The sequence below is a fragment of the Saccopteryx bilineata genome, chromosome 1 (assembly GCF_036850765.1).
Source record: "Saccopteryx bilineata isolate mSacBil1 chromosome 1, mSacBil1_pri_phased_curated, whole genome shotgun sequence".
Lineage (NCBI taxonomy): Eukaryota > Metazoa > Chordata > Mammalia > Chiroptera > Emballonuridae > Saccopteryx > Saccopteryx bilineata.
Window position 1 is genome coordinate 403,683,515 of NC_089490.1, and position 119,689 is coordinate 403,803,203.

Sequence of the window (119,689 nt, forward strand, 5' to 3'; positions counted from 1 at the left end):
TCTTCACTTAACTTTAAATTAAAAACCAAAAGGTGGCCCTGGCCGGTTGGCTCAGTGGTAGAGCATCGGCCCGGTATGTGGAAGTCCCAGGTTCAATTCCTGACCAGGGCACACATGAGAAGTGCTTCTCCACCCTTCCCCCTCTCCTTCCTCTCTGTCTCTCTCTTCCCCTCCCGCAGCCAAGACTCCATTAGAGCAAAGTTGGTCCGGGCACTGAGGATGGCTCTGTGGCCTCTGCCTCAAGCGCTAGAATGGCTCTGGCCATAACGAAGCAATGGCCCAGATGGGCAGAGCATCGCCCCCTAGTGGACTTGCCAAGTGGATCACAGTCGGGCGCATGCAGGAGTCTGACTGCCTCCCTGCTTCTAACTTTGGAAAAATACAAAACAAACAAAACAAAACAAAAACACCAAAAGGTGCCTGAGTAGGCGGTGGCGCAGTGGATAGAGCATCAGACTGGGACGCAGGGGACCCAGGTTCGAAATGCCAAGGTCACTGGCTTGAGCGCAGGTCATCTGGTTTGAGCAAGGGGTCTCTGGGTCTGCTGTAGCCCCCCGGTCAGGGCACATATGAGAAAGCAATCAATGAACAACTAAGATGCCACTAGAAACAATTGATGCTTCTTATCTCTCCCTTCCTGTCTATCTGTCCCTATCTGTCCCTCTCTCTGTCTCTATCTCTGTCACACACACACACACAAAATGAAAGGTGATGTCTCCATCGGGACAAGAAAACAGACCTACTACTACTGTCCCCAGTGCCTGTTCACTCACACCTTCTGGCTTGACGTGAGATCCCTGATATTTAGATGAGTAGCTGGCTGCCCAGAATCCAGGCTGTTTCCCAGCCACCCTTGCACCCTGGGGTGGCCTATTCAATGAAGTCCTGTGTGTGAGCAAAGTGCTATTTGGGAACTTCCTAGAAGTATTCTTTTTTTTTTTGTATTTCTCCAAAGCTGGAAACGGGGAGAGACAGTCAGACAGACTCCCGCATGTGCCCGACCAGGATCCACCCAGCACGCCCACCAGGGGCGACGCTCTGCCCACCAAGGGGTGATGCTCTGCCCCTCCGGGGCGTCGCTCTGCCGCGACCAGAGCCACTCTAGCGCCTGGGGCAGAGGTCAAGGAGCCATCCCCAGTGCCCGGGCCGTCTTTGCTCCAATGGAACCTTGGCTGCGGGAGGGGAAGAGAGAGACAGAGAGGAAGGGGGGGGGTGGAGAAGCAAATGGGCACTTCTCCTATGTGCCCTGACCAGGAATCAAACCCGGGTCCCCCGCACGCCAGGCCAACGCTCTACCGCTGAGCCAACCGGCCAGGGCCCTAGAAGTATTCTTAAAGAGTGAGAGAGATGTGCCCCTCAGCAACCCCTTCTTTCCTTTTGGCTGGAATGCCAGCAGGACAGCTGGAGCACTGGCAGCCGTATTGGACCACGAGGGCTAAAACAACAAGATAGAAGGAGCCTAGACTGTGGAGCCTCTACCAGCCCTTGGAAGGCCTGCATTTCTGTGAAAGACATAGTCTCTCATTGAAGCCACTGTAATTTGGGGATTTCAGACCTCCACCAACCTAATACCGACTGAAACACAGTATCACTTGGAGTAAGGATGCATGTAGTGAAAAAGTAATATTCTGAAAACTGTTGCTAGATTTGGCTGCAGGTCAAGGCTCTGAACCCGAGGGCTGCTCTTGTTTTTAAATATCTATATAAATAAATAAGTAAATAAATAAAACAGCCACCATCACCCTGAGACTGAATCTCAATTTGTTCAGGATTAATGGATAATGGAAAAGGGAACCACGTTCTCACCGTGTGACACAATGCTATTTAGTGCCAAGTCCCTTACCTCACCGCTACCTAACGTCTTCTAGCGGTGCGCATCCTGCAGGCAGACAGCACGGAGCTTTAGGATAAAGCCTGCCGCCCCAGCCCCCGCCGGGCGCTGCCACCGCCACCCGGAACCTTTGTGTTCCCGCTCCCAGGTGCCCAGTGTGCTCTGCCGGAGTGAGGGGCCCAGCGTCGAGTGGCGGACCGTGTTCCTCTCGTGAGCCAAGAGGTGATGAGAGCAGATGGGTGGGGGGGCCGGGGGCGGGCCCCCAGCTAAGGCTCAGTTCTGCGCAGCACGTCCTCTTTACCCTGGGCCGCGCCCTCAGCTGTCTCGCCTCACCCTGGCCTCCCTCCTGCCTGCCAACCTCCAAAAACGTCACACCTGCCCTTTCTGTCTGCCAGGCTGGTGGCTGCCGGCTCCTCAGCCTGGTGCCCAAGGCCCTGATGCCAACTTTGGCTTCACCGTGTTTTCTGATACAACCCTCCGTTCCGGCCAAATTGCTCCCTGTCCTCAGGACGTGCCATGACTTTCCTGCCTCTGAGCCTTTGTCTGCGACCCCCACCTGTCCACCCACACCTGCATTCGTGCCCCACTCCTCCTCCACTTCCTCCTCCTCTTCCTCCTCCTCCTCCACTTCCTCCTCCTCTTCCTCCTCCTCCTCCTCTTCCTCCTTCTCCTCCTCTTCCTCCTCAGCTGAGAAGACAGGTCCACAGCCCACAGAACCTGATGACACACCCTGACGTAGCCAACAGTGAGACGGTCGGCCAGTTCCTGAGCCTCTCTGGGCTTCAGTTCCTTCATGGATAAAATATTTAACTCAGTACGTTTTCCTGAGCTGCTACTATGTCTACGGCAGTCTGAGTTTCAGCCATGGGTAAAGCATACCTTTTACTGCACCTTGAAGTGCTGTATCAAGCAACTGTTACTTATTTAATTATCTTATGAGAAGAACAGTTACCAGTGAAACAAGACTTAGGCAAGGGGAAGATATCTCACTCCAAGGGCTGCTGTGAGGGCGAAGGGAGGTCACCCATAGAAAGTGCCCGCCTGGGTCCCAGCAAAGGGGAAAAAGCTCATTAAATCGCAGCTATCGCCTGACCAGGCGGTGGCGCAGTGGATAGAGCATTGGACTGGGATGCCAAGGACCCAGGTTCGAGACCCTGAGGTCGCCAGCTTGAGCGCGGGCTCATCTGGCTTGAGCAAAATAAAAAATGCTCACCAGCTTAGACCCAAGGTCGCTGGCTCAAGCAAGGGGTTACTTGGTCTGCTGAAGGCTCGCGGTCAAGGCACATATGAGAAAGCAATCAATGAACAACTAAGGTGTCTCAATGAAAAACTGATGATTGCTGCTTCTCATCTCTCTCCTTTCCTGTCTGTCTGTCCATATCTATCCCTCTCTCTGACTCTCTCTCTCTCTGTCCCTGTAAAAAAAAAAAAAAAAATCGCAGCTATCACCAAATGCTGCCTTCTCATCTCCTCTAATTAGCCTCCTTCAGTTAAAATTCTGACCCCACCTCCTCACAGCAACTTTGTACTATAGCATCCCTCTATCCATTCATCATCCATCCGTCCAGCCATCCATCATCCATCCATCCACTCACCCATCCATCCATCCATCCACTCACCCAGCCATCCATCCATCCACCCATTCATCCACCCACCCATCATCCATCCACCCACCCACCCATCCATCTGTCCATCCATCCATCCATCCCAGCTCCCCCATGTTGGAAAAGGGGCACCCATTCACCTCAGTGCTAACCCCTGCCCTGTCCATCCCCATGACAAGGACACACGTGGAGCCAATGGGACACGAAGACTGAGTCCTCCCTCTGCCCTTTCCTCCTGGAGTGTGGACCGTGAGAGAGACCCACGGTGCTTCCGATTCTCGGCCACAGGAGCGGGTCCCTTCTCAAATTCCCACGCTGGGCCTGCAGGGCGTGCTGCCTCCACGGGCACCTCTGCTCATGGCCCTGGCAGCCTGCATGCATCCGTCCCCAACGTCCACCATCCTGAGCCCAGAAAGGGCAGGAAGGTGCCGACTTCCCCTGGGGACCACTGTCCCCTCCCTGACTGCGGGCACTCCCCTGGCATGCACTGCTCACTGACTCCTACGGCCACCTGTAGGCGAACCAGAGTACTGCAGCACTAACGGTATTGCCAGGGACCAGTGTCACACCTACCCTGAGGAGACAAGACAGGTCAAGTTGCCCACCCACGGTCACATAGGAAACGGGGGAGCCGGGACCCAGACGCCAGTGATAGGCACTCCCTTCCGTAGCACAAAGACAGAGCCCGGGAGTCTGGCCCTGGAGACACGCTGCCCCGCAGAGCACATGGCTTTAACATTACCGCTGCCACTCGTTGTCCTCGAATGGCCTGGGATGCCATCAGCCACTCTCAGGACTGTGGAAGCCGCTGTGGCCAGGCCCGTGGGTCTGCTCTGTGAGTTCCCTAGGTCTGGGAGAAGACAGGAGAGGGGCCTGAGCACCGGGGGTCGGAACAGCCAGTGCAGACCCAGAGCCAGGCGCTTCCAGACCTCAGGGTGGCTGCCGTTGCTCCGTGGCCTCCCAGCCCCCGGACTTTGGCCCTGTGGTCAGCTGGCTTCTCTTTCGCTCCCCACCTTGTGTCTCAGACGGGCTTCGTTCAGCCAAAAGCCCTGGGGAGAGCCCCCCCCACCAGCCCTGGAGAGAGCCCCCGCCCCCCCCACCAGCCCTGGAGAGAGCCCCCCCCCACCAGCCCCTGGAGAGAGCCCCCCCCACCAGCCCCTGGAGAGAGCCCCCCCCCCCGCACCAGCCCCTGGAGAGAGCCCCCCCCCACCAGCCCCTGGAGAGAGCCCCCCCCACCAGCCCTGGAGAGAGCCCCCCCCCCCCGCACCAGCCCCTGGAGAGAGCCCCCGCCCCCCCCACCAGCCCTGGAGAGAGCCCCCCCTCACCAGCCCCTGGAGAGAGCCCCCGCCCCCCCCACCAGACCTGGAGAGAGCCCCCCCCGCCCCCCCCCCCGCCCCCCCCCGCACCCGCAGAGAGGTGTTCTGGTTTGGTTTGTCTTTTCCCATTTTTATTAGCGATCGTCATCATCTTTCTCACGCACAACTGAAGCTCGTCATTCCCAGGCAGGTCGCTGCATGGCCGGTGGGCAGGCGGCCACAGCGTCGGGCCCTCTCCCACGCGCCCCTGCGGCTGAGCTGGCACCCCCGGGTGGGAGGAGCCTGCTGCCGGCCGTGGGAAAAGAGGGCAAGGGGGTCCCTCCGCGGTACTCAAGGTGCCCCAGAGAAGGGACTGGTAGGGAGGAACCCGCTTCTCCCTCTTGCGGAGTTTCCCTCTGAGCGGCAGAGCCCGTCTGAACCCCCTCAAATCCTTGGGAAGAGAGGACGCCAGGTGGAGAGGACTCCCTGGGCTTAGGGAGCATTTCCCTCCCAAGTCTCTGTACTGCCTTGTCCCTCTGCCTGGACCCTCCGCCCTCACTCTCTTCACTCTTTCTGTCCTAGCTTCAGTGTTGCTTCTTCCAGGAAGACCACCCTGCTTTCCCTGGGCCTCAGATGGTGCCTTCCTACCCTGTCATTGGCATCCGGCCTCTCAGACCACAGTAGGCCTGCAGTAGCTGGAACTGGAGTTGGCCTGGTTATCTCTCTCTCCTTCCTCTCCCAGGACCAAGCTCATTGCTCCTCTACCTGAGGCCTCTGGCTTCTCACTTCCCCACAGGGACCAAGGCCAGCGAGGTGCAATGCACAGAGCTCCAAATGACAAGGGCTACCTGGCAGGGTGACCTCCTGGAAGAGGTGCCTTTACGGCATGAGAACTCAGTGACTGAGAGATGTCAGCCGTGTGAAAAGGCAGGTCAGAGTGTTCTGGGCAAGGAGGGGCAGCGAGTGCAAAGGCCCTGGGGCAGGAACCAGCTTGGCAGGTTTGAGGACCACAAAAAAAGGTCAGTAGGAGTGGAGCTTAGCAAGCTGTGGATTTTACTCCACATGTGTTGGCGGAACCCAGGGAAGGATGGGATCTGACTCAATCAGCCTCACTGGGGGCAGGCTTTCCCAGCCACAGGGCTTCTGTTTGAACTGAGGTGGAGGGACAGGGCTTAGGAAGGTGGTCAAGGCGGTCCCGTGGTCTCCCCTGCCTCAGCCACCTTCGCCACCCTGCATATGCTGGCCATTACTTGGAACTGTTCAGTACAGAAAGCACAGTGAAGAAGAAAGGACCTGTGGGCGGGGCCACTGCAGCAGGACTCACCTTCCGGGCAGTTAGTATCACCTGGCGGGACGTAGGCCGGGGCCGAGGGAACCTGTTTCCCAGCCACTAGCGGGGATGGAGACGGTAATGCAATGATGAGCATTCTAGACTTTGAACAAAAGCAGTGTGGCGGCCCCCGCCCACACCCCAGAAGGTGTAAGTTATATTGTAAAAAGGGATTAAGTTGTATGGCAAAAAGGGCCTATCTTTTTCTATCTTATTGAAAGGACCTGAATGGGCTATAAGGACCAGCTGTGTGTCTGGATGCCACTCTCCCGCTGAGGCCCTCCTACCTTGGGGCACCAACAAGGCCTGCCCACCTCAGCCGGGCGCTCCCATCTGTCCCCTCCTGGAAGGTGGAGCGCCATCACATACCCGCTGCGTGGCCAGCGAGGAAGCAGAGGCTCAGAGAGCTCCGGAGACCTGCCTAAGCCACGGGCCAGACGTGCAGAACGTGACTACCAATCCCATGCCCTTAAAACCTTTTTTTAAATAATTTTTTTTTTTTTTTTTTACAGAGACAGAGTCAGAGAGAGGGATAGACAGGGACAGACAGACAGGAACGGAGAGATGAGAAGCATCAATCATTTGTTTCTCATTGCGCATTGCAACAAACACCTTAGTTGTTCATCGATTGCTTTCTCATATGTGCCTTGACTGCGGCCTTCAGCAGACCGAGTAACCCCTTGCTGGAGCCAGCGACCTTGGGTTCAAGCTGGTGGGCTTTTGCTCAAACCAGATGAACCCGCGCTCAAGCTGGCGACCTCAGGGTCTCAAACCTGGGTCCTCTGCATCCCAGTCCGACGCTCTACCCACTGCTCCACCGCCTGGTCAAGCGCCCTTAAAACCTTTTATTATGAGATAGTTCCTTCGTACAGAGGAACAGAAGTGAAAATAATGAGATAACGCGGACACCGACGTACCACTGCCCGCTTAAGAAATGCCATGTGCCTGGACCAACCGCCCCTCCCGTTGCTCCTGACCCACGCGCCCCGACAGTCTGCCCACAGAGACCCGGCACCCCAGTCCTCGCCTTCCCCTTCCCCTCTTTCTGTGAGCCTCCTGCTGCTCCCTGCCGGCTGCACGTGGCTCACCTGACACGTGCCTGGGAAGGGAAGGAAGGAGAAGCAACCACACAGGATATTGTTTCATGTATAGATACATAAATATGCCTAGGTTACACTGTATTCGTTTCCTCTACCAAACCCACTGGATGGCTTGGAACAACGGACATGGGCTCTCTCACATTTCTGTGAGGCTAGAGGCCAGAGGTCGGACCTGTGGGCAGGGCTGGTTCCATCTGGAGACCGAGGGAGGCTTCGTTCCTGCCTCCGTCCTGCTTCCTGTGGCTGACAAAACCCTCAGTGTTCCCGGGCCTGAGGCCGATCTCGGCTTCCCATCTCCACACGGCCTTCTTCCCGGGAGCATGGCTGTGCTTTCTCCTCCTTTCAGCAGAGGCAGTCGTCCTGTGGCAGGCCCGCCCTTTATCCCGGAGCTCTCATCTTGACACCCGTAACTTGGTCACATCTCTAAGGACCCTTACTCTCAATAAGATGGCGTCCGCAGGTCCTGGGGGTTTAAGACATGGACGTGTCTTTTGGGGACCACTTTTACCCACTGCAGATAGGAAGGTGCTCAAAAAGTTAATGAGCAATTGGGGTGCTTGATCTAAACGTTTAGGGCTCTTGCCCTGGCTGGGTAGCTCAGTTGGTGACAGCGTCATCCCGACGTGCCGAGGTTGTGGGTTCGATCCCCGGTCAGAGCACATTCAAGTATCAACCAGTGATGGCATGATTGAGTGGAACGGCAGGTTGATGTTTCTCTCTCTCTCTCTCTGCCCTCCATCTAAAAATCAATAAATTTTAAAAAAGTGTTTTAAAATAAAGTTTAGGGTGCCCCTAGATCAACCAACCACCACCATGAATGACACAGGAACTACCCGGACCGGGAAGTTCATGACCAACAGATGGTTTCGGCGGGAACAAACGGTCCACTGACATCCTTCACCTGGGCACGGTCACGGGACCCAAGACAGAAACGTAGGGAACACCAGCCAGGATGTATGGAGACCACAGCGGACGTCACCTTGGAGTCTGGAGTCGGAGCCTATTCCGGTGGGGGCCGGACAACTGGCTTTGGCGTAACTGAGGTGTCATTCCTTGGATTACAGCGAAGAGACACGAGCCCGCACGTAGACAAGACAGACAGACGAGACGTGGCCGCTGCGAGGAGACGACCTCCAGACCCAGAGGAAGGAGCAGAGGGACAGGACGCAGAGTCGGGGACGTAGACAGACAGACAGACGAGACGTGGCCCCTGCGAGGAGACGACCTCCAGACCCAGAGGAAGGAGCAGAGGGACAGGACGCAGAGTCGGGGACGTAGACAGACAGACAGACGAGACGTGGCCCCTGCGAGGAGACGACCTCCAGACCCAGAGGAAGGAGCAGAGGGACAGGACGCAGAGTCGGGGGCCTAGACAGACAGACAGACAGACGAGACGTGGCCCCTGCAAGGAGACGACCTCCAGACCCAGAGGAAGGAGCAGAGGGACAGGACGCAGAGTCGGGGACGTAGACAGACAGACAGACGAGACGTGGCCCCTGCGAGGAGACGACCTCCAGACCCAGAGGAAGGAGCAGAGGGACAGGACGCAGAGGCGGGGCCTGCGGGGCCAGCGCGGGTGCTGGAGGGGAGGGGCGAGAGACCCCGCAGTGGCCGTGCCCGCGGTGACCGCGCGGAGGTCACCAGAGCGTTCACAAACTGAGGACGTAAAAAAGCGCCAGGCCCTTACAGACTGGGGATGTTCCTGGCTCGATGTGATGGAGGAGAAGGGGTCTAGTGCGGGCTACAGGCAGCTTCCTCGGGAGCCGGGCCCTTACAGACTGGGGATGGTCCTGGCTCGATGTGATGGAGGAGAAGGGGTCTAGTGCGGGCTACAGGCAGCTTCCTCGGGAGCCGGCGCTGGTGCGTTGGGGACCACGCAGCTGAGGATGCAGCTGAGAACCTGCCGTCCATAGTCCCTGCTCTGGCCCTCCCCTCCCCCGTCACACCAGCCCCTTCCCATTGGCCCCTGTCACTTCTCCTCCCCTGCCCTTTCCTCTGGGGCCTGTCTGGCCTTGTAATTAAAGAATGACTGGTAATTACTCGTCCAGGGCTTATCTCCTCCCCAGAATCCTGCCTGTCCTGTTCCTTCGTTCCTGCTGGCCCTCCGGAGAGCACCGTGGGCTGAAGGCATGAGGTCCCGCCAGGGAGATCCGGACCCTCTTGGCCTGGTGCAGGGGAGCCTGCGGGGTGGGCTGGGCTGGGCCCCAAGGAGGCGCCCAGCCAGGCTGGAAGGAAGGAAGCTGTCTCCTAAGTGCTACCCGCTGGGACCTTTCCTGCAGCGGCTGAGAACATCGGGCGAACGAGTCCGGTCGCTGGGCCGCCTGGAGGCTCCGTGGGCAGCAAGAGATGACTGGGTACCTGCTCCCCGGTGGAGATCAAGGCAGAGAGACCGAGGGACGGACGGCTCCCGGCCCCTCCCTCGCACCCGTGGGAACCCTCTCTGAGTGCCAGCCTGTGGAAGGGCTTGTTCTGGCCCGCAGCGCAAAGGATCCAACTTCCCACCGTGGGAGACTCCAGGGATCCCACGTCCTCGCTCTGCCTGGTGTGAGAAGGCCCAGCTCTGAAGCTCTGTGGACCGATGTGAATGGGCCCCTCTGTGAGCTGTGAGGCTCTGGGCCCGGGCTGCAGGCCTCGCGGCTTCACCAGGACCCCCAGAGGCTGCCGCCACCAGCCAGGGCTCGAGAGATGCGTCACTCAAAGCTAAATATTTCAATCCAAATTTTAAAAATCCCCACCTCCCCCTACCACCACCACCACCACCACAAAATGACCCTTGTTCCTCCTCTTTCCTTCTGAGCCACAGCCAGCCGGTTCTGAGAAGGCTGGGCAGGAGGGGGACAGTGACAGTGTCCTCATCAGTCCTGGCCAAGCTGGGAGCCGGTTGTCTGCCACCCCAGGGCCAGGACAAGGCGGGGTGACAGTGGGTTGGTGTGGGTGGCAGGCAGCAGGGAAAACCCAGGGGCCGGTGAGGAGGGCGGGTGGGGCGGAAGGCATCACGTGAGATGGCCAGAAATGGGGCTCCATTCCTGGGAAGTAAGGTCACCTCCTACGTGGGGACATTCTCCTTCTTGTATGTGATCCGACCCACCCGACAATTTTGACCTACACTCATCACAGGTGGCCCGTCACGAGCACCCGAGGTGTGGGAATCTATGAAGCACGAGAAAAATGCCGGTTCCTCCCTGGACACAGCATGAACACACACAGTCAGAGAGAGACAGTGGCCAGGATAAGACACCTGCTGCCAGGCACGCACAGGGATACACTGTCACCCACAGCCTGCGGCTCCACTGATGGAGGTGGAAGGGGGGGCATGACTCTAGGCAGTCAGACAGTCCATAGGCATGGCAATGGGAAATGCAACTTAAAAGTGGAGATTTGCCTGACCGGGCAATGGCGCAGTGGATAGAGCATCAGACTGGAATGCGGAAAACCCAGGTTCGAGACCCCGAGGTCACCAGCTTGAGCGAAGGCTCATCTGGTTTGAGGAAAAAGCTCACCAGCTTGAGCCCAAGGTCGCTGGCTCCAGCAAGGGGTTACTCAGTCTGCTGAAGGCCCGCGGTCAAGGCACATATGAGAAAGCAATCAATGAACAATTAAGGTGTTGCAACGTGCAACGAAAAACTAATGATTGATGCTTCTCATCTCTCTGTTCCTGTCTGTCTGTCCCTGTCTATCCCTCTCTCTGACTCTTTCTCTGTAAAAAAAAAAAAAAAAAAAAAAAAAAAAGAGCTTTGACCCTGGCCAGTTGGCTCAGTGGATAGAGCATTGGCCTGATATGCAGACATCCCGGGTTTGATCCCCAGTCAGGGCACACATGAGAAGTAGCCATCTGCTTCTCTCCCTCTCCATCTCCCCCTCCTTCTCTCTCTCTTCTGCTCCCACAGTCAGTGGCTCGAGTAGTTTGAGCATGGGCCTCAGGTGCTGAGGATAGCTTGGTTGGTCTGAGTGTTGGCCCCAGACAGGGTTGCCAGGTGGATCCGTACAGGGTGCATGCAGGAGCCTGTCTCACTATCTCCCCTCCTCTCACTTTAAAAAAAGCCCTGGCCTGACCTGTGGTGGCGCAGTGGATAAAGCATCGACCTGGAAATGCTGAGGTCGCCGGTTCAAAACCCTGGGCTTGCCTGGTCAAGGCATATATAGGAGTTAATGCTTCCAGCTCTTCCCCCTTCTCTCTCTCCTGTCTCTCCCTCCCTCTCCTCTCAAAAAATGAATAAAAAAATAGCTTAAAAAAAAAAGCCCTGGCCGGTTGGCTCAGTGGTAGAGCGTCGGCCTGGCGTGCAGGAGTCCTGGGTTTGATTCCCGGCCAGGGCACACAGGAGAAGTGCCCATCTTCTTCTCTACCCCTCCTCCTCTCCTTCCTCTGTCTCTCTCTTCCCCTCCCACAGCCAAGGCTCCATTGGAGCAAAGTTGGCCCTGGCGCTGAGGATGGCTCTGTGGCCTCTGCCTCAGGTGCTAGAGTGGCTCTGGTTGCAGTGGAGCAATGCCCCAGATGGGCAGAGCATTGCCCCCTGGTGGGCATGCCGGGTGGATCCCGGTTGGGCGCATGCGGGAGTCTGTCTGACTGCCTCAAAATATGGAGATGTGAGAATTGACTCCCAGCTCCAGTGTTTTCAGATTCTTTTTTAAAGCAAGGTTAGAGCCAAGGTTGCGGGACGATCCCTGGTCAGGGCGGGTATAGGAAGTAACCGATGAACACACAACTAAGTGGAACAGCAAATGAATGCCTCCCCCTCTCTCCTCCCTTCCTGTGTCTCTCTAAAATCAATCAATTAAAAAGATTATTTTGCAGCGGTAGAGCGTCGGCCTAGCGTGCGGAGGACCCGGGTTCGATTCCCGGCCAGGGCACACAGGAGAAGCGCCCATTTGCTTCTCCACCCCTCCGCCGCGCTTTCCTCTCTGTCTCTCTCTTCCCCTCCCGCAGCCAAGGCTCCATTGGAGCAAAGATGGCCCGGGCGCTGGGGATGGCTCTGTGGCCTCTGCCTCAGGTGCTAGAGTGGCTCTGGTCGCAACATGGCGACGCCCAGGATGGGCAGAGCATCACCCCCTGGTGGGCAGAGCGTTGCCCCTGGTGGGTGTGCCCGGTGGATCCCGGTCGGGCGCATGCGGGAGTCTGTCTGACTGTCTCTTCCTGTTTCCAGCTTCAGAAAAATGAAGAAAAAAAAAAAAGATTATTTTGAAGTCTTTCATTGAGGTAAAATGTATGCTGTGAACTCACCCCACCAGTCCAGCTTAGACTCTATTCCATGGTCACACCTTGCAAATGGAACTGTGGGAAAAAGTTGACATTGAAGGGGAAGATGCTGGTGTATCTGCGTTGCAGCTAGCCAAGGACACTGAGGGAGGCTGCAACGGGCTGAACTCGGTCCCTGAAGGTCACAGGTTGGAGTCCTAACCACCAGCAACTCTAAACGTGACCACATTTGGAGACAGAGTTTTTAAAGAGGTGGTTAAGGTAAAATGAGGTCAGGGCACACAGGAGAAGCGACCATCTGCTTCTCTCCCCCTTCTCTCCCTCTTCCCTTCCCACAGCCAGTGGCTCAATTGATCCGAGCGTCGGCCCCAGATAGGGGCTGCCAGGTGGAGCCCAGTCGGGGTGCATGTGGGAGTCTGCCTCACTATCTCCCCTCCTCTCACCTAAAAAAGAAAAAGAAAGAAAAACTAGATGAAAATGTTCATCGTATACATGTAGAAAAATGGCAACATCTAACAGTTCTATCATCCGTGACAGTTAAAGTGACTTTAAGGATGTCTCAGAGAGAAAGAAAAAGACTTTCCTGGTGGAACTGCCGTGGCCTCAGTGCCTAAGATGGTTCAACTGCAGGTGCTCAGACAACACACTCGTTGACGGTTCACTCAGCGAGCCTGGTGTGGGGGCGGGTGCTGGCTGGCACGGCCGCTCACCATGACCTTCTTCCGTCAGCACGCCAGCAACCATGGGCTCCGAGTTCCTAGCAGATACTAATCTCTGAGACCCGGGAACGAGACACCAGAATACCCCGAACCTTAATTGTTCAGTGTTTTTCAGAACACTGTGTTTGCATGCTTTTAAAAACGCATGACCATAATAAGCAAGTTCAGACGTTCTCTATTAAAAAAAAAGTAAGCACATGGCTTCTTATTATAAACCAATATATCTTGATGATATTACATGTTTTAATAACATGTGAAGCCTGACCAGGTGGTGGCGCAGTGGGTAAAGCGTCGGACTGGGATGCAGAAGACCCAGGTTCGAGACCCCGAGCTTGCCAGCTTGAGCGCGGGCTCATCTGGTTTGAGCAAAAAGCTCACCAGCTTGAGCTCAAGGTTGCCGGCTCAAGCAAGGGGTTACTCGGTCTGCTAAAGGCCCGCGGTCAAGGCACATATGAGAAAGCAATCAATGAACAACTAAGGTGTTGCAACGCGCAATGAAAAACTAATGATTGATGCTTCTCATCTCTCCATTCCTGCCTGTCTATCCCTCTCTCTGACTCTCTCTCTCTCTCTGTTGCTGTAAAAGAAATAAATAAATAAATAAATAAATAACATGAATATAGATGACCATAATATATCCTCCGGTGGATATAGATACTTGATAATAGAAAACATTACAAGAGAGAATAAAAGAGAGAATAAATGCTGAATAAACATCATTTCAGGTCCTGGCCAGGTTGGTCAGTTGGTTAGGGAGCCGTCCCGACACACCAAGTTTCCAGGTCAGGGCACAGACAGACGAGAGTTAACCAATGAGATGCATAAATAAGTGGAAGAGCACATCGACGTTTCTCTCCCTCTCTTTCTCTCTAAAATCAATAAATTAAGAAAAACATTTTAAAATTTTATTTTTTTATTTTTATTTTATTTTATTTTTTGTATTTTTCTGAAGCTGGAAACGGGAATAGACAGTCAGACAGACTCCCGCATGCACCCGACCGGGATCCACCCGGCACGCCCACCAGGGGGCGACGCTCTGCCCACCAGGGGGCGACGCGTCGTGACCAGAGCCACTCTAGCGCCTGGGCAGAGGCCAAGGAGCCATCCCCAGCACCCGGGCCATCTTTGCTCCAATGGAGCCTCGGCTGCGGGAGGGGAAGAGAGAGACAGAGAGGAAGGAGAGGGGGAGGGGTGAAGCAGATGGGCGCTTCTCCTGTGTGCCCTGGCCGGGAATCAAACCCGGGACTTCTGCACACCAGGCCGACGCTCTACCACTGAGCCAACCGGCCAGGGCCGCATTTAAAAAATTTAAAGAAATTCCACAAATATATAATATTATTGAAAAGATTAATTTCCCTATCCAATCATCTTGAGCCTTTGTTTCATGACATATCTTCCAAATGTAGAAACATTTCATTTGGCATTAATGTTGGTCAGATTTTCTAGGAGTATGTCCATCCATAGGAGTTGGGCAATAGGAGTACGGGTTTTTGTTTGTTTGTTTTGTTTTGTTTTGTATTTTTCTGAAGTGAGAAACAGGAAGGCAGACAGACTCACTCCTGCATGCACCTGACTGGAATCCACCCGGCATGCCCACCAGGGGGCGATGCTCTGCCCATCTGGGCGTTGCTTTGTTGCAACTGGAGCCATTCTAGTGCCTGAGGCAGAGGCCACAGAGCCATCCTCAGCGCCCGGGCCAACTTTGTTCCAATGGAGCCTTGGCTGTGGGAGGGGAAGAGAGAGACAGAGAGGAAGGAGAGGGGGAGGGGTGGAGAAGCAGATGGGTGTTTCTCCTGTGTGCCCTGGCCGGGAATTAAACCCAGGACTTCTGCACACCAGGCTGACGCTCTACCACTGAGCCAACCGGCCAGGGCCCAAAGTTGCTTTTTTAATGATGAAGCTATTTCATCTGCTTCCCCAAACACTGTAGCCTCCAGTGAGTAGTCAAACATCAGGAAATGCCAGCCAGTATTACCGAGAGGGATTCGCGTAAGGTAATGTGTTAGAGATGTTAGCAAAGCCTAACTGCCCCGCACATGCCGGAGCGGCCAGTTGGAGCGCTTTGCTTGTTCCTCAGCACGCCACTCACAGGGCCGGTATGAAGCATTACCACCCTTGAAAACGCCTTACTATGTATCCTATGTGCAAGGATGACTCACCGTTGGCAGGGGCAGGGCTGCGAGCAGGCCCATCCAGCATGCTGCAGAAAAGCAAGGCCGGTCCCGTGGTGGCCGGCGCTGTCCCACCTGCTTCCCTCCCAGTTCCCGAAGTGTCACCTCATCCTTCATTCAGCTCCAGGGGACAGCCTTTCCCGCCCTCGCTTTTGACTTGATCAGTGGGTTCCTTCCAACCTGTCACCTCTTCATGTTGGTTGTTAAGTTTAATTCTCCAAAGAATGGTAACAGATACATGCAAAATAAGAATCGTTTAGAACAGTGGTCCCCAACCCCCCAGGCCACGGACCGGTAACCAGTCCGTGGGCCATTTGGTACCGGTCCGCAGAGAAAGAATAAATAACTTACATTATTTCCATTTTATTTATATTTAAGTCTGAACGATGTTTTATCTTTTTAAATGACCAGATTCCCTCTGTTACATCCGTCTAAGACTCACTCTTGACGCTTGTCTCTGTCACATGATACATTTATCCGACCCACCCTAAAGGCTGGTCCGTGAAAATATTTTCTGACATTAAACCAGTCCATGGCCCAAAAAAGGTTGGGGACCACTGGCTTAGAAATTTTAAAGATAATTCCACATAGTTACGAAACAGAGTCTGCGTCCTGTCCCTCTGCTCCTTCCTCTGGGTCTGGAGGTCGTCTCCTCGCAGGGGCCACGTCTCGTCTGTCTGTCTGTCTAGGCCCCCGACTCTGCGTCCTGTCCCTCTGCTCCTTCCTCTGGGTCTGGAGGTCGTCTCCTCTCAGGGGCCACGTCTCGTCTGTCTGTCTGTCTGTCTACGTCCCCGACTCTGCGTCCTGTCCCTCTGCTCCTTCCTCTGGGTCTGGAGGTCGTCTCCTCGCAGGGGCCATGTCTCGTCTGTCTGTCTGTCTACGTCCCCGACTCTGCGTCCTGTCCCTCTGCTCCTTCCTCTGGGTCTGGAGGTCGTCTCCTTGCAGGGGCCACGTCTCGTCTGTCTGTCTGTCTGTCTACGTCCCCGACTCTGCGTCCTGTCCCTCTGCTCCTTCCTCTGGGTCTGGAGGTCGTCTCCTCGCAGGGCGGGGTATAAAGGACAGCATAGGGAATACAGTCAGTAAATATGAAAGTATAATCACTACGCTTATCTTTTTGTATAAGTATTACGGGATTACAATACGTACTTTTCCTTTTTCCCCAATTTCTTGACTGATGTTCCGTGCTCTTTGGGATTGGAAAAACGTAACTTTCCTGCCTGGAAGCATGGTCGGTTGTGTCTCTCTCCCTGTGGCCTCAAGATGACTGTCACAGCTTCCAGCGGTTGCAAATAGGAAGAAAAGAGCAGAGGCCACAGGGCTTCCCCCCACTACACACACACACACTGCTCTCTCTTATAGAGCAAAGCCCCGGAAGACCCTGCACACTGTCCCTCATGTGGCAGAGATGAGAGCAGGACCCCAGGCCCTCTTACCCAGACTACTAGAAGCAAAGAGTATGAGGCAATCCTGAGTCTCTCCAGGGGGATGGGCATGGCCCAAATCAAAGGGACTGCTGCTGGTGATGAGTGGGCTCTACCACTGTAGATAGCTCTTCCCTACTCACTTAACCCTCACAGTCAACGGGCGAGGGGGTCCTATGATCTTCGCTTTAGGAATGAGGGAACTGAGGCCCCGGGAGGTCAACCTACTTATCTAAGAGTACACAGCCTTGGTGAACAGAAGCAGAGCCACGATTTGAATCAGGCCACCTGGCTCCAGCCTCTACTTTGATAACTACTGTGTGAATGTGACTTTCAAAGAAAGGGATGGGCCAGGCAGGGAGCCAGTGGGGGGATGAAGGAGGGATAGGGCCAGGTGACCACCTCTCATTTCAGCGTCCCAGAGTGCTAGTTAGTCTTCATTATCTCCGTCTGACAGATGAGGAGATTGAGGTTTAGTATGGGTTACACACCTCGCCCTAGGTCAAAGTTAAGAGAGGAGGGCCCTGTTCCCTGAGAGTCGGAACTGCCTGTGGGCTCTTATCACTACAATAACTGGGCGTTTTTATCTGATGAACTCAATGAAGTCCGGAAAAGCAAGTTGCAGGAAGCTTATGACTTGCTTTTAATATTTAATTATATAGGTCAAGGGGACAGCCATCTTCACCCCTGTGTGGGAGGCTGAGATGCTCTCAGAGCTGGGGACTCCCTGCCCGGGCATTTTGCTGGGACAATGGGCGCATTTCAGACAGGGCGGCTGAGGGAGACAGCTGAGACCCTCAGTGGGCACCAGGGGCCAGTACCTTGGTGGGCCGGCACTGGTCAAGGGATTTAGTCCCCAGCTTTGGGGGTCTGCAGACACCTTTTGACGTAGCATGAGGAACACTGGCTTATCGTGTGCAAGATAAATTGTACATCATACATACTTCATCTAAACACAAGTGCTTTCTTTTTCGAATTTGGGCACCTCCTCTATATACTTTGTAACTTGCGTTCTTTTTTTAAAAAGGTTTTTTCCCACTTTTAAAAATTAGGGCAAACTTTACATATTAATGTACAGCTGTGTGAGTTCTGACGAACATGCATAGTCTTGTAACTACCACTGCAAACAGAATGTGGAATTTTGCCTGTGATGAGATAGTTATCGGAATGTTACTAGGAATGTCACCAAGCCTCCTGTTATTTGGAAGGGCAATGATTTAACCAATCTTTTTGTTGTTGTTGTTGTTAGCCATGTAGGTTGTTTACAATTTCCTCTTACTGATTTTGCAATCTGGGGGAATAAAAGGAATGAATGAAAAAAATGAGTGACATCTGGGATCTCCCTTCCTGGAGCCGTATGCAAGGGGCTTCTCCCTTCTCTGCTTGGGAAACGGCTCATCCTTCGAGACCCAGCTCAGGTGTGACCTCCTCTGTGAAGTCTCCCCATGATGCCAGCTGGAGAGTTGGTCCCTCCTTCCTCCGTGGTCCCACAGCACCACTCACACAGTGTTTACACTACGGATATTGCGATAGTCTGTTCCTCTTCTCCCTTCGGGGCCGTGAACCCGGGTGGTGGTGAGGGGTCTTAGCAATGTGTTCCCAACCTGTAGGCCACGCCCGGCTCATAGAGCCCTACAAATATCCATGACATGAATGAACATTTCACCACATTAAACTAAACTCGGGTATTTTGCTCATTTCTTAGGAGACAGGTGCTTGATGAGCGTGGTGCGGATATGGGCTGGATGAATTCATGTACGTGCGAGGTACATGAATTAAGCTGGTACATGGGCTGGAAACTTTCCTGTCTTCAAGGCGCCAATTCATATTTATGTGTAATCACTCAATAACTATTTCCTGAATGAAGGGATATATACATGAAAAAAAAAAAATAGCGTGGTCCTGAACTCTGGGAGTTAAGGAAGCCAATCAGAAGTAGCACCCGTTCTTGGTAAGCTCACAAAGGGGAATCAAGGAATCAGCCCTGGTGGGGTTCCCTGGCCCCCTTTCAGCCTTCTTTATTAGACTTTGTTAATTCAGGGGCTTCTGGCTGCCTCACAACCGAAAGCCAGGCAGTGGCGTGTGGCGGCTGGCAACAACGCCCTGACAATCTAGCTCATGAAAAGTTCGTGCTCCTGGCATCAAACCCAGAGGTGGGGGAGCGTGGGGACATCTGCTTGCACGTATTAAAGGTGTATTTATTCATATCTGTCCCTGCAGGATCCGGCACGGGACTTGGCCCAAGGCTAGTGGTTTAAAAGGGTTTGAGTAAGAATAAAATATGAATATGAATAAGGATAAAAATGTTCGAGACGGAAAAAATGACCACCATTCGCAGAGCGCCTCCCCCAGCCAGGTTCTCCACTGGCTGCATTTGGCATTATGTTCTACTTCTTATATAAGCCCTGGGGGCGTTCTGAATCGGAGGGGTTCCCCTGGGAGGCTCAAGCGCACACGGCAAGAAGTATCTGCTGGGAGCTGAACCCGACGCGCCCGGCTCCAAAGCCTGCGTTCTCGACACAGCGCCCGGGGGCCTCCACTTCAAACGCTGCCCATCTCTGCCTCCCGCAACACAGCAGGTAAAGCGAGGTCCATGGGTCTTGCGTGGAAACCGCGTCCTTCCGAGTCCTGTAAGGATCGGTTCCGAGCCAGCTCCGCAGGCGACACCGCGGGCTCCCGACCCGCTGCCAGCAGGTGACTTCCGCCCGTGCGCGCCCTCCTGCCAGGTGTGGAGACGGGACGTGGGGAAGTGTCTGGCTCAGAACCTGATGCAGAGTAGACGCTCAAGAACGACTCTGGCGACCTCACGCTGTCGGAGGATTTGGGGACAGCCCCGGAGGTGGAGGATGCTGTCGGGACACCAGCACCCGAGAACCCAGCCACGGCTCAGTGGAGGCGACTCCCACCTGGGCGGGGCCCCGTAGGGGCGGGGCTACGGTACCGTCCAGCCAATCGGCGACCGGGAGGCGCAGACCGCCCCACCTGAGGAGGCGGCGCTTGCGCACTCGGCCGCCACGGTTCTACACCCCCCCCCTCACTCCCCGACGCCCCTCCCGAAGGCGGGATGGGCCGGCGGCGCTCGGCGCTGACGCTACGCCGACGCGCCCGACGTCGGGCACGTTGACGCCGGCGACGCGCAGCCGGGCCCGCTCCTCCTGTGCTCCGCCAGTGTCCGGCCGCGGGCCGGCCTTAGTGACTGGGGCGGCGGGCCCGGGGGGGGGCGCGGGCGCGGGGCGGACGCGGGCGCGGGCTGCCTTCGTCGGGCCCCGAGCTCGCCCGGAGCGAGCGGCCGCCCACGAGCCGCCGCGGAGCCTCCTCGCCCGCTCCAGCCAGCGAGCAAGGTAAGGGAGCGGGAAACTGAGGCAGGCGCGGGGCGGAGCTGCGCCCATTCATGGCAGACTCGGGGTGCGGTGAGGTGGGGGGAGCGGGCGCGCTCCGGGGCGCAGGGCGAGGGGGGGGCGAGGCCCGCAGCGCGGGGGGCCGGTCGGGAGAGCCCCGCGGGCGCCCGTGGGGGGGAGCCCCGGCGGGACCCGGGACGACGCGCCCGCGGGCACGGACGAGCTCTTGGCACCGCGCGCCGCCCTTCCCGGACTCCCGCTGCCCGGTGTCCCCCGCGCCTAGCGCGGGCGGACGGCGGACACCTGTGGCCACAAGAAGCAGCCCCGACCCAGCCTGGGGCTCCTGGTTGTGGGTCCGGGGGCTCTGCCGCACCTGCCGCCGGTGGGAGCGGGTCGAGGTCGCGATCGATCGCGGTCGGGGGCGCGGTCTCGCGCGCAGCTCCCTGCTCGGCGGTCCGCGAGTCCCGAGTGCCGCCGGCAGCCCGGCCCCGCTCCCCCGCGGCCGCGGCGTTGTATTTGAGACGCTCCGCAGCCTCCCGTCCGTCGTCGTCATCTCACCTTTCCCTCTTCCTTCCTAGCGGTCCCCCCGCTGGGTCGACCTGCTGCTCTCTTTATTTCCATGGTGGAATTTTTTTCCTTTTTTTTTTCTTTCCCGGTTTGGTCTGTGCACTGAACGTCAGTTAGATGTGTCGGGCCAACCATTGCAGCCTTTTGCAAAAAACCCCCCAAAAAACAACAACACACCTCTCCCGGCCCTTGAGGAATCCAGGCCCTTTGAGCCCCAAACGCGCAGCCCAAGAATTCAGGGAGCCGCCAGTCCTTCCCCGGGAGCTGACGGCACACATTCCTGGAAGATGCCTGATGGATTTTGTACTTGTCAGTTTTACTGGCTTGTATGCGCCTTCTGTGCTTTTTTCCCCCCCGAAGTGTGGCGTATGCTTCGGCTTTCGCCCCACCCCACCCCCCAACCCAACCCCCACCGGGAAACAGGAAAAAAAAAAAATAGGTTACAGAAGCACACTTGTTTTTGGACATCTAGAAAGTACAGCTTTGCAGATGAAATAGCACGGGTTTGTGCTTCATGCGCGAGGTAGTCTTGGGGCTCTACCCCTGTGCCCTGGATTGCTATCAGTCAGTGCCTTTTTCTTGCGGTTTTTGGGATTTGCAATGCTGTATGTTTTCCCAGTGTATTATGTTCAGAGCCGTGGCAGTCAGGTCTGAGAATGAGGCGGCCAAGCCTCTCTCGTCCATTGACCACAGATCGCTGTAAAGATGCAGATTTGTGAGATGAGAGCCTTTATTTCCCGCTGAATGACTGCGGTCTGGGTCTTTTCTCTGAAGATGATGTGCGAGGTGATGCCAACCATCAGCGAAGCAGAAGGCCCCCCCGGAGGAAGTGGGAGCCATGGGTCCAGCTCCCCTTCGCAGCCGGACGCGGATTCCCACTTCGAGCAGCTGATGGTGTCCATGCTGGAGGAGAGGGACCGTCTCCTGGACACGCTGAGAGAGACTCAGGAAACGCTGGCGTTAACCCAGGGGAAGTTACACGAGGTCGGTCACGAGAGGGACTCCTTGCAGCGGCAGCTGAACACCGCCCTTCCCCAGGTAGGGTGGCTTCTCTCCTGCAGCTCTCTGGATTACTTTCCACCGAAGGCTGGCTCTTTTTTTTTTTTTTTTTTTCCCCTATGGTGTCATCTTGATGGAGTTGGTATTTTTAGATGAGTTATTTTGCGTAACCATTTGTGAACTGGTGTTCTGGTATTTGTAAGTTAGATATAGATCAAGTTCGTGAGGATTAGACTTCTTGGGAAGAACAGATCCTGGTGCGCCTGGAAAGTCACGTGGAAACAAACAGCTCCTCACTCTCCTGTCTCCGGGGCAGCGGAAGGGGCTGCCTGGTGCGGGATTCGTGCTCCAGAGTTGTTGGAAAGGGGGCAGCAGCCCTGCCCTGCGCAGTACTCTCTGACCTGCTTCAGCCGTTTCTTGCTAAATGTGTATTTTCCATGGGTTGTGTCACGTATGTATTTCCAATTTCCTGACGCAACTGAATGACAGATAGGGTTGATTTTACAGGAAAAAGACATCTATGGTCCAGCTTTATCAGAACACCTGTTTTTTTGTTTGTTTTAAATGAAATTTGCTTTAGGGAATAGAAGACTGGACATAGGTTCCTTTGGAACTTTCCGCTTGGCAGATGAGAATTGTAAAGGTTGGAGTCACACCGCCCTTGTTAACCTAAGTGTATTACCTGTGGACCGGTGTTTCCCGTGCCTTTTCTGGTGGTGCCGACTGAGGGTTTCGTGGTAGGGGAAGGGAGAGCTGTCAGCTGGAATGTCAGGTAAAGGCACAGCGCCTGGGGGGTAGGAAGGCCGCTTGGGGGTCTGTGAGCTGTCTGGGTGCCCTATTATTCATCGCAGCGGCCCGGATGGCGCTTTCAGGGGGCCTGAAGCAGCAGACGTCCGTACCCTCACGATGGGCCGCAGTGCTAAATTAGTGAATGAGTCATGACTAGCCCTAATGCGTTTCTTGGCCTCAGTCTGCTCTCCTGAAAGATTGATAAGCCAAACATTCAGATTTCTTTTTTAGCAGCAATACTTTAACATGCGTGGGATACGTTCCCTCTTCTTGGATTAGAGAATCATTAAGATTTTTTCTCATTTCGATCTTCTCAAGTACTGAGTTTGTTCAGGTCAGACTTTATGATCAAAAGCTTAAAGGGATTGTTTCAAATTAAGTTCTGCTGGGACTTTAGCGTATTTGTAAGCCTTTTCAATTGTATCTGGGGCTTTTTGTTTTGTTTTGTTTTTGTGAATGTGTTTAACGTAATTTCATGTACACATGAAGTGTTTGTCCAGTACACGTTTGATGAGGTGGTTTTTTGAGAGAAGGAGCCCAGGACAGAACTGGGAGGGGACAGGAGTTTTGTGCAGTGTTGCCTGGGGCGCGGAGGCTGTCACACCGGAGGCTGAGGCAGTAAGTAGCACAGTGAGTTGTCTCTAGCTGTGCCCGGTGTGGTAACCTGGAAATGCCTCGTTGAGCAGACAATGTGGTGATGTCACCTGCTCGCCTCACCACCTGAGCACCTGAGTCCTGCATTTCAGAAACACAGGAACCATTAAGTAAACGGTTTCCAGACGCCTCCTTTTCCTGGCATTTGTCTCGTGTTCGGTGGTCAAAGTGTAACCAGATAGGAGGCAGATGTGACACACCAGTGCATGTGTGTTCCTGGCACATAAGGTAGGCAAGAAATCGTATATAGACCCTGGCCAGTTGGCTCAGTGGTAGAGCGTTGGCCTGGCGTGCAGGAGTCCCGGGTTCGATTCCCGGCCAGGGCACACAGGAGAAGCGCCCATCTGCTTCTCCACCCTCCCCCTCTCCTTCCTCTCTGTCTCTCGCTTCCCCTCTCGCAGCCAAGGCTCCATTGGAGCAAAGTTGGCCCAGGAGCTGAGGATGGCTCCTTGGCCTCTGCCTCAGGTGCTAGAGTGGCTCTGGTCGTGACAGAGCGACACCCCAGATGGGCAGAGCATTGCCCCCTGGTGTGTGTGCCAGGTGGATCCTGGTCGGGCGCATGCTGGAGTCTGTCTGACTGCCTCCGCATTTCCAACTTCAGAAAAAAAAAGAAAAAAAAAAAAAAGAAAATCTTATATACAGTAATGCCTAGGTTTTCGTTGACTTCGGTTATCGTCGGTTTCAGTTTTTATGGCTTTTTTTCTGCGAAAATTTTGTCTCGGTTTTCGTCTATTGCCTCGATTACATCAGTGTGCCCATGTAACCTTGCTGCTAATTTTGCAAAAACAAAGGGCGACCCATGCGTTTTCCTGCTCAGTGTGATGTTGTTTCTCGTGTGAGCACCACCCTGCATGTCTAGCCAAACAATTCCATTGCTTTCCAGTGTTTCTGTGCTTTTTATATTGATTGAGAGTGCTAATACTACAATTACGTGTGATTGCTGCGTATACAGTATCTGCACCTCTCCCTCCCCTCCTCGCCATCTTCCATATGCCAAGAAGAGTCTTCAGAAAGGTAAATGCCACGTTAAATGTTCATTTATTCTTTTTTTTTTTTTTTTTTTTTTGACAGAGAGACAGAGAGAGGGACAGATAGGGACAGACAGGAAGGGAGAGAGAGGAGAAGCATCAACTCCTCATTGCGGCACCTTAGTTGTTCATTGATTGCTTTTTCATATGTGCCTTGATTGGGTGGGGGGGGGGGGCTACATCTGATAGAGTGACCCCTTGCTCAAGCCAGATGAGCCCATGGTCAAGCTGGCGACCTTAGGTTTCAAACCTGGGTCCTCCACATCCCAGTCTGACGCTCTATCCACTGCGCCACCACCTGGTCAGGCTGTTCATTTGTTAACTTCTTATTGTTTTTAGTCTTAAACACTACATTTATTCTCTATAAAAATGTTTTTGGTATGTATTTTGGAGTGTTTAGAATGAATTAATAGTATTACATTGATTCATATGGAAATAACTGCCTCCGTTTTCATCAGTTTCGGATTTCGCCAATTGTTTTCAGACAGATTATCAACGAAAACCGAAGTATATCACTATACTTCAAAAGTTTCATCGTAACACTCATCAGGAAAACTCACAAATCGTATGTGTACATCTCGGGGAATTTTTCACAAAGTGAACACACTCGTAAATGCCACCTAGATCAAGAAATAGAACATGGAAGGCCTGCCTCTCCCAGTAGCTGTTCTCGGAAGCTAACTGTAGTCTGGACTTCGCTGTTGATTCCTTTGGCACGTACCCCACTTTACATGAATAAAATGCCATGCATTTTTTAGTCTTTGCTTCTTTCATTCAGCATTATGTTTGTGGGGTCCATCCTTATTGTCTCGTGTAGCTTTGTTCATTGTCCTGTGCTGTCTAGTAAGCCGGTGTATGAGTGAATGTATGAACTCGTTCTCTCTGCTGTCCCTGGGTACCTGGGTGGCTTCTGGCTTTTGCAAACGCTGCCCTGAACACCCTTGCTTGTGTTCTGGGGGCAGATAGGTACACGTTCCTATTGGGTGTGTGCAAGGGAGCGGCATTGCCGAGAGACGGTGCGTGTTCCACCAGCCTCGGTGGATGGTGCCTAGAGTGGGCACTTCTGTGACCCCACTGCTCCCCGACCGCCAGTCACCCTGCAGGGGCAGAGCTGCCCCGCGAGTGTTGATGAGCCTTGTGGTCTCTTCTCTTCCGAGGTAATCTTCTCCTACCAGTTCTTCGACTGGGTTGTCTGTTTTGTTTCTTACAGACTTGAAGTAGTTCTTTGTCCATGTTGAGTGCGTATACGCCTGGCAGATCTACTGTTGCCTGTGTGTGTGTGTGTGTGTGTGCACGCATGCACGCCTCTCTGCTCTCTCAGTGGCGTCTTCAAATAAGCAGAAGTTCTGGGTTTTTTTATTTGTTTTTTGTTTTCCAAAGTTACATCACTTAGATCAAGTTCGTTTGAAAGCAACAAATGAGATTTTGTTGTTTTTTGTGTTTTGTTTTTTGTATTTTCCGAAGTTAGAAGCAGGGAAGCAGTCAGACTCCTGCATGCGTCCAACCGGGATCATGCCCACCAGGGGGCCATGCTCTGCCCATCTGGGGCATAGCTCCATTGCAGCCGTAGCCATTCTAGCACCTGAGGCGGAGGACATGGAGCCATCCTCAGGGCCCAGGCCAACTTTGCTCCAATGGAACCTTGGCTGTGGGAGGGGAAGAGAGGAAGGAGAGGGGGAGGGGTGGAGAAGCAGATGGGTGCTGCAGAAGTTCTGTTTTAACGCAGCCCCATTGTTGCTCTTTGCTCACTCAAAGATGTGAAGTTCATGAAGACATTTTCCCAGGAAATCTTATTTTATCTGTCACATTTACATCTATAACCCGTCGGAAATTGACTATGGCTTAGGGTGTGAGGCAGGGGCCACAATGTCTTCCCTCCTCCCCAAATATATGGATATCCAGTTGACGCCACATAATTTTATTCAGAAGACCCCCTTCCCCAGTGCACTGTGGAGTCGTCTCAGTTGTAAATCAAGTGACTGTCAATGTGTGGGTCGGCTCCTGGGCTCCCCTGTGTCCTCGATCTTTTTGTTGTCTTTGCACAAATGCCACCCTGTCCGAATTACTGTAGGTTTAGTCCGTCTCACTGTCTGGTCATCTAAGTCCTCCGGCTCTGCTCTGATTCACGATTGCCAGGCTGGTCTCGACCCTTTGTATTTTCAGATGGATTTTAGGACCTGCTTGGCAGTCCCCAGAAAATGTGCTGGATTTTCAGTGTGGTTACATTTAACCTGTGGACCAGTGTGGGGAGTAGTGGCAGCTTTTTAAAAAATGCCGGTTTGTCAGCCATGAACACCGTATGGCCTTCTGTTTGTTTAGACCTTTAATTTGTCTCAGTATTTTACAGTTTCCTATACATGTTTAAATACATGTTTAATTTATTCATTGATATTTGATATTTCTGATGCCATTAAAATGATATCTTTACAAATTACATAATCGTGTCTTAACTGGTGTATAGAGATGGAATTTATTTTTGTGTATTCTCCTGCTACATCTGTTTTTGTCTAATAATAATTCTTATATTTTCTATGTATACACAATTTTGTCTGTATGTGACACTTTTTTTTTCTTCTCCAATGCTATAACCATTTTTCTTTTTCTTGTCTTACTGTGCTGGCTAGGATCTCCAGCATAGTGTTGAATGGAAGTGAAGACAATGGTTTATTTTGTGTTGTTCCCAATATCCCAGGGAAAGTGTTCAGTATTTCACTATCAGGTGTGATATTTGATGTAACTTTTTTGTAGATTTTTTGTTTTTTGTGACAGAGACAGAGAAAGAGGGACAGATAGGGACAGACAGACAGGAAGGGAGAGAGATGAGAAGCATCAGTTCTTCATTGCAGCTCCTTAGTTGTTCATTGATTGCTTTTTCATTTGTGCCTTGACCAGGGGCTACAGCAGGGTGAGTGACCCCTTGCTCAAGCCAGCAACCTCACACCCACGCCAGCGACTTCAGGGTTTCAAATCTGGGTCCTCTGCATCCCAGTCCTACGCTCTGTCCACTGTGCTACTGCCTGGTCAGGCTGGTAGATATTTTTATATCAAAATATGAAAAGTCTCTATTCTTAGTTTGCTAGGAGTTTTTTATTTTTACTTGTTTATTTTATTTTTATTTTTATTTACTTTTTAAGTGAGAGAAGGGGAGATAGTGGGACAGACTCTCACATGGACTCCAACTGGGATCCACCCAGCAACCCCTGTCTGGGGATGATGGTCAAAACAACTGAGCTATTTTTAGTGCCTAAGGCTGACACTGGGACCAACTGAAATATCCTCAGCACCCATGTCCAACACTTGAACCAATCAAGCCACTGGCTGAGAGAAGGGAGGAGAGAGAGAAAGGAGGAGAAGGAGGGGAAGAAAAACAGATGGTCGCTTCTCCTGTGTGCCCTGACTGGGAATCAAACCCGAGACGTCCATGTACTGGCTGGTGCTCTATCCACTGAGCCACCCAACCAGATCCTTATTTATTTATTTATTTATTTATTTATTTATTTTAGAAAGACCGACAGGAAGGGAGAGAGATGAGAAGTATCAGCTCATAGTTGCGTCACTTTAGTTGTTTATTGATTGCTTTCTCATATGTGCCTTGACCTGTGTGGGAGGGGCAGCAAGCTGAGCCAATGACCATGGGATTGTGTTGCTAAGATTTTTTTATTTTTATTTTTTGTATTTTTCTGAAGCTGGAAACGGGGAGAGACAGTCAGACTCCCGCATGCGCCCGAACGGGATCCACCCGGCACGCCCACCAGGGGGCGATGCTCTGCCCACTAGGGGGCAATACTCTGCCCCTCTGGGGCGTCACTCTGTTGCGACCAGAGCCAGTCTAGCGCCTGGGGCAGAGGCCAAGGAGCCATCCCCAGCGCCTGGGCCATCTTTGCTCCAATGGAGCCTCGGCTGAGGGAGGGGAAGAGAGAGACAGAGAGGAAGGAGAGGGGGAGGGGTGGAGAAGCAGATGGGCGTTTCTCCTCTGTGCCCTGGTTGGGAATCGAACCCGGGACTTCTGCACGCCAGGCCACGCTCTACCACTGAGCCAACTGGCCAGGGCCTGCTAAGAGTTTTTAAAAGCATAATTAAATGCTTTTTTTAAAAAATTTAGAAATAGTTTCAATTACAGTTGACGTTTAGTATTATTAGTTTCAGGTGTACATAGTAGTTAGGTATTTATCTAAGTTACAAAGTGATGTTCCCCCATAAATCTTGATCTGCCTGGCACTATGCATAGTTTTCACAGTTTATTGACTGTGTTCCCTGTGCTCTGCTTTATGTCTGTTTTTATAGCCGGCAGTTTGTACATCTTAACCCCTCCCCCTTTTCCACTCAGATCCCTCCTCCCCCAGTCTGGTGACCATCAGTTTTTATCAAGTGATTTTCTTGTATGTGGTGGTTGAACTCGTCTAAAAATAATTTGTAATTCTAGAATAGTCCCAACCTGATCTCATTGTATTATTCTTTCTCTGGATTATTGTTGTTTTATTTTATTTTTTTTGAGTATTATATCTGTATTCATGAGAGGTTGGTCTGTGATCTTATTTTTTTTTATTGTTGTTTGTTTGGGGGTTTTTTGTTGTTTGTTTTTTTTTCCTTTTTGTGTTTTTCTGAAGCTGGAAACGGGGAGGCAGTCAGATAGACTCCTGCATGCGCCCAACCGGGATCCACCCGGCATGCCCACCAGGGGGCAATGCTCCGTCCATCTGGGGCGTTGCTCTGCCGCAACCAGAGCCATTCTAGCGCCTGAGGCAGAGGCCATGGAGCCATCCTCAGCGCCCGGGCCAACCTTGCTCCAATGGAGCCTTGGCTGCGGGAGGGGAAGAGAGAGAGAGAGAGAGAGAGAGAGGAAGGAGAGGGGGAGGGGTGGAGAAGCAGATGGGCGCTTCTTCTGTGTGCTCTGGCTGGGAATCGAACCCGGGACTCCTGCACGCCAGGCCGACGCTCTACCACTGAGCCAACCAGCCAGGGCCTGATCTTACTTTTTTGAATTGTCCTTGTTGAAAGTGTTTCCAGCTTGACAATGAGTGGTGATGGGGTTTTTTGGTTTTTTTTGACAGAGACAGAGAGAGTCAAAGAGAGGGACAGATCGGGACAGACAGACAGGAAAAGAGAGAGATGAGAAGCGTTGATTCTTCAGTGCGGCATCTTAGTTGTTCGTTGATTGCTTGTTCATTGACTGCTTTCTCATATGTGCCTTGACCGAGGGATACAGCAGAACGAGTGACCCCTTGCTCAAGCCAGCGACCTTGGGCTCAAGCCAGTGACACCCCCCCCTCCGCCCTGCTCAAGCTGGTGAGCCCGTGCTCAAACCAGTGACCTTAGTGTTTCTAACCTGGGCCCTCCATGTCCCGGTTTGACACTCTGTTCACTGCACCACCACCTGGTCAGGCAAATAGTGCTCAGTTAGTTACAATTAAAGAGAAATGAACGTGTGAAAGCCCAATGAAGTTCAGAGTAGTATTCATGTTTCAGTTCATCTATATTATCTACTTGCTCAATACATTTTTATACCTCTATTGTAATTAAATAGAAACTAAATTAATTTTTAAAAAAACAATTTCTAGTCTCAAAATTCTTTGTTATATAGCCATTGAAATCTCATTGTAGCCTGGCCATCGACCTGGCGTGTGGAAGTGCCGAGTTCCATTCCCGGCCAGGGCACACAGGAGAAGCACCCATCTACTTCTCCACCCCTCCCCCTTTTCCTTCTCTCTCTCTCTTGCCCTCCTGCAGCCAAGGCTCAGTTGGAGCAAACTGGCCCAGACACTGAGGATGGCACCATGGCCTCCGCCTCAGGTGCTAAAATAAAATAGGTTAGTTACCAAGCAACAGAGCAACAGCCCCAGATGGGCAGAGCATCGGCCCTTAGGGGGCCTCTTGGGTGGATCCTGGTTAGGGCGCATGCTGGAGTCTGTCTCTCTGCCTCCCCATCTCTCACTTAAAAAAAAAAAAAGAAAAGAAAACCTTATAAAAATGTAAGAAACATCTTGTAATGAATCAAACAAAAAAATCAGTGTAGCATAGCAAATGAATTATAATTGACTGAAACTCTTTATGGATCCATAAATCATAAATGCATCCAACATTTTTCTGCATTGAATGCCTCTGATACTAAATATCTTCACATGTTTTAGATTTCAATGCTTTATCCATAGTGTACATTCTGTTTGTTGGCTTTAGTATCAGGATTATGCTGGTCTCATAAAACAAGGTAGAAAGTGTTCCTTGTTGATTCCCAGAAGAGTTCCTGTAAGACTGGTGTTTTTCTTCCTTAGATTTTTGTAAGAAGCTGGTGTAGGATTTTCTTTGTGAGGAGTTTAATTTCAGATTCAGTTTTTGTTTTTCTTTTTTACATGGAAATAGGATTTTTCTAATTTTTCTGTTCTTTTGTCTACTTAGGAAGGCGTTTTTTTTCCCCTAGGAATTTGTTCAGGCCACTCAAACTTTTCAGTCAGTGTGAAGTGGCTCGTAATAATCCTTATAATCGGCAGGATCTGCCCTAATGTCTCCTTTAAAATTACTTGATATTGTTCATTTGTGCTTTGTCTTTTAAAATTTTTTAAAAATTTTATTTATTGGTTTTAGAGAGAGGAAGGGGAAGAGAGATAGAGAGAGAGAGAAACACTGATTTGTACCCACCCATTTATGCATTAATTTGTTGTTTCTTGCATGCTCCCTGATGGGATCGAAGCTATAATCTTGGTGTATTGGGAAGATGCCCTAGCTAACTAAAATACCCAGCCAGGGCTTTGTTTCTTTGTCTTATCAATAAGTCTTGCTAGGGGTTTATCAATTGTATGAGTCTGTTCAAAGAACCAACTTTTAGCTTTATTGGTATTTTCCTATTTGATATTTGCTTTCTATTTCATTAATTATTTTTACCTTCCATTTACTTTGTTTGGTTTGCTGTTCTTTTTTCTAGTGTTTTGAGATAAATGTTTAATTGATGTTTTTAGCCTTTCTTCTTTTCTAATTTGTGTATTTAAGGCTATAAGTTTTCCTCAAAGTACACCTTTAGATGCATTCCACAAGTTCTAATAAGCCAAATTTTTATTATTTTAGTTAAAACATATTTAAAATATTTTTTATTGTAGTATCTTTTTTTAGTCATAAAGTTTATAGAAGGTGTATCATTTAACATCCAATGTTTGGGGGATTTTCTAGTTATCTTTGTGTTGATTTCTAGTTTAATTTCATGAAGATACCAGTCTTAGTTTTTTGAGAGCTACTGTACCAAAATACCATAGACTAGCTGTCTTATAAACCACAGACATTATTTCTCATAGTTCTGGAGGCTGGGAATTCCAAGATCTAGTGCAGTAGATTTGATGTTGGGTGAAGGCCTGCTTCCTGGTTCACAGACGGCTGGCTTCTCACTGTCCTCGCTTGGTGGCAGGGGCAAAGGAGCTCTGTCCACTCTTGACCTAACCACCTCCCAAAGTTTCTTCCTCCTCATACCATCACCTTGGAAGTGATGCATTTTGGGGGGACATAAATTGTCAGTGCACTGCAATACCTAAATAGACTCCACATTATTTCAGTCCTGCAAGGTGTGTTCAGCTTGCCTGATGGCCCAGCCTATGTTCATTTTTGTGAACTATTCCTTGGGTACTTGAAAATGATGCGTTCCGACGGGCATGCAGTATTCTGTGTATGTTACTTAGATCAAGTTTGTTTGAAAGCAACAAATGAGATTTTGTTGTTTTTGTGGGTTTTTTTTTTTAATTTCCGAAGTTAGAAGCAGGAAGGCAGTCAGACAGACTCCTGCATGCACCAGGATCCACCTGGCATGCCCACCAGGGGGCGATGCTCTGCCCATCTGGGGCATTGCTCTGTTGTGGCTGGAGCCATTCTAGCTCCTGAGGCAGAGACCATGGAGCCATCCTCAGCGCCCAGGCCAACTTTGCTCCAATGGAGCCTTGGATGCGGGAGGAGAAGAGAGAGAGAGAGAGAGAGAGAGAGAAAGGAGAGGGGGAAGGGTGGAGAAGCAGGTGAGTGCTTCTCCTGTGTGTCCTGGACAGGAATCGAACCCAGGACTTCCACATGCCGGGCCAACACTCTACCACAGAGCCAACTGGCCAGGTCAACAAATGAGATTTTTAAGAGATCTTTAAAAAAAACACCCCACCAAAAATAAAAGACATCTCACTCAGAGAATTCTGGTATATCAAACTGAGAAAACAGATCGTTCAGGTTGAGTGTTGGGTGGGAGCCCGGATCTCACCCGTGTCTCCTGCAGAGTGCGCTGATCCCTGAGACGAGAGCATAGAGGACGCAGACGCCCTAACAAGTAAGGCCTCGGAATCACAAGGCAGTGAGAAATAAGCCCGCCTGCGCCAGATGTGTTGGTGTCACGGCAGCGGTCCCGGGAAGCCGGTAGCAGTATCCGGTGTGCTGGACGGGTTGGAAAGGGAAGTGGATGGGGCTGGGGGCTCGGGTGCCAGGGAGACAGAGGATCCGGAGGGGCGCTCCTGAGCCTTGGACAGCACAGCCCCCAGCACGGACTGTCTGGCAGCCGGGGGCCGAGGTGGGAGCTCCGGCGAGCCATGACCCGTTGGGACAGCGCTCTGCTGCAGGCCAGTCCTCTGCACTTGCTCAGGAAGCCGCCAGGCACGCACTGAGCCCATGTGTGTCGCGAAGTAGGGCCTCCCCCCCAGGATGAGGCCAAGGCAGCTGAAGGTGCCCTCCCTGCGCTAGGTCCCGTGATAGCCTGGGGTTGAGCTAGCGCCCCTCCCAGCGGCCGTACTGACTGCTTTTTCATAGCTGGACTTGCAGGCCCCGCTTAGGAGACTGTGCTTGTTTCCATTGCTTTTGGTTTTTGAGACATTTGGAGTAGCACTGGCCCGTTTGCATCTCTGCACAGCTTGCCACCCTCTGAAAGCACTCCTGCCTCGTCTCCCTGTGTCAGCACCTTCAGTTGTCTGCATGAGACAGAGCTCCCTCCTCGTGACGTTCCTCTGGGAGAGTGTGCCATTCCGGGCTCCAGTTCTGTGCTCCCGGGTGGCATGGCAGAGGCAGACGCGTCCATCGTCCGAGAGCTGTCAGGCCATCCTGGTGTGTGAGGGAGACTCCCGCGTGGAGAGCGTCCCTGTCTGTTCTCCCCTCTCAGTTGCTGTGCACATCTGGGTGTGCAGTGTGCACATCTGGATGTGGAGTGTCAGTGCATCATGGCCAGTTGTCGTCATTGCTCCTTGGGTGTCCACGTTGTCCCCCTCGGCTTGGCTCCTGGGTCCTAGGCCAAGGCCCTGTTAGTCTTTGAATGTGCCATTGTGTTCTGGCACAAAAACTGTCCCAGACCCACTTTGTGTTCTTCCTGCCTCAGAACCGAAACGGCTCCTCCGAGGAGCCTGGCTCCTTTGAGGGGGGGGGGCGCTGATGTTTAGAAATCAGTGTCTGGGGACGGGGCTAGACAGAGCATTCATAACCAGGCAGTTCCTTCACAAATTAAAGTCACCCCTTCATTTAGGTTCCTCGTCTCATAGTGACAGTTTTGATTTCAAATGATACTAGCATGACTTCCTTTATCCTGTGATATGTGTAAAATACTCTCAGAGTGTTAGTACCTTATACTTGTAATTCTTCTGAGCATCTTCTGCACAGTTTCGGAATTATTTTGCAATTCTTTTAGATCTTAGAATAAGTGTATCTTAAGAACATATGCAAGTTGATCCTTGAGCAACACAGGTTTGAACTGGGCAGGTCCACATACATGCAGTTATTTCAGTAATAAATACAGTGCTATAAGTGTATTTTATCTTCCTTATGGGTTCTTTTTCCTCTTGAAGTGAGAAGCAGGGAGGCAGTCAGCGGGGAGGCAGTCAGACTCCCTCATGCGCCTGACCGGGATCCACCCGGCACGCCCACCAGGGGGCGATGCTCTGCCCATCTGGAGTGTTGCTCTGTTGTGACCAGAGCCATTCTAGCGCCTCAGGGGAGGCCGTGGAGCCATCCTCAGTGCCCAGACCAACTTTGCTCCAATGGAGCCTTGGCTGCGGGAGGAGAAGAGAGAGACAGAGAGGAAGGAGAGGGGGAAGGGTTGAGAAGCAGATGGGCGCCTCTCCTGTGTGCCCTGGCTGGGAATCGAACCTGGGACTTCCACACGCTGGGCCAACGCTCTACCTCTGAGCCAACCGGCCAGGGCCTTCCTTATATTTTTTTAAATAACATTTCCTTTTTTCTAGCGTACTTTATTGTAAGAATACAGTATATAATGTCATGTACAAACTGTGTTAATTGACTTTCTGTTATCAGTAAGATTTCTCTGCTCAGGAGTAGGCTATGAGTAATAAGTTTTTGGTGAGTCAAAAGTTATATGCAGCCAGACCAGGTCAGTGGATAGACCATTGACCTGGGACACTGGGGTTCCAGGTTTAAAGACCTGAGGTCGCTAGCTTGAGCGTGGGATTATAGACATGACCCCATGGTCGCTGGCTTTAGCCCAGAGGTCACTGGCTTGAAGCCAAAGGTTGCTGGCTTGAGCAAGGGGTCACTGGCTCAGCTGGAGCCCCCTGGTCAAGACACATGTGAGAAGCAGTGAACAACTAAAACGCTACAACTAAGAGTTCATGCTTCTTGTCTGCCTTCCTGCCTGCCTGTCTTGTCTCTCTCTCTCCCTCTCCCTCTCTCTCCCTCTCCCTCTCTCTCTCCCTCTCCCTCTCCCTCTCTCTCTCCCTCTCTCTCTCTCCCTCTCTCTCTCTCTCTCTCTCTCTCTCTCTCTCTCCAAAAAAAGGGGGGGTTATATGCAGATTTTTTTTTTGTATTTTTCTGAAGCTAGAAACGGGGAGAGACAGTCAGACAGACTCCCGCATGCGCCCAACTGGGATCCACCCGGCACGCCCACCAGGGGGCAACGCTCTGCCCACCAGGGGGCAATGCTCTGCCCCTCCGGGGCGTCGCTCTGCCGCGATCAGAGCCACTTTAGCGCCTGGGGCAGAGGCCAAGGAGCCATCCCCAGCGCCTGGGCCATCTTTGCTCCAATGGAACCTCGGCTGCGGGAGGGGAAGAGAGAGACAGAGAGGAAGGAGAGGGGGAGGGGTGGAGAAGCAGATGGGCGCTTCTCCTGTGTGCCCTGGCCGGGAATCGAACCCGGGACTTCTACACGCCAGGCCGACGCTCTACCACTGAGCCAACCGGCCAGGGCTATATGCAGATTTTTGACTGGGAGGGGTCAGTGCATCTAAACCTCTGCATTGGAGTCAAGGGTCAAGGGTAGTTAGAATAAAGGGCTTTAAAGCAATGTGACGTAACATAACCACACAAAATTTGATAAAGTTAGGTTCATTTGTTTTTGTTTATTCTTAACTTTAGGATTTGTATTTTTCTTTTGGAGTTTTTTTCCCCCCAAATACATAAAGCGTTTATATGACTCAGAAGTCAGAACTGTAGAACTAGACATTCTCAGAAGCCTTGCCCCGCCCCTCCCTGCCACCTGCCTCTTGTAGGTGGGGTGACCACGTGTCCGCATTGACACCAGACAGCCCTGGCTTTTGCCAGTTGCCCCAAAGCAGTCAGCGATGGTGCCCCTCACTCTCAGAAACGAAGTCTAGGCAGGGAGGTTGGTTGCACCGTTAATGCTAATTTAGAGACCCGGACGAAATGTTTCCACTTTGTAGGTTTTTTCCCCTGTAGCTAGAAGTAAGGTCTTGGCTGACGTCCACAGGCTTGGACTGTGGTTCTCTTGGCAGGGAAGGTCTACCATGGAGTCCTTACCCTGGCGCTCAGGGTCTCATTCTTATTCTGAGAAGGAAATTTCATTTTGCTCTGAAAATAAATGTGGGAGCTTGGAGCATATCTTTTCATTTCCAAGTTTTTCTGCTTTGCAAACGGCTAATTATCCCTGCTGCCTCTGTAGTTTTAAACCTTGGCCAATGGTAATATAAAAGTTGATTTCATACAGTGGTGTGCTGAAGTTGTTGAGTCATGAATGTAAAAGTTAGAAGTTCTACTTGAGGCTAGTCAATGTTTCTGAGCCCCTGAGCTCCTGAATTCTTCAGGCGCTGTGAAGGGCGAGGGCAGCTCTCTGCAGCCGGCACCAGGCCGCGGGATCTCCCGGGACAGCTGGCACGAACTCCCCCACCACGGGACGTGAAGTCCGAGCCGGACACCCTGCAGCCGGACTGCGATCGGCCCAGCCGCAGCCACCAGGGCCGCGTGCCGGGAGGCAGGAGCCGTCCCCAGCCGTGAGGCCAGGCCGGGCAGCTTCTCCTGGGGCTCGGAGCGTTGTCCACGCAAAACGAGGATTTAAAAAATTGTTTGTTTTTATTGATTTGAGAGAGGGAGAAGAAGGGGAGAGAGAGAAAACAAAGGTTATTGATGCCGTCTGCATTGCCTCCGACCGTGACCTGGTCTGCACCGAGACCCTGGTAGAGGCCTGCGTGGCGCCCGCAGTGCGAGTCCGCCAGGCCCTGCCCCTGAGCCGCATGGTGGGGCGGGCTGGCCCCTGAGGAGGAAGAGGTTTTAGACAAAAAGTGATCAGAGAGAATTCAGAAGAAATGTGACAGGAACAAGAGTGCCCCAGTCGGCAGTCCCCGCAGGGCCAGCTTCCGCCACCCTGGCCCCGACCGGGCCGATGTGGCCAGCAGAGGGCTGCGTGCCGGAGGACAGGGACGGGGGCAGCTCTCGCCCAGGGAAATCAAGGCCCAAAGGCGCACGAGTCCCCCTCCTCCCTCAGCTCAGGTCGTGAAGGCCGGGGTGCTAAAAGTGCAGCAGCAGCAGCAGCAGCAGCTGGGCAGGCCCTCCCCTGCACCCTGAGGATAGTGGACGGGGACGCTGCGAGTGGCAGGCCTGGTCTCGGCAGCCTGTGTGCCCTCAGACAGGACCAGCAGTGGCAGGAGCAGGCGATGGTGAATAGTCTGTTAATTTGGGTAGCCTGTTGTGGGGCTGATTTTCATGCAAATTATAATATGAAGGGCTTCCTCCAGGCCGCTCGGTTGGTTCAGGTGTCGTCCACACACCGAGGTTGCAGTCAGGGCACGCACGGGAATCAGCCAGTGTGCGTAGTAAATGGAGCAGCACGTCCATGCTCTCTGTCCCCTCTCCCCCTCTCCTTCTTCCTCCTCCTCTCTCCCTCTCCCTCCCCTCCCCTCTATATATCAATAAATTTAAAAAAAATTTAAATACATAAAGAGCCTGACCTGTGGTGGCCCAGTGGATAGAGCATCGACCTGGAACGCTGAGGTCGCCTGTTGGGAACCCTGAGCTTGCCTGGTCAAGGCACATACAAGAAGCAACTACTACAAATGGATGCTTCCCGTTCCTGCCCCCACCCTTTCTCTCTTTCTCTCTCTCTCTCTCTTTCTCTCCCTCTCTCTCCTCTTTATCTAAAACCAATAAATAAAATATTTTAAAAACATACATAAAGAGCTTTAATTTGAGACCAAGCGTGAAATCTAGTTGCTGCGAAGGGTTGAAGGAGCTCACAGGACGCCACTCACTGTCCCTTGGCTCAGCTGTGTCCCCCGCCGCGCGCACTGAAGGGAGCCGGCTGCGCCCTGGCGTTCCCTCCTTCGCCCTAGCGGAAGGCGTTCTACAGAAAACAGTAAGTGCTGTCCGCCTCAAACAGGCCGGCTGAGTGCAGTGACTAGCTTAAAAGCAGGCGTGCAGATGTGCGTCCTCATATCTGTGCTCAGGTGAATTCCCCCACCTCCCTCCCCCCAGGGGTCCCCTGGCCCAGGGGTGCCTGGCCAGGAGAGCCGTCCGTGCAGGTTGTCCGGGCAGGTTGTCCGGGCAGGTTGTCCGTGCAGGTTGTCCGGGCAGGTTGTCCGTGCAGGTTGTCCGTGCAGGTTGTCCGGGCAGGTTGTCCGGGCAGGTTGTCCGGGCAGGTTGTCCGTGCAGGTTGTCCGGGCAGGTTGTCCGTGCAGGTTGTCCGTGCAGGTTGTCCGGGCAGGTTGTCCGTGCAGGTTGTCCGGGCAGGTTGTCCGGGCAGGTTGTCCGTGCAGGTTGTCCGTGCAGGTTGTCCGTGCAGGTTGTCCGGGCAGGTTGTCCGGGCAGGTTGTCCGGGCAGGTTGTCCGGGCAGGTTGTCCGGGCAGGTTGTCCGTGCAGGTTGTCCGTGCAGGTTGTCCGTGCAGGTTGTCCGGGCAGGTTGTCCGGGCAGGTTGTCCGGGCAGGTTGTCCGTGCAGGTTGTCCGGGCAGGTTGTCCGTGCAGGTTGTCCGTGCAGGTTGTCCGTGCAGGTTGTCCGTGCAGGTTGTCCGGGCAGGTTGTCCGGGCAGGTTGTCCGTGCAGGTTGTCCGGGCAGGTTGTCCGTGCAGGTTGTCCGTGCAGGTTGTCCGGGCAGGTTGTCCGTGCAGGTTGTCCGGGCAGGTTGTCCGGGCAGGTTGTCCGGGCAGGTTGTCCGTGCAGGTTGTCCGTGCAGGTTGTCCGTGCAGGTTGTCCGGGCAGGTTGTCCGGGCAGGTTGTCCGTGCAGGTTGTCCGTGCAGGTTGTCCGGGCAGGTTGTCCGGGCAGGTTGTCCGGGCAGGTTGTCCGGGCAGGTTGTCCTGGCAGGTTGTCCGGGCAGGTTGTCGGCAGGACCTGCACCTGTCTCTGCCTTCGCCTCCGGCCCCATCACCAGCCCCTCAGTGTGCTCACCAGTTGATCGAGGACAGTCACTGCGGTATTCACTTTCCTTAGCAAACGTTCATTGCGTGTCTGCCATGTGTCAGGCACTGTCCAGGGGCTGGGCACATGGATGTTCGGGTGTACATGAGACAATAGCCAACATTTATTACCTCTGTGCCTCTTTATGTGAATTATCTCACTGAAGCCTCAACAGTGCTATAAACTATATTTTATTCTATAAACAGTGCTGGAAAGCAGGGTACTGTCACGTACCCCGCGTTACGGATGAATCAACTGACTCACAGAGAGGCCTGGGAGCTCCCGCAGAGGGCCGTTGATTGTAAGAGGGAACGTCGGTGTCTGACCCCGAGCTCTCCTGTGCAGGGGGGCGGGCACAGCAGTGTGCCCTCAAGGGCCGGTGGTGGTCCTGGAGACGCGGGTCTTTATGTCCCGCTCAGCTCCCCACGCCCCTCCCTGCACTCTCCCTTTGAGCGCTCTTTTTTGTGTTGGGACAATTGTGCCTGGTTTTCCCTCAGCCTGGAGGGGAGCCTGTCTCTGAGTGAGGTCCTCCTGTGTCCCCGCGGTCCAAGTCAGGGCCCCCTGCCTGTCCGCACGGCACCCCCTGCTGCGCTGTCCCAGGGCTCCCCTAGTGCCAGACCCCAGCAGAGCACCAGCACCGGGGGTAACTGAATGGTTTCCTCACGTTCCCGGTGTTTCCTCCAGAGCCCTCTAAGCCTCCCCTGATCGTAGGTGTCTAATCTGGGTCTGTCTTCAGCTCTTCCTAGAACTCCCTCCCTTGATTCATCCGGGACATTTCCGGTTCCTCCTCTTTTCCTCCTCCATTGCTTTTCCCAGAACTCCCCCCAGTGTCCTACGAGGGGCCTGGTGTGTCAGAGCAGGTGTCCCCAGTGTCCTACGAGGGGCCTGGTGTGTCAGAGCAGGTGTCCCCAGTGTCCTACGAGGGGCCTGGTGTGTCAGAGCACGTGTCCCCAGTGTCCTACGAGGGGCCTGGTGTGTCAGAGCACGTGTCCCCAGTGTCCTACAAGGGGCCTGGGTGTGTCAGCACATGTCCCCAGTGTCCTACGAGGGGCCTGGTGTGTCAGAGCACGTGTCCCCAGTGTCCTACGAGGGGCCTGGTGTGTCAGAGCACGTGTCCCCAGTGTCCTACAAGGGGCCTGGGTGTGTCAGCACATGTTCCCAGTGTCCTACGAGGGGTCTGGTGTGTCAGCACGTGTCCCCAGTGTCCTACGAGGGGTCTGGTGTGTCAGAGCATGTGTCCCCAGTGTCCTACGAGGGGCCTGGTGTGTCAGAGCACGTGTCCCAGTGTCCTACGAGGGGTCTGGTGTGTCAGCACATGTCCCAGTGTCCTACGAGGGGCCTGGTGTGTCAGAGCAGGTGTCCCCAGTGTCCTACGAGGGGCCTGGTGTGTCAGAGCAGGTGTCCCCAGTGTCCTACGAGGGGCCTGGTGTGTCAGAGCACGTGTCCCCAGTGTCCTACAAGGGGCCTGGGTGTGTCAGCACATGTCCCCAGTGTCCTACGAGGGGTCTGGTTTGTCAGCACGTGTCCCCAGTGTCCTACAAGGGGTCTGGTGTGTCAGCACGTGTCCCCAGTGTCCTACGAGGGGTCTGGTGTGTCAGAGCATGTGTCCCCAGTGTCCTACGAGGGGCCTGGTGTGTCAGAGCACGTGTCCCAGTGTCCTACGAGGGGTCTGGTGTGTCAGCACGTGTCCCAGTGTCCTATGAGGGGCCTGGTGTGTCAGAGCATGTGTCCCCAGTGTCCTACGAGGGGCCTGGTGTGTCAGCACATGTCTCCAGTGTCCTACGAGGGGCCTGGTGTGTCAGAGCACGTGTCCCCAGTGTCCTACAAGGGGCCTGGGTGTGTCAGCACATGTCCCCAGTGTCCTACGAGGGGTCTGGTGTGTCAGCACGTGTCCCCAGTGTCCTACGAGGGGTCTGGTGTGTCAGAGCATGTGTCCCCAGTGTCCTACGAGGGGCCTGGTGTGTCAGAGCACGTGTCCCAGTGTCCTACGAGGGGTCTGGTGTGTCAGCATGTGTCCCAGTGTCCTACGAGGGGCCTGGTGTGTCAGAGCATGTGTCCCCAGTGTCCTACGAGGGGCCTGGTGTGTCAGCACATGTGTCTCCAGTGTCCTATGAGGGGCCTGGTGTGTCAGCACGTGTCCCCAGTGTCCTACGAGGGGCCTGGTGTGTCAGAGCACGTGTCCCCAGTGTCTTACGAGGGTTCTGGTGTGTCAGAGCATGTGTCCCCAGTGTCCTACGAGGGGCCTGATGTGTCAGAGCACGTGTCCCAGTGTCCTACGAGGGTTCTGGTGTGTCAGAGCATGTGTCCCCAGTGTCCTACGAGGGGCCTGGTGTGTCAGAGCACGTGTCCCCAGTGTCCTACGAGGGGCCTGGTGTGTCAGAGCAGGTGTCCCCAGTGTCCTACGAGGGGCCTGATGTGTCAGAGCACGTGTCCCAGTGTCCTACGAGGGGTCTGGTGTGTCAGAGCAGGTGTCCTCAGTGTCCTACAAGGGGCCTGGTGTGTCAGCACGTGTCCCAGTGTCCTACGAGGGGTCTGGTGTGTCAGAGCAGGTGTCCCCAGTGTCCTACGAGGGGTCTGGGTGTGTCAGAGCAGGTGTCCCCAGTGTCCTACGAGGGGTCTGGTGTATCAGCACGTGTCCCAGTGTCCTACGAGGGGTCTGGTGTATCAGCACGTGTCCCAGTGTCCTACGAGGGGTCTGGTTTGTCAGCATGTGTCCCCAGTGTCCTACGAGGGGTCTGGTGTGTCAGCACGTGTCCCCAGTGTCCTACGAGGGGCCTGGTGTGTCAACACGTGTCCCAGTGTCCTACGAGGGGTCTGGGTGTGTCAGCACGTGCCCCAGTGTCCTACGAGGGGTCTGGGTGTGTCAGCATGTGTCCCAGTGTCCTACGAGGGGCTTGGTGTGTCAGCACGTGTCCCAGTGTCCTACGAGGGGTCTGGGTGTGTCAGCACGTGTCCCCAGTGTTCTACAAGAGGCTGGGTGTGACGTGCTGTTGTTTTCTTCCCTGGCTGACAGCTCTTGGCCCTTCATAAAATTAACGGTCCCTAATCTGCGACTCCCTCAGTGTGTCTGAGATGACCACGTCACAGCTGTGAGTGAGAACAGAGCTGTGCTTCAGAACCTAACAAGTCAGATGGCAGGTGTGTGTCATGGTGGGCTTGGCCTGTCCTCAGTCCCCCTGCCTCCGACAGGGACGTGCCCAGGGTGTCAGCGTGGCAGAGGGTGGTGGCGGGCGCAGCTGGGCTGTCCCAGGTAACTAACCCCTCGGAGCCTCAGGTCACTGCTCTGTAGAATACAGGAGGAAGGGACTAGATCAGGGGTCTCCAAACTACGGCCCGCGGGCCACATGCGGCCCCCTGAGGCCATTTATCCGGCCCCCGCCGCACTTCCGGAAGGGGCACCTCTTTCATTGGTGGTCAGTGAGAGACGCAAAGCATGGCATCGCTCACATACAGTACTACTTCCAGTGACTTGGGATGCACGCCTCATGGCCCCGGAAGCACGTCACATCACTTGTTACATCTGGCAGTGACAAATATGGAACCAGACATTGACCATCTCATTAGCCAAAAGCAGGCCCGTAGTTCCCATTGAAATACTGGTCAGTTTATTAATTTAAATTTACTTGTTCTTTACTTTAAGTATTCTATTTGTTCCCGTTTTGTTTTTTTACTTTAAGATATGTGCAGTGTGCATAGGGATTTGTTCATAGTTATTTTTATAGTCTGGCCCTCCAACGGTCTGAGGGACAGTGAACTGGCCCCCTGTGTAAAAAGTTTGGGGACCCCTGGACTAGAGCCTTGAGTTCAGAGCTTTGTGAAGAGAAGCACGTCCCTGCAGGGTCTCCGGGGGCCACGTCCCAGGAGAGCAGAGCTGCCTGGAGCCGCGTGCAGACTCCTGGGCCTGGCGGGGTCCTGGGAGGGCAGCGGGAAGCCATGGGACTGGGTGGTTTTGAAGCATATGATTCCATGAGTGTCCCGGTTGGTGCACAGTTTTCCCTGCAAGTGGCAGGGAACGGTGCCCCGTCTGACTGCGGTCTGCACCTGCTCAGACTGGAGGGGCCCGAGGAGAAGGGCGGCCGCGTGGGCAGGAGGGGCCGGGAGGAAGCCCGCTACCCCTCACGCGTGCTCTGCCCACTCCCCCTGGCATGGGTCTCTGCGGGGACACGTCCCTCCTTCAGGCCCTCACAGCAGACAGGACCCTGGTGCATGTGTGGGGGGACTGTGGGGAAGAGTGGGAGGAGTGTCTGTGGGAGGGCAGGGTGGCGTGGGTCCGGGGAACGGCAGGGACATTCCACGCTGCGCTCGCCTGTACGGCTGGTGGAGGGAAGTGCTTTTTCGCAGGCAGGACTTGGGGTTCTGCTAGGGGCCGGCTCTGTGCTGGGCTCTGTGCTGGGCTCTCCTGGGAGGTGCCCACCGGCCTGGGGGGGGGGGACGACAGAGCCTGTAGAGCCCTCGGGAGTGCACTGGTACTCGGTAGCACCGTCAGTGATCACCGCTGTCCTGGCGGTCATTACTGAGTGGCCTCAGGAGTCGGGTTATAGCGGAGAGTGCTTTTCTCTGTGGTTCCCAGAGCTAGCCATGACTGATAGAGGCTTAAAGGGAAATGGGGAAATGAGAAACCCTAGATGGAAATGAATGGAGTGCCCGCCTGCGCCCACTGTGTCCACATGCCGGCTATGATCTCAGGGCGGGGCTGGGTTTCATGTGCATTCATGCTTTCCGTTGAGAAAAATGAAGTTCTGTGTTGTAAAAATAGAAGAAATGAGTTGAATAAGCATGCTGATAAGTCAGGGCTTAGTCACGCAGTGCCTGGTTCACGGCCAGTCTTGCGTGGGTGGGAGACCCGGGCCTGCTGTGGAGGGGGGGTCTGCGTGGCTCGCTCTGACCCCACAGTGCACCACCCACGTTGGCACCTGTGTCCAGAGGTGCTATGGCCACTTCTGCCCCACCCCACCTCGTTTCTGCTATTCACAGTCTGGTGTGTCAGAGCACGTGTCCCTGTGTCCTACGAGGGGTCTGGGTGTGTCAGCACGTGTCCCAGTGTCCTACGAGGGGTCTGGTGTGTCAGCACGTGTCCCAGTGTCCTACGAGGGGTCTGGGTGTGTCAGAGCATGTGTCCCAGTGTCCTACGAGGGGTCTGGTGTGTCAGCACGTGTCCCAGTGTCCTACGAGGGGTCTGGGTGTGTCAGTACGTGTCCCAGTGTTCTATGAGGGGTCTGGGTGTGTCAGCACGTGTCCCAGTGTCCTACGAGGGGTCCGAGTGTGTCAGCACGTGTCCCAGTGTCCTACGAGGGGTCTGGGTGTGTCAGAGCACGTGTCCCAGTGTCCTACGAGGGGTCTGGGTGTGTCAGCACGTGTCCCAGTGTCCTACGAGGGGTCTGGTGTGTCAGCACGTGTCCCCAGTGTTCTATGAGGGGTCTGGGTGTGTCAGCACGTGTCCCAGTGTCCTACGAGGGGTCTGGGTGTGTCAGCATGTGTCCCCAGTGTCCTAGGAGGGGTCTGGGTGTGTCAGCACGTGTCCCCAGTGTCCTACGAGGGGTCTGGTGTGTCAGCACGTGTCCCAGTGTCCTACGAGGGGTCTGGTGTGTCAGCATGTGTCCCAGTGTCCTACGAGGGGCCTGGTGTGTCAGCATGTGTCCCAGTGTCCTACGAGGGGTCTGGGTGTGTCAGAGCATGTGTCCCAGTGTCCTACGAGGGGTCTGGTGTGTCAGCACGTGTCCCAGTGTCCTACGAGGGGTCTGGGTGTGTCAGTACGTGTCCCAGTGTTCTATGAGGGGTCTGGGTGTGTCAGCACGTGTCCCAGTGTCCTACGAGGGGTCCGAGTGTGTCAGCACGTGTCCCAATGTCCTACGAGGGGTCTGGGTGTGTCAGAGCACGTGTCCCAGTGTCCTACGAGGGGTCTGGGTGTGTCAGCACGTGTCCCAGTGTCCTACGAGGGGTCTGGTGTGTCAGCACGTGTCCCCAGTGTTCTATGAGGGGTCTGGGTGTGTCAGCACGTGTCCCAGTGTCCTACGAGGGGTCTGGGTGTGTCAGCATGTGTCCCCAGTGTCCTAGGAGGGGTCTGGGTATGTCAGCACGTGTCCCCAGTGTCCTACGAGGGGTCTGGTGTGTCAGCACGTGTCCCAGTGTCCTACGAGGGGTCTGGTGTGTCAGCATGTGTCCCAGTGTCCTACGAGGGGCCTGGTGTGTCAGCATGTGTCCCAGTGTCCTACGAGGGGTCTGGGTGTGTCAGAGCATGTGTCCCAGTGTCCTACGAGGGGTCTGGTGTGTTAGCACGTGTCCCAGTGTCCTACGAGGGGTCTGGTGTGTCAGCACATGTCCCCAGGGTCCTACGAGGGGTCTGGGTGTGTCAGAGCATGTGTCCCAGTGTCCCACGAGGGGTCTGGTGTATCAGCACGTGTCCCAGTGTCCTACGAGGGGTCTGGTGTGTCAGCATGTGTCCCCAATGTCCTACGAGGGGTCCGGTGTGTTAGCACATGTCCCCAGTGTTCTACAAGAGGCTGGGTGTGACGTGCTATTGTTTTCTTCCCTGGCTGACAGCTCTTGGCCCTTCATAAAATTAATGGTCACTAATCTGCGATTCCCTCAGTGTTTCTGAGATGACCACGTCACAGCAGTGAGTGAGAACAGAGCTGTGCTCCCGGCAGTGCGGGGTTGGCGCCCCGTGTCCTCATTGTCCCCAGATGCAGGAGGGGCCAGGAGAACAGTGGTGCTCTCGGCTCCTGCAAGCGCCCACGCCACCGCGCCGGAGGGCTCAGGCTGTGGTCCAATGATGACACGTGGCAGCGTGACTAACATTGTCTGCAGTTGTGCCTGCAAAGCAGGAGAAAGCCGTTTAGCACTTGCTCATGTGGCCGGCGGGGATGCCGCCCTTGGCTGGGGTACCGGGAGCAGTTGCCCGACTCCCCACTGGAGAGAGGAAAGAAGAGGTGAATCACAGCAGAGATTTAAATCAGGCAGTGGATGATCTTCCTTCTGTCAACACTCCTGATATGTCACTACCTTTTGGTTTTTTGTGAGTTTTTTTTGTATTTTTCTGAGGTGAGAAGCAGGGAGGCAGACAGACTCCTGCATGCGCTCTACCGGGATCCACCCGGCATGCCCACCAGGGGGCAATGCTCTGCCCATCTGGGGCGTTGCTCTGTTGCAACCAGAGCCACTCTAGCGCCTGAGGCAGAGGCCACAGAGCCATCCTCAGAGCCCGGGCCAACTTTGCTCCAATGGAGCCTCGACTGCGGGAGGGGAAGAGAGAGACAGAGAGGAAGGAGAGGGGCAGGGGTGGAGAAGCAGATGGGTGCTTCTCCTGTGTGCCCTGGCCAGGAATTGAACCCGGGACTTGCACATGCCGGGCTGACGCTCTACCGCAGAGCCAGCTGGCCAGGGCTGCCCTTTGTTATTTTCATTCCCTCTCCCGAGGCTCCTCACAGCGCTCGCAGGAGGACGGAGATTTCACAGAGTAAGAATGTCCATGTGTCCTGGGGTTCCAACAGTCACCTGAGTGGCGGAAGGGTCCGTTCAGGACAAAGTAGTGGGTGGTTAGAACAGAAGGTTTAAGTGGGAAAGAATGTGCCTTCCAAGATCTTTTTCTCGTGGAAACCATAGAATATTTGTTCCCAGAGACGTTTACTAAGATGCTAGGCGATTGCTTGAAGCACATGCTGTTGGCAGGTCCCCCGCGCTTTGTACAGACCCGCGAGTGACCAGATGTTCCGAGTTTTCCGTACAGACTGCTTCTGTGGAAAGGACCAGGTGCTGCCAGGAAGTGCGGCGTGTCCTGGGGCACCTGAAGGTGTTAACACAGCGGCCTGTGGGTTAAGGGCCTTTGGGCCGATAGGTCGTGGGGGGGCAGGCGTCAGCGTGTCACTGTATGACCCCAGAGATGACGACGGGGGGGGGGTGTCTGTGAATGCAGGTTTCTCCTGCTCTGCGCCGCCTGCTGCCTCTGTTACCGCTCACCCGGGGATCCCCGCCGCAGTTCTCTAAGAGCACGCACCGCAGCGTTGACAGGCATCCTGCTGCTTTAAAGTAGCTTTACCCCTCGTCCGTCATCTGGAGCAGCGACTTGAGACCTTTACCGTCTCGCAGCACACGTAAGCCAGTCACTGAAACTCTACCGCACACCAGAAAAAATAGTTTGCCCATCTGACAGAAAACTAGGTATATTTTTCTTTTTAAATTTTTTGACAGAGGAGAGAGGGACAGACAGGCAGACAGGGAGAGAGATGAGAAGCATCAGTTCTTCGTTGCTGCACCTTAGTTGTTCACCGATTGCTTTCTCATATGTGCCTTGACAGGGAGAGACCCTTTGCACAAGCCAGCAACCTTGGGCTTCAAGACCTTTAGGCTCAAGCTAGCGGCTCTGAGGTCACATCTGTGATCCCATGCTCTAGCCAGAGACCCCGTACTCAAGCAGGGGCGTTGCTTAAGCCAGATGAGCCCACACTCAAGCCAGCAGCCTCGTGGTTTTGAACCTGGGTTCTCCACGTGTTGGTCTGATGCTCTATCCACTGCGCCACAGCCTGGTCAGGCCAGTATAATTTTGATTCATTCATAGCGGATGGCTATTTTTGTGTTGGCTTTGTCATTGTTTTATATGACAATATGAGGGAAAGAGATCAGTGCCCTGGGCTGAGTAGTCATGTAGCGCGTGTTTTGACACCCTGCGGCATGCCGGTTGGACATGGCTGAGTTAGAGGGAGCCCCCAAACTGCCTGGTGCTTCCTGTACCCCCTCTGGGTTTCCTGTGCTCCTAGCATGCAGCTGGGGGCAGGGAAGCACTTATTATCCAGGGTGTTTAGATGATTCTTCTCTTTGGACAAAAGTATTCTGCTTATAACTAGGGAATATGTTAACATCCAATTCTTGGCTCTCTTTATTTCTTTTTTATTTTCTTTTTCTTTTTTTTTCTAATCAGTTTTTATTTATTGATTTTAGAGGTGAGAAAGGCAGGAATAGGAGTGGGAACCATCAACTCGTAGTGGTTGTCTCTCTATGTGCCCTGACCGGGCAGGCCCAGGGCTTCCGACCGGCGCCCTCAGTGTGCAGGTGGACGCCCCGTCCGCTGCGCCATGCCACCACAGGCTGGGCTGCTCTCTTTGCTCTAGTCACCGCCTTGGAGGTCCGTTTTCCTGCTTGAAGGTTGTCGCCACATTATGTCTTCAGCCCCACGTTTGTGACGTTCCTTTCGTGCCCCAGCCTGAGTCCTGTCTTGTGTCCTGTGGACGTCCTGCTGTATGTCTTGTGGTGTCCTTCCTCCTCAGTCGGCCTCTTGGGTCCCCAGCCTCCCCTCCAGGCTCCACGCCACGTCCTGTCTCCTCTTCTCCTGCAGTGGGACCCAGCACAGCGCCTGTGCGGCCTGTTCTCCCAGTCCCCTTCTCTCCTCGTGCATTCCAGCCCCCTGGCTCGGGCCGCACGCCCCACTGCCCTCCTTCCGCCCCCAGCACCCTCCCCGCTGCTGCTGAGGGGGCTTGGCCATGCCCGTCCATGGCAGTGTGCCCATTGAGGGCAAGAGCTCTGAGTCTGAGTCCCTGCCCTGTGTTCCGGCTGCACTCAGCATCCCTGCACGGTGTCCTCTGCCCGTGCCCTCATCTTCCCTGCACGGTGCCCTCTGCACGTGCCCTCATCTTCCCCGCACGGTGCCCTCTGTTTGTGCCCTCATCTTCCCCCCACGGTGTCCTCTGCCCGTGCCCTCATCTTCCCCCCCCCACGGTGCCCTCTGCCCGTGCCCTCATCTTCCCCCCACGGTGCCCTCTGCCCGTGCCCTCATCTCCCCCCCCCACGGTGCCCTCTGCCCGTGCCCTCATCTTCCCCCCACGGTGCCCTCTGCCCGTGCCCTCATCTTCCCCCCATGGTGTCTTCTGCCCGTGCCCTCATCTTCCCCCCACGGTGTCCTCTGCCCGTGCCCTCATCTCCCCCCCCCACGGTGCCCTCTGCCCATGCCCTCATCTTCCCCCCACGGTGCCCTCTGCCCGTGCCCTCATCTTCCCCCCACGGTACCCTCTGCCCGTGCCCTCATCTTCCCCGCACGGTGCCCTCTGCCCGTGCCCTCATCTTCCCCGCACGGTGCCCTCTGCGTGTGCCCTCATCTTCCCCGCACGGTGCCCTCTGCCCGTGCCCTCATCTTCCCCGCACGGTGCCCTCTGCACGTTCCTTTGCCCTCATCTTCCCCGCACGGTGCCCTCTGCCCGTGCCCTCATCTTCCCCGCACGGTGCCCTCTGCGTGTGCCCTCATCTTCCCTGCACGGTGCCCTCTGCGCGTGCCCTCATCTTCCCCGCACGGTGCCCTCTGTTTGTGCCCTCATCTTCCCCCCACGGTGCCCTCTGCCTGTGCCCTCATCTTCCCTTCACGGTGCCCTCTGTGCGTTCCCGTGCCCTCATCTTCCCCCCACGGTGCCCTCTGCCCGTGCCCTCATCTTCCCTGCATGGCGCCCTCCGTGTGTGCCCTTGGCATCCCTGCATGGTGCCCTCCGTGTGTGCCCTTGGCATCCCTGCATGGTGCCCTCCGTGTGTGCCCTTGTCCCGCTGTGCCGGCTGTCACTCCACTTTCTTCCCTCACACCTCACCCCACGCAGCTGTGTCTTGTCGAAGCCCCGCGTCTGCTCGGATCACCGTGCCAGCTGGCACTCAGGGTCTGTCCCGTCTCAGAGGACAGGGCTCGTGCTGGAACTGGCTGGCATTCATTCCCCCTAGCTCTTCTCCGGTTGAAAAAATGCCACCAGCTTCTCGAACAGTAGATGAAATAATAGGATCAAGCGTTCGTCACAGTCATCCTTGAGGGGTCACAGAAAGCTCCCGTGGGGCACCTGTGAGCAGCCGCTCTTTCCTGTGGCACGTGGGGGCGGGGTTACCGGTTGTTTCTCATCGCCTGCCGAGTGGTTTTCTCTGCTTTCCCACCAGTCTCCCCTCCATGCCCCCCACACACCTGTGTCAAGTCTTGGATCCTCTGCTTACTATCTGATCTTGGCCAAGATGACCTCACCTCTGAGACTGTTGTGTCATTCATGAAAGAGCTACTGTTTGTTTCCCAGTATTACGGAAAGGTTAGGTGTGCTGAAGTAAAGCTCCCAGCGCAATGCCTGCACAGGGGCTGTTCCCTGGCTGTGAGGGGCGGGCTGCACACCCCTTAACACCGCCGCCACCGTGCTCCCCACGCTCGGCTGGGCCTGGGTGACAGCCTGTGTGGACTTGGGTTTGATGCTGTTGCCGTGGGGCATCTTCCCCTGAAGGTGACGTCTGTGCCGAGTCCTAAGGCGCTGATTAGCCGGGTGACCTTTGCACACTCCTGACCTGTCTGGGCCTGTGTTCTAATTTGTAAAGTGAGGTCATTACGTGTGTCGTCCTAGGTGGCTGAGAATAAAATGTGATCAAATATATGAAGGTACAGTAATTTGAAAACCATGAAGCATTAAACATAAAAAGTTGTGGCATTAATATTTATATCTTAGGAGTACTTAGCACAGTGCCTCAACATTCTTGTTTAGGAAATTATTTGTCCAAGTTCACGGGACCATTCATTCTTAAGCTTCTGTTTCTATCTACTAAGCTTACTTACTAGGGCCACAAGGGGACACCCTAGTAAAGCACATTCGGTTACGGATTTGTACCTAGACCTGCCATTCATTCTGAGGTACCTTCTGCTAAATTAGGGGAAAGACTCGTTATAGCAGAGGGCTCTGGTCAGACTGGTTTGCAGGTCATGAGAACACGGACCCATAAACGTTCCAGATGACCGCACAGTGGTAGTATTTGCTGTCCACTGGGCCTCGCACACCCCCGTTCTCTGAACGCTTTGCTGGGTGTTTGACCGGGGCTTGGGGTTCCACCGTGAGGGGAGCAGTTCTTTCCCGAATAGAGTCGGGTCAGCGCAGTGACATTTGGCAGAGACGGAGTGTGGTGTCCCGTGGCAGGACTGCCACGCCTGCCTGGGAGGGCGGGGAGCCTGCACAGCGCGCAGTGGGACGGGGCTGCACTGTCTGCCACATCGAGGTCACGCTGGGCTCCAGCAGCAGGTGTGTGGGCACCGTGCGGCAGGGCAGCCTGCTCCTGGCTGGGGGTGTGTGTGTGTCTGTGTGTGTGTGTCTGTGTGTGGTGGTGCAAACAGGACGGTGGAGAGAGTGCGCTCACAGGGACTGCGCTCCGACTCCGTGGGGCGGTGATGGGGGTGGAGTCTGGCGGCCGCAGGCAGCAGGACCACTTCCTGCTGACAGTGGCCAGTGATGACCATCTGCACGGACCAGCTCTGCAGTGTCTCTGGGCAGGGTCACTCTTGTTCTCAGTCCGCCCCAGAGAGCCAGAGCCCTTTTCCAGTGTGGCTGGACCTGTGCTCAACCCCAGCCCTGTGACCCCCACCGGGCAGCTTCTGTGTGTGCTTGCCTGGTCCAAGGGGTCAGGAAATGCAGCCACAGATGCCCCAGGCCACACGTTCTTGTCCTCTGCCCTCTGGGTGCTGGGGCATGAGCACCCTGGTCCCATGTGTGCTAGTCCGCAGCCGGCGTTCACCCTCGCTGTCTGAGTCCTTTCTAACTGCGCGAGGGCTAGCCCCCGGTCGGGCGGTGTGAGGGACCTGCTGCAGGGCGGTCCGCTCTCGGCAGCCCCTGTCAGGACCAGCCCATGTATGACGGTGTGTCCCCAGCAGCCGTGCAGCTGTGCTATGACCCTCCCCAGCCCTGGAAGCTGGTGTCTGAGCGCCCTGCTCACCGGGTCCTCTCCTTCAGCTAAGTCACGAGAAGGTGTCAGGGTTGAAGGTGGCTTTCCGTGCAGAATTGAAGGGCTGGTGTGGACTAAGGACGAGCCTGAAGTGACGCTAAAGTTGTCACTGAATCAGAGAGACCCTGACACAGCCTCAGGCTCTCAGGAGACCTGCTGACCTGTCAGTATGGGACTGAGGCTGGGTGCTGCTGGGAGACCAGTGTGATGTCACTTCCCTGGAGGAGTGGGGACACTGGTAGGTGCACTGTCTTTTCCCCCTCAAACTCAGGGTGCTGGTGGTACTGGCATCCCCCTACTCCCACGTTCTCGGGGTGCCGTCACTGCCCCCTCCTGAGGCAGGGCCTCCCGTGGGTCTGGCGCGTGGCAGTGTGTGTTGACGGGAGCCACGTGGCAGGGGTCACAGTCAGGGATTCCCCAGTGGCTCACCAGAGGTGAGGAAGTGGGTAGAAAGCACAGTTGAAGTATCTCTTGGAGATGTTTAGTCCACACAATAGACCGCAGGTGGGAAGTCGGCGTGTTGTGTGTAGTAACTGAGCACACAGCTGGAATACAGTGCTGTCCACCTGCTTATTGTGACCACCGGGTGGGGCTGCGTCTGAGGCAGTCAGCTGTTCATCGTGTCCCTAACAGTGTGTATCAAAGGGCCCCAGACTCTCAGCAGTTGTCTTAGTAGGAAAATGGGGAAATTGCTTTTCACTCAAAATGGCCCTATATTTAGGCATACACTGTATGTAACATTTAAATAAAATCAGTGCTTTGGGTATCAAGCTAAGCAATCAGGTTTACAGCTTCACTGTGTCTGTATAGTGAGGTACTGTGTATCTGAGTGTGGTCCTTATTGCCGCGCAGAGGTCAGACAGAGATTCTGAGTGGAGTGAAGTGATGGCATTTGCACAGAATCAGTTCCTTTCTGTGATGCAAGTACCATTTCCTGTTTGGAAAGCGATCAGGCTGTAGAGGACAGGCTGTGCCACGCTGGGCTCTGAGTCCACAGTGGGGCTGGGCCTGCTCCTTACACGTGATCTTTACACCCCTTTTTGTCAGGACGTTAAGAACTGCCTTACTGTAAACTATAAACCGAGAAGGAAGCGAAAGTGATGGCAGGACCAGCATTTATCCCATGCTCTGTGAGGTAGTGTGAGAAGCATCGGACGAAAGGACACAATCTTTTGACCTAGCAGGTCCGTTTCTACGTTTATGCCTCAGCGCACACAGCCTACTAGCTCTGGTCATTTTCAAATTGTAATCTTTGCTGTCATAAAACAATACTCATTAAAAACTATGACTTAGGCCTGACCTGTGGTGGCGCAGTGGATAAAGCTTCGACCTGGAAATGCTGAGGTCGCCGGTTCAAAACCCTGGGCTTGCCTGGTCAAGGCACATATGGGAGTTGATGCTTCCAGCTCCTCCCCCTTCTCTCTCTCTCTTTCTCTCTCTCTCTCTCTCTCCTCTCTAAAATGAATAAATAAATAAAGTTTAAAAGTTTGAGTGGAAATAAAAGGAACACCTATATAACGACTATACTATGGTATGTATAGTATAAAATATAATACTTAAAAACAAAAAAAACAAAACTATGTCTTAGGACCTAGCAGTTTCTTCGGAAGATTTATATAAAGAAACCCAAAACACTAATTCAGAAGAAAACGTGCATCCCATGTTCATTGCCGCGTTGTTGACAGCAGCGGAGGTCCTGGGGAAGCAGCCCCAGTGCCCCCCTCGGGGGCAGGCGAGAGCGCTTAGGGGGTGTGTACAGTGGAACGTGTGCAGCCTTGAACAAGGAGGCGGCCCTGGCTATTCAGCTCAGTGGATAGAGCGTTGCCCTGGCCACACCCTGGTCTCAAGTGTGACCCCCGCTCAGGGCACAAACGAGAAGCAGTGAATGCATAAATAAGTGGAACAATGCGTTGATGCTTCTCTCTTTCCCTCCCTCCTTCCCCCCTCCTCCTGCCTTCCTTCCCTTCCTACCTACTCCCCCTTCCTCTCTCCCTTCCTTCCTCTCTCCCTTCTTTCCTCTAATCCTCTCTTTCCTCTTATGCTCTCTCAAATCAATGGAAAAATGAAAAAAAAGAGGAATCTCACTGTTTGCGACAGAATGAATGAGCCTAGAGGGTGTTATGCTGAGTGAAAACAGTTGGAAAGACAAATACCATGTGATTCACTTCTATGTGGAATTTAAAGAACAAAATAAGCAAAAGTGAGACAGACTCATAGTCACAGGTTGCAGAGGGGCAGAGGCTTGGGGGGCTGGGGGGGAGGCGGATGGATGAGGAAATACACACTGGCAGTTAGGAAACAGTCCCAGGGATGTAAGCACAGCACAGGGAAGCTAGCCAGTAGCACTGTGACAGCTGTGTGTGGTGCCAGGGGGCACTGGAAATACCGGGCTGGGGACACTGTGATGTGGATGATTGTCTAACCACTGAGCTGCACACCTGAAACCAGTCCATGACGTTGGGGGAAAAACTGTCTAAACACATGGCTTTAGGAAATAGTACCTTAGTATAGTATTTAAAAACTTTAAGAGTTAGTGTAGAGTAAAATATTTTGTTATGTAAAGGTTTGGAAATAACTCCACTCGAAGACCTAAGTCTGATCTTGATCCCTACTGCTGATGAATGGTTGAGTTTAGAGAGGATTGATTAGAAGCCTTTCTATAGAAAAACATAGGAGCATGAAAGAAGAGGCGGCCACTATATAAAAGTGTGTTAGGATAAGTAAAAACAGACCAGTCTCATTTGTCCTTGATCAGAGAAAAGTATGGAACCGTCGCTGGAGTCAGGGTGGCGTGCTGTTCACGTCACAGGTGGGGAAGGTGAGGAAGTGGAATGATCTCACAGGTGAGCTGAACCATCTTTTCTTTGCAGGTGGCATGTCAGAATATTCTAGCTCCCTTGGTGAAGGGCCAGGAGCAGGGAGTGTCCCGGAGAGTGCACCGCCTCCTGAGCCCTCCCCAGATGCGCAGGCATGCATGCAGCCTCTAACATTGACAGACAGTTTGGAGACACCCTCCCCCCAAGATAGTAGGGGAATAGAGGATGGGTCTGAACAGGAAAAATGGGCCCCAGAGTTTTCTAACACAGCAGGACCGCAGGGCCACAGGACGAAGGCATTCTCACAGATTGCTGGCCCTGAAGAGTGAGTTGGTGCCTGTTAAATGACATGTACCCTCTGACTCAGGAATTCTGAGGCTGCACCCTGCGGATACACTTGGTACATGGGCAAGTGACAGATGTGCAGGCAACTTCTGTACGTACAGTGGCCTACGTTACTCGTTACCGCCGAAGACTGGGAAGGCTGCAAGCGTGGACAGCCATGTCCATCAGTGGGTGCTAATACACTGTGGCTCCCGTATCCTTGTCTTTGCAATCAGTGCAGCTGTGAGAAAGGGGGAGGACCACCTGGCCCGTGGTGGCGCAGTGGATAGAGCGTGGACCCTGGGACACTGGAGTCCCAGGTTTGAGACCCTGATGTTGCTGGCTTGAGTGCAGGCTGGCCAACTTGACACAAGGTTACCGGCTTGAGCACGGGGTCATGGAAGTGACCCCATGGTTGCTGGCTGGAGCCCAAGGTCGCTGGCTTGAGCAAGGGGTCACTGGCTCAGCTTGAGGCCGGGTCAAGGCACGTATGAGAAAGCAATCAGTGAACAACTAAGGTGCTTCAATGAAGAATTGATGTTTCTCATCTCTTCCTTCCTCCTTCCCTCCTCCTCAAAAAAAAAAAAAAAAAAAAAGCCTGACTGGGCGATGGCGCAGTGGATAGAGCATCAGACTGGGATGCAGAAGACCCAGGTTCGAGACCCCGAGGTCACCAGCTTGAGCGCAGGCTCATCTGGTTTGAGCAAAAGCTCATCAGCTTGGACCCAAGGTCGCTGGCTTAAGCAAGAGGTTACTCGGTCTGCTGAAGGCACACAGTCAAGGCACATATGAGAAAGCAATCAATGAACTAACGTGTCACAAAGAAAAACTGATAATTGATGCTTCTCATCTCTCTCCGTTCCTGTCTGTCCCTATCTATCCCTCTCTCTCTGACTGTCTCTGTAAAAAAAAAAAAAGAGAGAGAGAGAGAGAGAGAAAGGGAGAGGACCTTGTGAACTGATACAGAAACGTTGAGGCTTTGTTCTTTTTTCTTTCTTTAAGTGAAAAGAGGGGTGATAGACAAATTCCCACATGCATCCTGACCAGGATCCACCCAGCAAACCCCATCTGGAGCCGACGCTCAAGTCAGCCGAGCTATCCTCAGTGCCTGGCACTGACGCTCAAGCCATTCGAGCCCCTGGTTGTGAGGGGAGGGGGAGAAGCAGAAGCAGGTGGTTGCTTCTCCGTGTGCCCTGGCTGAGGATTGAACTCGGGCGTCTGCATGCCGGGCCAGCGCGCTCTCCTTGAGCAAACTGGCCACCACTGTTCTTTTCTTTTCTTTTCTTTTTTTCCCAATATTGTTAGCTGAATACTGGAACATATCTATGTGGCAGCCATTTATTTTTTTTAATTTTTATTGATTTCAGCAAGAGAGTAAGAAAGGAGGAGACACACACACACACACACACACACACACACAGGTACATGGATCTATTTGTTCCTATATGTGCCCTGACCAGGGATTGAACCTGCAACCTCTGTGCTTTGGGGACGACGCTCTAACCAACTGAGCCATCTGGCCAGGACCTCACTTATGCTCTAAAAGGAAAATATTCCAGTGATGATTGTATCTATTTAGTTTCCAAAAAGGCTTCCAACTTGAATCACAGTAAATAGAATGTCACTTTAAACTAGGAGAGTATCAGGCTTACAGTATCTGTCACACAAACATTTTTCTCTAGAGAGGAAAGATTGAGACTCTGAACTAGGTTGCCCACGATGGTAATAGAGTACATATTTGGGGTGGTTCAGGCCGTATTAGCTTTTCCTGCAGTAATAATGCAAACAGCCCACTGGACATGCTTTGGGAATCTTACACTTTGGAATTTCCTGTCTAATGTTTATCTAAACTCCTAAGTTTAAATTAGCTTTGATACTTTTTCAGTTGTTGCATTCTTCTGAGCAAAGAGGAAAGGTTTTTCCTTAAGAAGTAAAAATCACTGTCAAGTCCTGTAAATTTGTTTTCTGTCAAAGCCAGTGTGGCTTACAGTAGGACAACTTTGCTATTGAGTCTATTGAGAGAAACACTTGGCATTTTACCAAAACGATAGGAATTGAATAGACTCGCAGTAGGTGAACAGACAGCGGAGCTATTTGGAAACACTTAAGGGGACTGTACGAAAAAGGCATGGGCCACTTCTGGTGACGGGAGAAAATGAGACCGTGTGAAGGTAGATTAATGGTCCCCCTTCAATGGGGACCCTTTCGGTTTCCAAGGTAGGAGTCCGTCTTAACTGATTCCTTTGGCTAGTGTGTGTGGAGTTGTGACAGATACACCCCCCGCCCTGTGTCCACTGTCCACCTTGTTATGCTTCAGCTAAGCAGTGAAATTTTTTTTTTTTTTAACTTTTTTTTTTTTTTCATTTTTCTGAAGCTGGAAACAGGGAGAGACAGTCAGACAGACTACCGCATGCGCCCGACCGGGATCCACCCGGCACGCCCACCAGGGGCGATGCTCTGCCCACCAGGGGGCGATGCTCTGCCCCTCCGGGGCGTCGCCATGTTGCGACCAGAGCCACTCTAGCGCCTGGGGCAGAGGCCACAGAGCCATCCCCAGCGCCCGGGCCATCTTTGCTCCAATGGAGCCTTGGCTGCGGGAGGGGAAGAGAGAGACAGAGAGGAAAGCGCGGCGGAGGGGTGGAGAAGCAAATGGGCGCCTCTCCTGTGTGCCCTGGCCGGAAATCGAACCCGGGTCCTCCGCACGCTAGGCCGACGCTCTACCGCTGAGCCAACCGGCCAGGGCTAAGCAGTGAAATTTGTTCATGATAAATATAAGGTCTACTGGAAAGTTCTGTCCGTTTTTGTAATAAAACAAAATACAAATTTTTCTTACTGTCAATAAACTTTATTAAATAATATATTTCCACACCAATCCTATCTTCCGAATATGGTCCGAAATGGTTTGCTGAGCTGAATTTAAGCCTTTCTGCGATCTCCAATGTTGTCAGAAAAGGATCTTGCTCCAACATGGTCTTAACAACGTCATCGATCAAAGATGGTCGCCCAACACGTAGCTTATCAGAAAGGTTGAAATCACCTGTTTTGAATTTTTGGAACCATCTTCTGCATGTCCTATCAGAATCTGTACCTTCACCAAACACTTTGAATAAATTTCTACATGCTTCTGTAGCATTTCTTCCTTGTTGAAATTCATATACAATACAGTGGCGTAAATGAACTTTATCAGTAGCCATGGCTACACTATCGCTTCACACATAAGACTAACATGAATCAACTTTGTTCTAGTTAATTTGCTACGTCAGTATGTATACATTAAGTGATAAAAATAGAGAGGCACACATGCGCCCAATAAACGTGCTTATGTGACGAAACTTGTTGTGATAGAAACGGACAGAACTTTCCGGTAGACCTTATAGTAAAACTTAAAACAGCGATGGTCAGTCCCCCTGGGACTGACAGTCCTGGGACCCTGCCACCTCCATGTTCCCTCCCCTTCTCAGTCTCCCTCTCGTCTTGCTCCCTGAAACCCTGGGGTCCACTGTCCGCACAGTCTCGCCCACAGACCCCGTCCTGTCTCCTCTGCCGGGCCCTAGCTTCCTGACTGGTCTGTGTGCAACCCCGTGGATGGGGCCTGAACGTCATTTCTTCCCGTGGACACGCGGGGCCTCGTGCGCTTGTGGGGAATGAAACAGACCCCACCTCACCAGCACTGCCCGTAGCTCTCTGGGAATTGCAGCTCTCCACTGGACATCGCCACTGACAGCTGAGCGTATCTCAGGCTGAGTGAGTCCCACCCTGGACTTTCAGATCTCCCTGAAATACATGGTCTTCCATAGTCACTCCCTTCAGAAGATGGTGGCTCCAGCCTTTGCACGCTCCCCCGGGCCCCCTGGAGTCGTCCCGGCCTTTTCCCAGCCTGCCAGCAGACGCCATGGGTCTGCTGTCCCCCACGTCTGGACTCGCCGGTTTCTCCTGCAGCGCCTCTCGGGGCCCCGCCCTCTGCGGGCTCTTTGAGCACTGCGTCCAGGTCCCCTGAGACTGGTGAAGGCCGTATTGGAGACTTGGGTCTGTCTCGACTGCTTCCGTGCTCTGGTCTCTCATACTGGACCAGCCTGCCACTTCTCCCTGGGGGGTCGCGTCGACTCACAGCTGGTCCCCCTGCTCGCGTGCACCTCCAGCCCAGCTCTGGCCCGGCGCGCTCCCGGGGCCTTTGTGTGCCCCGCGAGCGCGCCTCCGCACAGACCATGCCGGGCCTGCCTGGGACTCGGCGGCTGGGCCCGCTCCCTGTCCTGGGTCCCGGGAGTCTGAATAGTGGACTCCCAGAGCCTGGCAGGTGAGCCCCGGGCTCCGCCTGGGCTGCACCAGGAGCCTCACGGCTCGGCCTCTGAGCACACGCCGGGTGCACGCGTGAAGAGGCCCTGCGGATAGCACCGCTGGTCCTGCTTCCAGGTCTGCTGGGTGTGTCTCCTCCTGTGAGGCTGGAAAGGCACACGTCACCTCTGACCCAGATGACCCCCTCTGCTCAGACTGCTGGCTGCCCGTCGCCCGCAGCCGGACTACCTGTCAGCCACTTCTGGACAAACTGTGACTTCCAGCCAGGGTGGCAGCATCCACTCACGTATTTATACCTCTCTTTCTCCAAACACAGCAGAGAAAACATTAAATAGAGAAACACACCCGAAAACGTAGCCAGGCCCCCGAACCAGGAAAGAATGTGCTTCAGTCCAGAAACGAGCAGCCTGGTGAGGGTGCCGGGCCCTGGGCACCGAGCTCCACGCAGGCGGTGCGGGAGGGCCCTGGCTCCCACAGTTCCTGTGGCAACATGGGTCCTTGAACAGCAGGGGTCTGAACTGGACAGTCGGTTGAAAAACCCACATAAACCTGGATCTGCTCGGGGGTCAGCTGCATATATGACACAGAAACGGCCATTTGAAGCAGTTTGTTGGGGGGCTGCACGGTGTCAGTGAAGCCTGTCCCCCGCGGCCTCTGTTGCTCCCCCAGGAGGTCGGCTCTGGGCATGCCCGTCACCCGTGACAGTGGGTGGCACTGGCTGGTGTCCGGCTCCTTTCCTGACCACACCCAGCTGTTAATCCCACTGACTGCTGGCCAGTCTCTCTGGTGTGTTCCACAATGCCCCGGGGCATAAAATTCTCCACAAAGGAATGCAGTGAGGTTCTGTCCCCTTCCCGGGGATTGCACTTGAGGTCAGAGTGTGACATCGCCCTGCCCCTGGGAGGGCCCTGCTGCCGGAATCTTCGTTCTTCCCCGCACACTCACGTTCTGGACGCCTCTTTGCTCAGGACCAGACCCCGGCTGTGCCCGTGCCTCTCGGCCCGGCCGCCTCTGCTGTTGAGCGCACCCTTTGGTTGAAGCCTCACCCCAGAAGTCACTTCCTTTGGGAAGAGATAAAGAGTCATCTTGTGTACTGTCCTCTTCTCCCCCCGCCCTGCCCAGCCACAGTCTCTGAACCAGGGCTCAGGTTGGGACAATGGCAGGCTCCTCGGAATGACACCCCTGCACTAGATGAGCCCTCATTGGGGGTAGGTAGCAGCCTGGGGCCCTCTACAGCCTTGGACCCACTGCCTCAGAGAGCAAGGGTGATCCAGGACACATGTGCCCGGCACGCTACGCCCAAGGTACAGCCGTCGTTACTGAGTGGGGGCGGGCCAACCAGGAAGCCCCCACCTCCCCACAGCAGTGCTCTTCGCACCAGGCAACTGGGGCCGGTGCGAATGCTGCTGGCCTCCAGCCGGAAGACAGGCTCTGTCTGGGGGTTGGGGGAGCCCGTGTTCTTGTCCTGGCACCCCGGGAGCCTGTGTTCTTGGTGGCAGCCTCTGCTTAGGACCCCCAGCTTCCTGAGTCGGCAGGGGAAAGGCGGGAGCAGCCTTGGTTCAAATACCACGGACTCTTGCCCTTTCTTACCTAATCTTCATAGATTTTCACAAATAGTTGTTTCTTCATTTGTTGTTTGCCCTAGAACCGTCAGAGACTTTGAATAGTTGTGTTTTCTCTTTGATGTGATTTCCACCAGTTTCACTGGGGAGCAGGTCAGTGGAGCTCCCCGTGCCGTCAGCTGGAGGTTTACTCACCCACAGGCACGGATTCTCGAAGGAGAAATAGTAGCTCAACTGGATAAATTAAAATGGTTGTTAGGTTACCCATGACAGTGCTCACAAGTGTCCTTTAGGTCTCTGCAGGTTATCCGCCCCCCAGCCCCTTCAGTGTGCTCCCCCCCAAAATGCATTCAAGAAAATCGTAATTTTACTCTTTCACTTGCTTTTTTCCAAATACGTCAATTCCGCATCATGGCTCAACGAGGCTTTTGGAGGCCAGCCTTGGAAAGCCAGATTCTAAGTCATTTCTGTGGTAAAGTTGACTTTGATTTCAAAGAATTAAGTAATGAATGAACTTGAGTATACCACCTCTTTCTAAACTGTCTGTAATTATCTAAATCAACCACTTTTCATATTTAGAATGTCAGATTGATTGGTAAGTGAACCTTTATCCCTTTTGTGTCCTTTATTTTTTTTATTTTTTATTTTTTTGTGGCAAAGACTGAGAGAGTCAGAGAGAGGGACAGATGGGGACAGACAGACAGGAAGGGGAAAGATGAGAAACATCAATTCTTTGTTGTGGCTCCTTTGTTGTTCACTGATTGCTTTCTCATATGTGCCTTGACTGGGGGGCTACAGCAGACCGAGTGACCCCTTGCTCGAGCCAGCGACCTTGGCCTTAAGCTGGTGAGCCTTGCTCAAACCATATGAGCCCATGCCCAAGCTGGCGACCTCGGGGTCTCGAACCTGGGTCCTCCACGTCCCAGTCCGATGCTCTATCCACTGCACCACCGCCTGGTCAGGCCCCTTTCGTGTCCTTTAGAGAGAAACACTTAAAATACAGTGAAACGTTAGCAGATAGTTTATTTCATAGGCGCTCTGCCCCATTGTAAACCTGGCAGGTGGTCTGAGTCCAGGCAGTTGGTGTGGTCCCGGCTCGGGGTCTGAGCCCACTTTCTTTGGGTGGCACAGGGGTCCCTTCTGTCCAGCGGCCAGGGCTGCCTGTGGGTCCTAAAGGTGCTCTTTTCATTCCCAGGAGTTCGCAGCACTTACGAAGGAACTCAACGTGTGCAGGGAGCAGCTCCTCGAGAGGGAAGAAGAGATTGCCGAGCTCAAAGCGGAAAGAAACAACACCAGGGTCAGTGGGTGGAGTCTCGCTTAACCTTTGTCTCTGGGTCACTGTGGGGTCCATGCTGCTGTCTCTCAGCTCCGAAGACAGCCTACTCTGTCTGGTTTTACACACATCTTTACCGTTCTCCCTCCAGCCTGAATGGTTGGTCAGCTCAGTTTCTCAGCCCTTGCTTGACATTTAGAATGAGAGTGACTAATATTAAATACATCTGAGGGAGGATTTCTCTGACCTGAGGCCAACTGGAAGGGAGTGCCGTTTGTTTTAGCACGGAGGCAGTCCACCTTTCACACCTGCCGACCGCCTCTGTGTCTGTTAGCAGTAACATCTTCTAACCGCCACCGCTTCCACCGTCATGGTGATTTATCAAGTAGGGAAGTCACTTGACTTTATAAAATCTCTAAAGCAGAGTTACAGCAAGTTAAAACATATAATAATAATTACTCACCAAGTACTTTATGTCAGATTTTTGCTAAGTTTGGCAGAATAAATCTTTATAAAACAACTTACTATAGTTAAATAGTAACTTTGGTTGCTCCGCTACCACCCACCATGAAAGCTGGAACGCCCCCTAGTGGGCGGTAGGGACCAGGTTGACCACCACTGTTTTAGCGTGAGAGTACAAGGAGGTATTTGCCCCAGATTTGGAGAGGATACTGCGAGTGTTCTCTAAACACGTTTTCCCTCGGCCCCTTTCTTCCAGCTGCTGTTAGAACACCTGGAATGCCTTGTCTCCCGGCACGAGCGGTCTCTCAGGATGACCGTGGTGAAGAGGCAGGCGCAGTCCCCGGCGGGCGTGTCCAGTGAAGTGGAAGTCCTCAAAGCACTCAAATCGTTGTTTGAACACCACAAAGCTCTGGATGAGAAGGTACCCCTGGCGTGCAGTCACTCTCGAGGTGAACACGCTGTGTTTCAGGCGGGCATCGTGTGTGTGCAGCTCCAGCTGCCTTGTCCTGGCCTCTTGAGTTTTTGCACGTTGTCCCTGTGAGGAGACTGAGTGCAGCATAGTTAAAAACTAGGAGTTGGGGCCCTGGCCGGTTGGCTCAGCGGTAGAGCGTTGGCCTGGCGTGCGGGGGACCTGGGTTCAATTCCCAGCCAGGGCACATAGGAGAAGCGCCCATTTGCTTCTCCACCCCCCCCCCCTTCCTCTCTGTCTCTCTCTTCCCCTCCCGCAGCCAAGGCTCCATTGGAGCAAAGATGGCCCGGGCGCTGGGGATGGCTCCTTGGCCTCTGCCCCAGGCGCTAGAGTGGCTCTGGTCGCGGCAGAGCGACGCCCCGGAGGGGGCAGAGCATCGCTCCCTGGTGGGCAGAGCATTGCCCCTGGTGGGCGTGCGGGGTGGATCCCGGTCGGGCTCATGCAGGAGTCTATCTGACTGTCTCTCCCCGTTTCCAGCTTCAGAAAAATACAAAAAAAAAACAACAACAACAAAAAACTAGGAGTTGGCGTAAATGTCTTAAACTTTATTATAGTCTGTATGTTGATTTGTTACTAAGAATTGACTAGTACAATTAGAGGGAACATTTTTCTAAAGTTTAAAGCTATCAAGCGTTTAGCAAGCAAGTTTTCTTGACATCAGCCTCAGGGAAAGACATCAAGGTGTTCTGTTATGTTGTATTGCAGCGGCCGTCCATTAGACTAACCGTTAAGAGGTAAATACATGTGTGCGCACACAGACCTTTCGTTCCAGGTGAGGGAGCGCTTGCGAGTGGCCCTGGAAAGGTGCAGTTTGTTAGAAGAAGAGCTGGGCGCCACACACAAGGAGGTGAGTGCGATGAGGCGTCACATGGTGAGCGTGGTGGGCGCTCACTCTTCTGTGTCATGTATCGTCTGTCCCGGGAAGCAGCACAGGTGTTCCATTCCACGCAGAACTTCAGCCTCAGGGTGCAGCGTGAATAAAAAGCTCTTGGTTTTGGTCCTATAAGCTCTCTTTGGAATGACCTCTGCATTGAGGGTTTTTAATTTTTTTATCTCTTAATTAAAAAAAAAATCACGAAGGCTCTAGTAGTGGATATCAGATGCTATTTGCCTTTCCGATGGAGGACCAGCCCCTGTGGGTTGTCTCAGTGACCAGGACACTGGACTTGTGTTTCAGGTGCCCGTCTGTCCTGTAGACAGTACGTCCTGGTTGCAGTGACCTGCTGTGTTCAGGATGGACCCTGTCACCCTGTAGCTTTATGCTCTGTTTACAGTTTGTAGCTATGTTTTCCCAAAAGGAATTTTGTTATCTTTACTTATATCTTGACTCTTCTGTTCAATGTTTTGGTTTTTAGCTAATGATTCTTAAAGAACAGAATAATCAGAAAAAGACACTGACGGACGGGGTGCTTGACATGAACCACGAACAAGAAAACACGCCTAGCACGAACGGGAAGGCAAGTCCGCCCGCTGTCCCTGTGTCTGAGCTCTGGGTCCATCCACCACGGTCAGTGCACGGGGCTGTTTGCAGCTGTTGCCGTAGCGCAGCCCAGACTGCGCGTGCTCACGGAAGTTGTGCACTTCAGCAGGTGGCATAAATTAATGTTCATTCTACCTGTTTCCCGGAAGCCCTGTGTTTCCTAATTTGCATACTTCATTGTGATCCCACCTGTCCCCTCCTGCAAAAGCCCTGTGTTTCCTAATTTGCATACTTCATTGTGATCCTACCTGTCTCCCAAAGCCCTCTGTCCTAATTTGCATACTTCATTGTGATCCCACCTGTTTCCCAGAAGCCCTGTTTCCTAGCTCATCATCAAACAAGGGTATTTAGGAATTTTTCCCCTGTCAGAGGTCTTCCGATGGCTCGCTGAGCCACGAGGAGGACTTGGCGAAGGTCCTGGAGCTGCAGGAGGTCGTGGACAGGCAGGCGCGGGAGCAGAGCCAGATGAAGGAGCGCCTGGCCGCCCTCTCCACGCACGTGGCAGAGCTAGAGGAGGACCTGGACACGGCCAGGAAGGACCTCATCAAGTCGGAGGAGATGAACACCAAGCTGCAGCGAGACGTCCGGGAGGTGAGTGCCTGGGGCACAGGCCTGTCTGAGCCAAGTGTCATGTGTGGGGGCCCTGTGCTCTCCCCGTTGCCTCGCACCCTTGGATCATCGTGCAGAAGGAGAACAGAGTGGTGCTTTGGGACGGGGACAGGTGGCCTCCCTGCTCGGTGCCGTCTCCTTCCCTGAGGTCCTGAGAGGTGGAGGAGGCGGCAGACGGACACGAGCCCCCTCCCCCTGTCATGTTGCTGTGTGACTGTGTCGTGCCTGGTTTGTGGGTGCCTTGTGTCTACAGGGTTCAGGATGTTCGCACGGAGGCGTCATCATGCTCAGACTCCCTTTTGATACACACTGAGCGCGGGGCATGGGGCCTGCTGTGCTGCTGACTCGCTCACGGTGCGGTCTGCACTGTCTGCCGCGGGCAGGGGGCGTCGGTGTTCTTCTAGCCTTCTGACCCCCACCCCGAAGGACTCAGCGGGGCTGAGTGCTGGGGGTCTGGCACACAGCACACGTGGATAGGGCTCACACGGGGTCGCTGGGGTCAGGCCATGACAGTGTGCAGAAGCACACCTGTTTCTGGCTGGCGGCCCTGTGTATATGTGTGAGAATTAGGAGAAACTCGTCACAGCAAATGAGGGCTGGGGACTTTCCCTAGTATTGTCCCCCCCACAACCTGTTCTTCATAAACAAAACAAACACTGCAACCTTTCCCCCAGGAGACCTTGCCAGGAAGGACCTTTCAGATGATTCTTCCAGACCGTTGCTGGTAGCTACAGTGTAACCTGTCAGTTATACTGTTCTTCCAGACCCTTGCCGGGTGGCTACAGTGTAACCTGTCGGTTATACTGTTCTTCCAGACCCTTGCCGGGTAACTACAGTGTAACCTGTCGGTTATACTGTTCTTCCAGACCCTTGCCAGGTGGCTACAGTGTAACCTGTCGGTTATACTGTTCTTCCAGACCCTTGCCAGGTGGCTACAGTGTAACCTGTCGGTTATACTGTTCTTCCAGACCCTTGCCAGGTGGCTACAGTGTAACCTGTTGGTTATACTGTTCTTCCAGACCCTTGCCAGGTAGCTAGTGTAGCCTGTCAGTTACACTGTTCTCCCAGACCCTTGCCAGGTAGCTAGTGTAGCCTGTCAGTTACACTGTTCAGGGCCTTAGTTATGTGACAGAGTATAATATGCAGAGCATTTTGAAAACTTATTTTTAAGACCTGCCACTTTTAAAATTAAGACTTTGCCAACATTAGTAACTTAGTAAACAGGGAGGGATCTAAAATAAATTTCTGTGTGGGGGCAGGAATTACGCAAGCAGAAAGTTCTGGCCTTCATTTCGGTGTTTAATACTGTGTGAACTTGGACTTCTGTTCCCATTCATTGATGTAATTGGATGTGATGTCATCCAAACTGTACCCAAGAAAATGACACTAGTGCCTCACTGTTGTACCCACTGAGGGACCACACCCTGTCCTCCGTGAACTCCCTTGTACTGTGATACAGAGGTTGAGTCTTCATCACTATACCCTCACCTCCCGGAATTTGTGCAATATTGGGATGTTTTATTCTATGAAAAGGATAAGCTTGGTTAACTGCGTGGCCAGACACAGCATTCAGACAGGTGTGTGTTGGCTAGTCATACAGGCAAATGAATATCTGTGATGTCTAAGGTAGGCAGTTTTCATTCCCATTGCAAGAAATTGATCTATCGATTTACTTTTGGGGACGTGATTTAATTTTACATTTTACAGTATTGGAACACTGGCGTTCAGTCCAGTGTCTTCTCTCTTAAGTCTGTGAACGTGCTCTTGTCTCATGTCCCTTCTTCCCTCTGAAAACACCTGGTTAGGCCATGGCCCAGAAGGAGGACATGGAGGAGAGGATCACCACCCTGGAGAAACGCTACCTCGCAGCACAGCGGGAAGCCACCTCTGTGCACGACCTCAACGACAAGCTTGAAAACGAGATTGCCAACAAGGACTCCATGCATCGACAGGTAGTGCCGCTTACAGAGCTGGGTCTGGCTTCACCGGCGAGCTGCTGACACAGTGAAGGACTGCCCCGGGGCTTCCGTGTCAGGCTTGCGTCTGGATGTAAAGCTTTCACGGTGTCAGACACTTCTCTCCGGATGTAAAGCACGGGTTCTTCCAGCTCATAGTGTGTTCATTCTGTCGGGTTTGTACATTTTATAGAGTCATGCTTCTTGACTCTTTCTTCTGTTTTGTTTTGTTTAAATTGAACATCAGGCTGTTGTGTGTCAGTGTTTTTATCCAAGGAGCAGGGTGGCTGAGAGCTTCCAGGCAGTGGCCGCCTGTGAGGACCCGGGGCCAGTGTGCCGACAGGTGAATGAGAGCTGCAGCCTGTAGGGGTGTCTGTGCCGCCCGTGGTCTCCTCCTGCCGTGCCTGCCCCTGTCCTCCGGGGCCTCAGGGTCAGGGGGCTAACCAGAAAACCAAACCTGGCTTCTGGAAAATAAAGCAAGTTTGGTGTGTTATAAAGTATATCACTAGGGCCAAAATAGAAATAAAAAGTAAACCACTGGGAAGCTGATGTGCATTGTACTGTGGAGTGCTGGGCAGGAGCTCTGAGTGCTCCCAGCAGTGAGTCGAGTCGAAAGGCAGGTCACAGAGTAGTGCGCACAGCGCTGTCGGAGGGTCGGAGGGCGTTCCGTGTTCTACGTGTACTGCAGGCCGATGGGGGCGGACATGGGCCAGCCGCTGAGAGCACACGAGACATGGCCTGTTCTTGTATTCCTACCAGAAACCCACTTTGCCCACCCTGTCTGTGCACGCAGGAAAAAGGCAGAAAGCTGCAGGTTCTAACCTCTCAGGAACCGGAACTTCTATGAGTTCTGCATTTTCTTTCTTTAAAAGTTCTTTTGTCTTAATTTTTTTTACATTGAAATATTTATTTTATTTATTTATTTATTTATTTTTTACAGAGACAGAGAGTGAGTCAGAGAGAGGGATAGATAGGGACAGACAGACAGGAACGGAGAGAGATGAGAAGCATCAATCATTAGTTTTTCATTGCGCGTTGCAACACCTTAGTTGTTCATTGATTGCTTTCTCATATGTGCCTTGACCGTGGGCCTTCAGCAGACCAAGCAACCCCTTGCTCAAGCCAGTGACCTTGGGTTCAAGCTGGTGGGCCTTTGCTCAAACCAGATGAGCCCGCGCTCAAGCTGGCAACCTCGGGGTCTCGAACCTGGGTCCTCTGCATCCCAGTCCGACTCTCTATCCACTGCGCCACCGCCTGGTCAGGCTACACTGAAATTTTTTAAAGAGGATTTTTGAAAAGAGACTAATGATACATTTACAAAAATAACTTGAGGCATTCCATAGGCATAGCATTGGAAGGTGTTGCAAAGGAGGTCAGAGCTGTGCTTTGCTGACACGCCGTGGGGTCAGTGATCAGCAGAGATGGGCCTGGTTCTCTTGGGTCACTACTGACCCCTGCTCCGCTTAACTCTTCAAGCAGAATGGGAAAGTTTCTACAAAAAACGGGGTTTCTTGAGTGGATAGAAACTTTTTTTTTTGGAAGACTTGTAAAGGTATTTAGGAAACACAAACACTCTGGTAAGAGGCAATATACACATTGATGTCAAGCCCAAGAAGGGGGTGCGGACTCCTCGCAGGACAAAGAGTTTTGCTCTGAGGCCGCGGCCAGAGCAGCCGTGTGTCTGCCAGAGCCCGCTGGGCGCCCGCCTCTGCTCTGCCCCGTCTGCGCACCGCGGGGCCAGGGTGGCAGCGGGCCCGCCCCATTCCCGCTCTGTCTCTGCAGACGGAGGACAGGAACCGGCAGCTGCAGGAGCGCCTGGAGCTGGCCGAGCAGAAGCTGCAGCAGACCCTGCGGAAGGCTGAGACGCTGCCCGAGGTGGAGGCCGAGCTGGCGCAGCGGGTGGCCGCGCTCTCCAAGGTGCTGCCCGGGCTCTTCCCCTGACACCGCGGGGGTGGGAAGGAGGGAGGGCGGTTTGTCGGGGACCGTGTCATCCTTGGTCTGGCGTGGGCACTACGCCTAAACCTCAGACGTAGCCAGGCTGGTGTTCAGTGCTGTTTGAGGTTGCAATGCTTTCTGAACGTCAGACATCGCCCTGTTTTGCGCCGCCCGTCCGTTTGTCAGCAGTGTGCTTTTGTCCTCAGTGTGGTGACCGAGTGCTCCTCCTCGGAGTTAAGTCAGCAGCTCAGAGCCTCGGGTAGGCGCTTTGTGTGCAGGGAGGGAGAGCCAGCCCCTCCGAAGCACCACAGGGCCGTTCTTCTCTAGAGACAACCAGCATGAGTTTGTAGTAGACACGTTTTTAATTATCTGTTTGTTCAGCGAATACAGGCTAGGCCTCTGCAGGACACAGTGACTGCCCTCACAGGTGTGTGCCCCCCCCGCCGAGGGGGCAGCGGGCAGGTGACAAGGCAGTTTCAGGATGCTGTCGCAGGTGCTGGGCGGGGCGGTGTGCACAGGAGGAGGAAGGCATAGCTGCGGACACCCAACCCTCATGGCGCTGGGAGAGGTCTGCGGCCGGCGTGCCCTGGGCCAGGAGCCGTGGGAGCACCTGCCCGTGGCTTTGTCCCACAGGTCCATCTTGTGAGGGGGGCAGGGCCAGCGTTGGGTTGGTCAGAGGGCACCATGTGCTTACAGGCCCTGCGGAGAGCCAGTGCATTGCTCACAGTTAGCTGTGTGCTCGCCCTTTCCCTCATGACCTGCATTTAAAGTCTCGGTTTCTCTCCTCCCCCCTCATCTCTCCTGTCCCCGCCCCCCCTCATCTCTCCCGTCCCCGCTCCCCCTCATCTCTCCCGTCCCCACCCCCCTCATCTCTCATGTCCCCGCCCCCCCTCATCTCTCCTGTCCCCGTCCCCCCTCATCTCTCCCGTCCCCACCCCCCTCATCTCTCATGTCCCCACCTCCCTCATCTCTCCCGTCCCCGCCCCCCCTCATCTCTCCCATTCCCGCTCCATCATCTCTCCCATTCCCGCTCCATCATCTCTCCCGTCCCCGCCCCCCTCATCTCTCCCGTCCCCGCCCCCCTCATCTCTCCCGTCCCCGCCCCCCTCATCTCTCCCGTCCCTGCCCCCCCTCATCTCTCCCGTCCCCGCTCCCCCCTCATCTCTCCCGTCCCCGCCCCCCCTCATCTCTCCCGTCCCCACTCCCCCCTCATCTCTCCCGTCCCCGCCCCCCCATCTCTCCCGTCCCCGCCCCCCATCTCTCCCATTCCCGCTCCATCATCTCTCCCGTCCCTGCTCCATCATCTCTCCTGTCCCCGCTCCATCATCTCTCTGGTCCCCGCCCCCCTCGTCTCTCCCGTCCCCCCTCATCTCTCCCGTCCCCGCCCCCCTTATTTCTCACGTCTCCGCCCCCCTCATCTCTCCTGTCCCCACCCCCTCATCTCTCCCATTCCCATTCCATCATCTCTCCCATTCCCGCTCCATCATCTCTCCCGTCCCCGCTCCATCATCTCTCCCGGCCCCGCCCCCCATCTCTCCCATTCCCGCTCCATCATCTCTCCCGTCCCTGCTCCATCATCTCTCCTGTCCCCGCTCCATCATCTCTCTGGTCCCCGCCCCCCTCGTCTCTCCCGTCCCCCCTCATCTCTCCCGTCCCCGCCCCCCTTATTTCTCACGTCTCCGCCCCCCTCATCTCTCCTGTCCCCACCCCCTCATCTCTCCCATTCCCATTCCATCATCTCTCCCATTCCCGCTCCATCATCTCTCCCGTCCCCGCTCCATCATCTCTCCCGTCCCCGCCCCCTCATCTCTCCCATTCCCGCCCCCCTCATCTCTCCTGTCCCGCTTCCCCCTCATCTCCCGTCCCCGCTCCATCATCTCTCCCGTCCCCGCCCCCTCATCTCTCCCATTCCCGCCCCCCTCATCTCCCGTCCCCGCTCCATCACCTCTCCCGTCCCCGCCCCCCCATCTCTCCCATTCCCGCCCCCCTCATCTCTCCCGTCCCCGCTCCATCATCTCTCCCATTCCCGCCCCCCTCATCTCTCCCGTCCCCGCTCCATCATCTCTCCTGTCCCGCTTCCCCCTCATCTCCCGTCCCCGCCCCCCTCATCTCTCCCGTCCGGGTCGGCCTTGTAGTCCGATCTCTTGTCTTCTGGAAGCTCTGCCGCTCAGGAAGCTAGACTGTGTGAACTCACCTCCCAGCTTAGGAAGGTAGCCGTGCCCTGTCACCCTGTCGGCTGTGCTCGCTGCTCCGCTCTCCATGCGCATGCGGGCTCCAGGCTCCAGGCTCCAGACGGGGGCGCAGGCAGCCTCGAGCCTGGGCGTGGGGTGGGGGGCACATGCCCTCACAGAGTTCGTCTCGAGCTGCCCTCATGGGGGTCAGCTGCTGCCCAGGCTGGCACGTGTGGCCACCCAGATGCCCCATTCTCGCTCCTCTGTGGGTGTAAGGAAATGCTTCTGTTGCACGTGGCGGAGACGTCCACGCAGAGCATGGTGTGCTTGTCGCTACTGCTTTAGTTAGTTTGCAGCATGTGGTCCCCAGGACCGTGTCACCGTTGCTTGAATCTACCCTGTTCCTGCCGACAGGCTGAAGAGAGACATGGCAACATTGAGGAGCGGCTGCGCCAGATGGAGGCGCAGCTGGAGGAGAAGAACCAGGAGCTGCAGCGGGTACGTGAGCGGGCAAACCCAGCTGCAGCGCCGAGGGGGCCCCAGGACACGCTGGGTGGGGGCTCAGTTCTCCCCAACTCCCCTCCCCAGCTCCTGCCACGCGCGTCTGCCCTGTGGCCGCACCTGCTGGTAGGTACGCCTGCCATGTAGGCACTGTGACGTCACATTGGGCACATGGGAGAAATGGGTGCCCGCAGGCAGGCCTGCACAGGCAGGTGGGTTGCCACAGCCAAGGGCGCTGTCAGGGACTGTTCCTACTGGTGGGGTGTACCTATAGGTGCCCTCAGACACACTCAAGCCGCTGTACTGGGGTCCCCTGAAACTAGACGAGGGCAGAGTCCGCTTGCACCTCAGTGCCAAGTTCAGGTCACAGTCCTGACCTCTGTCCTGCCGCACCAAGTCACTGCTTCATGTGTGGGCACGGTGGCCCTGAGCAGGTGCACCCGGCCTCAATAGCGTGGCACTGTGGCCCGGGTAGGGGACTCCTGGGCACTACTCCTGGAGCGTAGGCCAGCTGTGAGCACGGCACAGCCCGGGGCAGAGCTGCTGTCCCAGACCAGGTGGTGCCCACCTCACAGCCAGTCCAGGCTGTCAGATCTTATTCCACAGAGACCTGCATTCCTGGCCCTGGGTGGCCAGCCATCCAGCATGAGCCTCCACAGGGTGGAGGTTCTGACTCAGGCCGGGGACTGCGTGCCAGGCAGTGCCCTACCCCCCACGTGCATATGGCACATGCACACAGGCACACACACGCATGCACAGGCACACGGACACACACAGACTGGCAGGCACGTGTTCACGTCTTGGAGAAGTAGCTTGCTGCCTGTTAGGGATGCAGTCACCACGTGCAGAACTGGCTCCCAGAGGTTTGAAGGACAGGTGTTAAGATGGGGACTCTGTTTATTTATTTATTTATTTTATTTTTCCGAAGCCAGAAACAGGGAGACAGTCAGACAGACTCCCACATGCGCCCGACCAGGATCCACCCGGCACACCCACCAGGGGGCGATGCTCTGCCCATCTGGGGCGTCATTCTGCCACAACCAGAGCCATTCTAGCGCCTGAGGCAGAGGCCACAGAGCCATCCTCAGCGCCCGGGCCAACCTCGCTCCAATGGAGCCTTGGGCTGCGGGAGGGGAAGAGAGAGACAGAGAGGAAGGAGAGGGGGAGGGGTGGAGAAGCAGATGGGCGCTTCTCCTGTGTGCCCTGGCCGGGTTTCGAACCCGGGACTCCTGCACGCCAGGCTGACACTCTACCACTGAGCCAACTGGCCAGGGCCGGGACTCTGTTTATAACTAAGGCAGTTCAGTGTAAACTCTCATGTTGTTTTGCTTTAAGAATTTTCAGTGGTCTGGGGAAAGGCTCCTGTGTTGCTGAACCTGCCTAGTTGTGGGTACAGCCTGGTACCAGCGAGCCCTATCCTGACCTAAAGTAAATTCCCCAGGAGCTTTTACTGGGTTTTGAATTTGCAGTAACAGGTGTGAACATTCTAGCAGCAGTTTAATGATCATGTATGATACTGCAAACAAGAAAGAAAAAAGAATATTCAGAGACTGCCTGACCAGGCGGTGGCGCATCAGACTGGGATGCGGAAGAATCCAGATTCAAGACCCCAAGGTCGCCAGCTTGAGCGTGGGCTCATCTAATTTGAGCAAAGCTCACCGGCTTGGACCCAAGGTCGCTGGCTCCAGCAAGGGGTTACTCGGTCTGCTGAAGGCCCACGGTCAAGGCACATATGAGAATGCAATCAATGAACAACTAAGAAGTCGCAACGCGCAACGAGAAACTAATGACTGATGCTTCTCATCTCTTTCCATTCCTGTCTCTGCCTCTGTAAAAAAAAAAAAAATTCAGAGACTGATCCCTGCTGTACAGTGTGTGAGGTCTCCGCGTGCTGCTTGTGGTGTGTCAGGCGTGATTTTGAGTGCTTTCTATTTAGTCTTTACGACCGGCACCCACATTTTGCAGAAAGGGAACCGAAGTGCAGTCCTGTGGCGAGTCCTTGTGGGCGCGACACCCTGGCCTGGGCTGGCCGCTCCGTCCCGGGCGGCGTGGCCCGGGCTGGCCGCTCCGGCCTGGGCTGGCCGCCAGCACTGCCTGTGCCTCCTCTTACTTGTGTGCTCGTGCAGCACGGGGGGCAGACACAGGCTGTTTAAACTGCGAAATTGATGGCAGTTTCATAAAGCTATCAGCTTGATAGACTGATCAACTTTACTATGTTTTAAAATTCCTTAAGGTAATTATTTGTAATTTTTAAATATAAATTCTTATTATAAAAAGTTCAGGTGATACAGGAATATAAAGAAAAACAAGTGGAAAGTCTCTATTTTCACTGACATTTTTCCAAAGTGAATTTCTTTGCCTTTTACTTTGTAGATGAAACCCGCCCGCCCCAGTTCCCCGAACGCTGACCCACACTTGTGGTCACACGTGGGGAAACTCCTCCGCTCGTGCATAGATAGGCTGGTCCGCATAGAGTCATGCTCGTTCTGGGTGGAGCCGCCTCGGGTCAGCCTGACGGTTTGGGACTGACGCGTCCCTGCGGCCCGCGAGGGCTCCTTCTAGCGGGAGCAGCAGACTTGCTCATTCGAGTTCTCTCAAGGGCTCGTCCCTGCGTGGCTCTGCCTCTGCGTTGGTCCTGGGAGCGTGCAGTCACAAATGACAGTGGAGAGGGACAACCTCGGGAGTGACCGCAGGTGCCGCTCACACCACCGGTCCTTGGCACTTTAAAAATAAGGATCATGCCGTGGCCGGAAGTTGCTAAGTTCTTGCTTTTCTGTTCAGGCCCGGCAGAGGGAGAAAATGAATGAAGAGCACAATAAGCGTCTGTCCGACACTGTCGACAAGCTTCTGTCAGAATCCAACGAGAGGCTCCAGCTTCACCTTAAGGAGAGGATGGCCGCTCTAGAAGACAAGGTCACTGTCCCGGACAGCTTCCCACCCTTCACAGGCACAGCGCCTGGGCTCTGTGCCCAAGGGGCAGGGCGTGGCCGTGGCTGCCGCCCATGGCTGCCCAGAGAAACCACGCCTTCCCGCGGGAACAGTGCCGGCGTCCCCCAATCCGAGTCCGTGGTCATCTGGCACGTTTGTGTACAGGGGAAACTGTTCGTCGTTCTTAGTCTCGAGAGCAGGAGTCAGTAAGCTGCTGCTTTTAGGGAGCCCATAACTGTTGTAGGCCTTCACTAATTAGGACTGATGGGTCAGTAATGAACACAGAGGCAGCTGTAGAGGTCATCCGTAGATAAGTTGGTGTCGCTGTGTTCCAGGACAGCTTGATGGATAGGAGGAGGCTGCCAGCCAGATGTGGCTGATGGGCCGCAGTTCACCAGCCCCTGCGCTCGGGTCTTTTCCGGGCTCAGCCCTCACCCCTCCTTGCTCTTGATTTGGAAGCTAATTTCTGTCTCCAGGGCTTGTATTCCAACTCCTGCCGTCTCTCCTTTCGTTTGGTGTGGAAAGTATTCACACCCAGCCCTTACGGCATCATCCTGGAGCTGCTATCCAGCTGTGACTGGGGAGGAGAGCAGGGGCTTTCCCCGCTCGTCAGAGAGGCTTCCCTGGGCGCGAGGGGGCTCAAATGCCATCAAACCTGTGCTGGCGGACCTGAGTGCTTAGTGACGAGGCCACTGTCGTTCCTGGGCTTGAGAGAGACCAGTGACTACTGTTGATTGTGTGACACGTGTAGTTTACACAAAGCCCAGCACGACGTGCAGTCTGACAGCCGTATGGGGTGGGTGTGCACGCCCTCAGTGAGCCAGCCTACGGTAGGAACAGTTTCTCTGGGATTTGAGTCATGTACTTGAACTTGTGTCACATTTCCCAAGTGACCTAAAAGCTACCACAAACCAGTGTGACTGATTAAAATGAAGTTACCGTACTAACTTTCAGAAAGTGAGTCAGAGAAGTAGATTATACATGTGCAAAGCATTATGAACAGTCACTCTGGCCTCATGGTCAGCGTTTCACTCTGGCAGCACGGCACTGCTCAGTAGGACATTCCTTTGTTACTTCAAACAGAAAGGTAGTCACAGGATGCTGAGACTACGTAGGACATTTCCAAGTGTCAACACTAAAGCACTGTCTGTATCTCTTCTAGAATTCTCTATTACGGGAAGTTGAAAATGCAAAAAAGCAATTAGAAGAGACTCAACATGATAAGGTACTTAAATCTTTAAACCGTCTAGCAGCTGGCTGGGAGCTGATCTGAGCCGAGCCCCGGTTACTGGAATTCCTCGGATGCTGGGCAGGAGTCGAGAGAGACTCTGTGGCGGTCCGCTGCTCCCGTGGGCTTTGGGTCTGGCGCTGTGCGTGGCTCGGAATTCTGCTTTTTTTCTGGCTTCCTGTGAAAGCCAGAGTGTAAACCTTTCATCTAGAACAGAGCTGGCCAACAGAAAGACACTATGGGCCACGTGTGTCATCTAAACATTTCTGCTAGCTATGGTGAAATTAATTTTATTTAACTCAGTATAGTCAAAATGATACTTTGTCATGTAATTAACCTGAAAACTAATGAGCTCCTTCACAGGCTTTATTTTTTTACATTAAGTTTGAAGTCCAGTGTATCTGACATTTATAACACATCTCAGCTGGGACTAGCCCCATTTCGAGAGCTGAGTGGCCCGATGGGACAGCACAGCACAGCACAGACCTGTCGGGCAATGTAAGCAGTTTTTGGTCAGCCTTACTGTTTGGCTGTGTACAGAAAGGAGGTCGAGCCTGCACAGGCAGGTGAGCGAAGGTGCGCTTGAAGTAAGATGGTGAAACAGCACAGGGGCGTGTGCAGGACCTGATCGCCCCCACCGCCTCCCCACGAGGAGTTCAGCTTCCTCAAGTGACCGTTGTGAATGGCTTGGTGTGTCTCCTCAGAAAGCTCTTCTGTGACGAGAAGTGCCTTGTTTTCGTTGGGATTTCTAAAGTTGACGTGGTGGTCTGGGTGTGTGTTTGCTTTAGGACTCTTGGAGAAAATTTTCTCAGAATTAAAACGTTTAGCTGCTCCGTTAACCTGTTGCGGCTAATTAAGTTCAACACTTGAGCACATTTAACGGGAAGAATTTCAAAGCCTGAGATTGCGGCAGTGTGTGTTGTTTGCTGTTTTGTAGGACCAGCTGGTACTAAACATCGAAGCTTTGAGGGCTGAACTGGACCAGATGCGGCTAAGAGGTGCTTCCCTTCACCATAGGTATGACATTCCCCAGCGACAGTGGCATCTCAGCCCGTCGTGTGTGCACGGGGGCACGTCCTCGGCCGTGTGAACTGTGTCACCGGTTATAGCTCGTGGGCCAGCCCAAGGCACAGGCAGGAGGGCAGAGGGCAGTGTCACCCCAGAAGGCAGGTCTGGCACCTCGGCTGTGGGACGGGGATGAGCAGTTCGCATCTGGGCCCGGACACCTGGCTCTGTTCATGTGGGTGAGGATGGCACTGTCTGATGTCTGTGCGTTTGCTGCAGCACTTGCCACGTGTTCGAGTCTGAAGGTGGATGATGGGTCACGTTCAAGTCCTGGAGCCTGACTGTGCTGGCGGGGTGGGTGGGCGCCTGGCCGGGAGTGGACGTGGCGAGGGCCCCGCCTCCCGGGGTCCTTCCTCGTCGTGGATGTGGTCGTTCTCACCAAGGGACTGACACATCCCTGGTGATGAGTGAACCCCAAGAGTGAACCGTCCGCAGGGGTCCCTGAGGCGGGCAGCTACCGGGACAGGCTCCTGTGTGAGACGTGTTTGAGGACGACTCTCGGAGCCCGTCCGGCTGTTTCTGGGTCTGCAGGTCTAGGGTACTGGGCGCTCTGGGCAACCTTGTGGCTGCCCCACTGAACCTCCTTCTAAGGGAGACAGGAGGATCAGTGAGGACGGGCACAGAGAGGCAGGGCTGGGCACTCCACTCTGCCTCTGAGACCGCACAGGTCATGCTGCGGCGGGGGCCATGGTGGCGGGGAGGCCGCCTCCTGTGCGGAGGGGCCCGTGCCGGCTGTGCCAGGGCGGACCCCCTGCTGAAGGAGCTGGAGGTGTGTTCTAGAGGGGAGTCTGCGGTGGAGTGGGGACAGGGGATGTGGACTTGGGACTTCAAGTAACGGTGTGGGAGCCGGGCGGGAGCTTGAGGGGGGCAGAGGCAGGCAACCAGGGCGACAGAGGGGACAGAGTGGGGAGCCGGGCGGGAGCTTGAAGAGGGCAGAGGCAGGCAACCAGGGCGACAGAGGGGACAGAGTGGGGAGCCGGGCGGGAGCTTGAAGGGGGCAGAGGCGGGCAACCAGGACGACAGAGGGGACAGAGTGGGGAGCCGGGCGGGAGCTTGAGGGGGGCAGAGGCGGGCAACCAGGATGACAGAGGGGACAGAGTGAGGAGCCGGGCGGGAGCTTGAAGGGGGCAGAGGCAGGCAGCCAGGGCGACAGAGGGGACAGAGTGGGGAGCCGGGCAGGAGCTTGAGGGGGGCAGAGGCGGGCAACCAGGATGACAGAGGGGACAGCGGGGAGCTGGGCAGGAGCTTGAAGGGGGCAGAGGCGGGCAACCAGGACGATAGAGGGGACAGAGTGGGGAGCCGGGTAGGAGCTTGAGGGGGGCAGAGGCGGGCAGCCAGGACGATGGGACAGCGGGGAGCCAGGCGGGAGCTTGAGGGGGGCAGAGGCGGGCAGCCAGGACGACAGAGGGGACAGAGTGGGAGCCGGGCGGGAGCTTGAGGGGGGCAGAGGCGGGCAGCCAGGACGACAGAGGGGACAGAGTGGGAGCCGGGCGGGAGCTTGAGGGGGGCAAAGGCGGGCAACCAGGACGGCAGAGAGGTCTGGGCGTGCGGGCCAGCCCACGGTGAGGTACGGAAAGTGAAAGGCGCCAGCGCGGAGCTCTGCTTCCGCTGTGCAGAGGCTGCAGGAGGGGGTGGCCAGCGTCCCCCGTGGCTGTGCCGTTGGGAGACCGTGGGCAGGAGAAACTGGACACAGCATGGGGACGGGGTGTGCTTCAAGGAGACCCGGTGGTTTCCTGTCGGGTGGGACTGTGGACATGGGAGTGGACCCATCACAGAGCCCGGCGTGGGCTGAGAGCAGTGAGGGGAAGTGGGGCCATGGGCTCGGCGTGCTGGTCGGACCCTACAGGGGGTCATGACCTTCTTCAGCAGGAGAAGACAGCCCGGCTGTGGAGGGGGAGGAAGGCAGGTGTGTAGGCTTCCACGGAGATTGGGCCTGTGGGAGAGCCGCAGTCCCAGGAGGGCCAAGCTGCGGGCAGGGCACCTGGGGAGGAACACAGAGTGAGGAGGCGTTTGTGGACCTCAGAGAAGTGTGTGTGGTCCGGCGGTACGTGTGGGGCTCTGTGCATGCGTGGCCGTTAGCTGGTGTTGAAACGAGTCACCCAGAGCAGTAGCTGGAAATCCCACTGAGGAAGAGGGAGCAGTTTCATCAGCAGGGAGGGAGGTCCCGGACTGGTATCTTCCGAACAGGTGATCAGTCTGGCCCCACCCAGGTGGCTCGGTTAGTTACAGCAGTGCTGGTCAACCTGGTCCCTACCGCCCACTAGGGGGTGTTCCAGCTTTCATGGTGGGTGGTAGCGGAGCAACCACAGTATAAATAAATAGATTTAACTATAGTAAGTTGTTTTATAAAGATCTATTCTGCCAAACTTAGTGGAAATCCAACATAAAGTACTTGGTAAGTAATTATTATTATATGCTTTAACTTGCTATAACTCTGCTTTATAAATTTTATAAAGTAAAGTGACTTCCCTACTTTATAAATCACCATGACTGTGGAACCGGTGGGCGGTTAGAAACTGTTACTACTAGCAGATACAGAAGTGGGCGGTGGGTATAAAAAGGTTGACTACCCTGGTCTAGAGCATCATCCTGAAGCCCAGGGGCTGTGGGTGTGATCCCCGGTCAGGGCACATCCAGGAACAGGTAGGTCTGTGTTCCTGTCACTCTCACCCTCTTCTCTCTCTTTAAAATCAACAAAATAAACATTTTTTAAAAGTTTAAAAAACAAAATAAATAAGTAAACAAGTGATGAGTCTTACATGTTTCAAAGACATTGCTCAGAAGACTGAAGACAGGTCTGAGAACCAGAAGTAGATGAGGTGACATGTCTCACCTGCCCAGTCTGCAGGCCGTGCGGCCAGGTGCAAGGGGGCCGTCCTTAACTTGCTGTAGTCCAGCGGTTCTCAACCTGTGTGTCGCGACCCCGGCGGGAGTCGAACGACCGGAACACAGGGGTCGCGACACACAGGTTGAGAACCGCTGCTGTAGTCGGAAGAGTGGGCTTGATCTCCCCAGATCATAAGGGCTTTTGAGAATGAAGGCCGCCACCCTTCCTTCCCTGGGCTGGTGCCAGGCTGTGGTCGTGAGGTCGTGCTCCCTACGGCCGGGCCTTCGGGTATGGTGCTCCTTCCCCTGTACCGGTTCCCCTGCAGGCCTTTTCTTAGGGGAACAGCTGATGGCTCCTTCAGTGTCCCCATTGCAGGTGCTCGGCCACCCGTTCTGGGGACTTCTCCTCATGAGAGTGTCGGCTGTCTGCTCAGCTGACGGCAGTAGCTCTGTGCTCTGGAGCGTAGACCTGTAAGCAAGCAGCCGAGCCCAGTTCCTGCAGAGCAGCGCGGTGGGTCCGGGCTCCTGCCACAGGTCCTGCAGGTGCCCCTGAGACAGCCTCCCGTGAGGGGGTGTGGGGACCCGTGGGCTCACACAGTGCAGCTTGGCCAGTGGGAAAGGCACAGTGACTGGAGGTCAGGGTGGTGCGCAGTGCGCCTCCTGGGGTCAGGGAGGAAGTGCCCCCCCCCCCGGGCCGCGCGTGCTGACCCGAGGGTCAGGGTGGTACGCAGTGCGCCTCCTGGGGTCAGGGAGGAAGTGCCCCCCCCCCCCCGGGCCGCGCGTGCTGACCCGAGGGTCAGGGTGGTACGCAGTGCGCCTCCTGGGGTCAGGGAAGAAGTCCCCCCCCCCCCGGGCCGCGCGTGGTGACCCGAGGGTCAGGTGGTGCACAGTGCGCCTCCTGGGGTCAGGGAGGAAGTGCCCCCCCACGCCACGCGTGCTGACCCGAGGGTCGGGTGGTGCACAGTGCGCCTCCTGGGGTCAGGGAGGAAGTGCCCCCCCACGCCACGCGTGCTGACCCGAGGGTCGGGTGGTGCACAGTGCGCCTCCTGGGGTCAGGGAGGAAGTGCCCCCCCACGCCACGCGTGCTGACCCGAGGGTCAGGTGGTGCGCAGTGCGCCTCCTGGGGTCAGGGAGGAAGTGCCCCCCCCACCACGCGTGCTGACCCGAGGGTCAGGTGGTGCGCAGTGCGCCTCCTGGGGTCAGGGAGGAAGTACCCCCCTCCACGCCACGCGTGCTGACCCGAGGGTCAGGGTGGTGCGCAGTGCACCTCCTGGGGTCAGGGAGGAAGTGCCCCCTTCCGCCACGCGTGCTGACCCGAGGGCAGTTCTGAGAGGACCACAGACAGCTGCCCCAGCACCTCTTCACATTGCGGTGGCCACGTTGGTCTTCCTGGGTGTTGGGGGGAGCGGACAGGGCATTGCAGTGAGCGGAAGGACGGACCCTCCCTGGGGACCTCTATGAAATTCCTCATTTCCCGAATTGACAGGCTCTAGTCTAGCTTGACACACACACTCGGTTCAGTTTTCTCCTAACGACTTTTCTCTCTCCTGTTTCAGCCGACCGCACTTGGGCAGTGTGCCGGACTTCAGGTTCCCCGTGGCGGACGGTCCCGCGGACGCCTACAGCGGCAGCACGGTGCTGCGGCGCCCCCAGAAAGGCCGGGTGGTGGCGCTGCGGGACGAGCCTTCCAAGGCAAGGGCCCCGTCCCCTCCTGGCCACCTGCCTGCACGAGTCACCTGCGCACCTATGGTTTTGAGACTTTTGGAATTATAGCATCAATAGGTCGTGTTCTCTCTTCTCCTCTCATTTTCCGTTTTCTGGCTAAATGTTTACTTTCAAGGTGTGTGGTTTTGTTATATTTTTAAAGAATGGAAATTCTGATAAAATGTGACCTCTTAAGCATAACACAGTGCTGATTAGTACTTTTGAAATAGTAATTAAGAATAAACATGTACTGCCTGACCGGTGGTGGTGCAATGGGTAGAGCATCAGCCTGGGATGCTGAGGACCCAGGTTCAAGACCCTGAGGTCGCTGGCTTGAGCAAGGGGTCACTGGCTTGGCTGGAACCTGCTGGTCAAGGCACAGATGAGAAGCAATCAATGAACAACTAAAGTGCTGCAACTACGAGTTCATGCTTCTCATCTCTCTCCCTGTCTGTCTCTGCCTGTCTCTCTTTCTCTTTAAAAAAAAATGCTGTGACTTAGGCTATCTGTAAATATGTATGATCGTATAAGTGTATTTTTTTCTTTATGTTTTTCTTAATATTTTTTTCTAGTTTATTATAAGAATGCAGTGTTTAGCATACAAAATATACGTTAACAAGCAGTTTGTGTTACCAGTAAGGCTCTGGTCACCAGTACGCTATTAGTCAAGTTCTGGGGGGAGTCAGAAGTTACATGAGGCGTTCTGACTGCGCAGGGAGTCAGCACCCCAGCCCCCGTGGTGTTCAGGGGTCAGCAGGGGTCCCTCTGAGGGAGCGCCCGGTCTCGGGTTCCACGCACCTTCCCTCATGGCATTCCCTCCCTCTGCTGAGTTCCCAGCTCCTGCCCCACCGGGACGGGCAGTCAGTCCCCCTCCACCCCGCCGTGTCAGCGGGGAGCGATCAGGGAGAGGAGACCCGGGGCCCGCTCTGTGGCCTGTGGGGAGCAGTTGTATGTGGGCGGCCAGTGAGGGGCCACCGGGAGGCTGACGTTTGAGCAGAGACCAGAGCGGGAAGAGAATTAGCCATTTGGAGCTATCGTAAGGTCGCGCCAGCAAGGGGCACGGAAGGGTGGATATGGAAGACGAGAGACTGGCGGAGAGGACCGCAGGGCTCAGGCCGGGCCGCCCCGGGAGGGGAGGGAGGGCTGCGGGGCGCTGGGAGCTGAGCCTCGGCCCTGCTCGGGCTGGCGTGTCCCAGGGCCCCCTGGGAGGGGAGGGAGGGCTGCGGGGCGCTGGGAGCTGAGCCTCGGCCCTGCTCGGGCTGGCGTGTCCCAGGGCCCCCCGGGAGGGGAGAGAGGGCTGCGGGGCGCTGGGAGCTGAGCCTCGGCCCTGCTCGGGCTGGCGTGTCCCAGGGCCCCCCGGGAGGGGAGGGAGGGCTGCGGGGCGCTGGGAGCTGAGCCTCGGCCCTGCTCGGGCTGGCGTGTCCCAGGGCCCCCCGGGAGGGGAGGGAGGGCTGCGGGGCGCTGGGAGCTGAGCCTCGGCCCTGCTCGGGCTGGCGTGTCCCAGGGCCCCCCGGGAGGGGAGGGAGGGCTGCGGGGCGCTGGGAGCTGAGCCTCGGCCCTGCTCGGGCTGGCGTGTCCCAGGGCCCCCGGGAGGCAGCTGGGTGCTCCAGCTTGGGCCCGAGGGCAGTCGTGGTTAGAGGTAGAGATGGAAGGTCGTGAGCATATAGGTGGTGACAGCGTGAGACAGGGCAGTCAGCGAGTGGGTGCGTGTGGATGGAGCTGAGGACACGCCAGGGGCTCTCCGTTTCAGAGGGTGGAGCCTGCAGCTCGGCAAGCAGGGTGCTCGGGCGTGGGTGAGAGCAGCCTCGGCCAGGCCGGGCGGGTCACGGGCTGAGGGATCCGGCAGCATGCGTCCATGCCGTGGTTCTGCTGGAGGGAGTGGGCAGACCTGCTGGTAGAAGGGGAGGCAGGGACGGGGGGATGGTGCAGACAGCTCCAGGGACACAGTTACTCTGACTGGGTGCAGCTACAGTGGTGGCCGGAAGGCCTGGGTACAGCTTTGTTGATTTGTTACTCTAAGGAGAGAAGGGGCCATGCTCTTAGCTGGTGGGAATGAACCAGTAGGAAGTGGAGTATCCGCAGACAGGAGTGGTGGCGGGAGGGCCGGGACAAGCTCATGGTGCCCAGGTCTCAGGAAGGGACACAGAGACCAGCCCAGGGTGTCTAGAAGTGCTCCCTCCTCTGGTGGCTCTGGGTGGCAGGACCCTCACTGAGATGCAGGTGGGGGAGGAGGAGAGGAGAGGAGTGGAGGGGAGGGGAGAGGCCACACGGGATCACAGAGCGCCCAGTGCACACTCAGTCCACACTTTGGGGCTCGTGTGGTGCGTTCTGGCCTTTTGCAGAGGGTTGGCTGGGCTCGGGGTGGGGTGTGAGCAGCAGCTCCCCAGGAGACTCGCTCCGTGGGCACCGAGCAGAGCGCATTCGCGGCCTGGGCGCCTGTCTGCTGTGCCGCCGCCCCTGCATCTGTCTGTGCTCAGGAGAGGGCGCTCGGGACCTGCGGTCACTCGGGCTGCAGCACTAGAGGAATGTGCAGCAGCTGAGGGTGACCCGGCTGCAGCGCATCAGGTGCGTTCTCTCGCTGCTGTCGCGTGGCTGACTGCGGCCTCGGTGTACATCTTTAGTTGTCATCTTTCCTGACGCGGCCCCTCACCCCCACGTGGAGGCAGGAGGGTCCCGCGGCAGCCTGGTAGTCTCCTCCCCTGTTCCTGACGCAGCTTCGATCTTTGGGACTTCCACCTAGAAGCGTGTAAAACCCGTGGTAGATGCACGTTGCCCTGACTGGCTGTGACCTGGTGTCATTGCTGAGACGTGGCGTTCTTGTCTGCAGGTACAGACCCTCAACGAGCAGGACTGGGAGCGGGCGCAGCAGGCCAGCGTCCTGGCCAACGTGGCGCAGGCGTTCGAGAGCGACGCGGAGCCGTCCGACGGTGAGGACGACACGGACACTCTCTTCAGCTCGTCGGCCCTGCTGTCCCCTGGTGGCCAGGCCGACGCCCAGACACTGGCCGTTATGCTTCAGGAGCAGCTCGATGCCATCAACAAGGAGATCAGGTGCGTGGCGGCCCACGGCCCTCGGGCGCGTTCTGGGAGTGGTGTGCCCTTCGGGAGCTCCGGGCAAATGCAGTCGGCGTTGTCCGCGTGCTCTGGAATAGTGAAATTTAATCCTGTTGTAAGAACTTGGGAGTTCTAGAGTTGCCCTTGGTCATAGAATTCAGTTAGCCAGGGCCTGCTCTCCACGATGGTGGCATTGGCACACTGGCTTCTGTAAGATACTGTGGAAGGGTGAGGGGTGTTAGTTTCCACCCCCCAGAAGCTCAGGACACAGCTGGAGTGCACTGCAGGGGAGCTCAGCGCCCCGGGACGCGTCCAGATAGCAGCATGCTGGGCTTCCAGAGACCGCTGGCCGGGGCACCACCAAGTGCCCCACTGGGAATGCGGAGGAGCGGGCCTCCCTAACCCTGCGTGCAGCGGGAAGGTGTGGGTGGGCCGGGCGCCGTGGGAGGGCCGGGAGAGGTCGTGGGCCAGCGCCCCGGGAGTGAGAAGCAGCAGGGTTGCTATGCGGGGCGGGACTCGCCAGGACGGGTCAGGGTTGAGTCCACGCTGGTGAAGGGTGACTACATAGGAGGAAGTAGAGGGACAGCTCCTTACCAGCCCCTTCCATCCTGAGTGACCCCCAGGTCTGAACGCTGACGGGCGAGGTTCCAGAGTGGGGTCCCCCAGTCCTGAGGACGGAGGTCAGCACAGCCCCGTCACACTCCTCCTCTGCTGCATTAAATTACTGTGTTGTGGAGACTGGGTCCTTGTAGGGCCGTGTGTGGTGAGGGGTGTTTGCGCCCTTTCTATCTCATCAGTAGCGGCTCTAGCAACAAATTTGCAGAAGACTGGGCCAGCTGAGGCCACTGTGGGGGCTGGCAGGGTTCCACGCTTCAGCGTCACTTTTCACAGGTGCTGTTAGGCCAGAGTGGCCTCCTTAGACAGAAAGTGGCCGATATAAATAGTGAGTTCCACCCACTGACGTCAGTGACAGAAAACTACTTTCAGGGCTTATGAATAGAGCTTCAGTTGGAAAGGCCACTTACTATAGGGATCCCGTATATTTTTTTAAAGAGGTAGACATCTTTTTTTTTTTTTTGTATTACTGATTTTGAGAGAGAGAGAGAGACAGGAAGGGAGAGAGATGAGAAGCATCAACTTGTAGTTGTGGCACCTTAGCTGTTCATTGATTGCTTCTTAATCTTGCCTTGCCCTGGGGAATTCCAGCTGAGCCAGTGACCCCTTGCTCAAGCCAGTGACCACAGGTCATGTCTGTGATCCTGTGCTCAAGCCGGCAACCTCAGGATTTTGAACCTAGGACCTCAGCATTCCAGGTAGACGCTATCCACTGCACCACCACAGGACAGGCAAGGATTCTGTACTTTAACGTTAGAGTAGTTACTCGCACAAATAGTGAAGTTGCCCTATAATCGCCCACTGTTCGTGAAGGGAAGAGCACTCCCGTTGACTTGAGAGGGATGCAGCATGGCCGACGTGACTCTAGAACTCCGTCGAATGATACTTTCTTCTAAGTTAGCCTTAAAAATCCATTCAGCGTTGTCATTTATGAGGGATTGGGTGTTTGGAGAACCCCCGATTGCTCTGTAGATTGACTGATGGCGGCGGAGTTCCCGCTCTGCGGTTGAGACGGCGGATCGGTCAGCGTGCGGCCTTGCTCTAAGAACAGGGCACCCGTGGGCTGTGACGGCACGAAGCCCATCTAGCCTGTCAGAACCGGCGTGCAGATGAGGGACAGCAGACACGAGTGACCAGAAGTGGCCGGGAGGCTCGGTGGGGGTCGCACTTGGTTCGGAAAGTCAGCCTGTTGGGAAGATGAAAGTAGAACATCTCTGCTGAGGCGTCCCGTGTCGGAGCGCCGTCCCTGGGGTGCACTGGTGACGGCCTTGTGTGTGCAGACGGAGGAGGAACGGCCTGCCGTGTCGTTGCAGGTTGATACAGGAGGAGAAGGAGAGCACGGAGCAGCGGGCCGAGGAGATCGAGAGCCGCGTGGGCAGCGGGAGCCTGGACAACCTTGGTCGTTTTAGATCAATGAGCTCCATCCCCCCGTACCCCGCCTCCTCGCTCGCGGGCTCCTCCCCGCCCAGCAGCGGCCGGTCCACCCCGCACCGGATCCCACACAGCCCCGCTCGGGAAGTGGACAGGCTGGGCGTCATGACTCTGGTGAGTGTCTGCCGCCCCCGCCCCCGCTGCGTCCCCAGCCCACGGCCTTGGCCTTGGACCCTGAACACGCTCTTTGTGTCACCCAGGAGAAAGCCGGTGTGTTGTTTGTGTTTGTTATGCTCAGAGGTCACAGGTTTTGAAGCCAGCTAGTATCTGATCGTTCAACGATAGCAGAGACCAGTTAACTTTACACTCGAGGACAATGTAGCATGTCATCATGGACGCATCAGAGTTTTTCCTGTGTGACTTCGGGCGCGGGCAGCTTCGAAGAGGAATGCGTCCGTGTTCTAGGCATAGACAGTTCAATGCAAGTGGGCACAGATGGCCGGCACCTCTGCCTGTGCACGAGGGACACCGCGCGGGAGGGCGGCTGCCCTTGGGTGACACGCGGACAGCAGGGCACACCCAGCGTCCTCGGCGCTGCTTGTGCGGCCTGTCACCACCAGCCCTGCTGGGCACACCCATCACCCGCCAAGCTGCCACGGGGCTTGTTCTGACCGTTTCACTTGAGTTTCACGCTTGTTTTCTTTCAGGGATTGGACACGGGCTGTGTTTTCCTGCTGGCCATGTGTCTGCTTCCTTTGATTTTGCTTGCCTGTGTCATCCTTGTGTTTAATCGTTGTCAGTCCAGACCTCGGTCCCCCGCCCAGTGCATCCCTCCCGCTCCCCGCCCGCCCCGCGCTGCAGCCTCCACCCCAGGCGAGGGACGGCGGCATGTGGGCCCCGAGCGTGACACTCCGTCTCCGCTCACCAGTGTTTTCCGCTTTTTTCACTTCTCCTTACGTCCCGTTTCCCCCGATAGCGGGGATGTTCGCTGAGTCACTGTTTCGCAGGTGCGGATGCAGTTTCCCCCGATAGCGGGGATGTTCACTGGGTCACTGTTTCGCAGGTGTGGATACAGTTTCCCCCGATAGTGGGGATGTCGCTGAGTCACTGTGTCGCAGGTGCGGATGCAGTTTCCCCCGATAGCGGGGATGTTCACTGGGTCACTGTTTCGCAGGTGCGGATGCAGTTTCCCCCGATAGTGGGGATGTTCGCTGGGTCACTGTTTCGCAGGTGCGGATACAGTTTCCCCCGATAGCGGGGATGTTCACTGGGTCACTGTTTCGCAGGTGTGGATACAGTTTCCCCCGATAGTGGGGATGTTCGCTGGGTCACTGTTTCGCAGGTGCGGATACAGTTTCCCCCGATAGCGGGGATGTTCGCTGGGTCACTGTTTCGCAGGTGCGGATACAGTTTCCCCCGATAGCGGGGATGTTCGCTGGGTCACTGTGTCGCAGGTGTGGATGCAGTTTCCCCCAATAGCGGGGATGTCGCTGGGTCACTGTTTCGCAGGTGCGGATACAGTTTCCCCCGATAGCGGGGATGTCGCTGAGTCACTGTTTCGCAGGTGCGGATACCGGCATGACAGAGAGGGCTTACAGGGCTGTACCCAGAACTGTAGGATGTGGCCTGGCCAGTGGTGGCGCAGCAGATACAGTGTCACCCTGGGACGCTGAGGTTTGAAACTCCGAGGTGACTGGCTCATCCGGCTTGAGTGTGGAATCATCAGCATGACCCCCTGGTCACTGGCTTGAGCCCATGGTCGCTGGCTTAGTCCAAGGTCACTGGCTTGAGCAAGGGGTCACTGGCTCGGCTAGAGTCCCTGGTCAAGGCACATATGAGAAAGCAATTAATGAACAATTAAGATGCCGCAAGTATGAATTGATGCTTCTTATCTCTCTCCCTTCCTGCATGTCTGTCTCTCTCGGTTAAAAACAACCACAAAAATCCTGTAGGATGTGCGTGATTCAAAAATGAAGTTTTTTTATATAAAGACACAGTCTACTAAGTGTAGGGTTAATGGAATCTTTATTTTTTAACATTTCTCCATTGATTTTAGAGAGACTTGGTATGGGGGTAGAGAGAGAGAAGCATCAACATGGTTGTTTCACTTAGTTGTTCAGTCTAGTAGTGCACTCATTGGCTGTTTCTCATATGTGCCCTGACCGGGGATCAAACCCTCCACCTCAGTGCACCAGCTCAACACTTGATGCACAGAGCCAGCCTCCAGGGCCTGGCACAGACAGACACGCTCTGGTTGTGGTGTTTGAATTCAAGACTGTCGGCCTCACCAGCTTCGTGAACAGCACAATTAATGTCTTTAGTAGAGTTTTTCCTTTTTAAAATTCTATTTATTGATTTTTAGAGAGAGAAATTAGGGGAGAGAAACATTGATTCGTTGTTCCACCCGTTCCCTGCCGTCACTGATGTTTCTTGTGCGCGCCCCGCCTGGGGGTTGAACCCACAACCTCAGCATGTTGGGGGGATGCTCTACCAACTGAGCTGCTCGGCCAGGGTCAGTGGACTGTTTCCGATGTAAATCTCAGGAGTTACAGAATGGAAAGATCCTACCTACTATTATGCTAGCTTTTATTCTTACATGTTTTCAGAGGGTTCCCTGCTTCAATCACTAAATTTATTTTTCAGACATTTTAAATTCTAAGTAAGGATTTTTACATTAACATCCAATAGGTGATCAACAAAAAGTAGATTTCTTCAGTTTTTGTTTTTTTTTTATAAGAATTAGCTTAGTTAGGTTTTATTTTATTTTATTTTTTACAGAGACAGAGGGAGAGTCAGAGTGAGGGATAGACAGGGACAGACAGACAGGAACGGAGAGATAAGAAGCATCAATTATTAGTTTTTCGTTGCGCATTGCGACATCTTAGTTGTTCATTGATTGCTTTCTCATATGTGCCTTGACCACGGGCCTTCAGCAAACCAAGTAACCCCTCGCTTGAGCCAGAGACCTTGGGTCCAAGCCGGTGAGCTTTTTTTTGCTCAAACCAGTTGAGCCTGCGCTTAAGCTGGCCACCTTGGGGTCTCGAACCTGGGTCCTCAGCATCCCAGTCCAACGCTCTATCCACTGCGCCACCGCCTGGTCAGGCGATTTCTTCAGTTTTATAACAGGTGTTACAGTAATTTCCTCATCAATTAAACTGTTCTTTTGAAGTATAACTTGTTTTTCATTAAGGAAAACTAAGTTTGACTCAGAATAAACAACTGTTAGGGCTCTTTGTTACATAGGATGCTTTATTTTAATCTTGTGTATTGTGATAGAATTTTACTTCCCTGAGAAATAATTTGTAGTGTCTCTCCAGTAAATCTTGAATAACTTATATTTAAATTTTGTGGTGAAAAGATGTTCTGTTTCCTGTTACGTTTTCCCTAAATCTCACGTGTATTTGTCCTGACCTTCTCTATTTAATGATTTGCCATGTGGAAAGTGTGTAGTAAACCTGGTTTCTCTTCATTTCTTTGCATGCACCTGTCAGCCTAGTGATTTAAGGAAACATCGTAGAAAGGTAAAATATTTTGTAATTTACTGTGCCTTTGTTTCTCTGTGAAGTATTGAAGGGTACCTGTCACTTTACATAAATGGATGTTGAGTTTTTAATGGAGATGTGAAACTCACCGGACGTCGTGTGTGCCGGCAGTTCTGCTGGAACTGGGTCCTTGGTGGTTTCGCAGAACGTGGGAGAAGCATGAGCGATCGCCTCCCCTGCCTGTGTGCCTCGCAGTCACTGTGTGTGTGTGTGTGTGCGCGCGCGCACGCGCGCGCGCTCGCAGTAGACGTGGTGTGTGAGTCCGTGAGGCAGAGCCAGAGGTCTTAGACATGGGAACCGCCAATCACAGCAGTCACAGCTGGCAGCACTTAATAAGCTCTTCCTGCATGCCCGGCACTGTGTCTGTGCTTACGAACCCATCACCTGATCCTCACGGACCCCTGTCAGATACAGGTGACTACTATCCCCCCATTTTACAGGTGTGGAAACTGAGGCTTAGAGAGGTCGCACACTGTGCCCATGGTCACACAGTCGGGAAACAGCACAGGGCAGTTCTGTCTGGTTTCAGGGCCTGGGCACTTAGCCACTCTACCCTCCACCTGCCTTTTTCAGGTGCCCTAGCCCCTTTACTGTGTCCCCAACAGGGAGGTCAGCCTCTTTTCCTTACTGATGACCATGAACCGGCCTCCCTGTTCTCAGACGAAGGAACCAGAACGCCTTTGTCATAGCTGTCCCGCTCTGGTCCAGTCTGCCCCTGTCCAGAACCGGCCTGGTCGTGCAGGACCACCCATCAGATGGTCAGTGTGTGAGCCTCTCCTCTGCACAGAGCGCTGTGGCGTCAGGTCCCAGCTGTGCCACTAGTGGTCTGTGCCCTGGCTGTGCTCCTTTCTCTGGTGCCCTGCTCTGCTCTCCCGTGGAGTGAGGGCAGCACTGGGCACCGTGCTTCTCGGGGGAGGGGCATAGACGGTGCCCGTCTGCACACAGGCCGCACGTTGAGGAGTTTATGTAGGCAGCAGGGCCAGAGCATGCCCTCCCGCCCTGGGGCGTGTCTCACACCCCTCTTGCTCGCAGGACGTTCCCAGTGAGGGGATTGGTGAGCTGATCGTATCCGGGCCGGGCTCATGGGAACTTGGGCTCACTGACTGGGCCCTTCCAGCGCCTTGCCCCGGGCGGTTGTGAGGATGCCACCAGGCGGACATGCAGAGTGCCAGGTGCCATGCAGACGTGGCCAGTGTGCGCCACTGTTTCCTCCTCCCAGTGCTGAGACAGCTTCCCAGCTCCACGGGGACTCCATGGGGCCCCCCTCTAACCGAGTCTGAAATGGCATGGAGACTAGTCCCGGCTGAGCTCCAGGCTCATGGAGGGGCACCTTCCCAGAGGAACATGGAGGGAGAAGGCTGGCCAGGCTCAGCCTGGCAGAGGGGAGCCCAGAGGTGTCCTTGCAAGGGGCTCATCACGTTCACTGCACTTCGGATGCGGGCAGCCTCTGCTCAGGTCGCTGCTGGTCTCCATTGAGTTCATAGTCAGTTCAGCTGTGTGGGTCACGCCCCATCTTGTTCCCTGCTGGTTTTTCATAAATCATTGTTTTAACTCGCATTTGAAGTCTACCCTCCCTGTTTCACACTGGTCATTTTAGCCGCCTGGTGATGGCTAGAAACCAGGAGAGGATGCAGAATGGTCCAGCTGTTGCTGACAGCTACATCTTGAATGAGCCCGGCTCCATCCTGCACAAATCCCCTGTTGGGTGTCCCCGACACACTGTGGGGATGCATTGGGTCGATACTCTGTAACCAGTCTCTTTTGAAAAGGGCATAAGTTAGCTGTGCAAGTCTCATGGTGTGCCCGAGTGCTCATGAAAGCCAGCCCTTCCCTGACCACTGAGCCCACAGGAAGGGGAGCCCTGAGGGCTCACCTGTCTCCGTGCTGCAGCCACCACCCACTTCCCACACTCAGTGCCTGCCCAGCAAGGCACTGGGAGTCTGCAAAGACCAACTTTTAACAGGAGCCTAGAGTTACTTCTAGAATCACTTCACGTAATGCAGAGTGAGCACACTGTGTTCCACACGTACGACATTGCAGTTGTAACTCCTGTCCAAGCCTTATTGGGAAGTGCAAGCCGGACACGCTTGTTGGAGGGGAGGGTCAGCTACCTTTCCACTGTTTTAACTATTGTGACGGGTGCCGGTAATGTGCATCGTTGTTAAAAGTGAGGCTGGTCACGCACAAGCTGTTTATTTCCCTCCCAGACATAAGGTCTGGACAGTTCTGTCCAAGAGGGTTCTGCCCTCGCTGGCGTTGCGTTTGAATGGCGTTGGGTCCACACATTCTGCCAGCTTCTTACCGGGGAGCGTGAGAGCCGTCTGGTCCGTTAGGACGTGGTTCGAACCGCTGCCACCCTGCAGCGCTGTCCCCGCGGTGTCCTGGCATCTGGGTGGGCAGGCTCCCTGCTACGTGCAGGCTTGGGAACAGGAGTGCCCCGAGTCCTGCCAGGTCCCACGCTCATCCGAGTGAGTGCAGGCGGCTGGAGCCGGGCTCGGAGCTGTGCGCATGGCACTCCGTGGCCCTGCGTCTTGTGCACAGGGCCAGCCTTTAAAATGGCGGCAGCCTGAACACGGCTTTTGTTCTCAGCCGAAAGCATAGCCAGTAGGTTTCCAAGTAAGTTTGGTTATGATTTAAAACCTGTGTGACTTTTCTTTCTTTTTTTTTTTTTTTTTGGTCGAGTCAACTGTTAACTAATTTTACACTTCTCTCCGCCCGTCAGCTGCCAGCTTCCCGAGAAGAGGTACGAGATGACAAGACGACAATAAAATGTGAAACGTCACCCCCGCCCTCCCCACGGTCCCTCCGCATGGACCGGCTGCACAAAGGAGCCCTGCACACGGTCAGCCACGAGGACATCAGGGACATGCGGAAGTAAGGCGCGTGCGGGGCACCCCCACGCAGAAACACACTTGTCTATGAAGTTTGAGCATTAAGAAGCCTGTTACTGCCCTGGCCAGTTGGCTCAGCAGTAGAGCGTCGGCCTAGCGTGCGGAGGACTCGGGTTCGATTCCCGGCCAGGGCACACAGGAGAAGCGCCCATTTGCTTCTCCACCCCTCCGCCGCACTTTCCTCTCTGTCTCTCTCTTCCCCTCCCGCAGCCAAGGCTCCATTGGAGCAAAGATGGCCCGGGCGCTGGGGATGGCTCCTTGGCCTCTGCTCCAGGCGCTAGAGTGGCTCTGGTCGCAACATGGCGACGCCCAGGGTGGGCAGAGCATCGCCCCCTGGTGGGCAGAGCGTTGCCCCCTGGTGGGCGTGCCGGGTGGATCCCGGTCAGGCGCATGCGGGAGTCTGTCTGTCTCTCCCTGTTTCCTGCTTCAGAAAAATGAAGAAAAAAAAAAAGAAGCCTGTTACTCTGTTCTTAGGGATAAAGTCAGAACAGTGATTTTAAACAAATACTGGCTAATTCGGGTAGTTTATTGAAACGGTGTTCTGGGGATGCTGGCCAGGCCCTGGCCCCGTGGGGGAGGCGACAGAGGCGCAGGCGCCGTGGGGGCGGCGGCAGAGGCGCAGGCTAGAGGTCAGCCCTTCCAGGACAGCCCATTTCCCCAGACGCTGACGTTGGCTGCTGGGAGAACTTCCTGTTCTCACGGGAGCGTGTGCCCGGCACATGGTGTGTTTCTGTTCACCTCCCTGCGGCCAGTCGGTGGCTCTCGGTGACCCTTGTGCCTTTTGAGCTGTGGAGACCGCCCCATCTTCCCTCCCTTCCCTGTGTCTCCCCTCAGCAACGCGGTCAGACTGCCTCCGTGGAGTCCTGCTCTGCCCTGTGTCATCAGAGGGGGCAGCCCCCTGCAGCTCGTCACCCTTGCTCTCTGCAGGGCGGGGACAGTTGTGGGGGCGCTGCGTTGGGGCGCATCTTCACTAGCTGAGAGGTGACCGGGTGGGGGGCCGGGCCGTCTGCAGCAGGCGGTTTGGAGTCTATCCTCCCTCAGGAGGAGACCCCTTCAGAGAACCTCCCAGAAGCAGTTTTCCGTCGTGCGTCACTGGGAACCGCATTTCCTGTGCCCACGCATTTTGTGAAGAAGATTGAGAAGAGACTGAAATGCTCTTTGTGAAGTTTGAGAGCGGGTCTTAAAAACATGGAGGTTTCTAGTTGACGGGAATGGAGCGTCTTGTGATAAGGGCGCTTGTTCAAGGTCGTCGTCTGTCCCCGCAGTTCGACCGGCTCCCAGGACGGCCCGGTGAGCAACCCCAGCAGCAGTAACAGCAGCCAGGACTCTCTCCACAAAGCCCCCAAGAAAAAGGGCATCAAGTCCTCCATCGGCCGCTTGTTTGGGAAGAAAGAAAAGGCGCGTCCCGGGCATGTTGGCAAGGAGGTGCTAGGACAAGGTCGGTGTTCCTGCTGCCTGCCAGCCGTCGGGGGCAGTGGGGTCTGCCGTGTGCCCGCCGTGTGCCTGTCCTTCCGCGCTGGATGCGTACCAGCTGGGTGTCCTTCAGGGGCACGGCGGGGTGCATAGATTTCTCTGCACCCCCCCACGCACAACTTAGAGCACCACGGTCCCATTCTGTCCCTAGAAGCAGCCTGTGTGGGGTGGGGGTCACACCTCTGAGCATCTGCATGACATCAGAAGTAGCCTCGGCGTTTCCCGTCTTGCAAACACTTTGCCCGGTATGGAGGCGCCTCCCGTGGCCACACCGCGTCTCTCACTGACCCGACCGCTCTGCTTCCTCGCAGCTGGCGTGCTGGACACAGAAAGCTCATCTCAGGACGCCTTGGGACTCAGCAAGTTGGGAGGGCAGGCAGAGAAAAACCGCAAGCTGCAGAAAAAGTAAGCTTTCTGTTATTTGTCTGGCTCCCTGAATGCAATAGTTCCCAGCTGTGCCTGGATTTTACATAACGATTATTAAATGCATTGTTTAGCTCTGTGCGCATATGATCTTCTGGAAGATTAACCCTAAAGCCTTTATGAGACTGTACCTCCCAAGGGTCCCCGTGGGGACTCCCAGTACATATGGAAAGCTGTCCCGCGGGACAAGCCGTGGTTCAGTGGGGCGCAGCCTCAGGGCACCAGGTCGGAATCCACCTGCACAGCTCAGCTCTGGGGCGTCAGGAGGGTCCCTCGGCGCTCCTGAGCTTCGGTTTTCTCGTCTGGAGCACGGGAGCAGCGGCCTGTAGTGCAGCCGCATGTACCTGTCTGCACAGCTGCACGGGGCGCACGCCGGCCTGCCTGCACGGCTGCGGCCACTGGTGACTCGCTGGCCAGCGTCAGGACCGGCCAGACATCTGGCAGGAAACAGACAGTGTTGCTCTTTTTATTTCCTTCACTGGTGTTTGTTTTTTTTTTAATTGACTTTCAATTTTATAGTCTACGTGTTAAATTTTATTTCTGAGTTGTCTGTATTCTTTTTTTTTTCCATAGTTTGTATTATTTTTTTTTTAATTTTTATTTATTTATTTATTTTTTACAGAGACGGAGTGAGTCAGAGAGAGGGATAGACAGGGACAGACAGACAGGAATGGAGAGAGATGAGAAGCATCAATCATTAGTTTCCATTGCACGTTGCAACACCTTAGTTGTTCATTGATTGCTTTCTCATATGTGCCTTGACTGTGGGCCTTCAGCAGACAGAGTAACCTCTTGCTGGAGCCAGTGACCTTAGGTTCAAGCTGGTGGGCTTTTGCTCAAACCAGATGAGCCTGTGCTCAAATTGGCGACCTCGGGGTCTCGAACCTGGGTCCTCTGCATCCCAGTCCGACGCTCTATCCACTGTGCCACCGCCTGGTCAGGCTGAGTTGTCTGTATTCTGAATAGTGGTAATAACAGTGGGGATAGCTTTCCACAGAGGAGGTTGGAGTTGTAACCCCCAGGGGAGGGCACTGGGCACAGTGGGCGCACGGTTTTCGGAGGTGTTCTGCCCCAGAGCAGGTTGTGTGTTGATTTGACCTCGTCCAGACCCGGAGGTAAGTAGATGGGCTGGGAGGCCAAGGCAGGATCCCAGCAAGCCGGCCATATGGTGTACATCTCACCCCCAGGGCACCTGCGGGCGCGGACCTCCCACCCTCCCCCTCGGGACAGGTGGGACGTGAGGATGTGGCGCATTCAGGGTCCAGCACCTCAGTGTTCTCTCGCTTTTCAGACTGGGGAGTTAGCGGCCAGAAAAATTGACCTGGGGCACTGAGGACCCAGATTCAAAACCCCACGGTTGCTGGCTTCAGTGCAGGGGACACCAGCTTGAGTGTGAGATTATCAACATGACACCCACCATGGTCGCTGGCTTCAGCCCAGAGGTTGCTGGCTTGAACAAAGGAGTCACTGGCTCTGCTGTAGTTCCCCCCCCCCCCCCCCGGCACATATGAGAAAGCAATCAGTGAACAACTAAGGTGCAACGAAGAATTGATGCTTCTCGTCTCTCCCTTCCTGTCTGTCTGTCAGGACAGAAAACCCAGCTCTGTGTTGTCCTCTGTGTTGTGGAGCCTAGCTTGGAGGGCTCCGGCCGAGGTGACCTCCTGGGTCAGACCCGCGTGCTGGTCTCCTGTGTCCCTCGCTGCTCTGCAGGGGAGGGTGGCTGTGTTTCCCTGGACGGCCCTCCGTCGGACACGCAGGCTGGGCCAAGGGTCTCGTGTTGCTGATTGTTCCTAATTCTGCAAGGAGACAACTGTCCAGAGACCGTGGGGCCAGTCAGCGGGGCAGACCGGCCGCAGTGGGTGGATGGCGAGCTGCACGCCGCCCGGGAGAAGTTGCGGCCAGCGGCCCTGCGAGCGTCTTGGGCACGCGTGTGGAGGGAGGCTGAGGTTCCGAGTGTCCTGTTTTCTGCAGGCACGAGCTGCTCGAGGAAGCGCGGAGACAAGGCTTACCTTTTGCACAGTGGGACGGGCCAACTGTTGTCGTCTGGCTGGAGGTACGCTTTCTCCCTGCCTGGGGCGGCATGCATGGCGTGTGCGAGCGTGTATGCCGCGTCGCGCACTGAGCCTGACCTGGCCCTGCCGCTTCCTCTCTAGCTCTGGGTGGGGATGCCAGCCTGGTACGTGGCCGCGTGTCGAGCCAACGTGAAGAGCGGCGCCATTATGTCGGCCCTGTCAGACACGGAGATCCAGCGCGAGATCGGCATCAGCAACCCCCTGCACCGGCTCAAGCTGCGGCTGGCCATCCAGGAGATCCTGTCGCTGACCAGCCCGTCGGCCCCGCCCACCTCCAGGACGGTATGTTCGGGCCGGCGCCGCACTCCCGTTCCCGTCGCTTCTCCAGCTCCTTGGAAACACCCCGTGTCCCCCGTAGAGTCTAGCGTGAGGTGTGAGTCTGGGTGGTTAAAGACACTTACTTAGGTTTCACAGCAGCTCGGCCACAGTGGCACCTGATACAGAAGCGGGAGCTTTTAAAGACAGAAGTTAAATCAAAGTGAAATACATGTTTATAACAATTGAAGAGAAACAAGCTTAGATCCCCAGGTGCATGAAAACCAGTGTCTTTCTCTCCTGGCTTGTGTGGCTGTCACTGGTCCCCCAGGGCCGGAGCCCAGGAGCTCGATGTGAGCAGTGCACGGGCAGGCAGGTGTGCACCCGTGTTCTCTGTGCTCAGTTTCCCTCCACATGGGAGACCTGGGAAGTCAGGCCTTAGAAAGGGCCCTCCCAGTCGTCAACGTTGCAAAGCAGTCTAATGAGCACACCGACGGTGCAGGCTCCTCGCGCTGGCTCGGGGCCTCCCCACGCCTGCCCGCTCTGCAGGGAGGAAGTGCTGCCAGACCGTGGGCCCCGGGGCAGGCCTGTCTGAGTCGCAGGTCGGGCCCGACTCGGACTCGCGGCTCCCTGCACATAGGGTTAAGGGCGTCTGTCTGCTCTGTGTTGTTCCCTGGGGAAAGGTCTGTGGTGGGGAGCAGTGCCCGCATTCTCACCTGCTGCACAGACGGCTCTTGGCCCAGGGAATGTTGTTACAGTTCCACGTCAGAGTAGCCTTTCTGAAAATGAGGGTGCTGGAGTGGTTCTCCCGGCTTTTAATAAACTGTGGTGACACAGGCAGCTTCCCAGGACTAGTGATGAGGACCACCCTCTAAGGGAAGCCCTGCCCGCACGAGTAAGCGAGACCCAGGGTGCAACCTGCCCTGAGGAGCGCCCGGTGGCCACAGGGCCTGGCCTGAGGGCTGCCATGACAGTGAGGTGGCCGTGACTTGGGGACACCCAGCCTGTTCCCTGCCCCTTTGGTTCCCCTGGGCAAGGGTGTCCGGGCACCTGCTGAGACTCACCTTCCCGACACCGAGCTGGACTGTCGTGCCATGCCCTGTGTGCCCTGTTAGGAGGAGACTGGAGTAGAGACACTGAGCTGGTTATTATGAGAACGGGTCAGTTTTCAGAAGTCTGTGTGTACTTCCTCTGTGTTTCACGTGCTCGGGTGGTAAGCGTGGCACACACACCTAGAGCCCGGGGCGGCCATGCTAAAACGGGGACGAGCTGGTGTCGTGTCATTTCTGTGGGGACCTCTGAAACGAAGGGGAAAGGCACGGCCCTGGCCTCCACCTGGTCCCGCTCGGCGCCTGGGGCTGACCTGTCTGCCACCTTTCCTCCCTGTCACTGCCTCCCCCGCCCTGGATGTGCTTGGTCACTGGGCCCACCTAGACCACAGGAAATGTCTGGTTAACGCACGAGGAGATGGAGACTCTCACGGCCACGCCACAAACGGTCAGTCCTGCCCCGGGCCCGTCCCGCGGGGGTCGCCCTTCCGGGGGCGCCAAGCAGAGATGTCATCTCACGTTAAATTGTTCCATCCAGACCAGCATTTCCTTTAGGCGTTAGTTGTATGTGTGCCGTAGAATTCATATTGTGTCTTATTTTAGACGTTTTCCAGGAACTTAAAGTTGGTAGATGGGCTCTGTTTAGAGTAGATTTAATTATGTATTTTCTCCTTGGGAGACCTCACTTGAGCCCCCGTGGCGCGGGGCTCACCCTAGTTTTCTCGTTGGTGGGTGTGCTGGCCGTGGGCCCTGCTCCTGCATGGAAGTGGGGACCGTTGCTTTTGCATGAGTTCTGCATGTTGCTTTTGGTGTTTTGAACTTCTCGCTCAGTTTCACTGCACTTGCCCTGCCCAGTTGATATGTCTGCATCACCAGGCTCACCAGAACTAACGGTCTGTTCTTTTCCATCCCTAACCACGTAACCCCAGGAGGAGGAGGAGGGGAGCTGGGCCCAGGTTGGAGACTCTCTATAATCTATCCTTCACTGTGTGTGCAGCAACACAAAGAATTGGAGTATGAACACTTGTCATTTATTTTTCTTGACATTTTTAACATCTTAATTTATTCATAATATCATTGATTCGAAAGCACCAGTCAAAGCAAACTGTAGGATTCAAGAGTGCAAAGAGTACGTCTCATGGACAATTTTGAACATTTCTCAGCATTTCTCTAGGGAGCCGTGGTGTTCGTTCTCTGTGAAACGTAGTCTCAGTCCCGCGGCTTCGGCCGCCTGAGAGCCTGCGCCTCAGTGCCCAGCAGGGTCACTTCAGTATAAGATCTGGTGGTGGGAAAGCTGTATTCTAGTGAATTTCCAACACTCGCGGGTGTGGAGTGTCACCTCTGAGTCCGAGTGGGCGTTTCACTGGGCAGCGTGCTAGCACGTGTGAGCTGAGAGCCCTCCTAGCAGGAGTCTCAGAGATCAAACCTCTTCTCTCTGAATGTACCTCTGAATTCCCAACCCCCCAGTTCTTTAGCTCCAGAAAGCTTTGTGATGATGTGTCGCAGCCTGTTAGCACAGTGGGTGGCTTCCCATGTGTGCCAGCCCCCAGGCGCTGCCGGGCTTGTGCTGTGCCTTTCCGTGTGGACAGGTGGCTTTGTCTGAGGTGCTTGCCAGCAGCACTGTGTCCTGGTCACGTTTTGTCAGATCAGGTATAGGTCTGAAAGCGCAGTGATTTTAAATCGGAGTTTTCCTGCTTACAAAATCTCGGCGTCCCTCTGCCTGAACTCTGAAAGCCAAGCCAGTCCCCACACTCTCTTCTCAGGAGGAGAGGGGCTGTGGTGCGGCCCCCTGAGCCCCCCACCCAAGCACTGCGGCCGCTGCAGGGACCCGTCTCGGTAGCCATGTGACCTCGTCAGGCCTCTCTCATAGGCCCGCAGCGACCACTGGTGAACGGAAGGAGGCACGTTGCCTGTTACTGACACAGCAGTGCGTCTTGTACTGAGCAGCAGAGCCTTGTCCACACTGGAGCGGAACGTCCCCAACCCCGAGGCAGGACATGTGCCCTGTGCCCTGGAGGCGGCAGCGGGGGTGAGCCGGCCCGGACCAGGGAGCGGAGGGGCTCCCTGGTGGTGAGGCGGCCAGGGGCTGCCAGGCGTAGGAGCCACTCAGTGCCCGCCAGTGCCACCCCACAGCGGCCGGCTCTGAAGCCAGCGGGAGCGTGCGGTGCCCTGGGCACTGGGGGAAGAGCTCGCTGAGGTGTGGTCAGAGCAGGATGCTGCACTCAGCTGGTAGCGCCCACATGCGGAGGCCGCAGCCACTGGAAGCAGGGCCATGCCCAGCCCCTGCCTTCGCCCTACCCCGCCCTATTTCGCCAGCGCCCGCACCTTGGGGCTCAGAACCAGGGCTGGGTTGGGACTCGTGTTCGCAGTGGGAGAGCGGACCGGTGCTGTGGCTCTCCTGTCGCCCACGCGTTCTCTGGCCAGGAGAGCCCCGTCGGGCTTGATCAGAAGCCTGCGCTGGCCGCTCAGGCACGCGGTCTCCCTGGGATGGAGCCCGGGCCTCCCAGGAGTTCCCGTGACTGACCACCGAGAAGTGTGACTGGAGTGTAGAGTGAGGGACAGATGAGAGGGCCTGTTTCCGTAGGATTTTCTGCGAGAAGTTTCTCTGCAGTGTGTGCGTGTAAGAATGCGCAGTCAGCGAGCAGGAAAGCAACACCGTGCTCCTGTGTGGGCATCAGACCTGTGAGATGCGAGGCTTGAAAGACGGCGACATCACGGTGATGTCCAGAAAGGGTTTGCCCTTCTTCTCCCTCATGGTCATTTCGAACTAAGAGTGCAACATTTTTTCCCGTTAGGGTTTGAGCATTCTCGTTGGAGTTTGAGTCGTTCCTTCCAGGTTGGTTGGTGTGAGCAGTAATTAGGTGGGGTGACAGGTGGGGTCGCTGTTTCCACAGAATCCGTGATGTGGGAGTTCTCGTGAAGGTAGTGAGTCTCCGTGGCGGAAGAAGAGTGTTCCGCGGTGCGTGCCCGTGATGGTGCTCTTCTCCAGGGCGCGGAGCTTACGGTCTCCTGCCCGCCCTGCCCTGCAGTGTCCGTGCTCTTTATGACGTTGTAAGCGGCTCCCGTTCATCTCTGGCGTTTGGAAATACAGTCCGTTTTTGCATACTGACCCTGTATGTTGCAGCTCTACGGAACTCACTTTAGTTGTGTGTTAGCTGTTTCGTAGATTCGTTTTCTGTGTTGTTAGTCAGGTCATCTACAAATACAGTGTTGTTTTTCCCTCACCAGCCATAGGCTTTGATTCTTTTCCTTGCCTTGTTGAAGTGGCTAGAAGCTCCCGCACTGTGTTGGACAAAAGGTGTCCTTGCGCTGTTCCCGGTCCTGGGGAACCACAGGGTTTATTCTTGTTATTTTTTCTTACTGTGCCATGTGTTTGTATTACAACTGTACCCCTACTTTTGCCCATCCCTGTCCTTTTTTTTCCTGAAGTGAGAAGTGGGGAGGCAGAGAGGCAGACTCCCACATGCCCCCCAACTGGGTCCACCCAGCATGCCCCCCTCCTGGGTGATGCTCTGCCCATCTGGGGCGTGGCTCTGTTGCTCATTAACCGAGCTGTTTCAGTGCCTGAGGCAAAGCCATGGAGCCATCCTCAGCACCCAGGCCAACTCGCTTCAAGCGAGCCATGGCTGCAGGAGAGGATGAGGAGGAGGAGAGGGAGAGGGAGAGGGAGAGGGAGAGGGAGAGGGAGAGAGAGAGAGAAGGGGGAGGGGTGGGGTGGAGAGGCAGGTCAGTGCTTCTCCTGTGTGCCCTGGCTGGGAATCAAACCCCCCGTACTTTCTTATTTCCCTTATGATTTCTTCTTTGACACGTGGGTTATTGGAAGTATGCCAATTCCCAAATAAGAGTTTTCCAGATGCCTTTTTATTATTGATTTCTAGCTTGATGTCTTTGAGGTTGGAGAATACGATTTGTATGGCTTTGTCCTCTTTCTGAATAGAGATTTGTCGTAGAGACGTGGTTGCAGAGTGTTGTGTGAAACGTCAGTTAGCTCAGGCGAGCTGGTAGGACTGAGGGCGACCACCCCACTGAGGCTGGGTGGGAGGGGGCGTCCTGTCCAGTTGGTGTGGGCTGTGGAGAGAAGGCCAGGGCCACTGTCTGTCCCTGCTTTCAGTCCTGTCCATCCTTGTCTTCATCTCTTCTCTTAAAACTGCTTTAAATCCTTTTTTAAACTGATTTTGAATGTGAACAGGCGTTTTATTGAGGAAATTTAGAAAGTACAGCATTGAGAATAAAGCCTGAGCCAGAGACGCGTTCGGGAGCAGGGTCGGGTTGGTCCTTCAAACTTGTTCATGAGTCGGGGCGTTCTTTGCTGCCGTGTCATCACCCGTGAGAACCGTCTCGGAAAGAGGACGCGCAGTCCTGACAGTGGCTGTGGTCTGGGAGACGGGTTATATCTGTCAACGCAAGCGAGTCATAGATTTATAACAGTGTAATTCCTTTTATGTAAAATTTTACTAACACATTCAGCATGTAGTTCCTAGGAGAGCAAGTTACGTTGCAGTCATAGCCGCATGTCCAGTGTAGAGACCTTGTGCACTGCTCTGTGCGCCCTCCGTGGGCGTCTCCCGGGCTGACCGTGTCCCATCACTGAAAGCAGACGCTGGCCTACGGGGACATGAACCACGAGTGGATCGGCAACGAGTGGCTGCCCAGCCTGGGGCTGCCCCAGTACCGCAGCTACTTCATGGAGTGCCTGGTGGACGCGCGCATGCTGGACCACCTGACCAAGAAGGACCTGCGCGGCCAGCTCAAGATGGTGGACAGCTTCCACAGGTGGGGGCTGCCCTGCCCGGGGCGGGCTAGCTGGCAGTGGTGACTACTGCCATCTCTAACTTTCTATTTTTATTTTATTTTTTTAATAAATAGAAACAGTTTCCAGTGTGGAATTATGTGCCTGCGAAGGTTAAATTATGACCGAAAAGAACTGGAAAGAAAAAGAGAAGAAAGCCAGAGTGAAATAAAAGGCTAGTACATTCTGTCTGGTCAGTCCCGCCTATCGCTGCTTCCCAGCGTGTGAGCAGCCTGGGCGACTTCCTGTTCTCACCAAACCCAGGGCGGGTTTAAGGGGAGCAGAGGAGGCTGCCGTCCGGAGGGCTCCCCAGTTCTCCACTAGCCGGGAGACTCGGGTGGTCTCTTCGCGGTCATCGGGTGCCTGGGGGGGACACTGCCTTCCTGCTGTGAGGACGCAGGTGCCCCGTCAGGCAGCGGGCAGGACGGCGGGGTCCGCCCTTTGCTCCCCAGATGGGAGCGTGGACACTGCTCTGGCCCCGACCCAGGGCTTGGGGAACCTAGAGCAGAGCGGGGTGGTTCTGTCCCGGCCGGGCCCAGGAAGCCATGTGGAATGGGGGGGGGGCTCCCCCACAGGGAGCGCAACAGGGTATTTCCCGCAGGAAGGGGGTAGGAAGGCGCCCCAGGATACAGGGGGGGGGACCTGGAGACCAGGATGCTCTTCTATTCATTCAATCCTAACCACAGCCCCGTGGGAGCTGCTGGCTGCCCGGTGCCTACAGAGGAAGAAACAGGAGGGGGACGTGTGCTGGGAAGAGGGAAGGATGGTCCAGTCATGGTCAAGTTCGTGGGAATCATGAGAAGAGCCGTGTGTGTGTGTGTGTGTGTGTGTGTGTGTGTGTCTCTCTTCAGAAAAGGGATTTAGAAATGAAATGTGTAAAGCTGTCTCGTTTGTGTTTTTTTTCTTTAAAAAAAATTTTATTTATTGATCTTAAGGAGAAAGAGAGAGAGAGGGAGAGAGCAGGAATGTCTCTTCCTGTGTGTGCCCTGAGCAGGGACTGAATCGGCAGCTTCTGGGCTTTGGAACAACGCGCTAACCACTGAGCCATCCAGCCAGGGCCTCTGGTTTTCTGTCCATTTTCAATCTTTTTACAGTTGACAGAAGTACCTTTGAAAGTGATTGTTGGTCATTTATATGTACACTGTTCATAAAAATTAGGAGATATTTCTTAGTGAATATGAAGTGATAAAATATCCCCTGGTTTTTCTGAGCAGTGTATTTTTTAGAGCGAATTTAATTATTTATTGTTTCACAAACTATTCGCTCTTCCCCTCAAATCTCTAGTATGCTGGAGAATGTCTTTAAGTTTCTCTCTTTTCAAAATGAGACAAGAAAAAAAGTCTTCCAGATTATAAGTGAGAGGTTTGCTTGCGCGAGGGTGAGTTGTTGCTAACTCCTGTGACGGAAGAAATCGTCTCGAGTGTTCTGAAGTCTGTGTGATTCATGTTGGAACCTGCTGGGCATTCAGTTTTTTGATTGTCCTTTGGATTCTCATTTTTTTCTTTCTTTCTTTCTTTCTTTCTTTCTTTCTTTTTTTTTTTTTTTTTTTTTTGTATTTCTCCGAAGTGAAAAGCTGGGAGGAGGCATAGAAACAGACTCCCACATGCGCCCGACCAGGATCCACCCGGCATGCCCACCAGGGGGCGATGCTCTGCCCATCTGGGGCGTTGCTCTGTTGTGACCAGAGCCATTCTAGCGCCTGAGGCGGAGGCCACGGAGCCATCCTCAGCACCCCGGCCAACGTTGCTCCAATGGAGCCTTGGCTGTGGGAGGGGAAGAGAGAGACAGAAAAGAGAGGGGGAGAGGTGGAGAAGCAGATGGGCGCTTCTCCTGTGTGCCCTGGCTGGGAATCGAACCCGGGACTTCCACACGCAGGTTCGACGCTCTACTGCTGAACCAACTGGCCAGGGCCAGATTTGCATTTTTTTCGTTCTCTAAACAATAAATGTGTGGAATGACCTTGCTCCCCTGGGTTCACTTACGATTGTGTCTACTGGGAGCTGTCCTGGGCCTGGAGAGGGGCTGAGACACCGATGTGTGACTGTTAGCAGATGGCTGTCCGTCTGTCCATCAGCAGTGTTTCCCACAACCTGGGCAGCTGGTCTGCAGCCAGGAGCCGAGGGCTCAGGAGCAGCGCAGCGCCCTTGCCCTGTGTCCGGGGCTGTGTGATGACGGCCTCCCGAGGTCACCGTGTCACTGTGTCTGTTCCCCTGCAGACGTGCTTGTCTGGAGCAACGACCGTGTGATTCGCTGGGTCCTGTCCATCGGCCTTAAAGAGTATGCCAACAACCTCCTGGAGAGTGGGGTGCATGGGGCGCTCGTGGCCTTAGACGAAACCTTCGACTTCAACGTGCTGGCCCTCCTGCTGCAGATCCCCACGCAGAACACGCAGGTACTGCCGCCTGGGGCTCTCCCAAGGAAGATGGCAGCGAGGGCCCTGCCTGGGGACCACACTCAACAACCCCTCAGACCGCTGGCTGTCTCTCCGTACCCAGCTGGTGTAGAGGGGTCAGACCGGGCGGGCTGGCTCTGCCTTGTTTCTGCCCAGCCTCTTCCCTTTTCTGCTGCAAGCGTGAGAGCGGCGACAGAGGGATGGGAACTTCATTCACGTGCACCCGGTTCTCAGGGCGGAGAGAAATGCTCCCTCCCAGGTGTTGTGGGTGGGGCTTTTATATATTGTTTCTGGGTACAACTTCCCTAATTCTTCTGGACTCGTGGGCTCACTGAGGACCATGAAACCTTCTGTGCTTCTGCGGAAGATTGCATGCCCTCTGTCAGCCCCCCACCTGCCCCTCTGTCCCCGCTTCTGCAGCTCACCTAACACCTGCGAGCACAGTGTGCAAGGGACTGGGGCTCCGGCCCCGAGAGCCTGATGGTTGCGCTGTCGTGGCTCCAGGCTCGCATGGCTCCTTAAAAAGGTTCTCAGAGTCTCAGTCGGAAAAGCAGCTGTGAAATGTTGACGTCCCTGAGATGAGGCTGAAGTTCAGGTTTGTTCTCTTACGATTTCAGGCTCGTGCCGTCTTGGAAAGAGAGTTTAACAACCTTTTGGTCATGGGGACAGACAGACGGTTCAATGAAGTAAGTTTTCAGCCAAATGACTTTTTAAATTGTATTAAATGTGGATTTTTATATTTGTGTAAGCCATTTAGGCATGGTGTCTCTTCTAAATGTGGCAGTATTTTTTCTTTACAAATTAAGCTTTGTTCTTAAATTTCTATTAAAAATGCTTTTAAGAAATTAATATTGGCCTGACCAGGTGGTGGCGCAGTACATAGAGCATCAGCCTGGCATGTGGACATCTGGGGTTCAATTTCTGGTCAGAGCACACAAGAGAAGCAACCATCTGCTTCTCTCTCCCCCTTTTCTCTCTCTGCCTCCCACAGCCAATCACTTGATTGGTTTAGCATTAGCCCCACACCCTGAAGGATGGCTAGGTTGGTCTGAGTGTCAGCCTCAGGTGCTAAAAATAGCTCAGTTGATTTGAACATTGGCCCAAGATGGGGGTTGTGGGATGGCTTCTGGTCAGGGCACATGCAGGAGTCTGTCTCTCTATCTCCCCTCCTCTTACTTAGAAAAAGAGAAGAAAAGCCTGACCAGGCGGTGGCGCAGTGGATAGAGTGTCGGACTGGGATGCGGAAGACCCAGGTTCAAGACCCTGAGGTTGCCAGCTTGAGCGCGGGCTCATCTGGCTTGAGCAAAAGCTCACCAGCTCGGACTGAAGGTCGCTGGCTCGAGCAAGGGGTTACTCGGTCTGCTGAAGGCCCATGGTCAAGGCATATATGAGAAAGCAATCAATGAACAACTAAGATGTCGCAACAAAAAACTGATGATTAATGCTTCTCATCTTTCTCCGTTCCTGTCTGTCTGTCCCTATCTATCCCTCTCTCTCTGACTCTCTGTCTCTGGAAAAAAAAAAAGAGAGAAGAAAAGAAACGAAATGAATATTTTCTGGCCCTGGCTAGGTGGCTCAATGGCTAAGCGTCTTCCCAGTGCCCTCAGGCCCTGGCTGTGCCTCCCAGGCAGGGCACAGATGGGACACAAACAGGGAATACTGAATGGAACAACTGATCAGAACAACAAGTTAATGCTTCTCTCTCTCTCCCTCCCTTCTTCCCTTACTCTTCCTCCTTCCTTCCTTTCCCCCTTCTCTTTCTCAAATCAAGGGGAAAATTAAAAAAAGAAAAAAATTAGTATTTTCAGTAAGATAGGTTTTTTTCCTTATATTTTTGCTATTTGATTTTTGATACTCCTCAAAAACGCTTTTCCTCCAGCATTGGCTACACCCTGGGATTGGAGCACACCTGAGTTGTGTTTGGGCACAGCTGGCTCTTACCCAACCAGAACCCTGCGCCTGGGAGCGTATCTCCGAAGTGCATGAAGAGACACACAGAGTGTTCCTGTCTCCTTAAAACTGTGCCTCGTTCATTCCCACGCTGCTCTGTGTTACTCTCTTCACTGGTCCTAAGGAAACTTGAGTTTGAAGCACTTGCTGGTTCTTTCCCAGCATAAGACAGAGTTGTTTGCAGCTGGACAGCTGTTTCTAAGACAAGACTGTATTATGTAGTAAGAAAGTGGTTTTTGCAAGATAATTTGTGAAACATGGTGGCCATAGCTGGTTAGTGCAGTTGGCTAGAGTGTTGTCCCAAAACACCAAGGTTGGGGGTTCGATCCCCGGTGAGGGCACCCACGGGAAGTAACCTCTGAGTGCACAGCTAAGTGAAACAACAAATGAATGCTGCTTTCTCTCTCTCCCCCTCCTCCTTCTGTCCCTCTCCCTTCTTCTCTCTGTCTCTCTAAAATCAATCAATTATTTAAAAGAAGAAGAGAAATGTGGTAGAGAGGAGGAACGTACACCAGGTGGCAGGCCAGTCTAAGTTTGGCCCCCTGAGGGTCCTGGTGTGAGAGCTGCCAGGCCCCCTTGCACTCAGGAGTCCCCAGTGTGGTCAGTGAATCACACGGCCATCAAGAACGGGTTAGAGGCCTGACCTGTGGTGGTGCAGTGGATAAAGCGTCGACCTGGAATGCTGAGGTCGCTGGTTTGAAACCCTGGGCTTGCCTGGTCAAGGCACATATGGGAGTTGATGCTTCCTGCTCCTCCCCCTGTTCTCTTCCTATCTCTCCCTCTCTCTCTAATAAAAATGAATAAAAATCTAAAAAAGTAAATAAATAAATAAATAAAGTTGGATGTACCATTTAAAAAAAAAAAGAATGGGTTAGATACCTGTGAACAGAAATGTGCTAACAAGTTCCACCGTCGTGTTAAAGGGCTGGTGACGTCAGTCTGGTTTATTTTTTTTGTCCTTTATTTTACAACCATTTTGTCGTCTGCCCTTCTGTTCACTAGGACGATGATAAAAGCTTTAGGAGAGCACCTTCCTGGAGAAAAAAATTCAGACCAAAGGACGTCCGTGGCTTAGCTGCCGGGTCAGCAGAGACTCTGCCTGCAAACTTCCGGGTCACCCCCTCTCTGTCCTCCCCCTCCATGCAGCCAAAGAAGGTGCAGCTGGACGGTACGTGAGGCCCGGCCCGGCCCGTGGGCAGCATGCGCTGCTGTTCGGGGCGCGCGGGTCTGTTTAGTCCCTCACGAGACATCTGGGTGCTCTTGCATGCTCGGGCTTCAGTGTTTTAAAGTGAACCCTAACATCTGTTTATAAAGAGTTAACAACGATAGAGGTTTTTGTAAGTTCTTGTCTGGTTGAATATTTATCTTCTCCCAACTAATAAGGCTCAGCACTACACGTCTGCCGTGCGCCAGGTGACATCTGTACTTGTACGGACGTGTGTGTGACAGGCAGCACTGGGAGACGTCCCCAGCCGCCGTGTGGTGGCTCTCCCTCTGTCCCCGCTGTGATCGTTGTTCCCCAGGCTCACGGGGACGGGCGCAGGCACCAGGACCCGCTGGCGTGCGGCCCTGCCCTTGTGGCCGCCGTGCTCTGAGCACATCGCGGGCTCAGTCGGCCGAGCTCTCCCTACAGCTCTGCTCTGGCCGCCCGCCTGACTGCAGACAGGACTCGGCTCTGCTACTGAGCAGGGGCGTGACCTGCAGCACCGTGCCTCAGTTTCCCCGCCTGTAGCATGGCCGCTTGTGGTGGTTCTATGAGCCATTCCCATGAAGCTCTCAGGAAGTGACAGACGACTCCGCCCTCAGTTCCGACCCAGGGGAGGTTCTAGGAGAGGTAGAAACTGCTCTGATGTAGCTTCCCCTATTTCCTGTGTCCTTTGCCCTTCCGCAGCAGCACAGAAGTGTCGCTTCCCCGTGTACACACCAGGAGAGCGCCTTTATCTGAGGCCTGTGCTAGGCTGGGCGCCCGCTCCCCGTGAGGGGTGGCTCGCGGGGCTACCTTCTCATCAAGCACGGCCCCTCTGGCGGAGTTCAGTGAGGTCCTTGATGGGGGGCGGGGGGGGGTTTACAAAGTAGCATTTTTCTTCTAAGGAGCCTACAGATAATTTCAATAAATTTTAACTGTAATTCTACCTTTGACATTAAATAGTCTGAGCACTTTCTTATTTTTCTCATAGCTTCATTTCCGTTTTCCTCATTGCAACTCTTCCCTGTTAACTGTTAACAGCAAGACTGAGGTTAGAGTTTAGGTAAATTACAGATGTTTGCGGGGAAAGTTCCAGGCAGCACACGCTATGGGAGGCAACGTCTGCCTGCGCAGCGCCTGAGTCTCAGACCCGGCAGGACAGGCGGTGTCCACGGCTTCTCAGTGAGGCCTGTGGGGGGGTGGCAGCAGGTCCCCGGGCTCCGAGTCGGAGGGTTGGCGTGGCTTGTCCGGCCTCGGGCACCCAGTGGGCTGGCTGGTGACAGCTCACGTCCCTCCTGGGTGTTCACCTCCTGCCATTCTTACAGACACAGTGTTTAGGGCCAAAAGGAAAGTGTGTTTGCTGTCCTCGACAGTTGAGGGAGAAACAATGTCCCGTTAAGCCATGTCTTGAACTAAGTGGACACGGCGGGACTGTCTTTATTGGGTAAGAGGCATCGCTGTTCAGCATTAACTTGAGCGACTCCAGGGCCGCGTGGGAGATGAGGAGACACTTAGGGACGCCGGCCGCACTTGGTCACATTTAGGTTCCTTCTCTGGCTTATCTAGTCCCGCTCTAGCAGGCTCCCTGGGGACCCTCAGTAGGTGCTGTTGTGGGTGTGCAAGTGTGTGTGCGCCTGTGCCCTTGCGTGATGCCCACTAACTGCACGCTGTGTTTGCACGCTCCCCGCGCTGTCGAACCAGGCAGTGTGTCAGGAACGCAGAGGCTGGACTCCGCTACAGTCAGGACTTACTCCTGCTGAAGCCCCGTGGTGAGTAGAGCGCAGTGCCCTCCGCGAAGCCGGCACGGAGCCCGGGCGGCCGCAGAGCCCGTCCCCGTTCCTCCAGGAACTGAGACACAGGCACGCAGCCCCTGTGCACCCCTAAGGTGGTTTTGCTGTTCCATGCTGACACTTGGTCACAAAGAGGTTGGCGTGGGCTCGTTTTTTAAGGGAACAAAGTATACTTCTACTTTGCCCGTAACCCTCAGGACGCTGGCTCCTTTTAGGTGTCTGCCATGTCCTTGAGGGAGTGGAGGTAGGACGCAGCAGAGAGAAACTGAGCCCTGAGCTGGCTGCCGCCTGTTGTCAGCGCGCCAGGCCCTGTCCTGCGCACTGGGCCACGTTTGTGGGTGCCAGTATTGTCCCGGTACACCCCGTCTCCGTGCTAGCTGGCTTTGTGATAAATGCACGTTCTTGAATGAGACGGCCCTAAAACAGTGTTTCATGAAGCCACACCCTGGTGTGACCCTGGTGGCCTTTAGTTTAGAGGCTGGTTTTAAAAACAAAACTGCGTTGCCATCAGCAGGGTCAGTTCCTGAGGGACCCAGTCTCAGATATCGGGGGTGGGCACAGGCCTGGAGACCCGCCCCATGTCACTGCTTCGAGGGCCGGAGGGAGGGCGCTGTTCCGCTCCGTTCTGCTGGCGTATCCCGGCCGGAATACTTGACAGTCTCGCCATCATCCTCTTTAATTGGTAACTTTTAGACGGTATGCCAAAATGAGGCCAGGCAGGGGGCGCTCTCAGTGATGTGCGCAGTCCCTGGTGTTGAGTCCACATTCGCCGGGCAGGTGGGAGGCGGGGCCTGGGCGGGGCCGGGACAGCGGGTCTCAAGGCCCCTCCTCTCCGTTTGCCTTGCAGTTTACCCGCACTACTTCTACAGGTGACTCCGCGGCCCGGCCCCTGCAGCGGCTTTCTGCACCGCAATGGACCCTTCTGTCTGTTAATACTTGTTATATGGACCCTGAGATATTTTATTACAGAGTTTTTAATTAGTGAAAAGTTCATGAATACCATAAAGAAAATATTTTAGAATTTAATGTTTCTTATATTTATGTAAACTTATGCCTTCATTTATATAGTTACTTACTTTTTCATGTATATCCAGGCTATAAATATCCTTTTAAATCAATTCATGTTCTTATGTCTAATTTTAGTCTTTCAAATGAATGTACTGTAATGCTTGTATGTATAAATCTTATGAACAAATAGAGGGCTTTTGTAAATTATGCATTTATTGTAATTATCATTGTTTAATTTTTTAAATAATAAAACCACGACAGAGAAAAGGATTTTACCGCGTTTGTAAGACACCCCGACAGCAGCACAGGTCCTTCTCCAGCGTAATCTAGCTGCACAATCATCTTGAAATCAACAGACCTACTTCCCAGCCGTTACTGTTGTTTTAATGACAAACTGACCTTGCTATATACTTTTTCCTGCAAGAAATGCTCTGTTCTGTAGTGTGGACCTGTCTGGTGTTAGGTATCACAGCCTCGGTACGATCTGCACTGGAAAAGGCGTATCAGAACACGATGGACATCCCTAGGGCCGGGCCACTCCTCCGTCGCCCCGCCTCCGCAGACGTGGAGCGCCTGTTGCCAGGGATGGGCAGGAGCCGTGAGCTGGGGGCTCTTCTAGCTGGACGAGAAGAAGCGGGTGGGGGGCACCTGCGGCCCCCGGCTCTCCTGGGAGGGTGGGAAGGCGCTGGCACCCCCACGCATGAGGACCAATCCCGGAGGGCCGCCCTTTCCCCCGCAGAGACCGAGGTGCACAGCAGCGACTCACGGGACTCCGGGAAGAACGCTGTGCGACTAATAAAAAGGCCTTACTTTTCTTAATCACCTTTTTACATTTGTGACCATGTCTAAAGAACGGACCTCGCGTTCACACTTAGATTTTACGACGTAGCCATCTGGACGGCCTGAGTGTCCCGTAGCACTTCGGCTTCTCGAAGGGCGAGTTCCACGGCCCCGTAGAAACTGCGAGGAGGCCGCGCACGGGGCGTTATTTATTGTGCGGCCGCTACGAGGACAGACGGGGACGGCGGCGTCTTCACGTTTGCTTTCTGCTTCCGCGTGACCCATACAAGTCACCGTCACCCTTCCGTTTTTCTATTAATCTTTTGTGAACCTCTTGATTATGTAACAAAGTATGTACAGTCTACTTTTGAACTCTTTTTATCACAGTGTTATTTATTGCTTTCTTTCAATAAAGTACAGAAGCGTTTCCCACTGCCAGTGCGGTGAGCGGAAGAGGCGTGACTGCGTTGCGCGGGGCCCAGCCAATCCCGTGAGGGCAGCCAGGTGATAAGACGTGGAAGCTGGAGGTTGGGCCTGGGTATGGGCAGCTGGTCCCTGCTCTAGCTTCTGGAGACCCAGAGGCAGTCTCATCCTCCTGGGGACCAGGTTCTGGGAGGCCCAGAGGCACAGACAGGCCCCTGGTGGGAAGCGCAGTGGACATGTGTGGGCTCATGGAAGCAGTCCACGGAAGGGCGAGTGTGATGAGACGAGGGAGAGAGCGTGCGTGCGCACAGCTCTCAGCTCCCCGCCTCTCCCCACCTCTCTCCGCCCTTCCTGTAGGATCCCAGGGAGGCACCTGCTCTGTGTCCTTAGCAGTTCGTGGTCCCTGGGAACTGGGGAGCCAGCTTCTCTAATGGCTTAGAGCAAGTCGGGAGCCACGTGCCAGTCCAGGGTGGCAGAGGGGAGGGAACATGGCACAGGCAGGACCCACACGCACATACGCAGCAGGGCTGGAAATTGGTTCCGGATGGGACGCGGGGCACTGGTGGGGGGCAGGGCGGGAGGTGGAGACAGCTCAGCAGTGGCCTGCTGGGTACCATGTTCCTTCCCACCAAGTCCTAGGGTCCTGGGCGCGTAGGGCTGGTGGCCGACTTACCCCTCCCCCAGAGCCCTGTTGCCTAGGCGCTGCTGTGGTCGCCTGGGCTCTCATTTCCCCGTCTGCCCCTCCACGATGAGGCGGACTCCTCTTCCTGAATGATCCATGCGTTCTTTACGTGGGGACACATTCCGGCTGTGTCCCTCGGGGCCTAGCCCTCAGGTCCCTGATGTCCTCCTCTCTGGAACCTGTGCTGGCCCCCTTCCGATTTGGTAGAGGGGCCGCCTCACTCTGGGCACGTCCCAGTTCTTGGGGTTCAGGATGAGACTGAAGCAACAGGGCTTCCTGGCTGCTTCCCCTAAGGCTTCCTGGTACCCGAGCAAAGCCGGGCTAGCCTCGGGGTGTCGGACAGCTCTGGAAACAAGCCACACAGTCACTGATCTCATGAACTTGCAGGTGCTTTGGTACAGTTTGATTCTGTGATTCCATGAGAGATGCTCGCAGTGTTGCTGTCCTAGGGCCACTGGTCAGCCGTCCCCCACCCTAGGGCTTGCCGGGAGTGGGGAGGGCACCGGTCACTCTGCATTCCCTTTGTTAGGGCTGCTTGAGCCTCATGATGGCTTCCCTGAAGTTGCTCAAGTGTCACGTCATGTGCCTGAAGGTAAGGATGGGGTTTGGGTTTCTGTTCTCTTGCGTTTTGTTCCCTGCACCCCGTCCTCGTCCAGGGGACGAGCCTGGGTCCGTGCAGCCTGTGTCCCCTGGCAGCAGGGACGAGGGTGTCCCGCCTCTGCCTCTGCTGCTCTTCTGACTGGGACACATCAGCGTGTCTCTGAATATCTCAGGCCTTCGTTCCCTTAGCTAGATTCTTTGGTGAGACAGACTGGCTAGTTGACAGACTGGCTGGTGACTTTGCTAGTTTGTGTCCTTGCTTTTGTGGCACCCTTTCCAGGCCCTGCAGCGCCGTCATGCAGTGGGAAGAAGGCGGGGTTTTCTCCGGAGGACTCGGGAGGACCCACCACCCCTCCCCTCTCCAGCTGTTGGAGGTGGCTGCAACCCTCCAGTCTCTGCCTCTGCCTTCCTGTGGCCTGTCCTCAGGTCTTTATCTTTTGTCTCTTAGAAAAACACTGTCACAGGTAATCCAGGATGAGCTCTCTGAAGATCCCTTAACTACATCTACAAAGACCCCTTTTCCAAGTAAAGTCCTGCCCTGGCCAGTTGGTTCAGCGGTAGAATGTCGGCCTGGCGTGTGGATGTCCCAGGTTCAATTCCCAGCCAGAGCACACAGAAGAAGCAACCATCTGCTACTCCATTTTTTCCTCTCCCCCTTTCTCTCTCTCTCTCTCTCTCTCTCTGTCTCTCTCTCTCTCTCTTCCTCCCTTGCTAAAATCAATCAGTTGAAATAAAATTAAAAAGAGAAAAACCAAGTGAAGTCCCATTCACAGGTCCCGGGGATTTGGATATAAACATTTCTCTGGGGCCACCATCTAGCTCGCAGACAAATCTTTAATAAAAAAAATAACATTAAAAATATAAAACATTCTCATGTATTACAATCCATTTCCTACCGCTCATGTTCATGGTTGCGGGTGGCTGGAGCCAATCACAGCTGTCCTCCGGGACAACAGCAAATTTTTATTGGATAATGTGTAACGTACACGGGGCGTTGTATGGCTCTCACGGAATTACATTTTTAAATATGTGGCGTTCATGGCTCTCTCAGCCAAAAAGATTCCCAACCCCTGTATTAAACCATCACACTTTTCTCCTGGAGGCCTGGCCTGCCCGGAAGATGTCAGGATCAGCAGAACAGCCCTCCTCACCCTTCCTGCTTCCCGCCCCCCGTGCCCCGGGACCCAGCCTCTACTGGGAGCCAGGACACCTGACGTCACATAAAAGGTGTTGAGCCCAGGGCAAGGAGGCATTGATGGTCTGTGCTGGAACCCAGGACGAGGAGTGGTCCTGATCCCTTAGCGGTGACACCATGAGGTGGGGCAGAGGGTGACCAAGAAGAGAACAGAAGACACTTTAAATGTAAGAGGTCCCTTGGCATGCCTTCTGGGACAGTTTGACCACCCTTGAGTGTGCAGAGCTCACACGAGATGGGGGCTGCTCTGTTACAAAGCAGTGTCACAGTCACTGAAGACCCAGCGGCTAAGGTGCAGGAGAGACGGTTGAGGCAGAGTGACCACGCTTTTAGTAAGGACACAGCGGTTCTGCCCAGCGAGGCTGTGGGCAGGAATGTCCTTGGTGCCCTGCATTGTGAGGGAGACGGCAGGGAGTCCCATGTCACAGCCTCGGGGTTGGGGGGCCTTGTTCCTGCACAGGGGATGAAGTGGCTACGATGAGGAGTCTGCATGAGCTGGCCCCCAGACGGTGCCAAGGATCACCGGTACGGGCCAGCCCGCGTTCCACGCTTCTGTACAAGGACGCCCTCGGACTGGGTCTTGCCCTTCACCTTCTGAAGCCAACAGAATGCAGTTCTTTACTCATTAAAAAACTTTATTTAATTTATTGATTTTAGAGAGAGAGGAAGGGAGAGAGACAGGAACACTGATCTGTTTCTGTATGTGCCCTGACCAGGGATTGAGCCGGCAACCTCTGTACTTAGAGGCAGTAGTTCTTGACTTTTTTTTTTTTTTTTAATAGGGACAGAGAGAGAGGGATAGATCGGGACAGACAGACAGGAACAGAGAGAGATGAGAAGCTTCAATCATCAGTTTTTCGTTGCGACACCTTCGTTGTTCATTGATTGCTTTCTCATATGTGCCTTGACCGCGGGCCTTCAGCAGACCGAGTAACCCCTTGCTCAAGCCAGCGACCCTGGATCCAAGCTGGTGAGCCTTGCTCAAACTAGATGAGCCCATGCTCAAGCTGGCGACCTTGGGGTCTTGAACCTGGGTCCTCCGCATCCCAGTCCAGCGCTCTATCCACTGCACCACCGCCTGGTCAGGCAGTTCTTGGCTCTTGATGAAGGACAGCTGGCAACCCGGACTTCCTGGCTTAATACTGTATAGTTCCCAGTGCTCTCTGGTAGCTCAGTTGGTTAGCACGTCATCCAGACACACCGGGGCTGTGGGTTTCATCCCTGGTCAGGACCCGTACAAGAAGCAACCACTGAGTGCACAGCTAAGTGGAACAACAGATCAGTGCCTCGATCTCTCTCTCCCTCTCCGCCCCTAAAAAATCAGTGGAAAGAAAAGTGGGTGATGGATGTCTGGGAGTTTATTATCTACTTCTGATTTGTGTGAAATTTTCTTTTTTTTTTTTTTTTTTTTTTTTTTTACAGAGGCAGAGATAGACAGGGACAGACAGACAGGAACAGAGAGAGATGAGAAGCATCAATCATCAGTTTCTCGTTGCGCGTTGCGACTTCTTAGTTGTTCATTGATTGCTTTCTCACAGGTGCCTTGACCGCGGGCCTTCAGCAGACCGAGTAACCCCCCGCTGGAGCCAGCGACCTTGGGTCCAAGCTGGCGAGCTCTTTGCTCAAGCCAGATGAGCCCGCGCGCGACCTCTGGGGTCTCGAACCTGGGTACTTCCGCATCCCAGTCCGACGCTCCATCCACTGCGCCACCGCCTGGTCAGGCTTGTGTGAAATTTTCTATCGTAAACTTTAATAGGAGCCCCTCTGTGTCATAAACCCTTAGTCTTTCGATGTCTGTGAATGCTGCTCTCTCCGGGCCGTACTCTGGAATGTGACGTGGCCAGTTTTGGGGTTTAGCTACTGTGCACAGCTAAACCGTTCTGAACCGCAGCTCGGCATGAAACACACATTGCATCAACTTCACATTTTTTTAAACAGTATTTTTTTAAATTGATTGATTTTAGAGAAAGAGGAAAACTGTTATGTTGTTCCATGTGTTCATTGCCCTCGTTGGTTGATTCCTGTATGTGCCCTGACCAGGGCAGGGGATCAAACTCGCAACCGTAATTATTCAAGGCAATGCTCTAAACCAAATGAGCTACCCAGCCAGGGCCACTCCTCCGTTCTTGCATTTTCTGCTTTTGAATTCCTGCTCAGTCCAGATTGGAACCTCTCACTTGGCCCTCTGTGGGACTTACAGGACGTATCTTATTTTGATTGCTTTGGGCTTTTTTTTTTTTTTTTTTTTACCCTGTATAGTCCCTTGACCGTGGCTTCCAGATAACCAGTTTCCTCCTTAACTGTGTTCATCCAAGAGTTCACCTCCGCTTTTTTGAAGTGTTTTATTTCAGTAATCACACTTTTCATATTGTATTCGTCAGCTGAGGCTGCTGTCACAAAAGACCATGGCTTACACGACCGATTTATTCTCCTGGTTCTGCAGGTTGAGAAGTCCGACATCAGGTGCTGGTCTGACGGTGTTCTGCCGTGAGCGCTCCATTCCCGGCTGGCAGACCGTACCCTTTTTGCTGTGACTTCGCATGGGGAGAGGAAGCAAGTCCTCTGGTGTTATAAGGGCACGAATCCCAGCATCGAAGGCCCCACCCTCATGACCTCACCTAACCCTAATCACCACTGGGCAAAGGCCCCACCCCCAAAAACCATCACACAGGGCAGTAGGGCTTCAGCTTATGAATTTGGGGGGATTGGGGAGAAAGGGGGTAGAGCAAAACGCAGTCCATAGCATGTGTGCAAGATTTTATTTATTTTTTAATTTTTTTTGTATTTTTCTGAAGTTAGAAGAAGGGAGGCAGAGAGGCAGACTCCCGCCTGTGCCCGACTGGGATCTACCCAGCATGCCCACCAGGGAGCGATGCTCTGCCCATCTGGGGTGTTGATCCATCGCAGCTGGAGCCATTCTAGCGCCTGAGGTGGAGGCCACGGAGCCATCCTCAGTGCCCTGGCCCACTCTGCTCCAATGGATTTGGCTGCAGGAGGGGCAGAGAGAGACAGAGAGGAAGGAGAGGGGGAAGAGTGGTGAAGCAGATGGGCACTTTTGTGTGCCCTGGCCGGGAATCAAACCCGGGACTTCCAACACACTGGGCTGATGCTCTACGGCTGAGCCAACCAGCCAGGACTTGTGTAATATTTTAAATAACTTTTCATAACTACCTGTTTCTGTTAACTTTTGACCTTATTTTATACATGTTCCTTGTCAAAACAGATATACTTTACAATTATACAGTGTTCTCCAACATGCACTTCAACTTTAATTTTAATTTTTATTTATTTATTTATTTATTTATTTTTACAGAGAGAGTCAGAGAGAGGGATAGATAGGGACAGACAGGAACAGAGAGAGATGAGAAGCATCGATCATCAGTTTTCGTTGCGACACCTTAGTTGTTCATTGATTGCTTTCTCATATGTGCCTTGACTGGGCCTTCAGCAGACTGAGTAACCCCTTGCTGGAGCCAGCGACCTTGGGTCCAAGCTGGTGAGCTTCTACTCAAACCAGATGAGCCCGCGCTCAAGCTGGCAACCTCGGGGTCTCGAACCTGGATCCTCCGCATCCCAGTCCGAGGCTCTATCCACTGAGCCACCGCCTGGTAAGGCCACTTCAACTTTAATAATAAATCACATTTCCATTGTTCACTCTATTGGTTCCTCTAAATGTTAATATTCGTTTTTGCTTTGGAATTTGTATAGTAGGCTCAGTTTTAAGTGGGAGGTATTCACTTTGCTTTTTCCCTTTCTCCTTGTGATATGGGTAGGTGGATGTGTCTCCCTGTCTCCTGGAAGCTGGCTGTCCCATTGGGCCAGGTTGAAGTCACCCCTGAGCCAATCAGCGCTAAGAGGAGTGCAGTGTGCTTTGCTGATTGGCTAAGGCTAAGGACATGGGCTGTGCCCTGGAGTCTGGGGTGAGGCTCCCAGCACAAGTAGAACTGGAGGTGGGGGGGAGGGACAATGGGGAGGCCCCTGGGAGCAGAACTGAGATATTGACAATTTTTTGATTTTTCGAGTGAGAGCGGGTGCTCCAAATAATTGACCCCAGGCCACAGGTGTAGGGCAGAACCGAAGTCTCACCCACTTGCTGTGTGTCTTCAGGTAGGACACCCAGCCTCTCTGATCTTCTCTGGCTTCGCTTATGTAAAAATAGAGATACCTTGCCAGGCCTGCCTGCCTGCCTGCCACATGGGCTTCCTCTTCGTACTGCATGTCAGACCCTGGGCAATCAAACAACATGTGTTCCCCCAGGGTCGGGTGCCGGTATTGGCTGCACTGATAGGTAGACTGGAAGCAAAGGCATGTGACTGTCCACCTGGAAGGAACAAGTCACCGAAAAGGGAGCCTTCGTTTGGTCCACCGAGCAGCTGGCTCTGCGCTTGGTGGCACGTAGCCCTGCTCTGTCTGCAGTGACGAGGAACGTGAAAATGCTTCGGCCCTTGCCGTCTGACCTTCTGTTCCCCGTGCATGCCCCGTCCTTTCTCACTTCCTTCCTACCTTTTATGTCAGTGTCCGGCTCTGTTTCAAAGCCCCTGCTGAAAAGCCGTCTCTGCATCGCTCCTCGGACCTCACCTTAAAGTGCCACAGGCCCCTGCAACAGACCAAGTCCAAGACTACTGCTCACTCCCTCCCCTCAATCCTAGTACCTCCTGCCCTTCCTCTCCCCTATGTCCTTGTCTGCACGACGACTCAGACGTGAGGAGTCATCCTTCCCTCAGGAACAATTTCAGACTTTAGAATGGCAAAAGTGATTTCTGGACATTCCTTCGACAGAACGCTGGGGCCTCGGATCATCAGCTGACACTGTGGGATGTGTGCCTTTGTTTTTGGCCGAGACTGTTTCATACCTCGGGAGAGGTACCAGTTAACCTGTAGCAAACAGGCAGCAGCGCAAGAAATTCTTGCCCATGGGCACACAAATGAGCTGTGTCTAACAAAATGCAGGTGACTCTTGCCCTGTAGATAGACCAGTGTTTGCAAATCTGTTTCAGCATTTGTTAGGTTGGCTGGAGAGACGCAGGTTTGTAAAAGACTTTACAAAGAGTGGAAAGGCTGAAAGCAGAAAAGTTTATTTACTTTCCAAGAGCGGAAAGGGCCAGGTACCAGGACAATAGTACTGGTCCCGAGTGGGGGGGGGGGGGGAGTTGGCTTTTATTGAGCTTTTTCAAGGGCAGTGTTTTCTGTTTTTTTGTTTTTGTCGCTAGACAGCTGGGCACGGGGTGGGGTT

At 54.5% G+C, this 119,689-nt stretch overlaps 1 protein-coding gene and 1 non-coding gene across 9 annotated transcripts; both read left to right on the plus strand.

Moving 5' to 3' along the window:
• The first annotated feature begins 19,789 nt into the window (after positions 1-19,789).
• Positions 19,790-111,983, plus strand: PPFIA1 (PTPRF interacting protein alpha 1). 8 transcript variants are annotated; one of them, XM_066252277.1, is made up of 30 exons: positions 19,791-20,006; positions 21,345-21,608; positions 61,506-61,607; positions 62,302-62,466; positions 63,287-63,361; positions 63,870-63,971; positions 64,364-64,585; positions 66,409-66,555; positions 68,341-68,475; positions 71,079-71,162; positions 73,947-74,078; positions 75,256-75,318; positions 76,259-76,338; positions 80,769-80,904; positions 83,744-83,967; positions 85,899-86,130; positions 89,448-89,477; positions 92,221-92,372; positions 93,655-93,827; positions 94,174-94,267; positions 96,257-96,338; positions 96,439-96,639; positions 98,047-98,109; positions 102,259-102,434; positions 102,528-102,625; positions 104,667-104,842; positions 105,460-105,528; positions 107,795-107,960; positions 109,680-109,747; positions 110,616-111,983. In XM_066252277.1, the coding sequence occupies exons 2-29, from the start codon at positions 21,345-21,347 to the stop codon at positions 109,736-109,738; spliced, it is 3,702 nt and encodes a 1,233-aa protein (XP_066108374.1). In that variant the 5' UTR covers positions 19,791-20,006; the 3' UTR covers positions 109,739-109,747; positions 110,616-111,983. The 8 variants fall into 8 exon arrangements, with proteins under 8 accessions (XP_066108382.1, XP_066108374.1, XP_066108376.1 ...); XM_066252279.1 differs by having other exon boundaries at positions 110,638-111,983; XM_066252281.1 differs by lacking the exon at positions 109,680-109,747.
• Positions 72,509-72,693, plus strand: LOC136321244 (small Cajal body-specific RNA 16). Its single transcript, XR_010728520.1, has one exon. It is a non-coding gene; the product is annotated as a small Cajal body-specific RNA 16 (non-coding RNA).
• Positions 111,984-119,689: the final 7,706 nt, after the last annotated feature.

Excerpts from the sequence above, each read along its gene's own strand:
- PPFIA1 (XM_066252277.1), top strand. The coding sequence starts at position 21,345 with ATGATGTGCGAGGTGATGCCAACCATCAGCGAAGCAGAAGGCCCCCCC. Across the intron at positions 98,110-102,258 it reads TCACGGCCACGCCACAAACG|ACGCTGGCCTACGGGGACAT; the intron begins GTCAGTCCTGCC and ends CACTGAAAGCAG. Across the intron at positions 104,843-105,459 it reads TCCCCACGCAGAACACGCAG|GCTCGTGCCGTCTTGGAAAG; the intron begins GTACTGCCGCCT and ends TTACGATTTCAG.